General features: G+C 40.1%; 2 protein-coding genes across 2 annotated transcripts in view; one reads left to right on the forward strand and one right to left on the reverse strand.

The window, feature by feature from the left end:
- Positions 1 to 4,776: 4,776 nt before the first annotated feature.
- On the reverse strand, positions 4,777 to 69,516 carry mtTFB2 (mitochondrial transcription factor B2). Its single transcript, XM_053781526.2, has 4 exons — positions 69,396 to 69,516; positions 43,987 to 45,041; positions 15,320 to 15,445; positions 4,777 to 5,210 (listed from the first exon to the last, which is right to left on the reverse strand). Exons 2-4 carry the CDS (start codon positions 45,037 to 45,039, stop codon positions 4,992 to 4,994), a joined length of 1,398 nt encoding a protein of 465 aa, XP_053637501.2. The 5' UTR covers positions 45,040 to 45,041; positions 69,396 to 69,516; the 3' UTR covers positions 4,777 to 4,991.
- Positions 69,517 to 99,689: 30,173 nt separating this feature from the next.
- Positions 99,690 to 130,000, forward strand: part of LOC138851485 (calcium load-activated calcium channel) — a 37,298-nt gene continuing 6,987 nt past the window's right edge. The window contains exons 1-2 of the mRNA XM_070080662.1: positions 99,690 to 99,914; positions 119,797 to 119,874. Of these exons, the coding sequence (XP_069936763.1) occupies positions 99,854 to 99,914; positions 119,797 to 119,874 (139 nt within the window). The 5' untranslated portion in view covers positions 99,690 to 99,853. The remainder of the gene's footprint in view (positions 99,915 to 119,796; positions 119,875 to 130,000) is intronic.

Below are 130,000 nucleotides of genomic sequence, written 5' to 3' on the forward strand. Positions count from 1 at the left end.
GGAAGATATATTACAGAAATAGACATGATTTTGATAGCTTTCATGATGAAAAGTACCTTGAAATTGAGCTCAAAGTAGTGGAAATGCTGGATTTTTGCTGGTGTTCAATGAACTTTGTATAAGTCAAGTTGGTTAATTTTATTAAGTGTATTCTAACCAAACCACTCTGTAATCTGGCAAACTCAGTAATCCGGCACACTACAGGTCCCAGTGATGCCGGATTTGTGATGGAGGACCTGTAATAATAATAATATAATATATAATAATATGTATAAATACAGTGGACCCCCAGTTATCAGCCGTAATCTGCTCCTGAAGGTCGGCCAATAACCGAAATGGCCGATAACCAAATTAATATTTCCCATAAGAATTAATGGAAATACAATTAATTCGTTCCAAACAAAAATATTCACACAAAAAAAAATAATTTTTTTTACAATTATGTAAGTAGTACATACCTTTACATACCTGGCTTCTGGAAGATAGGGAGGAGGAAATAGGGAGGAGTTAGTGTTTGGAAGGGGAATCCCCCCATAAAGACTTGAGGTAGCAAAGCCTTCTTTGGGGTTACTTCCCTGTCTTTTAATGCCACTAGGGCCAGCTTGAGAGTCACTGGACCCCTGTCTCACAAAATAACTGTCCAGAGCGCTCTGTTTCTGGCATCTTTTTAAGATTTCCCTAAGTGGGACAGGGTTTTGTCACTAAACATGTTGCAGGTATGGCTTGTTTCAGCTTCGTTAGGGTGGTGTTTCTCTACAAAAGCTTGCGCCCTAGTCCACATTGCACACACCTCTTTAATCTCTGAAGAAGGCACCTCCTTCACTCCCTCTTCCTCCTCTGAAGTAAGTTCCTCAGCTGCAATCTGTTGCTGTTCAAGTTGCAGCTCTTCAGTGGTAAGCTCTTCCCTGTGGTCCTCCACCAACTCTTCCACATCCTTGCCACTCACCTCCAACCGCTTTTGCAACATTGTCTTTGATTTGTTCTCTCTTTGCCAGGACGGATGTAATTGTTGATTTATTCTTGCTGTACATCCTGGCAAGTTCCATCACCTTCATACCACTCTCAAACATTTTGATCACTTCACGCTTAAATTCCATGGTGTTTCTCACTTTCTTTACCACAGGAACTTTACTAGAAACTTTCTTTGGAGCCATGGTTACTTATTTCACAGTTGCACTGCAAGAAAAACCACTAAAAACAATGGTAAACAAGCGAAATGTTTGGATGTATGAGCAGAAGCTTCCTCAGCCACCAAGAGACAAAGCCAAACTGGAGCGCAAGCTGCCCCAGCCAGCGGATGGATGCCTCCAAAACGGCCGATAACCGGGCACCGAAAACCCCACCGATAACCAAGTTGGCTGATAACCAAACCGGCCAATAACTAGGGGTCCACTGTATAATAATAATGTACTACAATAATAATTATAATAGACAGCTTCGAAAGGCCGTCACTAGATGGCAGTGAATACTACAACAATGCGGGAGCAACTATGGCCACCTCCACTTGTCACATAATGACATACATGTATTTTATTCATTCTAGAGTATTTATCAGGTTTCTATGTTATTTATATTGCTTATTATGTCATATCAAATCAATTGTGTTAGATAAATAAGCTGTAGAATTGATATTAGCATCATACTGAAGGAGTATTTTGTCCTGTCTCCAAACAATAAACTCTCCTCTGCAGCCGGCACCACTGCAAAGCCACATATGTTATTCATTCTAGAGTATATATCAGGTTTCTATGTTATTTATATTGTTTATTATGTCACGTTAGATCAATTGTGATAGAGTTGATATTAGCGTTATCTTGAAGTGTATTTTTCCTGCCTCTGAGAGCAGGAATTCCACCAGAATGGATTAATGGCTTTTCAATTAATTTAAATGAGGAAAATTGACTCAGCATATGAACAAATCAGGATACGAACAAGGTCGCATTATTAAGTTCGTAAGCCGAGGTTCCACTGTACAATGGATTCTCGACCAACGATATTAATCTGTTCCTGAGAGCTCATCGTTAGTCGAAATTATCGTTAGTCGAGTTAATTTTCCCCATAAGAAATAATGGAAATCAAATTAATCCGTTCCTGACACCCCAAAGTATTGAAAAAAAAAAATTTTACCACATGAAATATTAATTTTAATACACACAAGCTGAAGAAGACATGTACAATTACATGACACTTACCTTTATTGAAGATCTGGTGATGATTGATGGGATGGGAGGAGGGGAGAGTGTGGATGGTGTTAGTGTTTAGAAGGGGAATCCCCTTCCATTAGGACTTGAGGTGTCAAGTCCTTTTCCAGGGTTACTTCCCTTCTTCTTTTAATGCCACTAGGACCAGCTTGAGAGTCATTGGACCTCTGTCGCACAACATATCTGTCCATAGAGCTCTGTACCTCCCGTTCCTTTACAATTTGTCTAAAATGGGCCACAACATTGTCATTGTAATAGTCACCAGCTCGGCTTGCAATAGCTGTGTTAGGGTGATTTTCATCCATAAAGGTTTGCAGCTCAACCCACTTTGCACACATTTCCTTAATCTTTGAAGTAGGTGCAATGGATTCCACAACTGGCATAGGTGTCTCAGGGTCAGCCTCAAACCCTTCAAAATCTTTCTTACTTTCTATACTAATTCTCACCCTTTTTATCACAGGGATGGCACTAGAAGCTTTCTTGGGGCCCATGGTGACTTATTTTGCAGGTGCAATCACTAAAAACGCTGTGATAATATGAGATGTTCCGAGTGTATGTTTGGATGTGATCGTGGTGGCTGGCTTGTAAACACTGTGCAGGCCACACATGGACGCGTCGCGAATGGAACGAATCGCGTTGGTTGAGCTTTTTAGCACTAGTCGAGGCAAAAATTTTGCATTAAAACTTATCGCTAGTCGGATTTAACGTTATATGATGCCATCGTTGGTCGAGGGTCCACTGTACTATATACACAAAACATTATTCTCCAATATAATCCCTCCTCTCAAACTCCTTCTTGAGAACTAGAACAGAATGCACTTGCATAACAAAAGACACAAAACACTCTTTGATATCCCTTGTGTCCATCTCTCCCTATGCAAAAATTCTATGCTTATAAAGGGCCCTAAGATCTGGAATTATTTGTCTGAACATACAAAAGGGCCCCTGCCAGCATACCAATTTATTTATTTATTTATTTATTTATTTATTTGAACATGATACAGAGAAGTACAAAGGAATACAGTTATTAAAGTGCAATATGCTCTGCATAGAAATCACCTCATCTCCCAAACTTAACCAAACAAACGCTATATATTACTGCCACCATCAACTCAAAAATTTCCAAATATTATAAGATTATTTCAAAACTAAAACGGTCTCAATCTCATTATGTAAAATGTGCCAAAATATAATAGTGTAACCTGTTAATCAATTACTTGTTAATTCAATTACTGCTAAACCACTACTACCTCTGTTGAAATATAATAAACAATGTTCAATTCAAACCAATTTTGATATAAATGCCTAGCATCAAGTAGTCTGTTAAGCATTAAGTTTAGTCTGCCCGAAATGCCCCGGCATGATAGTGGCTTTCTTTGCACTTAGCAAATCAAAACTGTAATTACACATTGCAAACTATGCAAAGAAATAAAATCCTTATTCCTTTAAAAAAACAAAAACAAATGTATACATATAGCTCTACTGTTTAACCCTTTCAGGGTCCAGAGGCCAAATCTCAAAGTGACAGCCAGGGTCCAAGAATTTAAAAAAAAAAAAATTTTTGTTATTTTTTCTTATGAAATGGTACAGAATTTTCTTCTGAAGGTAATAAAGCAAAAAGTAAGAAATTTAATGAAAAACTGACGAAATTATGCTCTCGCAAATTTTGATACGCAAGTGATATTTATGCATTGGCGATTTTGCTGACTTTGACTCCCATTTTAGGCCAGTTACATTATTCCAGTTGACCAAATTCTTAGTTATTTCACTAGTATTACTTCTATTTTTATTGACTGAGCACAAGAAATGGCCCAGCCAATTGTTTCAACTACCCAATAAAGTGATCGGAAATTGGTAATTTGGCCAATTTAACACAAAGTTTAAAATATTCCAATTTGAAAATGGGGTCCAGAATAATCAATGCAGGCATTCCTAGCACTAAACTAACATTTCCTCTGTTCATTAGTTATGTTTTCAGGCTTTACAAATGAATTCCAGTTTGATTTTTTTTTCACATAATGAATTTTTATTCGCACCAAAAAATAGAAGATTTACTGTTATGCAATGTTGTAATAATTGTATAAATAATATCAGCACATTTGTGCACATATATTAGACCCACCAGCTGACCCGTATTAGATTCGTGACGACATTTGTTTACTCTTGAACATTGGCAAAACTTGATCATTTCTGCTACTTTGAGCTCATTTTCAGTACTAAAACCAATCAAAATCATCTTTATTTCTGTGATATATATTCTAATCTGTCAAATGAGACCAAGAAAGAGTGAATACAACTGTAAAAAAAAAACACGAAAAAACACCGCAAAGTCGCTGTTTTAATCCAAAATTATGGTCGCAGTTTTTTTCTCTTATTATGCACTGCATGCTGCAGGATTTGTTTTATGTGGTGCACAGTTACCACATAGATGTGTTCTCTCATATCTAGGCCCAATTTACCACTCACAGGTTATCTGAGTGAGCTGAGCTCATGGCATAGATCTACGGTTTGGACCCTGGCTTCAAAGCTGTAGATCTACGGCACGGACCCTGAAAAGGTTAAAGCAAATACAGTACATCATTAAAATTTTATGCAAAATTTACACAAATAGAGACCCCTGGAGAGCAGCTCTCCATACAATGCTGATGACAGCTCTTCTTAAATGTAACAAAAAAAAAAAGAATAACTGAAAACCTAGTGTACTGCATCAACAAATATCACAATCAATTATTGTACAAGATGTACTCCTTAATGCAGATTATTTGTATTTTTTATATACATAGTAGTATTTTAAGAGTCCAATAATTTGTCTTTCTCATCATTAGCGGCTGTTACTGTTTGATGCTCAGATACTTCCGTATCTTTTTCTCCAAGTCTTGCTGCAAACTGTATACACTGGTTATGGAATGGTGATTCCTCATAAAGTGGTAGGTTGGTGAATATTTTGTATGCTAGTAGAAGCTGCTCCAGAGTTAGGTTCTTGGGATGGTTGAATATATTCAAACCATTCTGAAAAATAATGTTTATATATGTTATTTAAGGTCACTCATCAATGTTTATTTTACAAACACAAAAGCTAACTCTAAATTAAATATATTTGTTTAAGAATGCATAATGCCAATGATTGTTAGCATTGCCTCAGTGTTTTGATACACTATGAAAAACCAATGAATGCAGTAAAAGAAAAAAGTCAACCTTGAGTACTGGATTACAAGATTAACTAGGAAGACCTACATATCCTGCAATCTGTTATATATGGTAGTCGTTCTAGGAACTATCACCCCTGCAGTCTGGTCTCAGACCATGCCTCCTAGGGTGGAAAGAAAATACAGTGGAACCTCTACTTATGAATGCCCCAACATGGGAGTTTTTCAAGATAGGAGCAGTCGCTCGGTCGATTTTTTGCTTCCGGATGCAAGCAAAATTTCAAGATGAGAGCGGGCCTCAAGGGAGGTTCCTTGATGCTGGTGAGGGGCTCTTGCTCTTGATCTAGCGAATTGGATCTCATTTGTTTGTTCGACTATCTTATTGAAACTTAGGCAATGTATGATGGAAAGATGCTTCTTAACGTACACCAAAATTGAAAGAAATCGGACCATAAATAATGGAGTTCACTTCTCAGCCATTAGCTGCTCCTTAGCAGTATACTTTCATATGGGTTTTACGGGTTTTATCACTGATTACATCATTGCTTAGTTAATCTTAAGTTAATTTTAAGCCAGCCCGTAATGCTATGCATACAAGTGGCTTTGGCATGCTGCTCTTACCTGTATTTTTTTGTACCTCTGCATGTATGTTCAAATTATTAAATAAATAAATAAATAAATAAATAAATAAATGGAAGATATATTACAGAAATAGATAGGAATTTGATTGGTTTCATGACGAAAAGTACCTTGAAATTGAGCTCGAAGTAGCAAAAATGTTCGATTCTTTGGCGATGTTCAAGAGTAAACAAATGATATCACTGTCCAATACCTGTCCGACTGGCCAGTAAAATACGCAGTCATAAGTATGTCTATTCAGGTACAGAAAGGCCCTGATTTACGGCATTCCACTAATACGGCGATTACAAATTATGACCAAAACTTTCTTTGTAGCGAGAGGTCTTTCAAATACGGCACATGCCACCCAGTTTGTTTACATTCTCCATGAGCACATCTCTCTATTATGTAATAATAATCACTCTTGGGCACATTAAATGTCTTATTTTACATCAATACATATAGACATTTTCATTAGTTCATCAACGATATTTTCTTCAAAATTGTATAACACATTACATGGAATAAAAACATTTTATGTTTATATACTGTAGAGGTGTGGTAGCCGGGTGGAGGGAAAACATTACGTCATTCCCCTTTGACTTTTTTGGTCGTATATATACGTCTTACGAGCCACCGTGTTTGACGTATATATACTCATAAATTCTAGCGGCTTCAAATCAAGCCACCGCGGTCGCTTCCAAGCATACAATCGGAACATTTCTTATTATCACAGCCTTTTTAGTGATTGCACCTGCAAAATAAGTCACCATGGGCCCCAAGAAAGCTTCTAGTGCCAACCCTACAGGAAAAAGGGTGAGAATTACTATGGATATGAAGAAAGAGATCATTGCTAAGTATGAAAGTGGAGTGCATGTCTCCGAGCTGGCCAGGTTGTACACAAAACCCCAATCAACCATCACTACTATTATGGCCAAGAAAACGGCAATCAAGGAAGCTGTTCTTGCCAAAGGTGCAACTTTGTTTTCAAAACAGAGATCACAAGTGATAGAAGATGTTGAGAGACTGTTATTGGTGTGGATAAACTAAAAACAGATAGCAGGAGATAGCATCTCTCAAGCAATCATATGTGAAAAGGCTAGGAAGTTGCATGACGATTTAATTAGAAAAATGCCTGCAACTAGTGGTGATGTGAGTGAATTTAAGGCCAGCGAAGGTTGGTTTGAGAGATTTAAGAATTGTAGTGGCACATATAATAAACACGATGCATAACATATAAATAAGATAAATACACCCCACAGTAGAATAAATAAACAAATGTGAGATGTCGTATATTACGGTAATATACACATTTTCATTAATCCATCCATGATATTTTTTTCAAAATCATATAATAAACACGATGCATAACATATAAATAAGATAAATACACCCCACAGTAGAATAAATAAACAAATGTGAGATGTCGTAGCAGACGACTTGCACAAGTGGTGATAATAATACCGAGTCTCATTAAATGTCGTATATTACGGTAATATACACATTTTCATTAATCCATCCATGATATTTTTTTCAAAATTATATAATAAACACGATACATAACATAAAAAGATGATAAATACACCCCACAATAGAATAAATAAACATAAATATAAGATGTGGGAGCCACATAACTTGTACAAGTGACGCCAAGAATAACATTTTCTCTAATCTAACATAAGAGTAAATGTGTTACTGGGGGTAACTGTATACATAGTGTGATAAGGCATGGTGAGGCTGCCAGTTTGGACCACAAAGCGGCTGAAAAATATGTGCAGGAATTCAAGGAGTACATAGACAGTGAAGGACTGAAACCTGAACAAGTGTTTAATTGTGACAAAACAGGCCTGTTTTGGAAGAAAATGCCAAGCAGGACCTACATTACTCAGGAGGAAAAGGCACTCCTAGGACATAAGCCTATGAAAGACAGGCTTACTCTTTTGATGTGTGCTAATGCTAGTGGTGATTGCAAAGTGAAGCCTTCATTGGTACATCACTCTGAAACTCCCAGAGCGTTCAGGCAAAAGAATGTCCTCAAGGCTAATTTGTGTGTGCTGTGGAGGGCAAACAGTAAGGAATGGGTCACTAGGGACTTTTTCTATGACTGGTTACACCATGCATTTGCCCCCACTGTGAAAAATTACCTAATGGAAAAGAAATTGGACCTTAAGTGCCTCCTGTTATTAGACAATGCTCCTTGTCATCCTTCAGACTTGACAGAGCGACTTTCTGGGGACATGAGCTTCATTAAGGTCAAGTTTTTGCCTCCTCTCCTGCAGCCCATGGACCAGCAGGTCATTTCAAACTTCAAAAAACTCTACGCAAAACCTATGTTTCTAAAGTGTTTTGAAGTGACCTCAGACACTCGATTGACTCTAAAGAGTTTTGGAAAGATCACTTTAGAATCTCAGTTGTGTAAACCTTATAGGTAAGGCTTGGGAGGGCGTGACTAAGAGGACCTTGAACTCTGCTTGGAAGAAACTGTGGCCACAATGTGTAGAAGAAAGGGATTTTGAGGGGTTTGGGGATAACCCTGAGAAGCGTATGCCAGTTGTGGAATCCATTGTGGCGTTGGGGAAGTCCTTGGGGTTGGAGGTTAGTGGGGAGGATGTGGAAGAGTTGATGGAGGAGGACAATGAAGAAGTAACCACTGATGAGCTGCAAGATCATCTTCAACAGCAAGAGGCCAGACTTGAGGAAACTGCTTCAGAGGAGGGGAGAGAGAAATTGAGGAAGTTGCCTACTTCAAAGATTAAGGAAATGTGTGCAAAGTGGGTTGAACTGCAAACCTTTACGGATGAAAATCACCCTGACACAGCTACTGCAAGCTGTGTTGGCAACCTGTACAATGACAATGTTATGGCCCATTTTAGGAAAGTCTTACAGGAACAGGAGGTACAGAGCTCTATGGACAGATTTGTTGTGCGACAGAGGTCCAGTGACTCTCAAGCTGGTCCTAGTGGCATTAAAAGAAGAAGGGAAGTAACCCTGGAAAAGGACTTGCTACTTCAAGTCCTAATGGAAGGGGATTCCCCTTCTAAACAATAGCTTCCACATTCTCCCCTCCTCCCATCCCATCCTGTCTCACACTGTGCATGATGGGAGAAGCAAAACTCAGACCTTGTGTTAGACTTAAAACAGCAACTTAGCAGTGGTTTTATTGGCTGTCTCTTGGTATCATTTGATAGAAGGGAAGACACACTACTAAAATAGAGATGATTTTGGTTGGACTCAAATTAGTGGAAATATTCAATTTTTGAAGATTTTCTTGAGGATAGGTAAGGGCCCCCATGCACCCCTCGGTCTGTTTCATAGGTTTTTAATAAATCTAATTCAATTATTGGGATGGTGTAAACCATGAAACCCTGAGCAAGTGATTACTTAGATGGGAATTTCCCAACCTTCTATCTTGCACCTACTGAGCCCACTGAAGTTACCTTGCTTATCAAGTTACTTAACCCCTTGACTGTTTTGGTCATATATATACGTCATACGAGATACCGTGTTTGACGTATCTATACGCATAAATTCTAGTGGCTCCAAATCAAGTGAAAGAGGGCTGGTAGGCCTACATGAGAGAGAATGGGTCTCAGTGGTGGGTGTGCACCCTGTGAAAAAAATCTGGGACTCAGCGGTGCATTGTGGGAACGCCATCTTGGTAGTCCATTTTCACCATGCCTCACGGTAAGAAGTTCCTCACTCCTTGGCGGACTGGAGGTCTTTTGTTCCCAAGTGACAGCTCTAACAGCGATGAAAGTGTCAGTGAAAGTGAATTCCCTGGTTTTCAAGCGGGTGTGACCGAAAACAGTGCCCAGGATAACGGAATTAGTGATGAAAACCCAGATGACCCACAACCTTCCACCTCTGGTGCTAGGCCGACTAGTTCATGTTCATCTGTACCAGGACAAAAGAGGAAACTATTTGCCCGTGAACGAGACTCAGATGTGAGCAGTGAAAGTGATAGTGATAGTAATTTCAAAGCTATTGAAAGCAGTTCTAGTTGCAGCAGTGAGGGTGAATATTCCCCAGTGAAGCAGCAGTATATACGACGTCGCTTGCGGTCTGGTAGTGAGCCATATGCTGTTCCAAGGGGAAGGAGTAAATCTCGGAGCACATCTCGTGGCCCTACACCACGACCTGATAGTGAAGATGATGATAGTGTTACAATGGGTATGAATGATGCGAGTGAGGCAGCAGGCGGTGGTGGTGATAGTGATGGTAGCATGAGTCATGTGGCACCAGCAGCGGGCCACACTACTACCGACGCTGCTGACTCTGCACAACTACAACCAGCCTCACCTAACCCCACACTCCCACAACAACCACAACCACAACCTGCACAACCACAACCACGTTTCAATATCCAGAACCCACCAGCTGACCGCATCTGGGATTGGCAGCAAGGTGACGAGTTTGTTCCCAGTCCCCATGACTTTGATGAAACACTAAGTGGAATACGACCATCATGTACACTTGGGAACAATGCCACTGAACTGGAATGCTTTCAGTTGTTCTTCGATGAACCCCTGATGGATATTATTGTCAGGGAAAGCAATACATACTTCGAGTACACAATGGCAAACACAATTCTTTCACCAAGATCACGCCTACACCAGTGGAAGGACACAACTGTGGCAGAGATGTATCTGTTCTCTGCCACAATAATGCTTATGCCACATGTGTATAAGCACAGTGTCAACACATACTGGTCGACACACCGCCTGATTTCAACCCCAGCTTTCAGTGACATTATACCAGTAAATAGATTTGTGTTACTGTTACGTATGTTACACTTTTCAGACAAAACAAGGCCTGACAGAAACGACAGGTTATATAAGATCAGAAATGTGTTTATGTGCCTGAAACAAAAGTGCTGTATGTATTTTTATCCCTTCAGGAAGCTTGTTATTGATGAGTCTTTGATTTTGTTCAAAGGAAGACTCTCATTCAAGCAGTATATACCAAGCAAGAGGAAACGCTTTGGTATAAAGTTATTTGTTCTGTGTGATTGCAAAACTGGTCTGGTTTTGGATATAATTGTGTACACTGGCAGTAAAACATTGCAAGATACCAGGAAGTTACTGGGTATCTCTGGTGATGTGGTTAGAACAATGATAGAACCATATCTTGGTAAGGGGCATATTTTATATACTGACAATTGGTACACAAGCCCTTTACTCGGTGATTTGTTACGAGTGAACATGACAGATGTGTGTGGCACAGTGCGTGGAAATCGTAAGCATATGCCTAGGTTCGACGCTGGCAGTTGTAGAGGTGAGGTGCAGGTGTTTGCTGCCAATGACATCATGGCATTACGGTGGTATGACAAACGTGATGTCACACTGTTGACATCAGTTCACTGACACGAAATGGTAGACAATGGCAAGCAGAATAGAGAGACCAATGAACCCATTGTAAAACCTGCAGCTGTGATGGATTACAACCTCAATATGCACTTAGTGGACAAATGTGACATGCAGATTGGGTTTCCTCACTGTGTTTGCAAGAGTTATAAGTGGTACATAAAACTCTTTTTCCATCTTCTTGACATTTCCATGCTGAATGCTTATAATATGTATAAGTTGAAGACCAACAACAAACCCAAATACGGTGAATTTTGTTTGTCAGTCATCAGACAAATAATATTCAAGTACCAAGGAACAACACTTGCAATAGACCAGCGCCCACGAAATTATCAACACATGTCCTCTCGTTTGAGGCCTGGTGATCACTACCCCATACCACTGCCTGCTACTGCTCCCAAGAAAAATGCTCAGAAGAGGTGTTTTGTCTGTGGACATGCCACAAAATGCCCACAAAAATGCAGAGACACTCGTTTTATGTGTGAGGAGTGTAAAACACCATTGTGCTTATACTCATGTTTCAAAGAATTCCACAAGCTGCAGCAGTTCTAGAAAAGTGTCCAGTGATTATACATATGTATATATATTATAGAACAATCGTAATAAAATTTTTTTTATATTGTTTGTTTGTGTAAACAAGTTTTAGGAACATTATGATGATACTACTGTTTTTGCTATAATCGTGTTACATTCAATGAGTGTATATAAGAACATTGCACCATACTTTGGTCTCACAGGCCACAAAAGTTATGTGAAAAAATAAAATAGTGAAAAAAACAAGAAATCGTCGAATAAAAGTAAACCAAAGTTTACTGGGTGAGCGGCAGTCGCCACTGTTGCCATACGCTGCTCATTTTCTGCAAACTTCATGCCTCTATATCTTGGTAAGTACTGATGGGATTTTTTTTTGGGGGGACTAAAACAATCAGAAAAATAATCTTAACATTTTCATAAGAAATTTTTTTTTTTTTTTCGAATATTTTGCGACACCAGGAGACACTTCAGGATTGGGCCTTTCGACAGTCAAAAGGTTAAAAATAAATCAGGGAATCTATTGCAATTTTCACCATCACTGTACAAGTGAGCGGCTCATGTCTTTTCGCCTGCTGTTTCATTACTCTTTAACCCTTTGTGGGTTGACAGACCCTCTCCGAGACTTGTTCTCAGGGTCGGCCAAATTAAAAAAAAAAAAAAAAAAAAAATTCTTATGAAAAGATAGAGAATCTTTTCCCGATCATAATGACGCCAAAAGTATGAAAATTGATGGAAAACTTACGGAATTATGCTCTCGCAAAGTTAGCGGTCTCGACAATGTTTACGCATCGGCGATTTTGCCCAATTTGAGCCCTATTTTCGGCCAATTCCAGTGTACTAGTCAACAAAAATCATAACTATTTCTCTAGAACTCCATTTTTTCTATTGAATGAGTACAAGAAACCACCCATTTACTGATTTCAACTATCCAATACAGTGGTCAGAATTTAGCAATTTTGCCAATTTCACACAAATTTCAAAAGATGCCAATTTCCAAAGAGGATCCAGAATAAACAAGAAAGACATTTCTGGCACTAAAATAACATTTCCTCTGTTTGTTAGTCACATCCCCAGGCCCCTCTTATATTTCTTGGGCATTCCACTTTCAATTTTTATTCTTACAAAAAATAGAAGATTTACTGTTATGCAGACTGCTGCATTAGTGTAGAAATGGTATAAATAATATCAGCACACTTGTGAAAGAATATTAGACTCACCAGTTGACGTGTATTGGACGCTTGGCATGATTTGTTTACTTTTGAACTTTGGTAAAAATCGAACATTTCTGCTACTTTGAGCTCAATTTCAAGGTACTTTTCATTGTAAAACCAGTCAAAATCATCTCAATTTCTGTAATATGTCTTCCATTCTATAAAATGAGACCAAGAAAACTAGAATACAACAATAAATACCATACAAAAATACAGTGCAAAGTCGCTGTTTTATTCCAAAAACATGGTCAAAGTTTTTTTTCTCATTATGCACTGTGTGCTGCAGGATTTTTTTTATACTGTGCACACTGACCACATAGACCCATTCTTTCATATGTATGCCTACCAGCTTTCTCCCACTAGATTTGAGGGCGCTAGAATTTAGGCGTACTAGTACTCAAAAACCCTGGGTCGTAAGCCGTACTAATATGGCCGAAACCCTCAAAGGGTTAACAAATCACTAGAAACTAGCACATTCCTGACACTACTCAAGACAGCAAGGGTTGCACCAATACACAAAGGTGGTGACCCCACAGATGTAAATAACTACAGGCCAATATCAAACTTACCGTTGCTATTCAAAATCTTCGAGAAACTTGCGCACAAGAAATTATATTAATTTATAACAGCACAAAGCATACTCAACCCCTGCCAATTTGGCTTCAGAAAAAACAAAAGCACAAATGATGCAATTGTAAAAATGCTAGACCTGCTTTACACAGCACCGGAAAATAATGAATATCCATAAGGACTCTTTATTGACCTAAGAAAAGCTTTTGATACAGCAGACCATGGCATCCTACTCCACAAACTTGACCATTATGGTATAAGAGGCCATGCACTTAAATATTTCAAATCCTACCTTACTAGCAGGTATCAATATGTCTCTATTAAGGATACAACCTCATCAACACAACCAACTGATACTGGAGTGCCACAGGGAAGTGTCCTTGGTTCCCTGCTCTTCCTCTTATACATCAATGATCTTCCCAACACCTGAAAACCTATTCTCTTTGCTGATGACATGACTTAAGTCATCTCCCATCCAAATCTTGCCTCACTCAACACCACTGTTAACGAAGAGCTGCTAAAAATATCAACCTGGATGACTGCCAATAAACTTACACTTAATACTGACAAAACCTTCTATATTATGTTTGGTAACAGAGCAGGTGTTGCACAACTGAACACTGACAACACTCTTATTGCTAAACATAATGAGGGCAAATTCCTGGGCCTACACCTTGACAGCAACCTGAAATTCAGCACCCATATCTAACACATAACAAAAAAAGTATCCAAAATGGTTGGGATCCTCTTTATGAAAGCAAAAGACTCGGCACGAGATGCAACATTCCCCTGATGAAAAGCAGGGGTGCCATGAGTGCATTGAGAGACAACACAATAAGTGTCAGGGGCCCAAGACTGTTCAATTGCCTCCCAGCATACACAAGGGGGATTACCAATAGACCCCTGGCTGTCTTTAAGAAGGCATTGGACAGGCACCTAAAGTCAGTACCTGACCAACCGGGCTGTTGTTCATACGTCAGCTTGCATGCGGCTAGCAGTAACAGCCTGGTTGGTCAGACCCTGATCCACCATGAGGCTTGGTCTCAGACCGGGCCACGGGGGCATTGACCCCCGAAACCCTCTCCAGGTAAACTCCAGTTAAACCATTTTCAAAACTACCATTAAAAAACATCTTATCTCCCTAACACATCCTATCATTAGCTAACCAAATGAAAACCACCTAATTTTCTCTTTTGTATACTGAACACATCCAGAACAATATAGTCTTACTCTCGTTATTTGGTTGAATTTAGCAATGGGACTCAAATTGGGTGACCTTGCCAATGAGTAAACTGTGCCCAGACCACTAACTAAGGGGTTAGTAAGATGGGGTCCACAGTTATGATACAATTTACCTTACAAAAATAGGATCTACAGTCATGATACAGTGGAGTCTACATTCATGACTGAATGACTTACCTTAATAAGATGTGGTCCAGTCATAACATGATGACTTACCTTAATAAGATGTGGTCAAGTCATAACATGATGACTTACCTTAATAAGAGGCAGTTCACAGTAATAACAAGATGCACAGCAATAACTGGATGACTTACCTTAACAAGAGGCTGTGCACAGTCATAATAAGATGATATAATAAGATATGGACCAACATAATAAAAGAATACAGTATACTTACCCTTAAAAGATGGTATCCCCAATTCATAATAAATTACCTTAATAAGCTGGGGTCCACAGTCAGGTATCCACCTCTCCAAACACATGAGCAGTGTGTCATTTCTCTTGATGCGAGACACTGTGTTCATGAAGAACTCAAATTTCTCCAACTCATCTTTTGATATCTGATATTAAAATAATTAATATAAATAAATGTACAAAGCCTTATCCTGTTACAGGAACTCATATCAGTTTATGCAGCTACAATAATACACTGTTAGTAGTTAGGAAGTGGAATAGTCTGGCAAGCGATGTAGTGGAGGCAAGAACTATACATAGTTTTAAGACGAGGTATGATAAAGCTCATGAAGTAGGGGGAGAGAGGACCTAGTAGCGGTCAATGAAGAGCCGGGGCCAGGAGCTGAGTCTCGGCCCCTGCAACCACAATTAGGCGAGTACAATTAGGTGAGTACTGCAACAAAGACTGGGCACATTTATATTAACTTTTTTGTATTGTTGAATTTGAAGATGAAGAGTGATATCCTACCACAGCTCCAAACCCAGCCCTAAGGTATACAGTGGACCCCCGCATAACGACATTATTTCAATCCAGAAGTCTGTTTGGGTGCCGTTATAGACCGAATTTGTTCCCATAAGAAATATTGTGAATTAGATTAGTCTATTTCAGACCCCTAAAAATACACCTACAAAAGCACTTACAAAAATAAACTTACATAATTGGTCGAGTTGGGAGCTGATCGTTATCCGGGGGTCCACTGTACTATCCCTTCCCAGGATGCCAGCCACAACAACTAGCTAATGCCCAAGTAACTATTTAGTGTTAGGTGAACAAGGTGAACAAGGCCAACTAAGATTTTTTTTCATTTCTTTGCAATGTTTACAATGTATGATTATAATTTTGATCTGTTAAGTACAAAGAAAGCCACTATCATGCTGGGGCATTTCTGGCAGACTAAACCTAATGCCTACAGACTACTTAATACTAGTGATTTTGTGAGTAGTACATTTTCATTACACACTGTTTTTCTTATTACAATAGAGGTAACTAGTTGTTTACAGTAATTAAATTTATACTTGAGATGAAGTATATAAAAAATTACAGTATGTATTACAATTTAGCACAATACAATAATGAAACTGAAACAATTTTAAGTTTGAAGTAATGATTAAATAGATGTACAATCATAAATTATTTAGGAGTTTTTTGAGTAAGTGGTAGGTGTAAAGTGTTTGTCTGGTTAATTTTGGGTGATGAGGTGAATTCTAATTAGGGCCTTAAATTGATTTGCAGGCAAGGGCCTTTTAGTGTGTTCTGGAAATGAATTCCAGATCTTCGGGCCCTTTATGTGCATAGCATTTTTGCATAGGGAGAGATGGATATGAGGCGTCTTGTGTTATGCCTGTGTGTTCTGTTGTAGTTATCAAGGAGGAGTTTGAGAAGAGGGTTAATATAGGAGTATAATGTTCTGTGTATGTAGTAGGCACAATAATATTTATTTATTTATTTATTTTATGTCTTTGCAAACAGTACACTGAGATTTAGTATTTACAATAGTGGGTTGCAATGCAAAGAGAGCCTCTATTATGCCTAGGCATTATGGGCCTACTTAACATTATTGGCTTACAGTCTACTTAACACTAAGGAGTATATCATAGTTGTACAGTAGGATAGTAATTATTTCATAGTTGTACAGTAGAATATTAATTATAAATGAATCAAAATTTGAATAATACAAAGATATATTTATATTGGAAAACGCTTTTTGTGAAAACAATCATTCAATTATATTCCTGTCAACAATGGATAAAAGGTTCAATGTGATTGTTTCAGTTATGATGTGGGAGTACATAGGTGAGTAAGTGTGTACTGAGTATTTAGCATTTAGTCTAGGGTGATAAAGTGGCTTTTGAGAAGAGTTTTAAATTGATTTTCAGACTGGGTTACTTTAATATCTTCTGGTAATGAATTCCATATTTTGGGGCCCTTTATGTGCATAGAGTTTTACACAGTGTGATATGGACACGAGGTATATCAAAAAGAGATCTGTGTCTTGTGTTGTGGTCATGTGTCCTGTTTAGGTTGGTGAGGAGAAGTTTGAGTGGAGGGTTTATATTTGCGTGTATTGTTTTGTGTATGTAGTAGGCACATGAATAAGTATGGATGTTATTAATGGTGAGCAGATTCAGACTTGAAAATTGGTGGAGTATGCTGGCAGGAGTGGGAGTTTGTTATCATTCTTACTGCTGCCTTTTGCTGGGTTATTAGGGGTTTTAGGTGATTGGATGTTGTTGATCCCCATGCACAAATTCCATATGTAAGATAAGGGTATATGAGTGAATGGTCCAGTTCCAGGAGAGCTGATTGTGGAACATAGTACCTTATCTTTGATAGTATGCCTACAGTCTTGGAGATTTTCTTGGTGATTTGTTGTATGTGTGTCCGGAACTTAAGGCTACTGTCAAGGTGGATACCTAGGAATTTTCCCTCTGTAAGTCTTGTGACTGATGATCCATTTAGTGTTATGTTAATTGGATCATTTGCAGCTTTGTTTCCAAACTGAATGAAATAGGTTTTATCAGTGTTCAGGGTAAGTTTGTTAGTCATCATCCAGGCAGATATTTTCTGTAATTCAGCATTGACTGTGTTTGCTAGTATGACTGTGTTTGGGTGGGGAAAGATATATGTATTGTCATCTGCAAATAATATGGGTTTGAGTAGCTGTGATGCATTCGGTAGATCATTGATGTAGATGAGAAAGAGGAGTGGTCCAAGGACGCTTCCTTGTGGGACTCCTACCGTGATTGGTTGGGTGGAAGAGTTTGCATCATTTGCATACACATATTGAGTTCTGTTACTAAGGTATGATTTTAGGTAGTTGAGGGAGTGGCCTCTGATACCATAGTGCATTAATTTGGAGTACAGCAGTTCATGGTCGACTGTATCGAAAGCTTTACGTAAATCAATGAAAATGCCCAGCGGGACTTCTTTCTTTTCAAGTGCGGTATATATTAGTTCTAGCATGTGTATGATAGCATCATTTGTGCTTCTATTATTCCTGAATCCAAACTGACAAGGGTTTACTATGTTGTGTGAAACGAGGTAGGAATATATCCGTCTATGAATTAATTTTTCAAAGATTTTAGAGAGCAGTGGTAAGTTAGATATTGGTCTATAGTTATTCAAGTCAGTTTGGTCACCTCCTTTATGGATCGAAGTGACCCTCGCTATTTTGAGGATTGTTGGGAAGGTAGATGATTCAATGGATTTGTTAAAGAGCATTGCAATAATTGGTGACAATACTACTTGAGAAGCTTTTTGGTACATAAAAGCAGGCAAGTTGTTTGTTTCCTGCCTTGTTTTTAACCCTTAAATGGTCCAAATGTATATATGCGTTCACTCGCGTAGTGCCCCAGATTTTTTGAGAAAAAAAAAAATCTTTTTTTTTTTTTAAAGGGAAAAAAGAGCATGTGGTACCCAGGCATCCCCAATTATTTTAATGTGGCACACAGTGAGTCCGCACACCCATTCTCTCATGTCTAGGTAACTCAGGCTTATCGTGGCAATGTTGAATGAATGACAAAGAAAACGTATATATACGTTTGGGGCGCTACGCGCGTGAACGTATATATACGTTTGGACCGTTTAACCCTTTGAGGGTCGACAGGCCCTCTCAGAAACTTGTTCTCAGGGTCGGCCAAATTTCAAAAAAAAAAAAAATATTTTTTCTTATGAAAAAATAGAGTTTTTTTTTCTAAACATTATAGGATAAACAAAAAAATTTTACCATCAATACTTACGGAGATATGGAGGTGTAAAGTTTGCAGAAAATGAGCCCCGTATGGCAACAGCGGCGACTGCTGCTCACCGGTAAACTTTGGTTTACTTGTATTTGAAGGTTTGTTGTTTTTTTCACTATTTTATTTTTTCACATAACTTATGTGGCCTATGAGACCAAAGTAAGGTGCAATGTACATATATACACTCGTTGTATACAACACAATAAGCACACAAACATAATTATCAATATATTGTTTACAAAACTTGTTTACAAAAACAAACAATACAAAACATTGTTTATTACTATTGTTCTATAATATATATACCAATATACAGTCACTGAACATATTCCTATTAGTTCTGCAGCTTGTGGAACTCTTTGAAACATGGTGTCATACACAATGGTGTTTTATCTTTCTCCCTCATTCTATCTCTTTCAATCTGTCTCTCTCTTTCTGTCTGTCTATCTCTGTCTCACAGGTACACATAAATACAAGTATACATAGTATAAATTACCTAGGACAACCCAAGAAATCCAGACAAAGTGCTGTACTCCGCTTGAAGATGTGAGTAAAAGTGATGACCAGTCTTGTGGCTCTCTGAGACAGAGAGCTAGACAGATAGACAGATAGACAGGGAGCTTGACAGACAGACAAATAGACAGACAGAAATGTTAGTGTACCAGCAGAAACAAAGGGAGGGAGATGTTCATCTAATCTTTTATTATCTCAAACCCACACTATTTGCAGATGACACTACATACGTCTTCTCCCACCCGAGCCCAGTCACGCTAGCCAATACTGTAAATACCGAATTACAGAAAATATCTACCTGGATGAGAACTAACAAACTTACACTAAACATTGACAAAACCTACTTCATTCAGTTTGGTAACAGAGCTACAGATGTCCCTCTTAACATAATGATAAACGGATCACCTATCACAAAGCTAACAGAGGGAAAATTCTTAGGAATCCACCTTGATAATAGACTCAAATTTCATACACATATACAACAAATTTCTAAGAAAATTTCCAAGACTGTAGGCATACTATCGAAGATACGGTACTATGCTCCACAGTCAGCCCTCCTGGCCCTATATCACTCTCTTATTTACCCCTATCTCACCTATGGAATTTGTGCATGGGGCTCAACAACAAGTAACCATCTCAGACCACTAATTACCCAACAAAAGGCTGCAGTTAGAATGATAACAAATTCTCACTATAGGCAGCACACTCCACCAATATTCAATACACTAAACCTCCTCACCATACAAAACATCCATACTTACTACTGCACCTATTACATACATAGAACACTTAACTCTGATATTAACCCTCCCCTCAAACATCTCCTTGCCAACCTCAACAGAACACATGACCATAACACAAGGCACAGATCACTCTTTGATGTTCCTCGTGTCCATCTCACACTATGTAAAAACTCAATGCACATAAAAGGCCCTAAAATCTGGAATTCATTACCTGTAAATATAAAAGAAACACTACCTGTTTATAAATTCAAGTCTCTTCTCAAAGATCACTTATTCACCCAAAACCAAATAAATACTGAATAACTGAACCTTATAAATTGTATATCTTAAATGTTTCTCACAATTATATCACATAAATGTTAAACCTAAAACCCAATCTAACTTTATTATTTTTTAAATACACTACCTAACAGAATACTCCATTCTACTGAATGTACAACAATGCATACAACCATATGACCTGTCTTTGTAATACTCACTTGTGCTTTATAGTAACCTGTTTACATTAATGTTTTATCACTGATTTCATCATTGCTTAGTTAATCTTAAGTTAATTTTAAGCCAGCCCGTAATGCTATGCATAGTATAAGTGGCTTTGGCATACTGCTCTTACCTGTATTTGTTGTACCTCTGTATGTGTGCTCAAATTTTTAAATAAATAAATAAATAAATAAATAAATAAATAAATCAGTTTCACCCTCGTTTACGCTCATCAAAAGTCATCTCTTATCAGATGTTATCTCCCCTTATCTTGTCACTGTCATGGGGTGGATTTTTTTTTTCTTGCTTCAAGGGAAAAATATTATTACATCATCTTCTTCCTCTTCCTCCTCCTCCTCTTCCTCATCCTTCTCTTCTTCCTCTTCCCCCTACTCTTCCTCCTCCTCCTCCTCCTCCTCCTCTTCCTCTTCCTCCTACTCTTCCTCTTCTTACTCCTCCTCTTCCTCCTCCTCCTCCTCTTGCTCCTCCTCCTCTTCTTCCTCTTCCTCCTCTTCCCCCTACTCTTCCTTCTACTCTTCCTCTTCCCCCTAATCTTCCTCCTACTATTCCTCTTCCTCCTCCTCCTCCTCTTCCTCTTCCTCCTACTCTTCCTCTTCCTCCTCCTCCTCCTCTTACTCCTCCTCCTCTTCTTCCTCTTCCTCCTCCTCCTCCTCCTCCTCTTCTTCCTCTTCCTCCTTTTCCCCCTAATCTTCCTCCTACTATTAATCTTCCTCTTCCTCTTCTTCCTCTTCCTCCTACTCTTCCTCTTCCTCTTCCTCCTCCTCCTCTTCTTCCTCTTCCCCCTACTCTTCCTCTTCCTCCTTCTCCTCCTCCATAGTGTAAATTACCAGGAGTCGGCAGCTGTCAAAGTGACATATTGTCTCATTACTCACTCCCCCTCCCGCCTGTCAAAACAATGGGGTCGGATGCTGCTTCCCCTCCATTCTATCTAATTATCTTTCTCCCTCATTCTATATCTTTTAATCTGTCTCTTTTTCTATCTGTCTGTCTATCTCTGTCTCACAGGTACACATAAATGCAAGTATACATAGTATAAATTACCTAGGATAACCCAAGAAATCCAGACAAAGTGCTGTACTCCGCTTGAAGATGTAAGTAAAAGTGATGACGCAGTCTTGTGGCTCTCTGAGACAGAGAGTTAGACGAATAGACATAGACAGGGAGCTTGATAGACAGACAAATAGACAGAAATGTTAGTATACCAGCAAAAACAAAGGGAGAGCGATGTTCATCTAATCTTTTGGTATCAGCTACACCCTCATTTACCCTCATCAAACGTCAGCACTTATCAGATGTTATCTCCCCTTATCTTGTTACTGTCATGGGTGAACATTTATTATTACATATTATTATGTATTATTATTATTATTATTATGTATTATTATTATTATGTATTATTGTTATTATTACGTATTATTCTTCTTCTTCCTCCTCCTCTTCTTCCTCCTCCTCCTCCTCTTCTTCCTCCTCCTCTTCTTCCTCCTCCTCCTCTTCTTCCTCCTCCTCCTCTTCTTCCTCCTCCTCCTCCTCTTCTTCCTCCTCCTCCTCCTCTGCCTCCTCCTCCTCCTCCATTCTTGGAACAAGTTTGAAGAGATTGTAGTTCATAATCACTATCACTATCATCACCAATGCTCACATCTGAGTCTGGGATTTGGGAAAATAGGAGTTTCCTCTTTGATTCTGGTACAACTGAATGTGAACAAGACGGCCCAGCACCAGAGGTGGAAGGCTGTGGGTTGTCTGGGTTTTCCTCACTATTACCCATATTATGGTCCATTAGTTTCAGTCAAAACCTCACCAGAACTTTGAAACTCATCTTCACTGTCACTTCCATCTGTATTAGAACTGTCACTGGGGAACAAAAGTGCCCCAATTCGCCGAGGAGTGAGGAACTTCTTACCGCCAGGCATGGTGGACATTGTGTACTATGATGGCATTCCCACAATGCACCACTGGGACCCAGATTTTTTTCCTACTGCGCACACCCACCACACAGACCCATTCTCTCACATCTAGGCCTATCAGCCTTTTCCTGCGAGATTTGACAGTGCTAGAATTTATGCATACTAGTACGTCAAAAACCCCTACGCGTAAGACGTACTAGTACGGCGAAAACCCTCAAAGGGTTAAGGGTTAAGGGTGTCAATGATGAGTGTAACTTCATTGGGGCTGGTTGGAGCTAGGAATAGCATATTTGGGTAGGTACCTATGAGGTAGTCTGATGGACGGGTGTTTGTGCTTGGTATTTTGTTTGCTAGATTTTTTCCTATGGTGGAGAAGAAAACATTAAGTCTGTTTGCTGTTTCATAAGAACATAAGAACGAAGGAACACTGCAGAAGGCCTACTGGCCCATGCGAGGCAGGTCCAAGTCTCCTACCGGCTTAAGCCAATGCACCCAACCTAGTCAGGTCAGGTCACATTGACTTAAGGGAGGAACACGGCAACCGACCTGGTAGCACAAGCTATCAGGTCTAACTCACACCCACCCACATCCACTCATGTATTTATCCAACCTATTTTTAAAGCTACACAACGTTCTAGCCTCTATAACGGTACTTGGGAGTTTGTTCCACTCATCCACAACTCTATTACCAAACCAGTACTTTCCTATATCCTTCCTGAATCTGAATTTTTCCAACTTAAAACCATTGCTGCGAGTCCTGTCTAGGCTAGATATTTTCAGCACACTATTTACATCCCCTTTATTTATTCCTGTCTTCCATTTATACACCTCAATCATATCCCCCCTAATTCTACGTCTTTCTAGAGAGTGCAGTTTCAGGGCCCTTAGTCTATCCTCATAGGGAAGGTTTCTGATGCATGGGATCAACTTTGTCATCCTCCTTTGTACATTTTCCAGAGAATTTATATCCATTCTGTAATACGGTGACCAAAACTGTGCAGCATAATCTAAATGAGGCCTAACCAAGGATGTATAGAGTTGAAGAACAACCTGAGGACTCCTATTATTTATGCTTCTTGATATGAAGCCAAGGATTCTATTAGCTTTATTGCGAACACTTATGCACTGTTGTCTTGGTTTCAGATTACTGCTAACCAGAACTCCTAAATCTTTTTCGCAATCCGTAATATTAAGATCTACATTATTTAGTTTATATGTGGCATGGTTATTGTCCTGTCCAACATTTAGAACTTTGCATTTGTCTATATTAAACTGCATCTGCCACTTCTCCGACCACTGCATCAGTCTATTCAAATCTTCCTGGAGTGCACGAATGTCCTCGTCAGAATGAATTCGATGGCCTATTTTGGTGTCATCGGCAAACTTGCCGATGTCGCTCTTTATGCCCTCATCTATGTCGTTTATGTAGATTGTGAACAGCAGGGGGCCCAACACTGACCCCTGTGGAACACCGCTCGTGACACTTCCCCACTCTGATTTCTCCCCATTTATGCAAACTCTCTGCTGCCTATTTGTCAACCATGCCTCTATCCAGGAAAAAATTTCTCCTCCTATTCCATGTGCTTTAATTTTCCTCAACAGTCTCTGATGTGGGACCCTGTCAAAAGCCTTACTGAAGTCCATATACACAATATCATATTCATTACCATGATCTACCTCCTCAAATACCTTAGTGAAAAAAGTTAATAAATTCGTAAGGCAGGAACGCCCCTTTGTAAAACCATGCTGAGATTCGTTGATTAATTTATGCTTTTCAAGGTGGCTACGAACTGCCTCGGCAATTATTGATTCCATAAATTTTCCCACTATGGAGGTCAGGCTTATTGGTCTATAGTTCGAAGCTAAGGACCTGTCACCTGTTTTGAAAATAGGTATCACATTTGCCATTTTCCACTTATCTGGCACCATGCCAGTTTGTAGTGATATGTTGAAAAGATTAGCCAAAGGTGTGCTAAGCTCCTCTTTACATTCCTTTAGAACCCTTGCATACAGTTCATCAGGGCCTGGGGATTTGTTAGGTTTTAATTTATCTATTTGCCTAAGGACCATGTCACTTGTGACCCTAATAGTGCACAGTTTATTATCGTCCTGTTCTACATAATTTATCATTACTGGAATATCGCTGGTATCCTCCTGTGTAAAAACTGAGAGGAAGTATGTGTTAAAAATTCTACACATTTCCTTATCACTGTCAGTGAGCTGACCCGAGGAACTTTTGAGTGGGCCTATCTTGTCCCTGATCTTACTTCTGTAAACCTGAAAGAATCCTTTTGGGTTAGTCTTCGATTCTCTTGCAACTTTAACCTCATAATCTCTTTTTGCTTTTCTAATTCCCTTTTTTATTTCTCTCTTTAACTGAATATATCGATTTCTTAATTGTCCCTCTCCTCTTTTGATTTGCCTATATATGCCTCTCTTTTGACCAATCAGATATTTTAATCTATTGTTCATCCATTTAGGATCATTTTTGTTTGATCTGATTTCCCTATTTGGAACATAATTTGACTGAGCAGCTAGAACTATGCCCTGGAAAGCATCATATCGGCAACCATCACCACCTACCTGACCCTTAGTCAGGTCATTCCAGTTCAGCCCACCTAAGTAATTTTTCAGTCCTATGAAATCAGCCAAGCGAAAGTCAGGGACGGAGACTTGATTGCCATTATTAGGGGAATTCCATGATATATTAAAACTGAGTGATTTGTGATCACTTTCCCCAAGCTCATCATTAACCTCAAGATTATTAATTAGTGTTTCCCTACTGGCAAGAACCAAGTCAAGGAGGTTATTTCCCCTAGTTGGCTCTGTCACAAACTGTTTTAAAAAACAATCCTGGATCGTATCAAGAAAGTCACCTGACTCTAAATTTCCTGTCAAATTGCTCCAGTCAATCTGTCTATAGTTGAAATCTCCCATTAGCACAACATTTTCGTATGTAGATGCCTTACGAATTTCGTCCCATAGAAGTTTACTGCACTCCCTATCAAGATTTGGGGCCCTGTAAATCACACCCAAAATTAGTTTTTCTCGGCCCTCGAGAAGCTGTAACCAAACAGATTCAGTGGCTGACGCTTCTAATTTAATATCTTGTCTAACACAACAATTTAAATTGTCTCTGACGTACATCGCTACTCCACCACCTTTCCTGTTGACCCTGTCAGTGTGGAATAATTTATAGCCTTGTATGTGACATTCAGAGGGCATCTCTCTATCTTTCAGATTGAGCCAGGTCTCTGTTATAGCAATAATATCTATGTTTCCTGCACTTGCAATTAATCTTAGCTCATCTATCTTATTTCTTACACTCCTGCTATTAGTATAGTAAACCTTAAGGGAGCTAGTCCCTTGCTGCCCTCTGCTGTCCCCGTTTGTTTGCTGACCTGATCTATTGTCTTTATTTATAACTTCATGCTGAATGCCTTTTATACATTTACTGTTTCCAACCCAAGTGTTGCAACCTGCTTGTTTCCCACACACACCCATACCTCTATCTTCCATCAGTTTAAAATCATAGGCATTTCACCAATGGCCTTCTCAATCGAGTCTGCAAGTGCTACCACCCCAGCCCCAGAGAGATGTACCCCATCCCTTGCATACATATCATGTTTGCCATAAAAGTTGTTCCAGTTGTCAATGAATGGGATTGCAAGTTCCTTGCAGTATCTGTCTAGCCAGCAATTTACACCAATTGCCCTAGACAACCATTCATTTCCTACTCCCCTTCTAGGCAAGATGCTACATATGATTGGGATCCCTCCCTTAGACTTAATGAAATCTATAGCTGACCTGTACTTATCTAGCAGCTCTTCTCTCCTACCCTTCCCAATATCATTTCCACCAGCACTGAGACAGATAATGGGCTTGTTCCCATTACCTGATATGATATTATCCAGCCTGTTGACAATGTCCCCAACACCAGCTCCAGGGAAGCACACTCTATCTCTCATCTTCTTATTCCTATTACAAAAAGCACGGTCAATATATCTTACCTGAGAGTCACCAACCACAAGAATGCGCTTACCTCCATTAGCAGGGGCAGTAGTACCCTTACCTTCACTGGCCACTGAAGTACATTCATCCTGAAGAACAGAGAAGCGATTTCCTACCTTCAGATCTTCACTCTTAACTTTCCTTACTCTGATGCGCCTTCCATTACTGTGAACCACTCGCCACTTGTAGCAGGTGCTGGACTGCACCTCACTGCTGGTAGCCGTTGCTACCTCCCCAACTACAGCCTCCTCACAGCGAGAGACAGACTGCACCTCACTTGAAGCCTCATTCCCCACAACTCCAGCCACCTCACACTCTCTCCCAGACCCATTGAAGTGGTCCTTCAGCCTCCTAATCTCCTCCTGGAGAAGCAAGACCTCCTCCTTCAACTCTCCAACCTCAATTTTTAAAACACTGCAGAAGCAAGCCATGCTTTGTAACCGTTTCGGTTGGAGTGAGTAGGGGTTCATCTGTTTTTGTTAGTTTGATTGTTTTGTTTTTGGATAACTTTTTAGTTCCAAGAATTTCAGATAGAGTTTTCCAGGTTTTTTCATATTACCTTTGATGTTATGTAATCTATTTTCATAATACAATTTTTTTGACCTTCTTATCAGGCTGGTAAGTGCTGACGAGTAACTTTTTGACTGTTCTCTAGTTATTTGACTCATTCTATACTGTTTTTCATATTTGTGCTTTGTGTTAATGAATTTGAGGATGCTTGGTGTTAGCCAGGGATTATTCAGTCTCTTTGCTGTGATCTGTTTAGTTTTTCTGGGGCAATGTCTGTTATAGATGCATTGGGCTTTTTTTAGAAAATTATTTATACAGTCATTCATATCTGTATATGTTTCGAGCTCATTTTGCCAATCGATGTTATTCACAGCTGCTGTAAAGTTGTTAACTGCTGTCTTGTTATGTAGTCTGAAGGTTACTTTAGTAATGTCTTGTGGCAGTTTGCCCAGATTTGTTATGAGAAAGGTTGGGTAGTGGTCTGTAGTGTTGTCTGTGATTATGCCTGATTTTAATGGGGATATGGTGTTTGTCCAGATGTGGTCTATTAACCCTTTGGGGGTCGACAGGTCCTCTCAGAGACTTGTTCTCAGGGTAGGCCAAATCTCAAAAAAAAAAAAAAAAATTCGTGAAAAGATAGAGAATCTTTTCCCGATCATAATGACACCAAAAGTATGAAATTTGATGGAAAACTTATGGAATTATGCTCTCGCGAAGTTAGCGATCTCAGCGATGTTTACGCATTGGCAATTTTGCCCAATTTGAGCCCTATTTTCGGCCAATTCCAGTGTACTAGTCGACAAAAATCATAACTATTTCGCTAGAACTACATTTTTTCTATCGAATGAGTACAAGAAACCACCCATTTACGAATTTTAACTATCCAATAAAGTGGTGAGAATTTAGCAATTTTGCCAATTTCACACAAATTTCAAAAGATGCCAATTTCCAAATAGGGTCCAGAATAAACAAGAAAGACATTTGTGGCACTAAAATAACAAGTTCTCTGTTTGTTAGTCACATCCCCAGGCCCCTCTTATATTTCTTTGGCTTTCCACTTTGAATTTTTATTCTTACAAAAAATAGAAGATTTACTGTTATGCAGACTACTGCATTAGTGTAGAAATGGTATAAATAATATCAGCGCACTTGTGAAAGAATATGAGACTCACCAGTTGATGTGTATTGGACGCTTGGCATGATTTGTTTACTCTTGAACTTTGGTAAAAATCGAACATTTCTGCTACTTTGAGCTCAATTTCAAGGTACTTTTCTTTGTAAAACCAGTCAAAATCATTTCAGTTTCTGTAATATGTCTTCCATTCTATAAAATGAGACCAAGAAAACTAGAATACAACAATAAATACCATACGAAAATACAGTGCAAAGTCGCTGTTTTAATCCAAAAACACGGTCAAAGTTTTTTTTTTCTCATTGCGCACTGTGTGCTGCAGGATTTTTTTGATACTGCGCACACTGACCACATAGACCCATTCTTACATATGTAGGCCTACCAACTTTCTCTCACTAGATTTGAGGGCGCTAGAATTTAGGCATACTAGTACGTCAAAAACCCTGGGTCGTAAGACGTACTAGTACGTCCGAAATCCCCAAAGGGTTAAGGAGATGCTTATCTTGGAGATTGTTGTAGGTTTAGATATTGCTGGTAGCAACAGGCAGTTACTCATTGTGTTTGTGAATTCAGTTACTTGTGGGTCCTGGTTGTGTAGTATGTTTATGTTGAAATCTCCTGTTAGTAGTAGGTGGTCTTTATTCATGTGTGCATCAGTAATCATGTTTCCTAGTTTTTCACTAAAGTGATAAATGTTTGACTGTGGTCCTCTATAGATGTTTATAACTGTGAGGGTTTTTTGCAGGTCTTTTGATTTAAATTTGGCTATGATATATTCTCCATGTTCATTTGAGTTGATTTGAGTAATATATAGCTGTTCCTTCCCCTTGTTGGTCTGTTCTACAGTTGTGTATGGCCATGTAGCCAGGAATGGTATAGAAATCTGTAATATCAGGCTTAAGCCAGGTTTCTGTGAGTGTGATGATTGATATATTGGAATGAAGGGAACTGAGTAATGCTGTGAGGTCATCATAATGTTTGCTCAAGGATCTGACATTGTAGTTAAAGATGGTTATGTCATTGCTTGAACTGAGTAATGTCTTTGCTTGGTCTGCTGTGTAGTAACTATCTCAGTAGTAGTAACCAGTTACCAGTAACCAGTGTACCAGTAGTTGACTCACTACCAACCGTCTCTGCCTGAGTCACTGTCTATTCATATTGTGCTGACCACAGCAGTATTCAAAGACCCCCTCACATATGGGTACTGTGGGCGGCCAGTCAGTGATACGAGAGAGTGAGCAAGGAGATAGGCAGGCTGTTGGGCACTCCCCACATTATCTGTAATTATATGTACTACCAGCCTACGTGAGTATTACTTTACCCTATCCATGTATCGAACTCCCACATGATAACTACAGTTACTGGTTGATTCGTGTAATTCATTTTTGTAGCAAACATGGCTGACTCCCCCTCCAACTCCACTTCCTTCAAAGGATTCCCCCTTGATAACTCAGGTATGATTATTCCTGACAATATCAGGGACTACATTGCATATTAAAGCAACACTTGCGCGACGAGAATCCAAGATAACCAACCTCGAGAACAAGATCCAAAACCTTGAAGAGAAGATTACCTCGGGAAGTGCTGACACAGAAAATACTCTGAAAACAGCAATAGCCAGTCACACTGAGCAAATAATAACTCTAAATATGAAGGTTGAAGAAGCAATCAAGGACTGGAATCAGAACATGCACACTCGATTGAATGAATACAGTGGAACCTCAAAAATCGAACGTATCACATACCGAACGTTTCAAAAATAGGACCATTTTTTCGGACAAACTGTGTCCCTATTATCGAACGCGCCCCTATTTTCGGACTGCCGGGTACGGGACCTGTCTGCCGCCTGCTCTGTCCGCGTCCCCGTGCAGGCGCCGTGAGCGCTCTCATTCACACATTTTACGATTATTTCCTTGTGTTTAGTGCTTGTGGGACTGTGAAATAAGCTGCCATGGGCCCAAAGAAACTTGCTAGTGGTACCCCTGTGGTAAAGAAAGTGAGAAACACCATAGATGTGAAGAAGGAAATAATACAGAAGTATGAGAGTGGTGTGAGACTTGCTGAGCTTGCCAGGATGTATGGGAAAAACAAGTCGACCATCGGTTCTATCCTGTCAAAGAAAGAACAAATCAAGGAAGCTGATGTTGCGAAAGGTGTTAATATAGGGAGTGGATGAGGTGCATTCTTCAAAGATTAAAAAGATTTGTGCCAAGTGGAATGATGTCCAAATGTTTGTGCAGAAGTACCACCCTGAGCAAGCTCAAACAAGCCATCTTTGCAACAAGTTCAGTGACAGAACCATGTCCCATTTTAGGGAAATGTTAAAGAGGTGCCAGAAACAGAGGACTGTGGACAGTTATTTTGTGAGACAGGGGTCCAATGACTCTCAAGCTGGTCCTAGTGGCATTAAAAGACAGAGAAGGGAAGTAACCCAAGAGAGGGCTTTACCTGAAGTCCTCATGGAGGGGGATTCTCCTTCCAAACACTAACCCTAACTCCCTCTCTCCTCCTCCCTATCTTCCAGATGCCATCACCAATCTTCAATAAAGGTAAGTAAAAATGTTATTTCATATGTACATGTATTACTATACATAATTAAAAACTATAGTATTTGTTGTATGTAAAACTGTAATTAATCTCTATAAAATGTATTTTTTGTGTGAATATTTTTGGGTTTCTGGAACGGATTAATTGTATTTCCATTATTTCTTATGGGAAATATTGCTTCGAATTTCAGACTTTTCAAATTCAGAACTAGCTCCTGGAACGGATTAAGTTCGATTTTTGAGGTTCCACTGTACCTTGATTTCCAAGATGACAAAACTGAACAAGATAAGTTGTCTGATGCAGTTATAATAAACAGTCCACACATTCCTAGTGACATAACCCAAGAACAGTGCAAAGAAACTGCTATCAGGATAATACAGGATCATGTACAAGTTATCGTGCAAAACAATGAAATCAAAGAAACACGTTTGTTAGGAAAACAAGGTAGTAAACACAGTATCATGATCAGACTTCATTCATATGATAAAAGAAAGGACTTAATTAAATCAGCAATTACAATGAAAAATGGAGTGTACATCAACGAGTGTCTAACGAGAAAACGTCAAAACCTTCTGTTCAGGTTGAGAAAACTTAAACAGGAAAACAAAATACATCAGTGTTTCACTTGAGATGGGAAAATACTATTTAGAAAAACTTCAACAGGACAACAATACACCATCTCAAATGAACATGATTTCTCTACCTTCCTTAGAAAAGCTAACATTTCTGTAACAGATTAGATAAGTGTCCTTAACACATATATATGTGTAGTACATATAGTGTATGTTACTATTATATTATTGTGCATTATTATTATTTACTATTACATTATTATGCATTATTATTTTTTCTTTTACTAGCTAATACCAGCTACCTCAAATACTTTTTACTTTTTAATTGCTTTTATTGCTCATAATTTTGTGTTGCAAGACAAATCTTACTCCAAATTAATGTTATACATGGTTGCTACCTGTCCATTTAATTCAGCTTACCACTACTATTTTAATCCCCTTTATATTGTGTGAGCAATTAGTGTATATTCCAATTACATTATTGTGTGAGTCCCAAAACTATCTTTTGCTAGCTAGTACCAGCTACCTCATATTTCTCTACTTTTTATAGTGCAATTAACTGCTCAACTTATTATATATTACAAATCAGATCTTACTCCCAAATCAGTATTATATCATAGTGACTATTTGTCCATTGAACTTTTTTCACCTTTACTTAATTTAGTCCCTTATATATTTTCTCCTTTATTTTAGCTTTATATAACTACCTTAGTTCATATATTCACAATTGTTAAAATAATCAAGGTGCTATTCTCAGGTGCTAAAGAGTAATAAGTTCACTATTTTGCCATTATATTATATCATAGTGATTATCTGTCCATTGAACTTTGTTTACCTTTACTTAATTTAGCCCCTTATATATTTTCTCCCTTATTTTAGCTTTATATAACTACCTTAGTTCATATATTCACAATTGTTAAAATAATCAAAGTGCTATTCTCAGGTGCTAAAGTGTAATAAGTTCACTATTTTGCCATTAAAATACTCCAGGTGCTATAAACTACCTCAGGTGCTACTGATTTTACTTTTAATACATTCTTTTACTATTATATCCATTAGCTCCTTTATTTTAAGTGTAAATATCTACTGTAGTTCATAAACTCACTTGTTAAAATAATTAAGGTACTATTAGATACTTCAGTGTATAACTGAATTATCAATTCTGTAATAATCCCTTTTTCTTTCAAATTTTTACAAGTTTTATATTAATCACGGTGTCTTAGTCATAAGTCTAGTTGTAGATTCAATATAAATCTTATATCATTTTACTCAGAAAATCTAGTTTGTAAAATTACTCTGGTGATGATTGATGGGATGGGAGGAGGGGAGTGTGGAAGTTGTTAATGTTTACAAGGGGAATCCCCTTCCATTAGGACTTGAGGTATCAAGTCCTTTTCTGGGGTTACTTCCCTTCTTTTAATGCCACTAGGACCAGCTTGAGAGTCACTGGACCTCTGTTGCACAACAAATATGTCTATAGAGGTCTGTACCTCCCGTTCCTTTAAGATTTCCCTAAAACGGGCCACAACATTGTCATTGTAATAGTCACCAGCATGGCTTGCAATAGCTGTGTTAGGGTGATTTTCACCCATAAAGGTTTGCAGTTCAACCCACTTTGCACACCTTTCCTTAATCTTTGAAGTAGGCACAATGGATTCCACAACTGGCATAGGCATCTCAGGGTTAGCCCCAAACCCTTCAAAATCTTTCTTAATTTCCATACTAATTCTCACCCTTTTTATCACAGGGTTGGCACTAGAAGCTTTCTTGGGGCCCATGGTGACTTATTTTGCAGGTACAATCACTAAAAATGCTGTGATAATATGAAATGTTCCGATTGTATGTGTGGATGCGACCGCACTGACTGGCTTGTAAACACTGGCACCCATGGGACAACTGAGGTGCGCTCAGGCCACATGTGGACGCGTCTCGAACGAGTCGCGTTGGGTGAGTTTTTTAGTGTTAGCCGAGGCAAAATTTTTGCGTTAAAATGTATCGTTAGCTGGATTTAACGTTAGCTGATGCCATCGTTAGTTGAGGGTCCACTGTATTCAAGAAATATTTTGTCTTGTCTCCAGACAAACACTCGTCAGTTGCCGCCGCCACATATATAATGACATTTTATTCATTCTAGAGTATATATCAGGTTTCTATGTTATTGACATTGTTTGTTATGTCATATTAGATGAACTGTGATAGATAAATAAGCCGTAGAGTTGATGATAGTGAAATATTCAAGAAATATTTTGTCCTGTCTCCAGACAAACGCTCGTCAGTCGCCGCCACCGCCGCCACATGTATAATGACATATTTTATTCATTCTAGAGTATATATCAGGTTTCTATGTTATTTATATTGTTTATTATGTCATATTAGATGAACTGTGACAGATAAATAAGCCGTATAGATGATATTAGCGAAATTATTCAAGAAGTATTTTGTCCAGTCACCAGACAAACTCGTCCACCACCGACACTGCCCATACAACTACATGAATTACATATTTTATTCATTTTAGAGTATATATATCAGGTTTCTATGTTATTTATATTGTTTATTATATTAGATGAAGTGAGACAGATAAATAAGCCGTAGAGTTGATATTAGCGAAATTATTGAAGCACAGAATTCCACTGGAAAGGATTAATTGCATTTCAGTTAATTTAAATGAGGAAAATTGACTCTGCAAATGAGCAAATCCAGTTGCGAGCAAGGTCATGGAACGGATTAAACTCGCAAGTAGAGGTTCCACTGTATTTAAAACAGTGAATTTGTGATGTATTTTTGTATGGAATTTAAGGTTGTATTCTTGTTTTCTTGGTCTCATTTGATAGAATGGAGGATATATTACAGAAATAGAGATGATTTTTAATTGTTTAAAGACTAAAAGTAGCTTGAAATTGAGCTCAAAATAGTGGAAATATTCGATTTTTGCCGATATTCAAGAGTAAAAAATCATTTCACATATCCAATACATGTCAACTGGTGGGTCTAATATGCATTTACAAATGAGCTGATATTATTTATACAATTATACAGTAGTCTGAATAATAGTAAATCTTCTATTTTTTGTGTGAATAAAACTTCAAAACGAAAAGCAAGCATAATATAAGAGGGGCCTGGAGATGTGACTAATGAACAAATAAAAATGTTATTTTAGTGCCAGGAATATTTGCACTGTTTATGCTGGACCCTATTTTGAAATTGGCCTTTCTTGAATTTTGTGTGAAATTGGCAAAATTAGTAATTTCAGATCACTTTATTGGGTATCTCTGAAATAGGTAAATGGGCAGTTTCTTGTACTCAATTGATAGAATAAAAGGAGTTCAAACAAAATAGCTATGAGTTTGGTCGACTGGAACAATGAAATTGGCCCAAAATATGGCTCAAAGTGGGCAAAATTGCCGATGTGTAAATATTGCCGAGACCACTAATTTCGCAATAGCATAATTTTGTACGTTTTCCATCAAATTTCGTACTTTTGGTTTCATTACCTTCACAAGATGCACAGCAAGAGCTCAAGAGATGTTTACAGCAAGTGTGTTAGTCACTATACTGACTGAGATCCACGCTGTGGATTCTGGTGATCACGTGATCTGAGCATTGTCGGTCGACAACCAAGACCATAAGTGAAAATCAGGATCAAATCCTTGTTCAAAAACCGATTTGTTCAACAACTAGTCCGTTTAACAACCGAGGTTCCGCTGTACACCAATTTTTCACACAGTAGACGTTATCACTGACAATATTACTGCTCATTAACCCACCTTCTTGGCCACCACTTACACAAAATTACTCACTGAAACTAGTAAAATCTCCTTCAGGTTCCATGATGAGATATCGCTGAATAACTTTGTTGTAGCAATGAGCATTAACACAAGTGTTCATGTCTCTACAATAAACAGTACCCATTAATAAGCAATTACTTTTCTTTCCTCTGTGCAGCTTCTTGTGCTTAACCCTTTCAGAGTCCAAGGCCAAAATCTGAAGTGGTGCCCCAGTGTCCAAGAAATTTTGAAAAAAAACACAAAATTATTTTTTCTTACAGAATTAAAGACAATGTTTTTGTGAAGGTAATAAAACAAAAAAAAAATTCTGATCAGTACTTACTGAGATACAGCGGCGGGAAGTTGATCTAAAATGACCGGGTGGAGGTAACATCAGTGACTTCCGCAAAATCCCATTTTTTTATTTTACGTTTTTTATACTTTTTTCTTTTCTTTTCTATTTTTTTCTTTTTCTAATAACATTTGTGGCCTGTGAGACCAGTATAATGTATATTGTATAAGTGTACACTCATTGTATTCCACGCAATAACTGCACTAATTTGTTTATCATTATATTGCTTACAAAACTTGTTTATGAGTTTATTGTAAACAAAATGATGAAAATATTAGTGAGGTTATTGTGTTGAATACAACGGTACCATATAGTACCATATGGTACAATGGTGCCATAGGGTGCAATTGTACCATATGGTACAATGGCACTATATATTACAATGGTACCATATGGTACAATATGGTACAATGGCACATGATACAATGGTACCATGATACAATGGTACCATATGGTACAATGGCACCATTTGGTACAATGGTACCATATGATACAATGGTACCATATGGTGTAATGGTACCATATGGTACCATATGATGCAATGGTACCATATGGTACATTGTACCATACAGTACAATGATACCATATGGTTCATTGTACCATATGGTACTGTTGTATTCAACACAATAAACACACTAATATTTTCATTATTATTTTGTTTACAATACTTGTTTGCAACAAAAACATGCAAAAATGTTGTATATTAGTAATGTTCTATTATATAATTACAAGTGTACAGGAACTTGACATGTCCCTTGAGGTGGATGACAAAGCACTTTGTCTTGGAAACTGCCGAGTCAGTAACTAGCTTGCTTCCCCACTCACTCAGTCTTGGCTGGTGTCTCATGCCACCAACACCTATTGACCATATGGTACAAGGTATCATATGTTACAGGGTACCATATGGTACATTGTACTATACCTGGAGTTTACTATATGGTATAGGGTACCATGCAGTACAGGATAACATATGGTGCAGGGTACCATATGGTACAGGGTACCATATGGCACAGGGTACCATATGGTACAGGGAACCATACAGTACAGGACACCATATGGTACAGATACAGGGATAACTATGGAAATAAGTCACCTTGACTTTTTTGGGTTATCCTAGGATTTTATACATATGCTGCTATGCACGATAATCTATATACTGTAATTGTATTTCTGTACACCTGAATAAACTTACTCTAGTGCATGTGGCATCATAAGTAGGTTTATTTAGGTATACACAAATAAAGTTACATAGAATATCATACTTAGCAGCATATGTTTGGAGAACCTAGGATAACCCAAAAAAGTCAGACAGACTTATTTCCATTAGGGTCCCTGTACCCTGTACCATATGGTATAATGTACCATACGGTACAATGCACTATATGGTACATTGTACCATATTGTACCATTGTACCATATGATACCATTGTACCATATGATACCATTGTATGACATGGCACCATTGTATCATATGGTACCATTGTACCATATGGCACAATGGTACCATATGGTTCAAAACCATAGAATTTGTCTTCAGCTCCACTTCCATCAGTCTTAGAACTGTAAGTTGTGAAGAGGAGAGTCAGAATTCGCCCGGAGAGTGAGTGGGGAGTGAGAGTTTCCTTGCCGCCAGGCACAATGAACAAAGCTACTTTGCCGGCATTCCCACAATGCCATGTGGGCATCCAGATTTTTTCTATGGTGTGCACACTGACCACCCAGACCCATTCTCTCAGATGTAGGCCTACCAGCCTTCTCGCGCTAAATTTGATGCCGCTAGAATTTTGGCGTAGATCTACGGTTTGGACCCTGAACGTAAAGCCGTAAATCTACGAGACGGACCCTGAAAGGGTTAAAGAACTACCTACAATTATATTCCCAAGCTCATTTTAGCTTTATATAACTACCTTAGTTCATATATTCGCAATTGTTAAAATAATCAAGGTGCTATTCTCAGGTGCTAAAGTGTAATAAGTTCACTATTTTGCCATTATATTCCAAAGCTCATTTATTTGATTACCACTTTATTTGTTCACCACAACTTATATTAGTCCCTTTTATATTGTCTCCTTTATTTTCACTTTAAAGAACTACCTTTAAAGAACTACCTACAATTATATTCCCAAGCTCCTTTATTTGCTCACCACAAATTATTTTTGTCCCTTTTATAGTGTCTCCTTTATTTTAGCTTTAAAAACTACCTTAGCTCATATTTTTACATTTGTTAAAATAATTCAGGTGCTATTTTTTAGCTTTAGAATATTTACTTTGTCTTATACTAAACTCTAACTATAGATTCACTATAAATCTTATGATTACAAGCATTGATCCTGATACCAACCTCTTATTGAATGACTTAAATTAATCAAACAGTAACTGTCATTACTACACAGCAGAACAATCAAAGGCACTCCTCAGAGCCAACAACAACATAATTGTCTTTAGCTACAATATCAGATCTTTAAGCAAACATTACGATGACCTCATAGCATTACTAAATTCCCTGCATGGCAGTATATCCATCATTACTCTCACCAAAACCTGGCTAAAGCCTGATACTACAGATGTCTATGCAATTCCTGGTTACATAGCCATACACAACTGTAGGCCAGATCAACAAGGGGGTGGCACAGCTATATACTACTCAGACCAGATAGAATGTATCACTAATACTTGCACAAGGGATGAACATGGGGAATATATAATAGCTAAATTCAAATCCAAATACCTACAAAAACCTCTCACAGTGATAAACATCTACAGAGTACCACAGTCTAACATTAGCCGTTTTAGTGAAAACCTAGGAAGTATGATAACTGATGCACGCATGAATAAAGATCACTTACTACTCTCAGGAGACTTCAGTATAAATCTCCTGCAAGACCAGGACCCACACATTACTGAATTCACAAACACAATGTGTAACTGCTTGTTGCTACCAACAGTAACAAAACCTACAAGAATTACAGACTAGTGTTTTCCTACTAGACTACATCTGGACCAACACCATATCCCCTTTAAAATCAGGCATAATCACAGATAATACCACAGACCACTACCCTACCTTCCTCATAACTAATCTAGGCAAATTACCCAAAGACACTACTAAAGTCACTTTCAGACTTCACAATGAGGCAGCCATTAATAACTTCACAACAGCAGTGACAAACATTGACTGACACACTGAGCTAGAAATCTATACAGATACGTATTGATGAATGTATTAATTTTCTAAAAAAGACCCAATACCTCTATAACAAGCACTGCCCTAAAAAAACTAAACAGATGACAGCTAAGAGATTGAATAGTCCCTGGCTAACACCCAGCATCCTCAAATCCATAAATACAAAGCACCAAATTGAAAAACAGTACAGAATGGGTCACATAACCAGAGACCAAACAAAATGTTACTCATCAATCCTAACCAGCCTGACAAGAAGGGCTAAAAAATTGTATTATGAGAACAGATTATCCAACTTAAAAGGAGATATAAAAAAGACCTGGAAAACCCTATCAGAAATTCTATGAACAAAAAAGATATCACGAAATAGCGCAATTCAACTAACAAAACCAGATGAACCCCAACTCCCACCAACTGAAACAGCAAACAGACTCAATGATTTCTTCTCCACCATAGGAAAAAACCTTGCCAATAAAATCCCAAGCTCAAATACCCCGCCCAATGACTACCTCACTGGCAACTACCCGAACACACTGTTCCTAGCTCCAGCTAACCCAACAGAAGTCTCCCTTATTATCAACACACTAAAAAACAAGACAGGAGATTTAAATACCTTACCACCCTTTATACAGTGGACCCCCGCATAACGATTACCTCCGAATGTGACCAATTATGTAAGTGTATTTATGTAAGTGCGTTTGTACGTGTATGTTTGGGGGTCTGAATTAGACTAATCTACTTCACAATATTTCTTATGGGAACAAATTCGGTCAGTACTGGCACCTGAACATACTTCTGGAGTGAAAAAATATCGTTAACCGGGGGTCCACTGTATACAAAAAAGCGTCGCAAGTGCTGTCACCAATCACTGCAACACTCTTTAAAAAATCCATCGAATCCTCTACCTTCCCTGCAGTTCTCAAAATAGTGAGGGTCACCCTGATCCATAAAGGAGGAGACCAAACAGACTTGAATAACTATAGGCCAATATCCAACTTACACCCTCTCTCTAAAATCTTCGAAAAATTAATTCATAAGCGAATGTATTCCTACCTCATCTCCCACAACATACTCAACCCCTGTCAGTTTGGGTTCAGGCCTAATAAAAATATGAATGATGCTATTATACACATGCTAGAACAAATATACACTGCACTAGAGAAAAAAGAAGTTCCACTGGGGATCTTCATTGATTTACGTTAAGCTTTTGATACAGTTGACCATGACTTGCTCCACATAAAATTGTCACACTATGGTATAAGAGGGCACTCCCTCAACTGCCTAAAGTCATACTTCAGCAACAGAAGCCAATATGTGTACACAAATGGAGCAAACTCTTCCGCACAGCCAATTACAGTTGGTGTCCCACAGGGAAGTGTCCTTGGCCCTCTTCTTTTTCTCATTTACATAAATGACCTACCAAATGCATCGCAACTACTCAAACCCACACTATTTGCAGATGACACTGCATACGTCTTCTTTCGCCCGAGCCCAGTTATGCTAGCCAATACTGTGAATACTGAATTACAGAAAATATCTATCTGGATGAGGACCAACAAACTTACTCTCAACATTGACAAAATCCACTTCATTCAGTTTGGTAACAGAACTACAGATGCCCCTCTTAACATAATGATAAACGGATCACCTATCACAAAGCTCACAGAGGGAAAATTCTTAGGAATCCACCTTGATAATAGACTCAAATTTCAAACACATATACAACAAATTTCCAAGAAAATTTCCAAGACAGTAGGCATACTATCGAAGATACAGTACTATGTTCCACAGGCAGCCCTCCTGGCCCTATATCACTCACTTATTTACCCCTATCTCACCTATGGAATTTGTGCATGGGGCTCAACAACAATAAACCATCTCAGACCACTAATCACTCAACAAAAGGCTGCAGTCAGAATGATAACAAATTCCCACTACACGCAGGACACTCCACCAATATTCAAAACTCTAAACCTACTCACCATACAAAACATCCATACTTATTACTGCACCTTCTACATACATAGAACACTTAACTCGGACATAAACCCTCCCCTCAAATGTCTCCTTACCAACCTCAACAGAACACATGACCATAACACAAGGCACAGATCACTCTTTGATGTTCCTCATGTCCATCTCACACTATGCAAAAACTCAATGCACATAAAAGGCCCAAAAATCTGGAATTCATTACCTCTGAATATAAAAGAAACACTGTTTATAAATTCAAGTCTCTACTTAAAAATCACTTACTCACCCACAACTAAATAAATACTGAATAACTGTATCTCATATATGTTTAACATGTGACCCTGTCAAACTTTGTTTTATTTTTTTTAATTACATTACCTAACAGAATACTCCATTCTACTGAATGCACAGCAACTCAGCAAATGACCATATGACCTGTCTTTGAAATACTCACTTGTGCTTAATTGTTAATTGTTTACTATAATTTTTACCACTTAAGTTAATTTTAAGCCTGCCCATAATGCTCTGCATACAAGGGGCTTTTGGCATGTTACACTTATGTACATCTATGTATCATGTCCAAATTAATAATAAATAAATAAAATAAATCTCAATACTGTTCACCTATATGTTTCACTGTAAACACTTGGTCTACACACCCCTACCTTTCCTAAAGCCTCCTTGTTCATCTGCTATCCTACTCTCAGTCTTACTCTTAATTCTTTCAATAATAACTCTACCATACACTTTACCAGGTATACTCAACAGACTTATTCCCCTATAATTTTTCACTCTCTTTTATCCCCTTTGCCTTTTACATTAATATAGAGATTTCCATTAATCCATCTATATTTTTTCAAAATTATATAATAAACACACTACATAACATATAAACATCATACATACACCCACAGTATAAAAACTGACATAAATATGAGATCTGTTTACCAAGCGGTTTGTAGAGTGTCAGAAGAATTACGCTCTCTCTAGTCAAACACGAGTAACTTAACTAGAAATTTATTCCTTTCGTATGCCTTCACTCTATCTATAGCTATTCACCACCCTTCTGGGTTTAGCTCTTCTTTTTTATTATGATTATAATAATAATAACTTGTAATAATAATAATAGCTTGTATTAATAATAACAACTTGTAATAATAATAATTTGTAATAATAATAATAATAATAATAATAATAATAATAATAATAATAATAATAATAATAATAATTTGTCAGAGCATCATTCCTTCTTAAAATTACATGAGAATGGAAGTGTTGGTCTTTATTTATTCTACTGTATCAATGTGGAGACAACTTTTACACAAAGTAAAGTGTTTGTATTATGGTATAACACAAACGTGTATGAACACCAGACGTGTTCGAATGGTTTACATTATGTGTGGGGTGGGGTGGGGTGGGGAGCGCTGCCTTGGCTGGCTACCATACTTCCCAAACCTGATTTCCTACAAATAAAACTCACCTCTCACCCTACATTAAGACTACAAATATTTTAAGGTAATTATTGAATGTACTGTATATGTATTTTATCGCTCTGGGGCGCTTGAATTAATTGTTGTAGTATATTACATGTGGGTGGGGTGTGGTGAGCTGACCTGGCTGGCTACCATACCTCCCAAACCTGACTTCCTACAAATAAAACTCGCCTCTCACCCTACATTAAGACTTCAAATTTTTTAAGGTAAGTAATGGGTGTACCGTGTGTGTATTATACTTTTTCATTGCTTTTAATGTCTAGTTCTATAGCTAACTTAATATGTGTTAGTGTAAATTTGTTATCTGGCATTTATATGCATTTGTAAGTGGAAAAAATGGCGTTCTGCTTTCCAGCGATGTCTGCTTTCCGGCAGTAGCCTGGAACCTAACCTGCTGTATAAGTGGGGCCCTGCTGTATGTAATAATAATCATCATAATAACAATAATAATAAATCTTTATTTCTACATGTACAATGTATACAGGCCTAGCTGATATCTGTGACATATTACTATAAAGAAAACTCCTTGTTATGAAGAGCATTCTGGGCAACTTAAGTAAATTTTATCCCCAGGATGCAACTCACACCAGTTGACTAACACCCAGGTGCTTATTTTACTAATAGGTGGACAGGGACAGCAGGTGTCATAAGGAAACACACCCAATGTTTCCAGCTTTGCCGGGGATCGAACCGTAGACACTCAGTGTGCGATGCGAGAGCATTACCTACATGGCCATGGGACACCCCATGGAATTGGACCTGTGCTTCCCTTCCTTGGATCGAACCTTAATGCTACCCATTCCCCAAAGTACTGTATGACCCCTTAAGGTTTAGTATAAAAATAACAATTATAATAATAATACCAAGTAATAATAATGACAATAATGTGGTAGGTCGTGTACCTCTCCATTATGGAAGGTTATTGGACTCCACAAAGCATAGAGAAAACTCAAGTGCTTCCTTCCCTATCTCATAATAATTTAAATTGAAGTACAATATCTAGAAATGACTAGATGAGAGATTGTCATAATAAGAAACTATCTGGCACAAACTAACTATAGTTTGACTATAGTTAGTTTGATCATTGGCAATCACATTCTAATAAAAAAGTGGTATACTTTGCTCACTAAACAGTTTTATTGAGAAACAAACTTTATTTCTTTCTTCAATATTACAAAATGTTGTTTAAATGTACAGTAATAAAATATTATTAAGCACAAAAGAAAGACTCTAGAATGCAGAGCATTTCTGAAGAACAGACATGACTCCCATTCTCCCAGCTGGTAAAATGACTTCCCTTCCTCAGGCTGGGAAAATGACTCCAATTCCCCAGACTGGGGAAATGACTTCCCTTCCTCAGGCTGTGGAAATGACTAATTCCCATGACTGGGGAAATGACTTCCTTTCCTCAGGCTGAAGAAATGGCTCCCATTCCCCAGAATGGGGAAATGACTTCCCTTCTCAGGCTGGGGAAATGACTCCCATTCCCCAGACTAGGGAAATAACTTCCCTTTCTCAGGTTGGGGAAATGACTCCCATTCCCTACTGCTTGAGGAGTGAGAAGCAAGAAGGCTCAATCCATGGAAAGGTAGAACAGGTCCAAGTCCCTATTTCAATACTTCTCACCAGAATCAAAGGAACTGTGTATTTGTTTAAATTTTTAATGATAGTCTAACAAAACCTTTTACTATATGTGCAATTACTTACCATTTCCCACAGCTCTTTCCTTGGTGATATCTTGATCAGATACATATTATTGCTTCCAGGCGCCATCCTAGTATTCCTTCCATGCGCCCTCAGAGGAGGGTAAAACCCAGACCTGGATGCCACATCCAGATGCTCCAGGTGGAAATATATTTGAAAAGGGATACTTAAGTAGTGGTATGAAAAGTTCTTTGAACCAACTACAATTCTGTCAAAAATCCTATTAGGAATATATAAATAAAAAATTGGAAAAATGTCTTCATAAAAACAACACTGAAATACAAAACTCAGTACCAATCTTGCAAAGAACTTCATGTCAAAAATTACTCCTACAATTTTGACGGGAGATATACCACTGTTCCCATGTAAACACATGGGGTATAAAAGTTTGTGTAGTAATTTTCGTCCTGGGTCTCTTCTTTCACTAATATAATATGAATAAAACTTTTGCACATCAAGATCATAGATGTGTAAACGTGAAGGATACTGCAAACCTAGGACGTCCACAAGGCTGGATCTTAGGGACTCATGAGGTTCATAAGCAATTATGTTATGATTTGTTTGCGTCAAAAGTTTTCTAGTGAGAACACCAAGACCAGGAGAGCACTCCACAATTACATCTTCTTTCTCTAAATCTTTACTTAAATGCCTCACAAGCTTTTCTGCTACATCAAAATCCATAATGTACTGCCGTTTACCACTTGTGACATTTTTTAAGTGTGACCTGAGAATTTTGAAAAGATCCTTTCCATTTTCGTTATCATACTTGTCATTTATTTTACATTTAATATTATTTGTTTCTAATTTAATGGAGGGCACTTCAGGATGGACAGATAATTCAGACTTATTATTCTCAGCAATATTCTCATTATTATAAATTTTACTGTCATATAAAACTGAATTTAGAGAATATTGTTTGCTTCGCATACTGCTCGTCACTTTTGTCATCTGTTCAATTCCTCTGAAGGAGCTCTGTGCCCACTGTTCTCTATGAACACAGTAGAATAATCGGTTGGTTAACAGGCCTTGCTGTGATATTCTTCTAAGTGCCATCATATCTGTAAAAAAAAATAATAATACAATAAAGGTAAAATATATGAAAAAAAAAGAAATTAAATATGTACAGTATATAAAAAAGTACAAAATGCAAATAAAAGAACGAGTGAGCCATTGCCAACTAGTTTGGAAGAAAGAAACTGAGAAAGTGAAGGAAGCAAATGACTGTCTGCTAGGAGTGGAATCACACTTCATGCTTGAGATGAAGAATGAGACAGAATGAGTGAAGGATGGAAGTGAAAATGAAATAAAGGAGTAAAGCGTTAAGAAAGCATTGGAAAATCACTTGGGATGGAAGAAATTAAGACAGAAATGACCAAAGCAGACTGAAATAGTGTTGAAGTAATTAGTATACTGAACTGTATATGTTCCAATGATGTATATATGCAAGAAGTGAAGATGGACAAGGAATGGTAGTGTATGTGTATGTAGGGAAATAATTATTTTAAGTATATACTACTAGGTAAAGCATAGGGTAGAAATGGGGTGGATACTGTGACTGAAAAGATAGGATATATTATCACACAACAAGATGGATTTGAAAGAAAAAGTTAGATGTGGATTAATGTTAAATGTTTATATTGTAATATGAATAAAGAATACTTCTATGATATTTAGTATATAGTAAGGTATAAGGAATTGTTTATCACACACCACATATACATGTATATGTAATTGGAAAATGCATACTAAGGTGGCTCAGGGAGTGATGCTGAAGTCCTAAAACTGTATTCCTAGATTAAAGTAGGGAGAATTTTTATGAGGAGAATAAAAAAAGAGGTTAGGTAGTATAGGAAAGAAGAAGAATGCTTCTCATTTGGTGGGGTGTCTGAGGTTGGGATTTTGCTCACTAGGTTTTTTCCTATGGTGGAGAAGAAAACACTGAGTTTGCTGTTTCAGTTGGTGGGAGTAGGGGTTCATCTGGTTTAACATTGTTAGTTTGATTGTTCTGTTTTTAGATATCTTTTTGGTTCCTAGAATTTCAGATAATGTTTTCCAGGTCTTTTTTATATCAGCTCTTAAGTTTTGTAAACTGTTCTCATAATACAATTTTTTTTACCTTATCAGGCTGGTTAGAATTGACAAGTAACATTTAGTTTGATCTCTGGTTATTTGCCTACTCTGTACTGTTTTTCATATAGGTGCTCTATATTAATGGATTTGAGGATGCTGGGTGTTAGCCAGGGACTGTTCAGTCTCTTAGCCGTTTAGTGTTTTAGGGCAATGCATGTTATAGAGGTATTGGGTCTTTTTTAGAAAATTATTAATACAATCATCAATATCTGTACAGTTTTCTAGCTCGTTGTGCCAGTCGATGTTTGTCATTGCTGTTATAAAGTTATTAATAGCTGTCTCGCTATGTAGTCTGAAGGTAACTTTAGTAGTGTCTTAGGGCACTTTACCTAGGTTGGTTATGAGAAAGGTAGGGTAGTGGTCTGTGGTGTTATCTGTGATTATGCCTGATTTTAAAAGGGATATGGTGTTTGTCCAGATGTGGTCTAATAAGGAGATACTAGTCTCCGAGATTCTTGTAGGTTTTGTTACTGTTGGTAGCAGCAAGCAGTTGCTCATAGTGTTTGTGAATTCAGTTACTTGTAGGTCATGGTCACGCAGGAGATTTATATTGAAGTTGCCTATGAGTAGCAAGTGGTCTTTGTTCATGTGTGCATCAGATATCATGCTTCCTAATTTTACACTAAATTGGTAAATGTTAGACTGTGGAACACCGTAGATGTTTATCACTGTGAGAGGTTTCTGTAGGTCTTTGGATTTAAATTTAGCTATAATATATTCTCTATGTTCATCCTTGTGCATGTATTGTTGATACATTCAAGTTGATCTGAGTAGTATATAGCTGTTCTTCCCTCTTGCTTGTTATGCTGGAGGTAAATTCTGCATGCTCATTGATAAGAGTGGGCAGTCCAACAGAATGTGGCTAACAGAAACTGGAACCTGACAATTCTCACAGTAGGGAACAGGGCGCCTCTCCATGAGATACCCGTGAGTAAGATGAGTGTGGCCGATGCGAAGGCAGGAGAGAGTCTCCCAACCTCGACACTGATGATAAGAAGATGGCCTGAAACCTATACACGGTTTAAAAGAATACAGTTTATTATAGAGCAGATCAGACCAATGTTGTTGCCAATAGGTGCAGAGGTAGGTAGCAATTACAGCAAAATAGTCTGTGAATGGAGCATCTCTATATGAAACTGGGAGGTCATGTACTGCTGACAGTGCAGCAGTGTCTGCCTATTCATTGCCCTGTAAGTCAACATGACCGGGAACCCAACAAAAAACAATATCTTTATGCTTGCTAGAGATACGGCGTAACCAAAGTTGGATATGAAGAACCAGGGGAAGAGGTTATCAAATTTTCATATAGCCTGTAAAACACTAAGGGAGTCTGAAACAACCACAAATGGTGACACAGGCATAGATGCAATACGGATAAGTGCTATGAGAATGGCATACAGGGGATAATAAATGCCCTCACACAATGCTGTCCGAAAACACCGCTGCAAGTCCAATGCCATCAGAAGACTTGGAACCATCAGCGTGCACTGTGATAGCATGAGAATGAGATCGGTAGTGGTTAAGAAAAAGAGGGCGAGAAGCCACCATAGGTATTTGGGCTTTCACGCATGGCAGTGGGAAAGAACAGACATGAACCGTCGGAATGCCCCAAGGTGTGTTTGTGACAATTTGAGCACAATTTCAGTACCTAATACTAGTGTCAGAAGAAAGATTGGTTATAAAATAACAAGAACTACTACAAATTGTAATTATCAGAACATAAAAATTACATAAAATATGAAAAATGGAAAAAAAGGTATATCAGCAACACTTCTGCAAGCCTCAGGACTTGATGTTGCTGTCATGTGAGCATCCAGTGCCAACTTCTGGGCCTCACATCTCGGTAAATACTGACCCTAAATTTTTTTTTTTTATCCTGTAACACGTAGAATGTGCTCTTTTTTTCAATAAAAAAAATAATTTTTTTACTTTTCAAAATATTTGGGGTGCTGCTCAAGTGAACATATATATACATTTGGACCATTTAAGGGTTAATAACCCAGCAAAGAGCTGCAGTCCAATTGATAACTAACTCCGGCACTAGACAGCATACTCCGCTGCTTTTCAAGAGTCTTAACTTGCTTAACCCTTTCAGGGTTTCGGACGTACTAGTACAGCTTACGCACCAGGGTTTTTGACATACTAGTACGCCTAAATTCTAGAGCCCTCAAATCTAGTGAGAGAAAGCTGGTAGGTCTACATATGAAAGAATGGGTCTATGTGGTCAGTGTGCACAATATAAAAACAATCCTGCCGCACACAGTGCGTAATGAGAAAAAAAAAAATCTTTGACGGTGTTGTTGGATTAAAACAGCCACTTTGCACTGTATTTTCGTATGGTATTTATTGTTGTATTCTAGTTTTCCTGGTCTCATTTTATAGAATGGAAGACATATTACAGAAATTGAGATGATTTTGACTGGTTTTACAATGAAAAGTATCTTGAAATTGAGCTCAAAGTAGCAGAAATGTTCGATTTTTACCAAAGTTCAAAAGTAAACAAATCATGCCAAGCATCTAATACATGTCAACTGGTGAGTCTAATATTCTTTCACAAGTGTGCTGATATTATTTATACCATTTCTACACTAATGCAGTAGTCTGCATAACAGTAAATCTTCTATTTTTTGTAAGAATAAAAATTCAAAGTGGAAAGCCAAAGAAATATAAGAGGGGCCTGGGGATGTGACTAACGAACAGAGACCTTGTTATTTTAGTGCCAGGAATATCTTTCTTGTTTATTCTGGACCCTATTTGGAAATTGGCATCTTTTGAAATTTGTGTGAAATTGGCAAAATTGCTAAATTCTGACCACTTTATTGGATAGTTGAAATCGGTAAATGGGTGGTTTCTTGTACTCAATCAGTAGAAAAAAATGGAGTTCTAGCGAAATAGTTATGATTTTTGTCGACTAGTACACTGGAATTGGCCCAAAATAGGGTTCAAAGTGGGCAAAATTGCTGATGCATAAACATTGTCGAGACCGTTAACTTCGCAAGAGCATAATTCCATAAGTTTTCCATCAAATTTCATACTTTTGGTGTCATTATGATCGGGAAAAGATTCTCTATATTTTCATAAGAAAAAATAATTTTTTTTTTTAAATTTGGCGACCCTGAGAACAAGTCTTGGAGAGGGCCTGGCGACCCTGAAAGGGTTAATATACAAAACATCCACACTTATTATTGTCCCAACTACATACACAGAACACTACACACAAATATAAGCCCTCCTCTCAAACTCCTTGATAACTATAACAGAACACACAGCCATAATACAAGACAAATCACTCTTCGATATCCCTTGTGTCCATCTGTCCCTATGCAAAAATGCTATCCATACAAAAGGCCCCAAGATCTGGAATTCATTGCCAGAACACACTAAAAGACCCCTGCCTGCAAATCATTTTAACCCTTTGACTGTTTTGGTCGTATATATATGTCTTACGAGGCAGTGTTTCGGACGTACATATACTCAATAATTCTAGTGGCTTCAAACCAAGCAGGAGAAAGCTGGTAGGCCCACATGTGAGAGAATGGGTCTGTGTGGTCAGTGTGCACCACATAAAAAAATCCTGCAGCACTCAGTGCATAATGAGAAAAAAAAACTGACCGTTTTTTTGGATTAAAACGCCGAATTTGAGGTGTATTTTCGTATAGTATTTATCGTTGTATTCTCGTTTTCATGGTCTCACGTGATAAAATGGAAAACATATTGCAGAAATAGGGATGATTTTGATTAGTTTCACGATGAAAACGACCTTGAAATTGAGCTCAAAGTAGCGGAAATGTTCGATTTCTACCAATGTTCAAGAGTAAGGAAATCACACCACACGTCCAATACACATCAACTATGGAGTATAATATTCTTTCACTAGTGCACTGATATTATTTATACCATTTTTACGATAATGCATTAGTCTGCATAACAGTAAATTTTGTATTTTTTGTATGAATAAAAAATCAAAATAGAAAGCAATAGTAATATAAGAGGGGCCTAAAGATGTGACTAATGAACAGAGGATATGTTATTTTAGTGCGAAGAATGTCTACATTGTTTATTCTGGATCCTACTTTGAAATTGGCATCTTTTTTAATTTGCATGAAATTGGCCAAATTGCCAATTTCTGACCACTTTACTGGGTAGTTCAAATCAGTAAATGGGCGGTTTCTTGTACTCAGTTGATAGAAAAAAATGGAGTTCTAAAGAAATAGCTATGAGTTTGGTCAACTGGAACAACGGAATTGGCCAAAAACAGGGCTCAAAGTCGGCAAAATTGCCGATGCATATATGTCGCCGAGACCGCTAATTCACGGGAGCCTAATTCCATGAGTTTTCGACCAAATTTTGTACTTTTCATGTCATTACCATCGGGAAAAGATTCTCTATCATTTCATAAGTAAAAATAATTTTTTTTTTTCTAAAAATTTTGCAACATAGAATGACAGTTTCAGAAAGGGGCTTGAGTCAGTCAAAGGGTTAAAGCTCTACTTAAAAATCAATCACCTCGTCACCCAAAATTAAACAGTCAAACTATACTCAATACCTACCAGTTACTCAAAAAACTTCTAAATAATTTAAGAACGCTCAACTTAACCTTAATTCCACTTCATTACTGTATATTGTGCTAAGGATTGTTCAGCCCAAAACTCATTACTTCAAAATTAGATGCTTAACCCTTTCAGGGTGCATAAGCAGTACTAGTACTGCTTATGCACCCATGCAGTGCATAATGAGAAAAAAAAAACTCCGACCGTTTTTTTAAATTAAAATGCCAACTTGGTGGTCTATTTTTGTATAGCATTTATGGTTGTATTCTCATTTTTTTTATTTCATTTGATAGAATGGAAAATATATTATAGAAATAGAGGTGATTTTGATTGATTTTACTATGAAAAGAACCTTGAAATGGAGCTCAAAGTAGGGGAAATGTTTGATTTTTGCCGATGTTCAAAAGTAAACATATGATGTCATTGTTCAATAAATGTCCAACTAGCCATTCTAATATGCAGTCATGAATGGGTTGATGTTATTTATACAATTATTACAATATTGCAGTAGTATGCGTAAGAGTAAATCTACTTTTTGTTTAATAAAAATTCATAATAGAAAGCAAGAGTAATATCAGAGGGGCTTGGAGATGTGACTGATGAACAAAGAAAATGTTATTTTAGAGCCAGGAATGTCTGCATTGTTCATTCTGGACCTTATTTTGAATTGTCATATTTTTTAATTTTCGTGAAATTGGCCAAATTGCAAATTTCTGACCACGTTATTGGGTAGTTGAAATCGGTAAATGGGCAGTTTCTTGTACTCAATCGATAGAAAAAACGGAGTTCTAAAGAAATAGCTATAAGTTTGGTCGACTGGGACAATGGAATTTGCCGAAAATAGAGCTCAAAGTTTACGAAATTGCTGATTTGTAAATATCGCTGAGGTCGCTAACTTCGCGAGAGCGTAATTCCGTCAGTTTTCCATCAAATTTCGTTTTTTTGGTGTCATTACAATCGGGAAAAGATTTTCTATCACTGCATAAGAATTTTTTTTTTTTTTTTAACCCTTTGACTGTTGCGGCCGTATATATACGTCTTACGAGGTACCGTGTTTGATGTATATATACTGTCTATATATGCTGTCTTCCAACCTAAGGTAGTAGGTTGGAAGACAGCAACCACCCAGGGAAGTACTACCGTCCTGCCAGATGACTGTGAAACAGAAACCTGTAACTGTTTTGCATGATGGTAGGATTGCTGGTTTCTTTTCTGTCTCATAAACATGCTAGATAACAGGGATATCTTGCTACTCCTACTTACACTTTGGTCACACTTCACAGACACACACATGCATATATATATACATACATCTAGGTTTTTCCCCTTTTTCTAAATAGCTCTTGTTCTTCTTTATTTCTTCTATTGTCCATGGGGAAGCGGAAAAGAATCTTTCCTCCGTAAGCCATGTGTGTCGTATGAGGCGACTAAAATGCTGGGAGCAATGGGCTAGTAACCCCTTCTCCTATAGACATTTACTAAAAAAGAGAAGAAGAAAAACTTTATAAAACTGGGATGCTTGAATGTGCGTGGATGTAGTGCGGATGACAAGAAACAGTTGATTGCTGATGTTATGAATGAAAAGAAGTTGGATGTCCTGGCCCTAAGCGAAACAAAGCTGAAGGGGGTAGGGGAGTTTCGGTGGGGGGAAATAAATGGGATTAAATCTGGAGTATCTGAGAGAGTTAGAGCAAAGGAAGGGGTAGCAGTAATGTTGAAGGATCAGTTATGGAAGGAGAAAAGAGAATATGAATGTGTAAATTCAAGAATTATGTGGATTAAAGTAAAGGTTGGATGTGAAAAGTGGGTCATAATAAGCGTGTATGCACCTGGAGAAGAGAGGAATGTAGAGGAGAGAGAGAGATTTTGGGAGATGTTAAGTGAATGTATAGGAGCCTTTGAACCAAGTGAGAGAGTAATTGTGGTAGGGGATCTGAATGCTAAAGTAGGAGAAACTTTTAGAGAGGGTGTGGTAGGTAAGTTTGGGGGTGCCAGATGTAAATGATAATGGGAGCCCTTTGATTGAACTTTGTATAGAAAGGGGTTTAGTTATAGGTAATACATATTTTAAGAAAAAGAGGATAAATAAGTATACAAGATATGATGTAGGGCGAAATGACAGTAGTTTGTTGGATTATGTATTGGTAGATAAAAGACTGTTGAGTAGACTTCAGGATGTACATGTTTATAGAGGGGCCACAGATATATCAGATCACTTTCTAGTTGTAGCTACACTGAGAGTAAAAGGTAGATGGGGTACAAGGAGAATAGAAGCATCAGGGAAGAGAGAGGTGAAGGTTTATAAACTAAAAGAGGAGGCAGTTAGGGTAAGATATAAACAAGTATTGGAGGATAGATGGGCTAATGAGAGCATAGGCAATGGGGTCGAAGAGGTATGGGGTAGGTTTAAAAATGTAGTGTTAGAGTGTTCAGCAGAAGTTTATGGTTACAGGAAAGTGGGTGCGGGAGGGAAGAGGAGCGATTGGTGGAATGATGATGTAAAGAGAGCAGTAAGGGAGAAAAAGTTAGCATATGAGAAGTTTTTACAAAGTAGAAGTGATGCAAGGAGGGAAGAGTATATGGAGAAAAAGAGAGAGGTTAAGAGAGTGGTGAAGCAATGTAAAAAGAGAGCAAATGAGAGAGTGGGTGAGATCTTATCAACAAATTTTGTTGTAAATAAGGAAAAGTTTTGGAGTGAGATTAACAAGTTAAGCAAGCCAAGAGAACAAATGGATTTGTCAGTTAAAAATAGAAGAGGGGAGTTATTAAATGGAGAGTTAGAGGTATTGGGAAGATGGAGGGAATATTTTGAGGAATTGTTAAATGTTGATGAAGATAGGGAAGCTGTGATTTCGTGTATAGGGCAAGGAGGAATAACATCTTGTAGGAGTGAGGAAGAGCCAGTTGTGAGTGTGGGGGAAGTTCGTGAGGCAGTAGGTAAAATGAAAGGGGGTAAGGCAGCCGGGATTCATGGGATAAAAATAGAAATGTTAATAGCAGGTGGGGATATAGTTTTGGAGTGGTTGGTGCAATTATTTAATATGTTGGAAATAAACCTAGGGATTGGCAGAGAGCATGCATAGAATTGAACCAGCGGTCATAGAGTCCAACGGGCTGGAGTACCTATGACCGCGGGTTCAATATGGCAATCGTGTCATTACGATTTCTTAAGTCATGCATAGTTCCTTTGTATAAAGGCAAAGGGGACAAAAGAGAGTGCAAAAATTATAGGGGGATAAGTCTGTTGAGCATACCTGGTAAAGTGTATGGTAGAGTTATTATTGAAAGAATTAAGAGTAAGATGGAGAATAGGATAGCAGATGAACAAGGAGGCTTTAGGAAAGGTAGGGGGTGTGTGGACCACGTGTTTACAGTGAAACATATAAGTGAACAGTATTTAGATAAGGCTAAAGAGGTCTTTGTGGCATTTATGGATTTGGAAAAGGCGTATGACAGGGTGGATAGGGGGGCAATGTGGCAGATGTTGCAGTGTAGGAGGTAGGTTACTGAAAGCAGTGAAGAGTTTTTACGAGGATAGTGAGACTCAAGTTAGAGTATGTAGGAAAGAGGGAAATTATTTCCCAGTAAAAGTAGGCCTTAGACAAGGATGTGTGATGTCACCATGGTTGTTTAATATATTTATAGATGGGGTTGTAAGAGAAGTAAATGCGAGGGTCTTGGCAAAATGCGTGGAGTTAAAAGATAAAGAATCACACATAAAGTGGGAGTTGTCACAGTTGCTCTTTGCTGATGACACTGTGCTCTTGGGAGATTCTGAAGAGAAGTTGCAGAGATTGGTGGATGAATTTGGTAGGGTGTGCAAAAGAAGAAAATTAAAAGTGAATACAGGAAAGAGTAAGGTTATGAGGATAACAAAAAGATTAGGTGATGAAAGATTGGATATCAGATTGGAGGGAGAGAGTATGGAGGAGGTGAATGTATTCAGATATTTGGGAGTGGACGTGTCAGCGGATGGGTCTATGAAAGATGAGGTGAATCATAGAATTGATGAGGGGAAAAGGGTGAGTGGTGCACTTAGGAGTCTGTGGAGACAAAGAACTTTGTCCTTGGAGGCAAAGAGGGGAATGTATGAGAGTATAGTTTTACCAACGCTCTTATATGGGTGTGAAGCGTGGGTGATGAATGTTGCAGCGAGGAGAAGGCTGGAGGCAGTGGACATGTCATGTCTGAGGGCAATGTGTGGTGTGAATATAATGCAGAGAATTCGTAGTTTGGAAGTTAGGAGGAGGTGCGGGATTACCAAAACTGTTGTCCAGAGGGCTGAGGAAGGGTTGTTGAGGTGGTTCGGACATGTAGAGAGAATGGAGCGAAACAGAGTGACTTCAAGAGTGTAGTCTGAGGAAGGGTTGTTGAGGTGGTCGGACATGTAGTGGAAGGACTTCAAGAGTGTATCAGCTGTAGTGGAAGGAAGGCGGGGTAGGGGTCGGCCTAGGAAGGGTTGGAGGGAGGGGGTAAAGGAGGTTTTGTGTGCGAGGGGCTTGGACTTCCAGCAGGCATGCGTGAGCGTGTTTGATAGGAGTGAATGGAGACAAATGGTTTTTAATACTTGACGTGCTGTTGGAGTGTGAGCAAAGTAACATTTATGAAGGGATTCAGGGAAACCGGCAGGCCGGACTTGAGTCCTGGAGATGGGAAGTACAGTGCCTGCACTCTGAAGGAGGGGTGTTAATGTTGCAGTTTAAAAACTGTAGTGTAAAGCACCCTTCTGGCAAGACAGTGATGGAGTGAATGATGGTGAAAGTTTTTCTTTTTCGGGCCACCCTGCCTTGGTGGGAATCGGCCGGTGTGATAATAATAATAATAATGTACAGTCACTAAACACATTCCTAGAACTGCTGCAGCTTGTGGAACTCTTTGAAACATGGGTATATGCAGAGGGGCACTTGACACTCCTCACACATAAAACGAGTGTCTCTGCGTGTTTGTGGGCGTTTTGTGGTATGTGTACATACATAACACCTCTTCTGAGCATTTTTCTTGGCAGTAGTAGGAGGCAGTTGCATGGGGTAGTGATCACCAGGCCTGAAACGAGATGACGTGTGTTTGTAATTTCGTGGGCGCTGGTCTATTGCAGGTGTTGCTCCTTGGTACTTTGCATTATTTGTCTGATTACTGACAAGCAAAATTCACCATATTTTGGTGTTTTGTTGGTCTTCAACTTGTATATGTTATAAGCATTCAGCATAGAGATATCAACAAGATGGAAAAAAAGTTTTATATACCACTTATAACTCTTGCGTACACAGTCTGCAAACCCAATCTGCATGTCACATTTGTCCACTAAGCGCATATTGAGGTTGTAGTCCATGACAGCTGCAGGCTTTAGAATGGGTTCATTGGTCTCTCTGTTGTGCCTGCCACTGTGTACCATTTCGTTTCGGTGAACTGATGTCAATAATGTGACATCACATTTGTCATGCCACCGAAATGCCATGATGTCATTGGCAGCAAAGGCTTGCACCTCACCTCTGTGAGTGCTAGCATCGAACCTTGGCATATGTTTACGATTATGATGCACTGTGCCACACACGTCTGTCAAGTTCACTCGCAAGAAATCACTGAGTAAGGGGCTTGTGTACCAGTTATCAGTAAATAACATATGCTCCTTACCAAGATATGGTTCCATCATTGTTCGAACCACATCACCAGAGATACCCAACTTCATGGTATCTCTCAAAGTATTACTGCCAGTGTACACAATGATATCCAAAACTAGACCGCTTCTGCAGTCACACAGTACAAATAGCTTTATACCAAAGCGTTTCCTCTTGCTTGGTATACAGTGGACCCCTGCATAACGATATTAATCTGTTCATGAGAGCTCATTGTTATGCGAAATTATCGTTATGCGGATGGATTTTCCCGATAAGAAATAATGGAAATCAAATTAATCCGTGCAAGACACCCCAAAGTATGAAAAAAAAACATTTTTACCACATGAAATATTAATTTTAATACACACAAACTGAAAAAGGCATGCACAATTACATGACACTTACCTTTATTGAAGATCTGGTGATGATTGATGGGATGGGAGGAGGAGAGAGTCTTAATGTTTAGAAGGGGAATCCCCTTCCATTAAGACTTGAGGTGTCAAGTCCTTTTCTGGGGTTACTTCCCTTCTTCTTTTAATGCCACTAGGACAAGCTTCAGAGTCACTGGACTTCTGTCGCACAACATATCTGTCCATAGTGGCCTGTACCTCTCGTTCCTTTATGACTTCCCTAAAGTGTTTCACAACATTGTCAGTGTAATAGTCACCAGCACGGCTTGCAATAGCTGTGTGAGGGTGATTTTCATCCATAAAGGTTTGCACTTTCAGCCACATTGCACAGATTTCCTTAATCTTTGTAGTAGGCAACTTCTTCAATTTCTCTCTCCCCTCCTCCGAACCAGTTTCCTCAGGTCTGGCCTCTTGCTGTTGAAGTTGATCTATCTGCTCATCAGTGGTTAGTTCTTCATTATCCTCCTCCACCAACTCTTCCACATCATCCCCACTAACCTCCAACCCCAAGGACTTCCCCAATGCCACAATTGATTCCTCAACTGGCATACTCCTCTCAGGGTTAGCCTCAAATCCTTCAAAATCCCTTTTGTCTACACATTCTGGCCACAGTTTCTTCCAAGCAGAGTTCAAGGTCCTCTTAGTCACTCCCTCCCAAGCCTTACCTATAAGGTTTACACAATTGAGGATATTAAAGTGATCTCTCCAAAACTCTCTTAGAGTCAGTTGAGTTTCTGAGGTCACTACAAAGCACCTTTCAAACAGAACTTTTATGTACAGTTTTTTGAAGTTTGCAATAACCTGCTGGTCCATGGGCTGCAGGAGAGGATAAGATAAGATAAGATAAGATAAGATTTCATTCGGATTTTTAACCCCGGAGGGTTAGCCACCCAGGATAACCCAAGAAAGTCAGTGCGTCATCGAGGACTGTCTAACTTATTTCCATTGGAGTCCTTAATCTTGTCCCCCAGGATGCGACCCACACCAGTCGACTAACACCCAGGTATCTATTTGCTGCTAGGTGAACAGGACAACAGGTGTAAGGAAACGTGTCGAAATGTTTCCACCCGCCGGGAGCTTTAGCCACCAGGCCACCGGGCCTGGTATTAGGAGTGGTATTAGGAGGCAAAAACTTCACCTTAATGAACTTCATGTCTCCATAAAGTCGCTCTGCCACGTCTGTAGGATGACCAGGGGCATTGTCTAACACCAGGAGGCACTTAAGGTCTAATTTCTTTTCAGTTAGGTAATCTTTCACATTGGGGGCAAATGCATGGTGTAACCAGTCATAGAAAAAGTCTCTAGTGACCCATGCCTTACTGTTTGCCCTCCACAGCACACACAAATTAGCCTTGAGGATATTCTTTTGTCTGAACGCTCTGGGAGTTTCTGAGTGATACACTAATAAAGGCTTCACTTTGCAATCACCAGTAGCATTGGAACACATCAACAGAGTAAGCCTGTCTTTCATAGGCTTATGTCCTGGGAGTGCCTTTTCCTCCTGAGTAATGTAGGTCCTGCTTAGCATTTTCTTCCAAAACAGGCCTGTTTCATCACAATTAAACACTTGTTCAGGTTTCAGTCCTTCACTTTCTATGTACTTCTTGAATTCCTGCACATATTTTTCAGCTGCTTTGTGGTCCGAACTGGCAGCCTCACCATGCCTAATCACACTATGTATGCCACTACGTTTCTTAAATCTCTCAAACCAACCTTTGCTGGCCTTAAATTCACTCACATCATCACTAGTTGCAGGCATTTTTTTAATTAAATCCTCATGCAACTTCCTAGCCTTTTCACTTATGATCACTTGAGAGATGCTATCTCCTGCTATCTGTTTCTCATTTATCCACACCAATAAGTCTCTCAACATCTTCCATCACTTGCGATCTCTGTTTCGAAAACACAGTTGAACCTTTGGCAAGAACAGCTTCCTTGATTGCCTTTTTGTTGCCCACAATAGTAGCGATGGTTGACTGGGGTTTATTATACAACCTGGCCAGCTCGGAGACACGCACTCCACTTTCATACTTATCAATGATCTCTTTCTTCATCTCTATAGTAATTCTCACCCTTATTCCTGTAGGGTTGGCACTAGAAGCTTTCTTGGGGCCCATGGTCACTTATTTTGCAGATAAAATCACCAAAAACACTGTAATAATACGAAATATTCCGATTGTATGCTTGGATGTTACCGCGGAGGCTGGCTGGTAAACAATGCCACCGGCGGAACATGTGAGGCTGGCTAAGGCCGCACATTAGACGCGTCTCGGACGAACAGCGTTGAGCGGGTTTTTTAGCGGTATGCGAGGCAAAATCTTAGCGATAAAACGTATCGGTATGCGGATTTAACATTATGTAAGGCCAACGGTATGCGGGGGTCCACTGTATATTGCTTGAATGAGAGTCTTCCTTTGAATAAAATCAAGGACTCATCAATAACAAGCTTCCTGAAGGGATAAAAATACACGCAGCACTTTTGTTTCAGGTACATAAACACATTTCTTATCTTATATAACCTGTCGCTTCTGTCAGGCCTGGTTTTGTCTGAAAAGTGTAACATACGTAACATTATCAGGAAACGATTGACACCTATAATGTCACTAAAACCTGGAGTTGAAATCAGGCGTTCTGTTGCCCAGTATGTGGTGACAGTATGCTTATACACATGTGGCATAAGCATTATTGTGGCAAAAAACAGGTACATCTCTGCCACAGTTGTCTCCTTCCACTTGTGTAGCCGTGATTTTGGTGAGAGAATTGTATTTGCCATGGTGTAATCACAGTATGTGTTTGTTTCCCTGACAATGATGTCCATCAGGGGTTCATCGAAGAATAACTCAAAGCAGTCCAGTTCACTGGCATTGTTCCCAAGTGGACATGATGGCTTTATTCCACTTTGTGTTTCATCAAAGTCATGGGGACTGGGAACAAACTCGTCACCGTCCTGCCAACCCCAGATGAGGTCTGCTGGTGGGGTCTGGATATTGTACAGTGGTTGTGGTTGTGCAGGTTGTGGTTGTGCAGGTTGTGGTTGTGCAGGTTGTGGGAGTGCAGGTTGTGGGAGTGTGGGGTCGGGTGAAGCTGGTTGTTGTGCAGAGTCAGCAGCGTGGGTAGTAGCGTGGCCCGCTGATGGTGCCACATGGGCCATGCCACCCTCACTATCACCACCACTGCCTGCTCCCTCACTCACATCACTCATACCCATCGTTACAATATCGTCATCTTCACTATCAGGTCGTGGTGTAGGGCCACGGGATGTGCTCCCAGAGTTTCTCCTTCCCCTTGGAACAACATATGAAACACTACCAGACCGCATGCTACGTCGTACATACTGCCGCTTCACTGGGGAATATTCACCCTCACTGTCACTAGAACTGCTTTCAATGACCTTGAAATCACTATCACTATCACATTCACTGCTATCATCTGGGTGTTGTACACGACCAAATAGTTTCCTCTTTCGTCCTGGTACAGGCGAATGTGAACGTGAACAAGCCGGCCCAGCACCAGAGGTGGAAGGTTGTGGGTCATCTGGGTTTTCATCACTAATTACGTTATCCTGGGCACTTTTTCTGGTAACACTCACTTCAAAACCCTGAAATTCACTGTCACTGACATTTTCATCGCTGTTAGAGCTATCACTTGGGAACAAAAGACCTCCAATCCGCTGAGGAGTGAGGAACTTCTTACTGAGAGGCATGGTGAAAATGGACTAACAAGATGGCGTTCCCACAATGCACTGCTGGGTCCCAGATTTTTTTCACAGGGTGCACACTGACCACTGAGACCCATTCTCTCTCATGTAGGCCTACCAGGCCTTTCCCGCTTGATTTGAAGCCGCTAGAATTTGTGCGTATAAATACGTCTGAAACATTGGCTCGTAAGACGTATTTATACGTCGTAAACAGTCAAAGGGTTAATAAAAAGTTTAGTGTTGCTCTCACATCAATAAAACTTGAGTCTCAAGCAGATAATTTTTTCAACAAATTAGTTAATGGGCTGCTTAAGGAGAATGACCAAAAGTTTCAAGTAAGTGATGCTGTGTGTGCAAAAAATTTTAGAAAGGGTAAACCATTGATAGAAGGTAAAATTACCAAAGTTCTACTTATCTGAAATTATAAGGTTCAAGTTCAAAGGTTTGGAAACATGGTGTGGAAAAGACATGCAGATCAACTTTTGCAAAAGTTTATGGATAATTCCAAACAATATTCTGAGCCTAATGTGCCATCATTGGTTTCTACACCTGGACCTGAACCTATTTCCCAGAATATGAAATGGACCTCTTCTGGCTCGGTAGTAATCTTGGAGTTGATGATAATAATGAACTGGAGAGGAGTGATTTGGAGATGTAAGAGTGGGTAGTATGAAGAGGAGTGGAAAGGGAGATTTTTCCAGCAGTGCAGACTCCCAAACACCACCTCTCACAGGTTCAAGAAGGGTAGTAAAGCCTTCTGACAGGCTTGACTTTTAATCATGAAGGTTGTTTTCATTACCTAGTTTGTGTTTTCTTATATGGTAGTGTAACCCAAATTTTAAAGATTGAGACACTTATGCAGCATATGGGAATCTTTATTCAGGAAACGTTTCGCCACACAGTGGCTTCATCAGTCCAATACAAAGAGGAAGGCGTAAGGAGAGGAGGAGAATGAGGTAATCAGTCCCTCAACCTGGAGTCGATGTGTTCAGTCCATCAATCTTGTAGAATATACAGCATAGGGCCGTAGACGTGGCTTATATACTGTAGTGAGGTGAGGTGAAGCAGGCGGAGGTGGGGTCATAGTGGTACCATCCACTAGTCGAAGTAGGTCTTCGTCCAAAGGTTGAACAAGTGTTGAAGAATTCTTTGTAACAAGATCCCATGATGCTGCAGTGTCTGACAGTTGTGATGAATGGTTTGAAAAACCGACATATGCTGCATAAGTGTCTCAATCTTCAACTTGTCGGTTTTTCAAACCATTCATCACAACTGTCAGACACTGCAGCATCATGGGATCTTGTTACAAAGAATTCTTCAACACTTGTTCAACCTTTGGACCAAGACCTACTTCGACTAGTGGATGGTACCACTATGACCCCACCTCCGCCTGCTTCACCTCACCTCACTACAGTATATAAGCCACGTCTACGGCCCTATACTGTACATTCTACAAGATTGATGGACTGAACACATCGACTCCAGGTTGAGGGACTGATTACCTCATTCTCCTCCTCTCCTTACGCCTTCCTCTTTGTATTGGACTGATGAAGCCACTGTGTGGCGAAACGTTTCCTGAATAAAGATTCCCATATGCTGCATAAGTGTTTCAATCTTCAACTTGTCGGTTTTTCAAACCATTCATCACAACTGTCAGACACTGCAGCATCATGGGATCTTGTTACAAAGAATTTTTCAACACTTGTTCAACCTTTGGACGAAGACCTACTTCGACTAGTGGATGGTACCACTATGACCCCACCTCCGCCTGCTTCACCTCACCTCACTACAGTATATAAGCCACGTCTACGGCCCTATGCTGTACATTCTACAAGATTGATGGACTGAACACATCGACTCCAGGTTGAGGGACTGATTACCTCATTCTCCTCCTCTCCTTACGCCTTCCTCTTTGTATTGGACTGATGAAGCCACTGTGTGGCGAAACGTTTCCTGAATAAAGATTCCCATATGCTGCATAAGTGTCTCAATCTTCAACTTGTCGGTTTTTCAAACCATTCATCACAACCCAAATTTTGTTAATATAAAGGTCATTTAAGAAAGGAATGTTGGGTACTGAGAAGTGATAACTATGAATGTAATCCAACAGCACATTAATGAAGAATAACATCAATCCTCCTTCATGATTTGTGGTATCTTTTGTTGTTATTGTTGTTGGAGAGTATCTGTACAATAAACAAGATCTGTGTAACTTTGCCTTACTGATTCTCCTTCAACCACACCACCACTTCTTACCCCCATCTGCTATACAATACCAGAGTGGCATGTCTACTACAAAGCAAGGTTAGTAAAACTACTTTGTTAGACAAGAGCACTAACTGATTTTCTTTCAGTTAGTGGTGGTGGACAAAACGGGAAGAATGCCAAAAGTCATATGCCATCGGTTCCCACTCCTGGATCTGTGAACAACTTCTAGTATTATATTACCTCCATAATCAAAGGTCATATGAGATGGTTACCTAATGTCTCACTTGAGTCACCTGACATGTCCTAAAATGATCCAGTTCCGTTGGGTGAAGTGACCCAACCTCAACAGCACTACCTAGGGTAACTATGTTAGAATGGCCAACAGTGATCCCTTTTTCTTCTGTCTAGATGGATTTTATAAAAGGCAAAATGGGAAATATTCCCACTATACCCACCAGGTACATAATAATGAGACCAAAAAAATAGGGACGGGAGGCTTTAACATTCCAAGGAAGAGAAGAAAAGATTAAATTTCTTGGATCAGAAAACAGTCACTGCAACACAGTGGTAGGGCATCTGAATCACAACTGAAAGAACTTGGGCTTAATCTCCAGGCAGAGAAAGATGAATGGTCAAGTGTCCTTACACTTGCTGCTCCTGTTCACCAGCCAATATATGAGGTAGTCAGATGATGTGGATCACATCTTCAGGGAGACAACCACCCAATAATTATCACCACCAAAATTGTTAATATTACTATCTATTTACATTAATATACATATTAAACTTATCACTGAAAACAATCTGATACTTAACTACCAGGCTGCAACATCAACTTTCTTAACTAAGCAATATTAACTATTTCAAAGGAACTCATTCAGTGAGTCTTAGCATTAACTTATGGCTCACTTGACAGCAGTCTCAGCTTAGACACTGAGAATCCATAAACTCTGAGTACATTTCATTACACCTGTTGCCCTTGTTCACCTACAGTAAGTAGGTGCCTAAGCGTTAGATAATTGGTGTGGGTTGCATCCTGGGAGGAGAGGATTAACCCTTTCAGGGTCCGTCCCGTAGATCTACAGCTTCACATTGAGTGTCCAAACCGTAGATCTACGCCAAAATTCTAGCGCCGTCAAATTTAGCGCGAAAGCGCTCATAGGCCTACATGTGAGAGAACGGGTCTGCGTGGTGGGTGTGCGCCATAAACAAAAAATCTAGGCGCCCGCATAGCACTGTGGGAACGCCAGCTCAGTTACCCTTGTTCACCATGCCTCGTCGCAAGTCAGCTCTCACTCCCCGGAAAATTGGGACTCTCCTCTTCCTATCTGATAGTTCTGACACTGATGGAAGTGGAAATGAAGACGAATTCTATGGTTTTGATCAGTTAGTGACCGAAAGGAATGACCAGTATATCGATAATAGTGCAGAAAACCCTGACGATCCTCAACCTTCTACCTCTGGTGTGGGCACTCGTGACTCACGGTCGGTTGTGCCTCAACGCAAGAGAAAACTAATATTTTCGCGTGGCCAGGCCTCTGACTTCAGTAATGATGATGATAGTGACGTGGATTGTGATTTTATTGCGCTTGACGATCATTCGAGTAGTGATAGTGAGGAATCATATTCACCAGTGAAGCGTCGGTATGTTCGCCGCTGCATGCGCTCGGGTAGTGTACCCTATGCTGTGCCCAGGGGACGGAGTACATCCCGGAGTACATCCCGTGGCCCTACACCAGGTTTAGATAGTGATAGTGAGGATGATGTGGCTACACTTGGCATGCATAGACCACAGGCATCAGTAGATGGTGGTAGTGGTGATGGTAGTGGCACCGCCATGCGTGACTCACCAGCCCAGGCTGGGACCCACGCTGCTGACTCGTCAGTTCAAGGACAAAGCGGAGCGTCAGCCACCAGCCCACCACAACCACAACCACCCGCACAACCAGCCTATGATGTCCAGTATCCACCAGCAAACCGTATCTGGGATTGGCAGCAAAATCCCAATTTTGTTCCCAAGCCCCACCACTTTGATGACTCTCAAAGTGGAATTCTACCTACTTGTCCCCTTGGAACCACGGCCAATGAACTGGAATTCTTTGAATTATTCTTTGACCAGCCATTGATGGAAACTATTGTCAGGGAAAGTAATAAGAATTTTGAGTACACCATGGCAAATACGATCATATCACCACAGTCAAGACTACACAGGTGGAAAGAGACGACTGTTGCAGAAATGTATTTGCTTTTTGCAACAATAATGCTTATGCCTCATGTCTATAAGCATAATATAAAAGCATACTGGTCCACAGATAGGCTAATTTCTACCCTGGTCTTCAGTGAAATCATCCCAGTGAACAGGTTTATCTTACTGTTACGTATGCTGCACTTCTCTCACAAAACCAGGCCTGACAGAAGTGACAGGTTATACAAGATTAGAAATGTTTTCATGTATCTCAAACAAAAGTTCAGCATATACTTTTATCCATTCAAGAATCTTGTAATTGACAAGTCTTTGATTTTGTTCAAAGGTAGACTGTCATTCAAGCAGTATATACCGAGCAAGAGGAAACGCTTTGGTATAAAACTGTTTGTACTCTGTGACTGTGACAGTGGCCTGGTGTTGGATATTGTTGTATACACGGGAAGTAAAACATTGAAAGATACCAAGATGTTATTGGGTATCTCAGGTGACGTAGTGAGAAACATGATGGCACCTTATCTTGGTAAGGGGCATACATTATATACCGATAACTGGTACACAAGCCCATTACTCAGTGATTTCATGCGAGTGAACAAGACAGATGTGTGTGGCACAGTGCGTTCTAATCGTAAACATATGCCCAGGCTCAACGCAGGTGCTCGTGGTGATGACGTGCAGGTGTTTACTGCCAATGACATCATGGCATTACGGTGGCATGACAAACGAGATGTCACATTGTTGACAACCATTCACCGTAATGAAATGCAAGACAGTGGCAAAGTTGATCGAGTGACTAATGAACGTATTCGAAAACCAGTCACAGTGATTGATTATACACAAAACATGCGCTTGGTTGACAAATGTGACATGCAGATTGGCTTTGTTGATTGTGTTCGTAAGAGTTACAAGTGGTACATGAAACTTTTCTTCCATCTCATGGACATTTCAATGCTCAATGCATATAATATGTACCAAATAAAGACTGGCAACAGACCACCGTATGGTGAATTTTGTTTGTCTGTTGTCAGACAACTCATAATGAAGTACCAGGTAAGAACACCTGCTATACAACAAGGTCCTCGAATTCCTCAGGATATACCCAAGCATTTGAGGAGGGAAGGTGATCATTTCATAATACAGCTTCCTTCAACTCAGAAGAAATTTGCTCAGAAGAAATTTGTGCACATCGTCTGTGCACAAACAAAACGACGGCAACAAAGACGCAAAGACACTCGGTTTATGTGTGAGGAATGTAAGGTGCTTCTGTGCATGGTGCCCTGTTTCAAGGAGTTCCACAAGCTCCAGCAGTTCTAAAACCATGTCCAGTGATTGTAAATATGTAAATATATGATAGAACATTAGTATTATACAAGATTTGTGCATGTTTATTGTAATAAACAACAGTGGTAAACAATAATATGATAATAACTTTAGTGCGGTTATTGTGTTCAATACAGTGAGTTTATATATATACATTATATACAGTATTGGTCTCTCAGGCCCCAAATGTTAGTAGGAAAAGAAAAAAATTGGAAAAAAAAGAAAAAAACTATAAAAACCGCTAAATAAAGTAATGCGCGTATGTGGAATTCGTCGATGTTGCCGCCACATCATTTTGGACAAACTTCTTGGCACTGTATCTCGGTAAGTACTGATCAGAATTTTTTTTTGTCTTATTACCTTCACAAAAATATGCTCTTTAATTCTGTAAGAAAAAAACAATTTTTTTTTTTTTTTCAAAATTTCTTGGACACTGGAGCACCACTTCAGATTTTGGCCTTGGACCCTGAAGGGGTTAAAGGATCCCACTGGAAATATGACAGACAATTTGATAACATGTAAATAAGTAAGTTTATTTAAGTACATGTACACAAGTACAAGTATCATATGTAGTTTAACATTGTATTACTGCATTTTGTATTACTGCATAAAAAAATATGTTTAAATTACCTAGGATAACCTCCCAAAAAGTCAAAATGACTCATCAGGTTACCTAAGCAAGAAAGTCATTATGCCTCCAGGTTAATAATCCTAACAAAATATTCAACTAGCATTAATTATAATTAAATAAAGCACCAAACCGACAAGGGCCATGCAACTCAACTAGCATTAAGCCTAGTTTAAATTTGCCTGACACTACAAACTACAGACTTTACTGCTAATTATATTGTTTTTGTGATGCAGATTTTCTTTAAAAAAAGACAAAATAACCTCCCCTGCTTAACTTTCTGGGTTATCCTTTCTTTTTAAATTTATATCGCCGCTGCAATGGAAATAGTAAATCACTCTGACTTTTTTTGGGGTTATTCTAGGTTCTCTACACACATACTGATATGTATGATGATCTATGTAACTATTTGTGTATACCTGAATAAACTTACTTACTTTACTTACTTTTTACTTACTTTACTCACTTACCGCCTGAGCACTAGTTTGTGACCCCGGGTGCTCACCCTCTGAGCTTCTTTAATAATCTTGTAAAGTAAAAGGACACAAGTGCAACTAATGTGACATTTATTGTGGCAACGTTTCGCTCTCCAGGAGCTTTATCAAGCCATTACAAACAATACATGGACACAGAGGGTATATAAAGGCTCAGAGTGAGGTGCAATACTAGTGAGGTAACATTTCGATGTTCACTAGTGGTGGTGGTGGTGGTGGTGGTGGTGGTGGTGGTAGTAGTAGTAGTAGTAGTAGTAGTAGTAGTAGTAGTAGTAGTAGTAGTAGTAGTAGTAGTAGTAGTAGTAGTAGTAGTAGTAGTAGTAGTAGTAGTAGTAGTAGTAGTAGTAGTAGTAGTAGTAGTAGTAGTAGTAGTAGTAGTAGTAGTAGTAGTAGTAGTAGTAGTAGTAGTAGTAGTAGTAGTAGTAGTAGTAGTAGTAGTAGTAGTAGTAGTAGTAGTAGTAGTAGTAGTAGTAGTAGTAGTAGTAGTAGTAGTAGTAGTAGTACAATATGATAGAGCAATTAATTCGTACAAGAGTAAAAGGATATAAAAGCTATTACCCAAGTAATAGTTATAATGTTACCTCACTAGTATTGCACCTCACTCTGAGCCTTTATATACCCTCTGTGTCCATGTATTGTTTGCAATGGCTTGATAAAGCTCCTGGAGAGCGAAACGTTGCCACAATAAATGTCACATTAGTTGCACTTGTGTCCTTTTACTTTACATATTGTCGGTAATTCTACCAACTTTATTTTAATAATCTTAATAACACTCCAGCTCAATACTCTTTTAGTAAGTAAGTAAGTTTATTCAGGTATACACAAATACAGTTACATAGAATTATCATATATAGCAGCATATGTGTAGAGAACCTGGGATAACCTAAAAAAGTCAGACAGAGTGACTTATTTCCATTGGGGTCCTTTTACCTTATTATTATAATATAAAGGTTATAATATTTTCTTATTATTCTATAATGAAGATAACATCTTATTATCATACTAAAAAAGACTATCTACTACACGAGGGTCATTAAGACTATCTACAATACGAGGGTCATTACTAGGAATAAGGTAAAATTTACACGTATGTTAGCTAAAAAACAGAAAATCATTCCCCTCCCTTTCTGTAGCTACATTCATCAGACACCTTTTGGCACTCTTCTTGAACTGGTTCATGCTATGACTGGCTTTGACATGTGCGGGCAGTCTGTTCCATTCCTTTATTGCTGTGCAATAAAAGGTGTTTGAAGCCTGGCCACTGACTGTGGCTACTACAAAGTTGTGCTCTCTCCCCCTAGTACTATGATTGCTTTGGTTCCCAACCTTGACAAAATTGACAGCAAGATATTCTGGACATTGTTTGTGAGCAATTTTATAAACATGATTTAGCTTCAGTTGTTTTACTCTGTCTTCAACATTCAGCATATCCAACTGCTGTAATTCATCCTGGCCTACATGTTCTCTTGGTCCCAGCCCCAGGATGAATCTTACGATTTTGTCCTGGGTGATTTGCAGTCTATCTTGCAGTTTTTTTGTCAAGGCAGAGTACCAAGAAGAGCAAGCGTAATCCATATGGCATTGTATAAGGGCTAGACATAGGGTCCTGCGAGCCTCAGTAGGTAGACTCTGTGCTTGTCTATACAGGAACTTCAGTCTGGCATTCGCTTTCATTACTACACTGTTCCTTATCAATTCTCCTGACATGCATGGGTCAAAGGGGATTCCCAAATATTTTACTGATGAAACCAAAGTGATGGGCTCCCCATTACACTGGACATTAAAATTATTTACCCTTCTCAGTTTATGTTTCGTGCCAAAGAGAATGGCTTCAGTTTTCCCGAGGTGTAATGATAGTTTGTTGTCTACTAACCATTTGCTGCAGTACTCCAGTTCTACTATTCCAGTTTTACTATCCAAATAATACCCAGTCGTCATACACTTTTACTATTCCAGTTTTAATATCCAAATAATACTCTGTCGTCATACACTTTTACACTTATAATGAAGTATTTGTGCATAATGAAGACCTATTATTATTATAATTATAATCAAAAAGAAGCGCTAAGCCACAAGGACTATACAGCAATGAAGACCTAGCGAGGCAAAAAATCATGATCCAAAAATAGCAATACCACGGAAGATAAAACAAAATACCTTCTACACCAAACCATGGACTTAAAAACACAATTAGTTGTTGTTGTTGTTGTGGGTGTTAAGAGCCACCAAAACTTGTGCTTTATTGAGCCCTTCCTCCCGGCTGTCCTGGACAAAATATGCAGCTTAAATATGTACGGGAATTATAAAGGAAAGAATGTTCCCACCAAAAAGAAAAATGGAAACAATATTCAGGAAGGGTTGTTGAGGTGGTTCGGACATGTAGAGAGAATGGAGCGAAACAGAGTGACTTCAAGAGTGTATCAGTCTGTAGTGGAAGGAAGGCGGGGTAGGGGTCGGCCTAGGAAAGGTTGGAGGGAGGGGGTAAAGGAGGTTTTGTGTGCGAGGGGCTTGGACCTCCAGCGGGCATGCGTGAGCGTGTTTGATAGGAGTGAATGGAGACAAATGGTTTTTAATACTTGACGTGCTGTTGGAGTGTGAGCAAAGTAACATTTATGAAGGGGTTCAGGGAAACCGGCAGGCCGGACTTGAGTCCTGGAGATGGGAAGTACAGTGCCTGCACTCTGAAGGAGGGGTGTTAATGTTGCAGTTTAAAAACTGTAGTGTAAAGCACCCTTCTGGCAAGACAGTGATGGAGTGAATGATGGTGAAAGTTTTTCTTTTTTGGGCCACCCTGCCTTGGTGGGAATCGGCCAGTTTACCTGGAGTTTACCTGGAGAGAGTTCCGGGGGTCAACGCCCCCACGGCCCGGTCTGTGACCAGGCCTCCTGGTGGATCAGAGCCTGATCAACCAGGCTGTTGCTGCTGGCTGCACGCAAACCAACGTACGAGGCACAGCCCGGCTGATCCGGAACTGACTTTAGGTGCTTGTCCAGTGCCAGCTTGAAGACTGCCAGGGGTCTGTTGGTAATCCCCCTTATGTGTGCTGGGAGGCAGTTGAACAGTCTCGGGCCCCTGACACTTATTGTATGGTCTCTTAACGTGCTAGTGACACCCCTGCTTTTCATTGGGGGGATGGTGCATCGTCTGCCAAGTCTTTTGCTTTCGTAGTGAGTGATTTTCGTGTGCAAGTTCGGTACTAGTCCCTCTAGGATTTTCCAGGTGTATATAATCATGTATCTCTCCCTCCTGCGTTCCAGGGAATACAGGTTTAGGAACCTCAAGCGCTCCCAATAATTGAGGTGTTTTATCTCCGTTATGCGTGCCGTGAAAGTTCTCTGTACATTTTCTAGGTCCGCAATTTCACCTGCCTTGAAAGGTGCTGTTAGTGTGCAGCAATATTCCAGCCTAGATAGAACAAGTGACCTGAAGAGTGTCATCATGGGCTTGGCCTCCCTAGTTTTGAAGGTTCTCATTATCCATCCTGTCATTTTTCTAGCAGATGCGATTGATACAATGTTATGGTCCTTGAAGGTGAGATCCTCCGACATGATCACTCCCAGGTCTTTGACGTTGGTGTTTCGCTCTATTTTGTGGCCAGAATTTGTTTTGTACTCTGATGAAGATTTAATTTCCTCATGTTTACCATATCTGAGTAATTGAAATTTCTCATCGTTGAACTTCATATTGTTTTCTGCAGCCCACTGAAATATTTGGTTGATGTCTGCCTGGAGCTTTGCAGTGTCTGCAATGGAAGACACTGTCATGCAGATTCGGGTGTCATCTGCAAAGGAAGACACGGTGCTGTGGCTGACATCCTTGTCTATGTCGGATATAAGGATGAGGAACAAGATGGGAGCGAGTACTGTGCCTTGTGGAACAGAGCTTTTCACCGTAGCTGCCTCGGACTTTACTCTGTTGACGACTACTCTCTGTGTTCTGTTAGTGAGGAAATTATAGATCCATCGACCGACTTTTCCTGTTATTCCTTTAGCACGCATTTTGTGCGCTATTACGCCATGGTTACACTTGTCGAAGGCTTTTGCAAAGTCTGTATATATTACATCTGCATTCTTTTTGTCTTCTAGTGCATTTAGGACCTTGTCGTAGTGGTCCAATAGTTGAGACAGACAGGAGCGACCTGTTCTAAACCCATATTGCCCTGGGTTGTGTAACTGATGGGTTTCTAGATGGGTGGTGATCTTGCTTCTTAGGACCCTTTCAAAGATTTTTATGATATGGGATGTTAGTGCTATTGGTCTGTAGTTCTTTGCTGTTGCTTTACTGCCCCCTTTGTGGAGTGGGGCTATGTCTGTTGTTTTTAGTAACTGTGGGACGACCCCCGTGTCCATGCTCCCTCTCCATGGACACGGGGGTCGTCCCACAGTTACTAAAAACAACAGACATAGCCCCACTCCACAAAGGGGGCAGTAAAGCAACAGCAAAGAACTACAGACCAATAGCACTAACATCCCATATCATAAAAATCTTTGAAATAATATTCACAGTTAGTATAGTCTTCCCCCCTTGTCCTAAACCCCGGCAGAGCCAGACACTCACAAAAGGGGAGAAGAGTGATTTTTAATTTTTTAGCAAACACACATGTAAGTATAAATAAATCATTTTTTATTATTCCTAGTATATATCCTTTATAGTATAATAACAAGATATTATCTTCTTTATAGTATAATAATAAGGTATTAAAAGGACCCCAATTCAAATTCAAATTCAAATTCAAATTCAAATTCAAAGTTTATTCTCTATAAAGATTACAATGTTGAATTTACAGAATTTGGTTGTTGTGTGGTTTACATGTAGTTAAATAATGATTACATAGTGTACCACTAGAACGCCTAGCATGGCTAGGCATTTCGGGCAGACTTAATTTAATTCATTATTTTTAAATATTACAAATTATGAGGAAAGTTAGTATTATGGCTAAGTGACTAAATACTAGTTTGTGAGTTTAGCAATGTGAATGCTTTTGTTTTGGCAAAGTACATAGTTTCAGTATTGGAGTATCATAGGATTCATTATTTTAAGATTGAGATTAATATTTCTGGGTGAGTGAGTGTAAGTGTGAACCACCAGGTGGTATTCGTGTAGTTAGTTGACGGGGTTTATCAGGGAGATAAGATGTTTTCTAATGGTAGTTTTGAAGGTGATGAATGTGTCTGCAGTTCTAGAGTTCTCAGGTAGGGTGTTCCAGATTTTAGGGCCTTTGACACACATTGAATTTTTGTAAAGGTTTAGTCGGACATGGGGAATGTCGTAGAGATGTTTGTGTCTGGTGTTATGCCTGTGGGTTCTGTCACAACTGTCAAGAAAGCGTTTTAGGTCAAGGTTGATATTGGAGTTTAAGGTCCTGTAGGTGTAGATTGCACAGTAGTAAGTGTGGATGTACTGAACAGGGAGTAAGTTTAGATCTATGAAGAGTGGGGGGGTGTGTTGCCAGGGATGGGATTTAGTGATTATTCTTACTGCAGCTTTTTGTTGGGTTATTATTGGCTTTAGGTGTGTTGCTGCAGTTGATCCCCAAGCACAAATAGCATAGGTGAGGTATGGATAAATAAGTGAGTGGTATAGTGTGAGAAGGGCATTTTGCGGCACGTAGTATCGTATCTTGGAGAGGATCCCAACTGTTTTGGATACTTTTTTGGTTATGTGTTGGATATGGGTGCTGAAATTCAGGTTGTTGTCAAGGTATAGGCCTAGGAATTTGCCCTCATTATGTCTGGTAATTAGAGTGTTGTCGATCTTAATGTTAATTTGTGCATCTCCTGCTCTGCTACCAAACATAATATAGTAGGTTTTGTCAGTGTTAAGCGTAAGTTTATTGGCTGTCATCCAAGTCGATATTTTGATCAGCTCGTTAACAATGGTGTTGAGGGTGGCAAGATTAGGGTGAGAGATGACATAAGTCGTGTCGTCAGCAAAGAGAATGGGTTTCAGGTGTTGGGATACGTTTGGAAGATCATTGATGTATATTAGGAAGAGCAGGGGACCAAGGACACTTCCCTGCGGAACTCCAGTATCAAGTGGCCGTGTTGTTGATGCTGTGTCTTTAATGGTAACATACTGATACCTATTAGTAAGGTAAGATTTGAAATAAGCAAGCACATGGCCTCTTATACCGTAATGGTCAAGTTTGTGGAGTAGGATGCCGTGGTCTACTGTGTCAAAAGCTTTTCTTAGGTCAATAAAAATTCCTAGTGGATATATATTCCTTATTTTCCAATGCTGTGTAAAGCAGATCTAACATTTTTATGATTGCATCATTAGTGCTTTTATTTTTCCTAAATCCAAATTGGCAGGGGTTGAGTATGTTTTATGCTGTTATAAATGAATATAGTCTCCTGTGCACGAGTTTCTCAAAGATTTTGGATAGCAATGGTAAGTTTGATATTGGCCTATAGTTGTTTAAGTCTGTAGGGTCACCACCTTTATGTATTGGTGTAACCCTTGCCATCATGAGTAGTTTCGGGAAGGTGCTAGTTTCTAGTGACTTGCTAAAAAGCAATGAAATAGCATGTGAAAGGATATGGGCCGCTCGCTTGTACAGTAATGGTGGGACATTAGACAGATTCCCTGAGTTGTTTTTAAGTGACTTTATAATCTCGGTGACTTCCGAGGGCTCAGTTGGTGCAAGATAGAAGGAATTTGGGAAATTCCCATCTAGGTAGTCCCCGGCATGGGCATTAGTATGTGGGATTTTATTGGCGAGATTAGATCCTATGGTTGAGAAGAAGTCGTTTATCTTGTTAGCTGTGTCAGTGGGATGTAGTGGTGTTTCATTAGGTTTAGTTAGGACAATATTCTTGTTTTTTTTTCAGTTTGTGGGTCCCTAGAATCTGAGAGAGTGTTTTCCAGGTCTTTTTTATATCTCCTCTAGTGTCTGTGAATCTACTGGAGTAATATAGTTGTTTGGCTTTCTTTATTACTTTGGTGAGAACTGATGAATAGTGTTTAAGAATATCTTTGTGTATTAAGCCCTGTCTATATTGCTTTTCATATTGGTGTTTCTTGTCAATGGATTTCAGAATGGTGCTGGTTAGCCATGGGCAACCATACCGTTGTTTTGTGATCTGTGTCGTTTTTATAGGACAATGTTTGTTGTATAGTCTAAGTAATTTGTTAAGAAAAATGTCTGTCCAGTCATCAATACCATTGGCCTTGGAGAATTCTGTAGGCCAGTCAACAATCTCTAGGTCAGTTGTGAACTTCCTTATTGAGGCCTCGTCATGGAGTCTAAATGAGACTTTGTTGTATTCAAGTGGTGGTTTATTAATGTTTGTCAGGAGGAAGGTAGGGTAGTGGTCTGTAGTGCTATCTGTGATTATCCCTGATTTAAGGGGGGCTAGTATATTGGTCCATATGTGGTCTATTATGGTTGCACTTGTCTCAGTGAGCCTGGTTGGTTTAGTTATTGTTGGTATGAGAAGTGTGTTGTTCATATTGTTGATGAAATCAGTTACAGGCTGATCATCTAGTAAGCCAAGGTTGATGTTGAAGTCTCCAGCTAAGAGAAGGTGGTGCTTATTCATTTGTCTGTTTGTTATTAGTGACTTTAATTTCTCACTGAAATTTGGGATGTTTGTGTGAGGTATCCGGTAAATGGCACCAATTGTTACCTGGAGTTTACCTGGAGAGAGTTTCGGGGGTCAACGCCCCCGCGGCCCGGTCTGTGACCAGGCCTCCTGGTGGATCAGCGCCTGATCAACCAGGCTGTTGCTGCTGGCTGCACGCAAACCAACGTACGAGCCACAGCCCGGCTGATCAGGAACTGACTTTAGGTGCTTGTCCAGTGCCAGCTTGAAGACTGCCAGGGGTCTGTTGGTAATCCCCCTTATGTGTGCTGGGAGGCAGTTGAACAGTCTCGGGCCCCTGACACTTATTGTATGGTCTCTTAACGTGCTAGTGACACCCCTGCTTTTCATTGGGGGGATGGTGCATCGTCTGCCAAGTCTTTTGCTTTCGTAGTGAGTGATTTTCGTGTGCAAGTTCGGTACTAGTCCCTCTAGGATGGGTAATACAATGAAGCACTTTCAAAGGATCATAAATATGATACTTGTGGCTGCTGTCATATATTTAATCTATCAAGTGAAGTTAAGAAATAACTTATGGAGGAAACCAGGAGAAAGTCTATCTTTGATACAAGAGAAGTATTCTGTTTGGCCACCTTTCAGCAGTAAACCAAAACACTCACAGGAATGGTATATAACCGAATGCTTTGGTGGGGACTTCTCGGAAGATTTTGAAGTAATATTTGGCAGTCTTATCTCGACATGGTCCGAATCTGAGAATCCTGAGTGTGCAGATATTTGTGCAGATATCTAGGATTTTCCAGGTGTATATAATCATGTATCTCTCCCTCCTGCGTTCCAGGGAATACAGGTTTAGAAACCTCAAGCGCTCCCAGTAATTGAGGTGTTTTATCTCCGTTATGCGCGCCGTGAAAGTTCTCTGTACATTTTCTAGGTCCGCAATTTCACCTGCCTTGAAAGGTGCTGTTAGAGTGCAGCAATATTCCAGCCTAGATAGAATAAGTGACCTGAAGAGTGTCATCATGGGCTTGGCCTCCCTAGTTTTGAAGGTTCTCATTATCCATCCTGTCATTTTTCTAGCAGATGCGATTGATACAATGTTATGGTCCTTGAAGGTGAGATCCTCCGACATAATCACTCCCAGGTCTTTGACGTTGGTGTTTCGCTCTATTTTTGTGGCCAGAATTTGTTTTGTACTCTGATGAAGATTTAATTTCCTCATGTTTACCATATCTGAGTAATTGAAATTTCTCATCGTTGAACTTCATATTGTTTTCTGCAGCCCACTGAAAGATTTGGTTGATGTCCGCCTGGAGCCTTGCAGTGTCTGCAATGGAAGACACTGTCATGCAGATTCGGGTGTCAACTGCAAAAGAAGACACGGTGCTGTGGCTGACATCCTTGTCTATGTCGGATATGAGGATGAGGAACAAGATGGGAGCTAGTACTGTGCCTTGTGGAACAGAGCTTTTCACCGTAGCTGCCTCGGACTTTACTCTGTTGACGACTACTCTCTGTGTTCTGTTAGTGAGGAAATTATAGATCCATCGACCGACTTTTCCTGTTATTCCTTTAGCGCGCATTTTGTGCGCTATTACGCCATGGTCACACTTGTCGAAGGCTTTTGCAAAGTCTGTATATATTACATCTGCATTCTTTTTGTCTTCTAGTGCATTTAGGACCTTGTCGTAGTGATCCAGTAGTTGAGACAGACAGGAGCGACCTGTTCTAAACCCATGTTGCCCTGGGTTGTGTAACTGATGGGTTTCTAGATGGGTGGTGATCTTGCTTCTTAGGACCCTTTCAAAGATTTTTATGATATGGGATGTTAGTGCTATTGGTCTGTAGTTCTTTGCTGTTGCTTTACTGCCCCCTTTGTTGAGTGGGGCTATGTCTGTTGTTTTTAGTAACTGAGGGACGACCCCCGTGTCCATGCTCCCTCTCCATAGGATGGAAAAGGTGTCTTAAGGTTTTTTACAGTAAAATTAGCAAAAATGTATTCCCCATATTCATCACTAAAGCAAGTGGTGCTAATACAAGATAATTGGTTAGAGTAATAGATTGCAATACCACCCCCAACTTGGTTTGGTCTGCAGTTGTGAATTGCTGTGTATCCTGGTAGAGGTTTAGTTAGTTTAATATGTTTATTATGCACCCCATACCCATGGTAGAGGGTAGATATCTATTGTGTCCTGCTTAAGCCAGGTCTCAGTAAGAATAATGCAGGAGAAGGGTGTCTTTAGTGATTCAAGGAGTGCCAGGAGGTCATCATAGTGTTTGCTTAAGGACCTGATGTTGTAGTTAAGTATTGATAGGCTTTTAGCATTGTTTAGGATAGTGCTGGCTTGTGATGCTGTGTAATAAAGGCAGTTACTTTCTAATAGGTTTTGATTGGGTGTCAGATTATGGAGGTTTAGATCAGGGTCAACGTGATCAATCATCTTCTAGGTTTAAATTATGGTTATTTATATCCTGAGTTATGTGTTGAGTTCTAGTACTGATATCTGTAGTGGTGGGAAGCTTGGATAAGTATATAGCTAGAGTATTTTGGTCATATAGAGTATAGTCACTACTACACATAATGAAGTTGATGTTGTCTATGTGTTGTGCTGGAATGAACTAAAGTACAACTAGGTATAAACTAGTAATATAAAATTACAAATTTAAAATAGAACAAGACTCTCACTTGTAATTGCACTAAGGTCTAATATAATGACTTTTGTGGAGTCTATGTTTTGAGCTAGAATGAGCTATAGTACAACTAGATTTAATCTAATAATATAAAAATACAAATTAAAAATAGCACCAGTCTCTCACTAGTAATTGCAATATGGTCTAATATAATGAATTTGGTATTGACTATAGTACAACTGAGTTTAATCTAATAATATAAAAAAGGCACAAGACTCTCAATTGTAATTGCACTAAGGTGTTATATAAGTTGTTTACAAGAATTAGAGTATAACTAGATTTAAATTGACAAGATAAAATATACAAGTTAAGGTAGCAAAAGAATAAAAAAAGTAGAAAAAAAAAAAACAAAAAAAAAGATATATGAGGTAGTTGGTACTAGTTAGCAAAAGATAGTTAAGGGCCTTGAACAATAATATAATTGAAATATACACTAATTGCACACACAATATAGTCACTAAGATATGAAAACAATCTTAGAGTAGGAATTATAATATAAACTTATAATATAAAAATACAAATTGAAATGGTACTTGCAATTGCACTAGAGTCTGGTATAGGTTGTTGACAAGATCAAGAGTATAACTAGATTTAAATTGACAAAATAAAATTCACAATTAAAGTACCAAAAGAATAATAGTAAAAAATAACAATGGTAATGTCTTGGTTATAATATGATAGTAAGATGGTAGACAGGTACACAGGTACACAGGTACACAGGTACACAGGTACAAAGGATAATATAAAGGTTGGAGTTGAATATACAAACTTGAAAATTTGGCAACAAAATGTTATGGGAAGTATAAAATAATGTTTAATGTACAAAAGTAAAATTGACTGGTAGTAAATATGGTGTTTAATAAAATTTTAGTAAGTAATAATGATTACAAAAAAAGTGAAAAAGTAATGTTTATTTCATTCAATATTGCACTGGTAGTTATACTTGAGGTTATATGGCAGTACAAGGTAATTAAGAGTACTCTAAGATAGTAAATGTGGTATTAAAACAGGTAAAGGTAATTAGACAAGTAATGGTTATTAAATGGAAATAAGTCACTGTGACTGACTTTTTTGGGCTATCCCAGGTTCTCTACATATATGCTGCTATGTATGATAATCTAACTGTATTTGTGTATACTTGAATAATCTTACAAACTTACTTACTTATTCTGCCTGAGTCAATAACAGAAGGCTCTTAATACACAAATAACCCGCACATGACAGAGGGGAGCTTACTACAACGTTTCGGCCTAACTTGGACCATTTACTTCGCAAATGGTTCAAGTCGGACCGAAACGTTGTCGTAAGCTCTCCTCTCTCATTTGCGGGTTATTTGTGTATTGTTCCAGTCACGGTATAGTGCCATTTTGTTATTTAAGAAGACTCCCAATTTGACAGAGCTAATGGATGGTATTCTGACCAATAACCAAGAGGGTATACCTGGAGAGAATTTTGGGGGTCAACGCCCCCGCAGCCTGGTTTGTGACCAGGCCTAGTGGTGGGTCAGGGCCTGATCGACCAGGCTTTTACTGCTGGCCACACGCAAGGTTTATATTGAAGTCACCAGCAAGTATCAGATGCCTGGGGATCAACAGCAGCGACCCACCTAAAGCCAATAATAACCCAACAAAAAAGCAGCACCAACTACTGTTAGTTTAATTTGTTTATTATGCACCTCATACCCATCCTGTGGGCGGTAGTCAAAAGATTACAGAGGTGCATAATGGGTCCAGGGACTGGACCCCAAAGTTCTGATAGCTGAACAAGTTACAAAGGTAATGAACTCACAAGTTACAAAGGTAATGAATCATGCAAGTAAGTAAATTTACTTGGTTTATCCTTGGCTACAATCATGAACAAATTATAGAGTAATGAGCAATTCACACTTCCACATCCGGTCACATCTGTAATGAGTTATTGGTGCAAATATTAATTGCTGGGTCTCACATGAGAGAGCCACAGAATTTGGTTAACATAAGCCTATCGGATGTTATCCTGATGCCAAATGAGTTTGAACAGGCGATATATGACATGCCCATGCACTCTGCCCCAGGGCCAAACTCATGGAACTCCTTGTTCATCAAGAACTGCAAGAAGCCCCTATCACGAGCTTTTACCATCCTATGGAGAGGAAGCATGGACATGGCGGTCGTCCCACAGTTACTAAAAGCAACAGACATAGCCCCACTCCACAAAGGGGGCAGTAAAACAGTAGCAAAGAACTACAGACCGATAGCAATAACATCCCATGTCATAAAAATCTTTGAAAGGGTCACAAGAAGCAAGATCGCCACCCATCTAGATACCCATCAATTACACAACCCAGGGCAACATGGGTTTAGAACAGGTCGCTCCTCTCTGTCCGAACTACTGGACCACTACGACAAGGTCCTAGATGCACTAGAAGACAAAACGAATGCAGATGTAATATGTACAGAGTTTACAAAAGCCTTCGGCAAGTGTGACCATGGTGTAATAGCGCACAAAATGCGTGCTAAAGGAATAACAGGAAAAGTTGGTAGGTGGATCTATAATTTCCTCACAAACAGAACACAAAGAGTAGTAGTCAACATAGTAAAGTCTGAGGCGGCTGCGGTGAAAAGCTCTGTTCCAGAAGGCACAGTACTCGCTCCCATCTTGTTTCTCATCCTCATATCTGACATAGACAAGGATGTCAGCTAGAGCACCATGTCTTCCTTTGCAGATGACACCCGAATCTGCATGACAGTGTCTTCCATTGCAGACACTGCAAGGTTCCAGGGGGACATCAACCAAATCTTTCAGTGGGCTGCAGAAATCTATGTGAAGTTCAACGATGAGAAATTTCCATTACTCCGATATGGTAAACATGACGAAATTAAAACTTCATCAGAGTACAAAACAAATTCCGGCTACAAAATAGAGTGGAAAACCAACGTCAAAGACCTGGGAGTGATTATGTCGGAGGATCTTGCCTTCAAGAACCATAACATTGTATCAATTGCATCTGCTAGAAAAATGACAGGATGGATAATGAGAACCTTCAAAACTAGGGATGCCAAGCCCATGATGACACTCTTCAGGTCGCTTGTTCTATCTAGGCTGGAATATTGCTGCACACTAACAGCACCTTTCAAGGCAGGTGAAATTGCTGACCTAGAAAATGTACAGAGAACCTTCACGGCGTGCATAACGGAGATAAAACACCTCAATTACTGGAAGCGCTTGAAGTTCCTGAACCTGTACTCCCTGGAACGCAGGCGGGAGAGATACCTGGAGAGAGAGTTTACCTGGAGAGAGTTCCAGGGGTCAACGCCCCTGCGGCCCGGTCTGTGACCAGGCCTCCTGGTGGATCAGAACCTGATCAACCAGGCTGTTGCTGCTGGCTGCACGCAAACCAACGTACGAGCCACAGCCTGGCTGGTCACGAACCGACTTTAGGTGCTTGTCCAGTGCCAGCTTGAAGACTGCCAGGGGTCTGTTGGTAATCCCCCTTATGTATGCTGGGAGGCAGTTGAACAGTCTCGGGCCCCTGACACTTATTGTATGGTCTCTTAACGTGCTAGTGACACCACTGCTTTTCATTGGGGGGATGTTGCATCGTCTGCCAAATCTTTTGCTTTCGTAGTGAGTGATCTTCGTGTGCAAGTTCGGTACTAGTCCCTCTAGGATTTTCCAGGTGTATATAATCATGTATCTCTCCCTCCTGCATTCCAGGGAATACAGTTTTAGGAACCTCAAGTGCTCCCAGTAATTGAGGTGTTTTATCTCCATTATGCGTGCTGTGAAGGTTCTCTGTACATTTTCTAGGTCAGCAATTTCACCTGCCTTGAAAGGTGCTGTTAGTGTCCAGCAATATTCCAATATTTCTGTCTCAGCTACTGGATCACTACGACAAGGTCCTAAATGCACTAGAAGACAAAAAGAATGCAGATGTAATATATACAGACTTTGCAAAAGCCTTCGACAAGTGTGACCATGGCGTAATAGCGCACAAAATGCGCGCTAAAGGAATAACAGGAAAAGTCAGTCGATGGATCTATAATTTCCTCACTAACAGAACACAGAGAGTAGTCGTCAACAAAGTAAAGTCCGAGGCAGCTACGGTGAAAAGCTCTGTTCCACAAGGCACAGTACTAGCTCCCATCTTGTTCCTCATCCTCATATCCGACATAGACAAGGATGTCAGCCACAGCACCGTGTCTTCCTTTGCAGATGACACCCGAATCTGCATGACAGTGTCTTCCATTGCAGACACTGCAAGGCTCCAGGCGGACATCAACCAAATCTTTCAGTGGGCTGTAGAAAACAATATGAAGTTCAACGATGAGAAATTTCAATTACTCAGATATGGTAAACATGAGGAAATTAAATCTTCATCAGAGTACAAAACAAATTCTGGCCACGAAATAGAGCGAAACACAAACGTCAAAGACCTGGGAGTGATTATGTCGGAGGATCTCACCTTCAAGGACCATAACATTGTATCAATCGCATCTGCTAGAAAAATGACAGGATGGATAATGAGAACCTTCAAAACTAGGGAGGCCAAGCCCATGATGACACTCTTCAGGTCACTTGTTCTATCTAGGCTGGAATATTGCTGCACTCTAACAGCACCTTTCAAGGCAGGTGAAATTGCCGACCTAGAAAATGTACAGAGAACTTTCACGGCGCGCATAACGGAGATAAAACACCTCAATTACTGGGAGCGCTTGAGGTTTCTAAACCTGTATTCCCTAGAACGCAGGAGGGAGAGATACATGATTATATACACCTGGAAAATCCTAGAGGGACTAGTACCGAACTTGCACACGAAAATCACTCACTACGAAAGCAAAAGACTTGGCAGACGATGCACCATCCCCCCAATGAAAAGCAGGGGTGTCACTAGCACGTTAAGAGACCATACAATAAGTGTCAGGGGCCCGAGACTGTTCAACTGCCTCCCAGCACACATAAGGGGGATTACCAACAGACCCCTGGCAGTCTTCAAGCTGGCACTGGACAAGCACCTAAAGTCAGTTCCTGATCAGCCGGGCTGTGGCTCGTACGTTGGTTTGCGTGCAGCCAGCAGCAACGGCCTGGTTTATCAGGCACTGATCCACCAAGAGGCCTGGTCACAGACCGGGCCGCGGGGGCGTTGACCCCCGAAACTCTCTCCAGGTAAACTCCAGGTAGATAGAACAAGTGACCTGAAGAGTGTCATCATGTGCTTGACCTCCCTAGTTTTGAAGGTTCTCATTATCCATCCTGTCATTTTTCTAGCAGATGCGATTGATGCAATGTTATGGTCCTTGAAGGTGAGATCCTCCGACATGATCACTCCCAGGTCTTTGACGTTGGTGTTTCGCTCTATTCTGTGGCCAGAATTTGTTTTGTACTCTGATGAAGATTTAATTTCCTCGTGTTTACCATATGTGAGTAATTGAAATTTCTCATCGTTGAACTTCATATTGTTTTCTGCAGCCCACTGAAAGATTCGGTTGATGTCCACTTGGAGCCTTGCAGTGTCTGCAATGGAAGACAGATTCGGGTGTCATCTGCAAAGGAAGACACGGTGCTGTGGCTGACATCCTTGTCTATGTCGGATATGAGGATGAGGAACAAGATGGGAGCGAGTACTGTGCCTTGTGGAACAGAGCTTTTCACCGTAGCTGCCTCGGACTTTACTCTGTTGACGACTACTCTCTGTGTTCTGTTAGTGAGGAAATTATAGATCCATCGACCGACTTTTCCTGTTATTCCTTTAGCACGCATTTTGTGCGCTATTACGCCATGGTCACACTTGTCGAAGGCTTTTGCAAAGTCTGTATATATTACATCTGCATTCTTTTTATCTTCTAGTGCATTTAGGACCTTGTCGTAGTGATCCAATAGTTGAGACAGACAGGAGTGACCTGTTCTAAACCCATGTTGCCCTGGGTTGTGTAACTGATGGGTTTCTAGATGGGTGGTGATCTTGCTTCTTAGGACCCTTTCAAAGATTTTTATGATATGGGATGTTAGTGCTATCGGTCTGTAGTTCTTTGCTGTTGCTTTACTGCCCCCTTTGTGGAGTGGGGCTATGTCTGTTGTTTTTAGTAACTGTGGGACGACTCCCGTGTCCATGCTCCCTCTCCATAGGATGGAAAAGGCTCGTGATAGGGGCTTCTTTCAGTTCTTGATGAACACGGATTATATACACCTGGAAATTCCTAGAGGGACCAGTACCGAACTTGCACACGGAAATCACTCACAACGAAAGCAAAAGACTCGGCAGACGATGCAACATCCCCCCAATGAAAATTTCAGCAGGGATGTCACTAGCACGTTAAGAGACAATACAATAAGTGTCAGGGGCCCGAGACTGTTCAACTGCCTCCCAACATACATAAGGGGAATTACCAATAGATTCCTGGCTGACTTCAAGCAGGTACTGGAAATTGGTGTCACGCCCCTTGTGCAGATATCCAAGAACTATCTACAAGCAGTATTAAAACAGGGAAGTGTTTTTGGGTATGCCCAAATGAGATAAATCTGTGGACTAAAGTCACAAGGGTATTAAAAGAGGATAACATCAAAGCTGCTTTCATAGAAAACCTGGAAGCTTTCTACAACAGATGGGAACATAAAAAGTTTGGGCTGAATGGTACTGCCATTGATACTGGCCATGTAGTCAGAAACTGTAAGGCTGGAGGTGATGTCCTGGTAGTCAGTAAATGTGGGGCTGATAGTGCTGTCCTGGGAGACAGTAATGATGAAGCTGGAGGTGCTGTCCTGGGAGACAGTAATGGTGAAGCTGGAGGTGCTGTCCTGGGAGACAGTAATGGTGAAGCTGGAGGTGCTGTCCTGGGAGACAGTAATGGTGAAGCTGGAGATTTTGTCCAGGTAGTCGGGAATTATACGCAGGAAGGAATACATATAAATGACCTCATAGGGGACAGGAGCCGTAGTGGGGAAACAAGTGTAGTCAAAGATAAGATAAAACCAATATTGCAAACTAGAAATACCACAGGAAATAGTGGGGAAACAAGTGTAGTCAAAGATAAGATAAAACCAATATTGCAAACTAGAAATACCACAGGAAATAGCAAACAGAGGACTCCACTAGCAATAGTGAGGATATATTACCAAAAACAACTGGTGGGAGCTCCATTGTTGGTGCTAGGGAGGATAGGAATAAGACAGGGAAACATGCACCAACAGGGAATACAGTCACAGAAACCCAAGGCAACCGGAAACCAAGCCTGTGCACATACTATGCACTTGGTATCTGCAGGCATGGCAAATCTGGAAAAACAGACGGGACGTGCAACTATGACCACCCTAGAAAATGCCATGCCCATATGACAACAGGAAAATGCAAACTCCCTTCCTGTAAGCTTTTTCACCCTGAACTGTGTACCTCTTCAGTACAGGAAAGACTGTGCTATAACTTAAATTGCCAGGCACACCATCTAAAGGGGACAAAAAGATACAAAACATCCAGGCCATGGGAAAACCTAGGTAGCCACAGCCACTCAAGAGGGAGAGGTTTTTTAGTGCCAGGAAGGAAAAAAAACTGGCAGGAAATGGCAGAAATCGTACACCAAATCCAGTCATTCCTGGAGTGGAACCACAGTCGATGGCCTCCACTCCAAACCAACAGATACAGATACTAATGCCGGAACCCCCCCCCCCCCCAGTACCAACAATACCACCAGTCCGATGACATTCTTGTTTGCAAATATACAGGGTCTAAAGCCAGCAACAAACAACAAAATACCTTTCATCCGTGGACTGCTTGCAGAGGCAAAGGCAATGTTCGCAGCTTTCACTGAGACCCACATAAAGGATCACTTGGACAACGAAATATGGATCCCAGGTTACAACCTATACAGATGTGACAGAGTGAACAGGCAAAAAGGGAGGGGGGTTGGCTGTACATTGCAGTCACTTGTTTGCACAGAACTGCTTAATGCCTCAAATGATGTAGTGGAAGTTTTAGCAGTAAAGGTCGAGAACCAAAACCTAGTCATTGTGGTAGTCTACAAGCCTCCGGATGCAACATCCCAGCAATTCCAGGAACAGCTGTTAAAAATTGACCACTGTCTGGAAAATCTTCCAGCTCCTGCACCCAACATCTTGCTCCTGGGGAATTTCAACTTAAGGCACCTAAAATGGAGGAATATAGCAAATAATATTGTTGCAGTAATAACACCAGGAGGCAGCTCTGATGAAAACTCACACTCACACGAGCTTTTAAATATCTGCACAAAATTCAATTTAAACCAGCAAATAATAGAGCCTACTAGACTGGAGAATACACTAGACCTCATCTTCACTAACAATGATGATCTGATAAGAAATGTCACCATATCAAAAACAATATACTTAGATCACAACATAATTGGGGTTCAGACATGTATGCGTGGAGCCCCAGACCGACATAATGAGACTAGTCACGAGGGAGCATTCACCAAATTCAACTTCAATAACAAAAACATAAAGTGGGACCAAGTAAACCAAGTCCTAACCGATATAAGCTGGGAAGATATACTAAGCAACACAGACCCCAACTTATGCCTAGAACAGATTAACTTGGTGGCACTCGATGTATGCACAAGGCTTATTCCTCTAAGAAAAATGAGGAGTAGATGTAAAATAGAAAGAGACAGGCGCTCCCTTTACAGGCGACGGAAAAGAATAACAGAGCGGCTAAAAGAGGTCAGTATATCTGAAATGCGTAGGGAGACACTGGTCAGAGAAATAGCAAGCATCGAACTCAAGCTAAAGGAATCTTATAGGAGTCAGGAATCGCGGGAAGAACTAAAAGCCATAAATGAAATCGAAAGAAACCCAAAGTATTTCTTCTCCTATGCCAAATCAAAGTCGAGAACAACGTCCAGTATTAGGCCCCTACTTAAACAAGATGGGTCCTACACAGATGACAGCAAGGAAATGAGTGAGCTACTCAAGTCCCAATATGACTCAGTTTTTAGCAAGCCGCTAACCAGACTGAGAGTCGAAGATCAAAATGAATTTTTTATGAGAGAGCCTCAAAATTTTATTAACACAAGCCTATCCGATGTTATCCTGACGCCAAATGACTTCGAACAGGCGATAAATGACATGCCCATGCACTCTGCCCCAGGGCCAGACTCGTGGAACTCCGTGTTCATCAAGAACTGCAAGAAGCCCCTATCACGAGCCTTTTCCATCCTATGGAGAGGGAGCATGGACACGGGGGTCGTCCCACAGTTACTAAAAACAACAGACATAGCCCCACTCCACAAAGGGGGCAGTAAAGCAACAGCAAAGAACTACAGACCAATAGCACTAACATCCCATATCATAAAAATCTTTGAAAGGGTCCTAAGAAGCAAGATCACCACCCATCTGGAAACCCATCAGTTACACAACCCAGGGCAACATGGGTTTAGAACAGGTCGCTCCTGTCTGTCTCAACTATTGGATCACTACGACAAGGTCCTAAATGCACTAGAAGACAAAAAGAATGCAGATGTAATATATACAGACTTTGCAAAAGCCTTCAACAAGTGTGACCATGGCGTAATAGCGCACAAAATGCGTGCTAAAGGAATAACAGGAAAAGTCGGTCGATGGATCTATAATTTCCTCACTAACAGAACACAGAGAGTAGTCGTCAACAGAGCAAAGTCCGAGGCAACTGAGAACCTTCAAAACTAGGGAGGCCAAGCCCATGATGACAATCTTTAGGTCACTTGTTCTATCTAGGCTGGAATATTGCTGCACACTAACAGCACCTTTCAAGGCAGGTGAAATTGCGGACCTAGAAAATGTACAGAGAACCTTCACGGCGCGCATAACGGAGATAAAACACCTCAATTACTGGGAGCGCTTGAGTTTCCTAAACCTGTATTCCCTGGAATGCAGGCAGGAGAGATACATGATTATATACACCTGGAAAATCCTAGAGGGACTAGTACCGAACATGCACACGAAAATCACTCGCTACAAAAGCAAAAGACTTGGCAGACGATGCAACATTCCCCCTATGAAAAGCAGGGGTGTCACTAGCACGTTAAGAGACCATACAATAAGTGTCAGGGGCCCGAGACTGTTCAACTGCCTCCCAGCATACATAAGGGGGATTACCAACAGACCCCTGGCAGTCTTCAAGCTGGCACTGGACAAGCACCTAAAGTCGGTTCCTGACCAGCCGGGCTGTGGCTCGTACGTTGGTTTGCGTGCAGCTAGCAGCAACAGCCTCGTTGATCACGCTCTGATCCACCAGGAGGCCTGGTCACAGACCGGGCCGCGGGGGCGTTGACCCCCGGGACTCTCTCCAGGTAAACTCCAGGTGACCAGTCGGGCTGTGGCTCGTACGTTGGATTGCGTGCAGCCACCAGTAACAGCCTGGTTGATCAGGCTCTGATCCATCATGAGGCCTGGTCACAGACCGGGCTGCGGGGGCGTTGACCCCCGGAACTCTCTCAAGGTAACTCCAGGTTGGGCATCATAACAGCCAACTAACACCGGTGACCGTGTAGTGGGTTCAACATAGGTAGTGTTTTGTATCATAACAGCCAACTAACACCAGTGACCGTGTGGTGGGTTCAACATGGGTAGTGTTGGGTATCATAACAGCCAACTAACACCGGTGAGCGTGTGGTGGGTTCAACATGGGTAGTGTTGGGTATCATAACAGCCAATTAACACCGGTGACCATGTGGTGGGTTCAACATGGGTAGTGTTGGGTATCATAACAGCCAACTAACACCAGTGACCGTGTGGTGGGTTCAACATGGGCAGTGTTGGGTATTATAACAGCCAACTAACACCGGTGAGTGTGTGGGTTCAACATGGGTAGTGTTGGGTATCATAACAGCCAACTAACACCGGTGACCATGTGGTGGGTTCAACATGGGTAGTGTTGGGTATCATAACAGCCAACTAACACCAGTGACCGTGTGGTGGGTTTAACATGGGTAGTGCTGGGTATCATAACAGCCAACTAACACTGGTGACCGTGTGGTGGGTTCAACATGGGTAGTGTTGGGTATCATAACAGCCAACTAACACTGGTGAGCGTGTGGTGGGTTCAACATGGGTAGTGTTGGGTATCATAACAGCCAACTAACACCGGTGAACGTGTGGTGGGTTCAACATGGGTAGTGTTCGGTATCATAACAGGCAACTAACACTTTTGACAGTGTGGTGGGTTCAACATGGGTAGTGTTGGGTATCATAACAGCCAACTAACACTGGTGAGCGTGTGGTGAGTTCAACATGGGTAGTGTTGGGTATCATAACAGCCAACTAACACTGGTGAGCGTGTGGTAGGTTCAACATGGGTAGTGTTGGGTATCATAACAGCCAACTAACACTGGTGTCCGTGTGGTTGGTTCAACATGGGTAGTGTTGGTTATCATAACAGCCAACTAACACCGGTGACCGTGTGGTGGGTTCAAAATGGGCAGTGTTCAAATTCAAATTCAAATTCAAAGTTTATTCTCTATAAAGATTACAATGCTGAGTTTACAGAATTTGGTTATTGTGTGGTTTACATGTAGTTAAATAATGATTACAGAGTGTACCACTAGAACGCCTAGCATGGCTAGGCATTTCGAGCAGACTTAGTTTAATTCTTTATTTTAAAATATTACAAATTATGAGGTAAGTTGGTATTATGGCTAAGTGACTAAATACTAGTTTGTGAGTTTAACAATGTGAATGCTTTTGTTTTGGCACAGTACATAGTTTCAGTATTTAAGTATCAGAGGATTCATTATTTTAAGATTGAGATTAATATTTCTGTTTATGAGTGTAAGTGTGAACCACCAGGTGGTATTCGTGTAGTTAGTTGATGGGGTATCAGGGAGATAAGATGTTTTCTAATGGTAGTTTTGAAGGTGATGAATGTGTCTGCAGTTCTAGAGTTCTCGGGTAGGGTGTTCCAGATTTTAGTGCCTTTGACATACATTGAATTTTTGTAAAGGTTTAGTCGGACACGGGGAATGTCGTAGAGATGTTTGTGTCTGGTGTTATGCCTGTGGGTTCTGTCACAACTATCAAGAAAGCGTTTTAGGTCAAGGTTGATATTGGAGTTTAAGGTCCTGTAGATGTAGATTGCACAGTAGTAAGTGTGGATGTACTGAAGAGGGAGTAAGTTTAGATCTATGAAGAGTGGGGGGTGTGTTGCCAGGGATGGGATTTAGTGATTATTCTTACTGCAGCTTTTTGTTGGGTTATTATTGGCTTTAGGTGTGTTGCTGCAGTTGATCCCCAAGCAAAAATAGCATAGGTGAGGTATGGATAAATAAGTGAGTGGTATAGTGTGAGAAGGGCATATTGCGGCACGTAGTATCGTATCTTGGAGAGGATCCCAACCGTTTTGGATACTTTTTTGGTTTTGTGTTGGATATGGGTGCTGAAATTCAGGTTGTTGTCAAGGTACAGGCCTAGGAATTTGCCCTCATTATGTCTGGTAATTAGAGTGTTGTCGATCTTAATGTTAATTTGCGCATCTCCTGCTCTGCTACCAAACATAATATAGTAGGTTTTGTCAGTGTTAAGCGTAAGTTTATTGGCTGTAATCCAAGTCGATATTTTGATCAGCTCCTCGTTAACAATGGTGTTGAGGGTGGCAAGATTAGGGTGAGAGATGACGTAAGTCGTGTCGTCAGCAAAGAGAATGGGTTTCAGGTGTTGGGATACGTTTGGAAGATCATTGATGTATATGAGGAAGAGCAGGGGACCAAGGACACTTCCCTGGGGAACTCCAGTATCAAGTGGCCGTGTTGTTGATGCTGTGTCTATAATGGTGACATACTGATACCTATTAGTAAGGTAAGATTTGAAATAAGCAAGCGCATGGCCTCTTATACCGTAATGGTCAAGTTTGTGGAGTAGGATGTCGTGGTCTACTGTGTCAAAAGCTTTTCTTAGGTCAATAAAAATTCCTAGTGGATATTCCTTATTATTCAATGCTGCGTAAAGCAGATCTAGCATTTTTATGATTGCATCATTAGTGCTTTTATTTTTCCTTGGGTATTATAACAGCCAACTAACACCGGTGACCATATGGTCTGTTCAACATGGGTAGTGTTTACCTGGAGTTTACCTGGAGAGAGTTCCGGGGGTCAACGCCCCCGCGGCCCGGTCTGTGACCAGGCCTCCTGGTGGATCAGAGTCTGATCAACCAGGCTGTTACTGTTGGCTGCACGCAAACCAACGTACGAGCCACAGCCCGGCTGATCAGGAACCGACTTTAGGTGCTTGTCCAGTGCCAGCTTGAAGACTGCCAGGGGTCTGTTGGTAATCCCCCTTATGTATGCTGGGAGGCAGTTGAACAGTCTCGGGCCCCTGACACTTATTGTATGGTCTCTTAACGTGCTAGTGACACCCCTGCTTTTCATTGGGGGGATGTTGCATCGTCTGCCAAGTCTTTTGCTTTCGTAGTGAGTGATTTTCGTGTGCAAGTTCGGTACTAGTCCCTCTAGGATTTTCCAGGTATATATAATCATGTATCTCTCCCGCCTGCATTCCAGGGAATACAGGTTCAGGAACCTCAAGCGCTCCCAGTAATTGAGGTGTTTTATCTCCGTTATGCGCGCCGTGAAGGTTCTCTGTACATTTTCTAGGTCAGCAATTTCACCTGCCTTGAAAGGTGCTGTTAGTGTGCAGCAATATTCCAGCCTAGATAGAACAAGTGACCTGAAGAGTGTCATCATGGGCTTGGCATCCCTCGTTTTGAAGGTTAGTAAGTAAGTAAGTAAGTAAGTAAGTAAGTAAGTAAGTAAGTAAGTAAGTAAGTAAGTAAGTAAGTAAGTAAGTTTATTCAGGTATACACAAATACAGTTACATAGAATTATCATACATAGCAGCATATGTGTAGAGAACCTAGGATAACCCAAAAAAGTCAGACAGAGTGACTTATTTCCATTGGGGTCCTTTTACCTTATTATTATAATATAAAGGTTATAATATTTTCTTATTATTCTACAATGAAGATAACATCTTATTATCATACTAGAAAGACTATTTACTACACCAAGGTCATTAAGACTATCTACAATACGAGGGTTATTACTAGGAATATGGTAAAATTTACACGTATGTTAGCTAAAAAATAGAAAATCATTCCCCTCCCTTTCTGTAGCTACATTGATCAGATACCTCTTGGCACTCTTCTTGAACTGGTTCATGCTATGACTGGCTTTGACATGTGCGAGCAGTCTGTTCCATTCCTTTATTGCTGTACAATAAAAGGTGTTTGAAGCCTGGCCACTGACTGTGGGTACTACAAAGTTGTGCTCTCTCCCCCTAGTACTATGATTGCTTTGGTTCCCAACCTTGACAAAATTGACAGCAAGATATTCTGGACATTGTTTGTGAGCAATTTTATAAACATGATTTAGCTTCAGTTGTTTTACTCTGTCTTCAACATTCAGCATATCCAACTGCTGTAATTCATCCTGGCCTACATGTTCTCTTGGTCCCAGCCCCAGGATGAATCTTACGATTTTGTTCTGGGTGATTTGCAGTCTATCTTTCAGTTTTTTTTTTTTGTCAAGGCAAAGTACCAAGAAGAGCAAGCGTAATCCATATGGCATTGTATAAGGGCTAGACATAGGGTCCTGCGAGCCTCAGTAGGTAGACACTGTGCTTGTCTATACAGGAACTTCAGTCTGGCATTCGCTTTCTTTACTACACTGTTCCCTATCAATTCTCCTGACATGCATGGGTCAAAGGGGATTCAGAAATATTTTACTGATGAAACCAAAGTGATGGGCTCCCCATTACATTGAACATTAAAATTATTTACCCTTCTCAGTTTATGTTTCGTGCCAAAGAGAATGGCTTCAGTTTTCCCTAGGTGTAATGATAGTTTGTTGTCTACTAACCATTTGCTGCAGGACTCCAGTTCCAGTGTTAAAATATTAGCAATATCTTGTGGGTCTTTACCTGACACTAACAGAGCACTGTCATCTGCATACAGTAGGAGTTTGCACTTGACACTGATAGGCATATCATTGACATAACATAAGAATAATAAGGGACCCAGAATACTACCTTGGGGAACTCCACATGTTATCGGCAGGGGTTCTGATTCTGTTTTGTTGATTTTGACTATTTGTCTCCTGTTGCTAAGGTAGGACTTAAACCAGTCTACAGAACCTATACCGATAGCTTGAAGTTTATTACATAATATATTGTGGTTGACAGTATCGAAGGCCTTTTGCAGGTCTAAGGTTACCATACCTATGAGGTTCCCCTTTGACATTTCAGTTCTCAGGTAATCCATCAGATTAATAAGGGAGGTGTCGGTTGAGTAGGATCTTCTAAAGCCCGATTGATAGCTATGGAGAATGTTGTTGTCATTAAGATACTTAACTACTTGAGAATACACCGCCCTCTCTAGAATTTTAGATATTATACTGAGTATACTAACAGGCCTATAGTTGCTTACATCAGACCTACTATTTTTCTTGAAGATAGGAGTAACTCTGGCCTCCTTGAACCCCTCCGGTACGGTATTAGTGGTGATTGATAGATTTATTATGTGAGCAATAGGGATTGACAGTTCAGAAGCACCATCTTTTAGGAACTTAGACGGGATGTTATCAGGGCCTGTGCTCTTAGTTGGGTTTAATCTGCTTAGTTCTTTTTGAATAAAGTCATGAGATACAGTTAATAGTTGACAACTGTTTGGGGTTACCCCTTTATTGGTATAGTATGTTTGAAACTTATCAGAGTCTGTGTTAAAGGTATTTGATGCAGCTGGTAGTTTACTTACTAGTGTTGATGCAACAGATGTGTAGTAGGAATTAAAGCAATTTGCCACCTTAGATGTTTCGTGGCATACCTCATTATCGATAGTGAGTACTATGTTAGACCTATCTACTGGCTTATGGCTATACCCCAACTGTTTTAGTTGTTGCCAGAGCTTTCTGGGATTATGCTTATACTCTTCAATTTTTGAGCCATAGTGCTTTGCCTTTGCTCCTTTTATAAGCCTCTGTACTCTGTTCCTCACCCTTTGGAATTCATTTAGTGCTGCAATATCCTGTCTGTTTGCTTTAAATCTTTTTAGCAGCTGGTCTCTGAATTTCATATTATCTAATATCTCAGTAGTCATCCAGGGTTCAGTTCTTCGTTTAATCCTAACCTCTTTAACTGGTGCAATATTATCAAGAATGGTAGTGAACATTGTTTTGAATTTTTCCCAGGCATCGTTTACGTCCGTGCAACTTGTTATCTCTGTCCAGTCACAATTGTGTAGCCTATTTACCAGTATTTCTTTACTGTAGTTTCTAGTTGACCTCATTTTTATTGTCCTGTGTAGGCCTATCCTATCCCTAGTGATTTTCCTGGTGCAGTAAATGATGAAATGATCACTAAGACCTGTGGTAATGACGCCTGACTGACTAATGTTCTCAGCGCGGTTACAAAGTATGTGGTCAATTAGGGTGGCTGAGAACTGTGTGATCCGGGTTGGTGTATTAATTAGTTGGGTGTAGCTATTTAATCCTAGAATTTGCTTATACCTTTTGCATAGCCCGTTATTTTGCTGCTGAAAACAGATATTGAAGTCGCCCAGTATTATTGTCTCGCAATTGTTTTCAACTCCGGACAAGACTCTGGAAAAGTCTTCTAAGAACTGGTCCTGGGTAGGAGGGCGGTAACTAGTTCATACTAAGATGGGTTTGGTCTTAGGAAGCAGCACTTCAAACCATAGAATCTCCAGTTTATTGTTATTTAAATCAGGTCTTGGGTTGTAAGCTAAGTCATTTCTAATGTAGGCACATACTCCACCATCCTTTCTGTTCCTATCTAAGCGTTTTATATTGTAACCTTCTATTTTGACCTCGTCGTCAGTCACCGTATCATCCAACCAAGATTCAGAGATGGTTATAACTGCCGCCCTAATTTTGTTAGCTAGAATCCTAATCTCTGCCAATTTAGGAAGAAGTGATCTTGCATTGACATGAATAAAGTGAAGGCCTGTTTTCATAAAACAATCATAATCATCAATATATGGCAATGGGTCATTTGTATTAAAATTAGGTAAATCAGTGTCATCACTGCTAAAGGGTAACTGTGCCAAAGTGCATTTGTTACACACAAAATGAATTCTGGCACCGTTGCTATAATTGTACATACATCCATCATGCACCCACCCCTTACACATTTTACGTAAGGTGCCTTTTCTGTTTTTCATGCGTACTTTAGTACAGTGTATGCACCTGTTTGTTAGTGTTTGAGATAATAATGGCTGTATTGTCTCACATTGACCTATGTATGTATTACATATGGAGTTAAGGTTATCATTCCTAGCTACTAGACCGTCATTATCACCGTCATTTATCTGTCTGTTTTGCCTCTGCACAATAGTTTGATGTCCTGGATTAATTTGGATATCACCACTTAAGAGTGCTACAATAAGAGCTGTGTGCCACTGTTTTTGTTTGGGTATGCGGTGTTGCCATACCTTGCGGCGATAATGACATTTACTTTTCTGGTAGGATGGCAACTGTTGGGCTTTTACTGTCCAGGGCGCTGTTACTCCATTCGCCTTTTCCAGCCCCCATGACTGATTTCTTTCTTCATGGAATTGAAGAAGAAAGATAAATATAATTATGGCAGCCTGTACCCCCCTAATGCCTGCCATTTTCACTCTTCGCTCTTTTACTCATATACAATATTATTTATTTCTCTTTTCCAGTCCCTAGTACACTTAGTATCTGCTTTAGCAATCACCACTGAATTACTAGTAAAATTTCCTCTTCAAAACCCTCTTCACTGCTCACTTTTCCCTTAACTTCACAAACCCCTTACAGTTAACCCCTTATTACACACTCCCCTACCCACCTCACTTCACAGTCTGGCTTCACCGATTAACTTCTAACTCCTTTCCATTCTGGTAGACCAGAAAGGTTTAATCAATGGTTTTATCCTTCCAAATCCCCCTCAATTCCATTTATCGGGGGTTGTGTGGTGTTGTTGTCTCCTGACCTGTTCTGCTGACTCAGCCATTTTTAAAACACTGAGGGGAGTAACGCCACCTACAACCTGACTTTCCTTGAGTTTATAGATATATTTGTCTTTTTCTGCTATGATTCTCTCACTGTACACTGGTCAGCTGAATATAGGTCAGCTACTAAAACATTAACCTTGGCTATTTAACTATTCACTTCTTTCCCACGACTGACACTGAGGGATATCCGACCTATAACCTTGGAGTTTTGTACTGTTGATTTGACGATGTCTCCTGTGTTTCCCTCTCGTTAGCACTGGTACAGGTGATATGATGGTGGTACAGATATGATGCTACTGTCAACAGATGAACGTCAGTAAAGATGAGAATTTCACTTCGCTAGTTGTACATCTGGCAGTAGCGGCTGTTTGGATGCCGGTCAGCCATGTTTAAATGCTCAATTCTTTCCCTCGTTTGGCACTGAAGAAAAAAGTCCTACAGACCTGTCATTTCCTTGGAGATTTAGTTGATCAGGTTTTCTGCCATGTTGTCTTCCCGTTAAACACTGGTGCAGTTGATATGGAGGTCAGTTATTTCATTGTAGTGGAAAACGTCTCGTGTCTGGTTCACGTCTGGCAGCAGGTCTGGTACTTGAATGCCGGTCCCTCTTCTGTCATATTTAGTCCATTTCGTTGTCGTCACCGTCAGTTTTTATGTCACTATAGTTTACTTGCATGTTGTTGCAGCAGTACTTGCAAATTTGGCCATCACTGGAGTTTGGATAGGACCAGGGGACGGCAAGATATAGGAGCAGCCTTGTTGCTGCTTGCTGCGGTTGCAGCTGCAGCCTCCAACTGGTGACCGTGTGGTGGGTTCAACCTGGGTAGTGTTGGGTATCATAACAGCCAACTAACACCGATGAACGTGTGGTGGGTTCAACATGGGTAGTGCTGGGTATCATAACAGTCAACTAACACCGGTGAGCGTGTGGTGGGTTCAACATGGGTAGTCTTGGGTATCATAACAGTCAACTAACACCAGCGAACGTGTGGTGGGTTCAACATGGGTAGTGTTGGGTATCATAACAGGCAACTAACACTGGTGACCGTGTGGTGGGTTCAACATGGGTAGTGTTGGGTATCATAACAGCAAACTAACACCGGTGAGCGTGTGGTGGGTTCAACATGGGTAGTGTTGGGTATCATAACAGCCAATTAACAACGGTGAGCGTGTGGTGGGTTCAACATGGGTAGTGTTGGGTATCATAACAGCCAACTAACACCGGTGAGCGTGTGGTGGGTTCAACATGGGTAGTGTTGGGTATCATAACAGCCAACTAACACTGGTGACCGTGTGGTGGGTTCAACATGGGTAGTGTTGGGTATCATAACAGCCAACTAACACTGGTGACCGTGTGGTGGGTTCAACATGGGTAGTGTTGGGTATCATAATAGGCAACTAACACTGGTGACCGTGTGGTGGGTTCAACATGGGTAGTGTTGGGTATCATAACAGCCAACTAACACTGGTGAGCATGTGGTGGGTTCAACAATGGTAGTGTTGGGTATCATAACAGCCAACTAACACCGGTGAGCGTGTGGTGGGTTCAACATGGGTAGTGTTGGGTATCATAACAGCCAACTAACACTGGTGACCGTGTGGTGGGTTCAACATAGGTAGTGTTGGGTATCATAACAGCCAACTAACACTGGTGACCGTGTGGTGGGTTCAACATGGGTAGTGTTTACCTGGAGTTTACCTGGAGAGAGTTCCGGGGGTCAACGCCCCCGTGGCCCGGTCTGTGACCAGGCCTCCTGGTGGATCAGAGCCTGATCAACCAGGCTGTTGCTGCTGGCTGCACGCAAACCAACGTACGAGCCACAGCCCGGCTGATCAGGAACTGACTTTAGGTGCTTGTCCAGTGCCAGCTTGAAGACTGCCAGGGGTCTGTTGGTAATCCCCCTTATGTGTGCTGGGAGGCAGTTGAACAGTCTCGGGCCCCTGACACTTATTGTATGGTCTCTTAACGTGCTAGTGACACCCCTGCTTTTCATTGGGGGGATGGTGCATCGTCTGCCAAGTCTTTTGCTTTCGTAGTGAGTGATTTTCGTGTGCAAGTTTGGTACTAGTCCCTCTAGGATTTTCCAGGTGTATATAATCATGTATCTCTCCCTCCTGCGTTCCAGGGAATACAGGTTTAGGAACCTCAAGCGTTCCCAGTAATTGAGGTGTTTTATCTCCGTTATGCGCGCCGTGAAAGTTCTCTGTACATTCTCTAGGTCGGCAACTTCACCTGCCTTGAAAGGTGCCGTTAGTGTGCAGCAATATTCCAGCCTAGAAAGAACAAGTGACCTGAAGAGTGTCATCATGGGCTTGGCCTCCCTAGTTTTGAAGGTTCTCATTATCCATCCTGTCATTTTTCTAGAAGATGCGATTGATGCAATGTTATGGTCCTTGAAGGTGAGATCCTCCGACATGATCACTCCCAGGTCTTTGACGTTGGTGTTTCGCTCTATTTTGTGGCCAGAATTTGTTTTGTACTCTGATAAAGATTTAATTTCCTCGTGTTTACCATATCTGAGTAATTGAAATTTCTCATCGTTGAACTTCATATTGTTTTCTGCAGCCCACTGAAAGATTTGGTTGATGTCCGCCTGGAGCCTTGCAGTGTCTGCAATGGAAGACACTGTCATGCAGATTCGGGTGTCATCTGCAAAGGAAGACACGTTGCTGTGGCTGATATCCTTGTCTATGTCGGATATGAGGATTAGTAACAAGATGGGAGCGAGTACTGTGCCTTGTGGAACAGAGCTTTTCACCGTAGCTGCCTCGGACTTTACTCTGTTGACGACTACTCTCTGTGTTCTGTTAGTGAGGAAATTATAGATCCATCGACCGACTTTTCGTTATTCCTTTAGCACGCATTTTGTGCGCTATTACGCCATGGTCACACTTGTCGAAGGCTTTTGCAAAGTCTGTATATATTACATCTGCATTCTTTTTGTCTTCTAGTGCATTTAGGACCTTGTCGTAGTGATCCAATAGTTGAGACAGACAGGAGCGACCTGTTTTAAACCCATGTTGCCCTGGGTTGTGTAACTGATGGGTTTCTAGATGGGTGGTGATCTTGCTTCTTAGGACCCTTTCAAAGATTTTTATGATATGGGATGTTAGTGCTATTGGTCTGTAGTTCTTTGCTGTTGCTTTACTGCCCCCTTTGTGGAGTGGGGCTATGTCTGTTGTTTTTAGTAACTGTGGGACGACCCCCGTGTCCATGCTCCCTCTCCATAGGATGGAAAAGGCTCGTGATAGGGGCTTCTTGCAGTTCTTGATGAACACGGAGTTCCATGAGTCTGACCCTGGGGTAGATTGCATGGGCATGTCATTTATAGCCTGTTCGAAGTCATTTGGCGTCAGGATAACATCGGATAGGCTTGTGTTAACCAAATTTTGTGGATCTCTCATAAAAAATTCATTTTGATCTTCGACTCTCAGTCTGGTTAGCTGCTTGCTAAAAACTGAGTCATATTGGGACTTGAGTAGCTCACTCATTTCCTTGCTGTCATCTGTGTAGGACCCATCTTGTTTAAGTAGGGGCCCAATACTGGACGTTGTTCTCGACTTTGATTTGGCATAGGAGAAGAAATACTTTGGGTTTCTTTCGATTTCATTTATGGCTTTTAGTTCTTCCCGTGATTCCTGGCCCGGTGGCCTGGTGGCTAAAGCTCCCGCTTCACACACGGAGGGCCCGGGTTCGATTCCCGGCGGGTGGAAACATTTCGACACGTTTCCTTACACCTGTTGTCCTGTTCACCTAGCAGCAAATAGGTACCTGGGTGTTAGTTGACTGGTGTGGGTCGCATCCTGGGGGACAAGATTAAGGACCCCAATGGAAATAAGTTAGACAGTCCTCGATGACGCACTGACTTTCTTGGGTTATCCTGGGTGGCTAACCCTCCGGGGTTAAAAATCCGAACGAAATCTTTTCTTTTCTTTTCTTTTATAAGATTCCTTTAGCTTAAGTTCGATGCTTGCTATTTCTCTGACCAGTGTCTCCCTACGCATTTCAGATATATTATGGTAGTAGTAGTATAGTAGTAGTAGTAGTAGTAGTAGTAGTAGTAGTAGTAGTAGTAGTAGTAGTAGTAGTAGTAGTAGTAGTAGTAGTAGTAGTAGTAGTAGTAGTAGTAGTAGTAGCAGTTAGTTTAATATGTTTATTATGCACCCCATACCCATCCTGTGGGCGTAACAGCAGCAGCAGTAGTAGTAGTATGGTGGGTTCACTCGGCTCCTCCAGCTCTCACCACCTCTAACGCCAACAATAACACCGACATATTGTATTGGCTGAGGCATTTATTAAACGTTAAACGGGAGCACAGAATAACGTTATCAGCAACGCCGGATCACCATAATATTGGGAACTACTCGCACAGTGATTAATTAATAAGCTGCATCTACATAAGACTGGCCAGTGAAAAATGTGGGCTGACACCTTGTTCATCGTCTTTATTTCTGTTTGCACTGCTTTGTTTGGTGAAGGTGAGCTGTACCCCAGTAGTTGCCAGGGACTTATAATGTAGTCCATTAGTTCCTAAGTTCACTTGTGTTAATAGAGGTACAGGCGTCCACCACTGTGATCTGCAGTGCAAGGTGCATGTGGCAGTGCCAGACACTGCTGTGTCCTGACGACTAAACCGACACCATCAGCACTGCAATTCTCTCTTACCATCACTACCACAAACACTGCAGTCACCATCACCACCACAAACACTGCAGTCACCATCACCACCACAAACACTGCAGTCACCATCACCACCACAAGCATTGCAGTCACCATTACCACAAACACTGCAACAACCAAAATTACCACAAGCACTACAGCTATCACCATCACCATAAGTACTGCTGTCACCATTACCAAAAGGCACTGCGGCTACATGAAACTATCACCACGAGCACTGCAGTCACAACCTCCATCACCACATACAATGCGGTCACCATCACTACAAGCATTGCAGCCACCACAATCATGAACACAAGCATTACATCCACCACCATAGTCACCACAAGCACTGAAGCTGTCACCACAATCACTGCATTCATCACCACAAGCACTGCAGTCACCATCACAAGCACTGCAGTCACCATCACAAGCACTGCAGTCACCATCACAAGCACTACAGTCACTATCACAAGCACTGCAGTCACCATCACTACAGGCATTGCAGCAAGCATCAACCCCACAAGTACCGCAGTCACAAGCACTTCAGCTACTACCATTGCAAGCATTGCAGCTAACACTACCATTGCAAACACTGCAGCTTCAACTACCATTGCAAACACTGCAGCTTCAACTACCATTGCAAGCAGTGCAGCTTCCACCACCATTGCAAGCACTGCAGCCACCTTCATCACCAAAACCAGTTCAGCCAGCACCACCACAAGCACTGCAGCCACCACTAATACCACAAGCACTGCAGCTACCACTAATACCACAAGCACTGCAGCCACCACTAATAAGAACATAAGAACATAAGAAAGGAGGCACACTTCAGGAGGCCTGTTGGCCCATACTAGGCAGGTCCTTTACAACTCATCCCACTAACAAAACATTTGCCCAACCCAATTTTCAATGCCACCCAAGAAATAAGCTCTGATGTGCAAGTCCCACTCAAATCCAACCCCTCCCACTCATGTACTTATCCAACCTAAATTTGAAACTACCCAAAGTCCCAGCCTCAATAACCCAACTAGGTAGACTGTTCCACTCATCAACTACCCTATTTCCAAACCAATACTTTCCTATGTCCTTTCTAAATCTAAACTTATCCAATTTAAATCCATTACTGCGGGTTCTCTCTTGGAGAGACATCCTGAAGACCTTGTTAATATCCCCTTTATTAATACCTATCTTCCACTTATACACTTCGATCAGGTCTCCCCTCATTCTTCATCTAACAAGTGAATGTAACTTAAGAGTCTTCAATCTTTCTTCATAAGGAAGATTTCTAATTCTATGTATTAATTTAGTCATCCTACGCTGAATGTTTTCTAACGAATTTATGTCCATTCTGTAATATGGAGACCAGAACTGAGCTGCATAATCTAGGTGAGGCCTTACTAATGATGTATAAAGCTGCAGTATGACCTCTGGACTTCTGTTGCTTACACTTCTTGATATAAATCCCAGTAATCTATTTGCCTTATTACGTACGCTTAGGCATTGCTGTCTTGGTTTAAGGTTGCTGCTCACCATAACCCCCAAGTCCTTTTCGCAATCTGTATGGCTAAGTTCTACATCATTTAACTTATAAGTACATACTAGGGTTATGGGCACTCCCGAGCTTCAGAACCTTGCATTTATCTACATTGAACTGCATCTGCCACTTTTCTGACCAAGAATAGAATTTGTTTAAATCCTCCTGAAGTTCCATAACATCTACGTTTGAATCAATTATCCTACCTATCTTTGTGTCATCGCCGAATTTGCTCATATCACTAGTAATTCCCTCATCAAGATCATTGATATATATTATAAACAACAACGGGCCCAAGACTGATCCCTGTGGAACGCCACTTGTTAGAGATCCCCACTCGGATTTAACCCCATTTATGGACACTCTCTGCTTCCTGTAAGTGAGCCATGACTCGATCCACGAGAGCACTTTTCCCCCAATGCCATGAGCTGCCACTTTCTTTAACAGTCTATGGTGCGGAACTCTATCAAAAGCCTTACTAAAATCTAAGTAAATAATATCAAATTCTTTATCGTGGTCAACAGCCTCAAAAGCTTTACTGAAGAAAGTTAATAAATTAGTTAGACAAGACCGGCCTCTTGTGAATCCATGCTGAATATCATTAATCAAGCTATGCTTATCGAGATGGCTTGTTGTATTCTCGTTTTCATGGTCTCGCATGATAAAACGGAAAACATATTACAGAAATAGAGATGATTTTGATTAGTTTCACGATGAAAACGACCTTGAAATTGAGCTCAAAATAGCGGAAATGTTCGATTTTTACCAATGTTCAGGTGTAAGCAAATCACACCACACGTCCAATACACGTCAATTATGGAGTCTAATATTCTTTCGCTAGTGCACTGATATTATTTATACCATTTTTACAATAATGCATTAGTCTGCATAACAGTAAATTTTGTATTTTTTGTATGAATAAAAACTCAAAATAGAAAGCAATAGTAATATAAGAGGGGCCTGGAGACATGACTAATGAACAGAGGATATGTTATTTTAGTGCCAAGAATGTCTACCTTGTTTATTCTGCACCCTATTTTGAAATTGGCATCTTTTTTAATTTGCGTGAAATTGGCCAAATTGCCAAATTCTGACCACTTTATTGGGTAGTTCAAATCGGTAAATGGGCATTTTCTTGTACTCAACTGATAGAAAAAATGGAGTTCTAAAGAAATAGCTATTGAGTTTGGTCAACTGGAACAACGGAATTGGCCAAAAACAGGGCTCAGTGTTGGCAAAATCGCCAATGCGTATATGTCGCCGAGACCACTAACTTTGCGGGAGCGTAATTCTGTGAGTTTTCGACCAAATTTCGTACTTTTGATGTCATTACCATCGGGAAAAATTCTCTATCGTTTCATAAGAAAAAATAATTTTTTTTTTCCAAAAATTTTGACATAGAATGACAGTTTCAGAAAGGGGCTTGCGACAGTCAAAGGGTTAATGGAGAGACGCAGTGCTCACAGAGCTCAGGGAGAATGTTAACAAACCTGATGGGGCACAGTGACCATATTAGAAAGTCAGGTGGGGGGAGCCGTATAGCGAGTTTTGGTCATAATTTGAAATGTCCGTATTAACGGAACACTGTAAAATGAAATGCCGTAAAGCAGGTCCCATGCTGTACATGCATTGTTGTGTAATGGCTTATTTAAGGAAATAGTGAAATACTGTATGCATATAAAATATTAAATTAGGATAAAAATAGTATCCCACAGCACATTCTTTGCAAGGATTGGCCCATGGAAGTCAGCTAACACCGAGGTACTAACTTACTGCGAGGTGAATAGGAACAACAGATGCAAGAAAACACAATAATAATAATAATAATAATATAATAATAATAATAATAATAATAATATCTTTATTTACTACAAGTACATGTACAAGGTATACAGGCCTAGCTGACATCAATGACATACAGTACTACCATATAGAAAGCCACTGGTTATTACCTGGAGTTTACCTGGAGAGAGTTTCGGGGGTCAACGCCCCCGCGGCCCGGTCTGTGACCAGGCCTCCTGGTGGATCAGCGCCTGATCAACCAGGCTGTTGCTGCTGGCTGCACGCAAACCAACGTATGAGCCACAGCCCGGCTGATCAGGAACTGACTTTAGGTGCTTGTCCAGTGCCAGCTTGAAGACTGCCAGGGGTCTGTTGGTAATCCCCCTTATGTGTGCTGGGAGGCAGTTGAACAGTCTCGGGCCCCTGACACTTATTGTATGGTCTCTTAACGTGCTAGTGACACCCCTGCTTTTCATTGGGGGGATGGTGCATCGTCTGCCAAGTCTTTTGCTTTTGTAGTGAGTGATTTTCGTGTGCAAGTTCGGTACTAGTCCCTCTAGGATTTTCCAGGTGTATATAATCATGTATCTCTCCCTCCTGCGTTCCAGGGAATACAGGTTTAGAAACCTCAAGCGCTCCCAGTAATTGAGGTGTTTTATCTCCGTTATGCGCGCCGTGAAAGTTCTCTGTACATTTTCTAGGTCGGCAATTTCACCTGCCTTGAAAGGTGCTGTTAGAGTGCAGCAATATTCCAGCCTAGATAGAACAAGTGACCTGAAGAGTGTCATCATGGGCTTGGCCTCCCTAGTTTTGAAGGTTCTCATTATCCATCCTGTCATTTTTCTAGCAGATGCGATTGATACAATGTTATGGTCCTTGAAGGTGAGATCCTCCGACATAATCACTCCCAGGTCTTTGACGTTGGTGTTTCGCTCTATTTTGTGGCCAGAATTTGTTTTGTACTCTGATGAAGATTTAATTTCCTCATGTTTACCATATCTGAGTAATTGAAATTTCTCATCGTTGAACTTCATATTGTTTTCTGCAGCCCACTGAAAGATTTGGTTGATGTCCGCCTGGAGCCTTGCAGTGTCTGCAATGGAAGACACTGTCATGCAGATTCGGGTGTCATCTGCAAAGGAAGACACGGTGCTGTGGCTGACATCCTTGTCTATGTTGGATATGAGGATGAGGAACAAGATGGGAGCTAGTACTGTGCCTTGTGGAACAGAGCTTTTCACCGTAGCTGCCTCGGACTTTACTCTGTTGACGACTACTCTCTGTGTTCTGTTAGTGAGGAAATTATAGATCCATCGACCGACTTTTCCTGTTATTCCTTTAGCGCGCATTTTGTGCGCTATTACGCCATGGTCACACTTGTCGAAGGCTTTTGCAAAGTCTGTATATATTACATCTGCATTCTTTTTGTCTTCTAGTGCATTTAGGACCTTGTCGTAGTGATCCAGTAGTTGAGACAGACAGGAGCGACCTGTTCTAAACCCATGTTGCCCTGGGTTGTGTAACTGATGGGTTTCTAGATGGGTGGTGATCTTGCTTCTTAGGACCCTTTCAAAGATTTTTATGATATGGGATGTTAGTGCTATTGGTCTGTAGTTCTTTGCTGTTGCTTTACTGCCCCCTTTGTGGAGTGGGGCTATGTCTGTTGTTTTTAGTAACTGAGGGACGACCCCCATGTCCATGCTCCCTCTCCATAGGATGGAAAAGGCTCGTGATAGGGGCTTCTTGCAGTTCTTGATGAACACAGAGTTCCACGAGTCTGGCCCTGGGTTATGCAGAACATTTTGAGCAAATTAGGTCAGTTTTGTCCCAGGATGTGACCTACACCAGTCGACTAACACCCAGATACCCATTTTACTGATGGGGAACATAGACGACTGGTGTAAGGAAACATGCCCAGTGTTTCTAACCTATCCGGGAATTAAACCCAGACCCTTGCCGTGTGAAGCGAGAGCTTTAACCACCAGGCCATGGGGCACCTAACGTCTCAACTTGTTCCAGGATTGAACCTGGATCATTCAGATGTAAACTGATGGCACTATCACTTATGCATGAGCCACCAGGCAACAAATCTGCTCAAAAGAAATATTAATAAAAAAATTAATTTTAATGAATATGTTGTGCCTTTAAGAACATAAAGAAGGAACACTGCAGCAGGCCTGCTTGCCCATACAAGACAGGTTCAAGTCTCCTACTGGCTTAAGCCAATGACCCAACCTAGTTAGGTCAGGTCACATCCACTTAAGGAAGGAGCACGTCATCAGACCTGTTAGCACAAGCTAGTCAGGTCCAACTCACACTCACCCACACCCACTATTTTTAAAACTACAGAATGTTTTAGCTTCTATGATGGGACGCAGGAGTTTGTTCCACTTATCCACAACTCTGTTACCAAACCAGTGCTTTCCTATATCATTCCTGAATCTGAATTTTTCCAACTTAAAACCATTGCTGTGAGTCCTGTCTTTGCTAGATATTTTTAGCATGCTATTTACATTCCCTTTATTTATTCCTGTTTTCCATTTATACACCTCGGTTATCCCCCCTAATTCTGCGCCTTCTCTTAGAGAGCAGATCCAGGGCCCCTCGGTCTATCCTCATAAGGAAGATTTCTGATACTTGTTTTCCAGTGGATTTATGTCCATTCTGTAATTTGGTGACCAAAACTGAGAGTTGTATGACCTACATGGTTTTAGTGCATTTTGTTTTAAATAATACAGATTTATGAAATATAATGTTATAATGCCTATTTAGGAGGGTTAATCTTAGTTAACTCAACATCTTTCATCACTTGTAAAACTATACACATTGTGTTAAATGTAGCTGTACTTTCCTTATATACAGTGGACCCCTGCTTAATGATCACCTCCAAATGCGACCAATTATGTAAGTGTATTTATGTAAGTGCGTTTGTACGTGTATGTTTGGGGGTCTGAAATGGACTAATCTACTTCACAATATTCCTTATGGGAACAAATTCGGTCAGTACTGGCACCTGAAAATACTTCTGGAATGAAAAAATATCGTTAACCGGGGGTCCACTGTATATGTAAAATGAAAGTACATGTACAATGGAACCTCTACTTACAAGTTTAATCCATTCCATGACCTTGCATCTGGATTGCTCATTTGCAGAGTCAATTTTCCTCATTTAAATTATTTGAAATGGAATTAATTCGTTCCAGTGGAATTCCAGGCACGACAAAATACTTCAATAATTTCACTAATATCAACTCTTCGGTATGTATTTATCTATCAGAATTCATCTAGTATGACATAATAAACAATATTAATAACATAGAATATGATATACTGTATACACTAGAATGAATAAAATACATGTCATTATGTATGTGCCTAGTGGTGGTGACAGTGGCCATTGTTGTTATTACCAGGTTACAACAAGGTTGTTTTCAAGGTACAATGTCTGGCACTGCTGCTTCATGCTGTCTGTCACTGCTACCTCGTGATGTGTGCTCCCACTTTTGCTAGCGTGTTGAAGAGCTTTCCAGTATGTGAAGGTTGAGGGGCAGTGCCAGTCAGACAGGTATTGGACGGTGACGTAATTTGTTTACTCTTGAACATCGCCAAAGAATCAAACATTTCTGCTAGGTTGAGCTCAGTTTCAAGGTACTTCTCATTGTGAAACCAGTCAAAATCATATCTATTTCTATAGTATATCTTCCACTCTATCAAATGAGACCATAAAAATGAGAATAAAATCATAAAACCATACAAAAATATACCGCTAAGGGGAGGATAATGGCTGAGAAGTGAACTCTGTTATTTATGGTCCGATTTCTTTCATTTTTGGTGTACGTTAAAAAGCATCTTTTTATCATACATTACCCAAGTTTCAATAAGATAGTCCAACCTTCAAACCATTCATCACAAGATAGTCCAACAAACAACTGAGATCAAATTCCTTAGATCAAGAGCCCCTCACCAGCATCAAGGAACCTCCCTTGAGGCCTGCTCACATCTGGAAATTTCGCTTGCATCTGGAAGTAAAAAATCAACTGAGCAACTGCTCATATCTGGAAAAACTTGCATGTGGATGCACTCGTAAGTAGAGGTTCCACTGTACTGCAATGATTTTAATCAAAAATATCCTGTAGTCAGTTCCCTGGAGGGTGTTTCAAGGGGCAATGCCCCTGCGGCCTGGTCCATGACCAGGCCTCATGGTGGATCAGGGCCTGATCAACCAGGCTGTTACTGCTAGTTGCATGTAGTCCAATTTACAAACCACAGCCTGGCTGATCAGGTACTGACTTTAGGTGCCTGTTCAGCTCCTCATTGATGACAGCCAGGGGTCTATTGGTAATCCCCCTGTGTATGCTGGGAAGCAGTTGAACAGTCTTGGGTCCCTGACACTTATTGTGTCATTTCTTAGTGTACTCATGCCACCCTTGCTGTTCATTGGGGGATGTTGTAGTTATTCTTTCTGGTTATTTTATGGTATGATTAAGAAGTTGAAGTTTATTTTGGTTTAAATCATTGCATGCATTTTATGTATAATTTTTATTTATTTTTTATTAACACGGGCCATTTCTCCACCAAAGCAGAGTGACCTGAAAAAGAAGAAACACTTTCATTATCACTCCATCACTGTCTTGCCAGAGGTGCACCTACACTACAGTTAAAAATGCAACATATCTACATCCCTCCTTCAGAGCACAAGTACTGTAGTTCCCACTTCCGGGACTCAAATCCGACTTGGCAGTTTCCCAGAATCTCTTCATATATGTTACCTTGCTCACACTTCAACAGCACATCAAGTTATAAAAACCATTTGTCTTCACTTGCTCCTATCTAGCCTGCTCATGCTCGCTTGTTGGAAGTCCAAGCCCCTTGCACACAAAACTTCCTTTACTCCCTCCCTCCAACCTTTCCTAGGCCAGCCCCAACCCTGCCTTCCTTCCACTACAGATTTATGCGCTTTCCAAGTCATTCTGTTTTGTTCCATATTCTCTAAATGTCTGAACCACCTCAAAAGCCCTTCCTCAGCCCTCTGGATAATACTTTTAGAAGCCCTGCACCTCCTCCTAATCTCCAAGCTACAGATTCTCTGCATTATATTTACACCGCACATTGAAAAAATGGTTATAATTATAACCATAATTTTTAAAGCGGAAGGCCTCAGTCAAATGACCAAAAGCTCCAGCTGTGGTCATCATATGATTAAGACCTGTGTCAGGAAACACTTGTCCTGTTTCTTGACAAATCTTGCCTAACTGAACCATACATTGCCCTCAGACATGACATCACCACTGCCTCCAGCACCCTCTCCTTGTTGCAAAATTCACTATCCTTGCTTCACACCCATATAAGAGCATTGGTATAACTATACTCTCATACATTCCCTCTTTGCTTCCATGGATGATGTTCTTTGTTTCCACAGACTCCCCAGTGCACCACTCACCTTTTTTACCCTCATCAGTTCTGTGATTCACCTTATCTTTCATAGACCCATCTGCTGACAAGTACATTCCCAAATATCCGACTATATTCACTTCTTCCATACCTCATAATTTCTATACATTTTTATGTCTTACTAAATAAAGTACCATTATATGACAACTCATTCTGTTCTTTATAATACAACTTATTCTGTTCTATATATTATACAGCCTCTCCTCACTTAACGATGGAGTTTCATTCCTAAGACCACGTCGGCAAACGAATTCATCACTAAGTGAGGAGCACACTATAATGGTAATGGGTTTGTGCCAGCCATCTTTGATATTATTTTAATGTCAGTTTTGCACCATTTATAACATAACATTTCTGGTACATTTTTAGATGTTTGTACAATAGTGTACTGTATACGTATTGTATTCAACAGAATAGAGGAAATCAGCTTTAATATACATTATTTAGGTATGCATAGTGGTCATAGAGGCCGTCGTAAGCCCGTGTCATCGGTAAACAAATACATTTCTAAGTGGGGCGAGGCTGTAAATCATTCTGTATTTTATATGACAACACATTCCATTCTTTATACTACAACTCATTATGTCTGTCATATTGTTGCTTTTTGTGTTGTATCATAATTTTTGCACAGCACCCAGCACCCACCAAGTTATGGGGATGGAGGTAAGTGGTATAAAATTCCGACACAATAAAAAGAGACAAATGGCAGTATAATGTGATTATTTATTGACAACGTTTTGCCCACACAGTGGGTTTTATCAAGTCACAAACCGATGTGTGTGTGATCTGTTTGTGACTTGATAAAGAATCACATTATGCTGTATTTATCTCTCTTCCCTACCAAGTTTGGAGACTCAAAAATGAAAAATTCCCCACGAGTCATTCAATAGTTGTCTTTTGAGAAGACACCTTTTGTTTTATATAAAGTTCTATACCTTTCTGGGTATTCAATATAGGAATAAGTGGAGGCTTAAGCTCTCTGCTAAGCACAGCACAGATTGCACTACACTTCTCAAAAGAAGACACACAGATCACAATTCAAATGACCTTTCAAATTGTAGCATCCCTGCCTCTTCCTCAGTGTAGGTACACCCCTTCCCAACTCCAGGACTTGCAGTTGGCTACAACAATTGGTATCCTAATAATTCCTTAACCCTTTCAGGGTTGAGAGGCCCTCTCCTAAACTTGTTCTCAGGGTTGAAAATTTTTTGGAAAAAAAAAAAATTATTTTTTCTTAAGAAAAGATAGAGAATCGTTTCTCGATCATAATGACACCAAAAGTATGAAATTTGATGGAAAACTTAGGGAATTATGCTCTCGTGAAGTTATTGGTCTCGACGATGTTTACGCATCGGCGATTTTGCTGACTTTGAGCCCTATTTTCAGCCAATTCCAGTACTAGTCGACAAAAGTCATAACTATTTCGCTAGAACTCCATTTTTTTTTATATTGAATGAGTACAAGAAACCACCCATTTACCGATTTCAACTATCCAATAAAGTGGTCAGAAATTAGCAATTTTGCCAATTTCACACAAATTTCAGAAGATGTTAATTCCCAAATAAGGTTCAGGATAAACAAGACAGACATTCCTGGCACTAAAATAGCATTTCCTCTGTTCATTAGTCACGTCCCCAGGCCCCTCTAACATTTCTTTTGTTTTCCACTTGGAATTTTTATTCTCACAAAAAAAAAAAAAATAAGATTTACTGTTATGCAGACTTACTGCATTATTGTAGAAATGGTATAAATAATATCAGCGCACTTGTGAAAAAATATTAGACTCATCAGTTGACGTGTATTGGACGCATGGCATGATTTGTTTACTTTTGAACTTTGGCAAAAATCGAACATTTCTGCTACTTTGAGCTCAATTTCAAGGTACTTTTCATTGTGAAACCAATCAAAATCATTTCAATTTCTGTAATATGTCTTCCATTCTATAAAATGAGACCAGGAAAACTAGAATACAACCATAAATACCATACGAAAATACACTGCAAAGACGCTGTTTTAAACCAAAAACACGGTCAAAGTTTTTTTTCTCATTATGCACTATGTGCTGCAGGATTCTTTTTATACTGTGCACACTGACCACATAAACCCATTCTTTCATATGTAGGCCTACCAACTTTCTCTTGCTAGATTTGAAGGGGCTAGAATTTAACCCTTTATCGGGCAATGTCTGATATAATGGAATTTCACACTTAACTCCTTTAGAGTGGATAGAGTAACTCAATATAAGATGAATGAGGCCATATAAATGGAATTCTGATGGTTAGTTTCCGAGCAATTGCTAATCTGCGAAAGGCAGTTAAACTCGCCCTTGCCCGACAAGGGGAGTATAAATTTGAATGTTGCAAACTTGCAATTGTTAATAAAACACCCAGTAACTATTTTTAAAATTTATTATACAAACATACAATATCAAAAACATCAATGGAACTTGTATCAAAACATTTTGTAAGTATTAGAAAAATATAAAAATGAAAGAAATAGCAACAAGGACACATTGCAAAGGGATAAAACTTTCAAGTCCCATATTCCTGAGATTCATGAGGAAGAGCAATCATTGTATATTACTAATTGCTAGAATGGAAGTCTATGAAGCAATTTTTAGCCTTCTTTATGCAAAGATTTACTTTGCATACAGAACAGTAGAATGCGGTTGTGACAAATTTTTTCGAGTTGCTACAATACTTGCAACTAAGCGACTTCCCTAACACTGGCCAGTGGTTTAGAGCTTTGTCAAGCCTCACACTGTCATCAGGCCTTTCTGCACGTTGGCCATGCAGAGCTGTCACCATGCTGACACCATTGGAAGTACATGGTGAATTACTTGAAGGTCTTGTAGATGTTCTTATGGTGCTGCGTCTATACTTTTGGCCTTTAGACCTTGCGCTGACAGAGATTTCATTCCTGAAAAGCTTCAATGGCATGCACTTGGCATTTAGTGATCGACAATCACGGCAGTAAACAAGCCATGCATTCACAACAGCAAGATCAAGAACATAGGCAAACAGCCGCATGTACCAACGTTTACATTTCATTGGTGTTTTGTACAGATGCACCAACATGTTACTTTTGTCAATACCTCCCATGTTTGCATTATAGTTCTTGATGACTGTAGGGCACTGTAACTCGTTTTTGAACTTTGTAGCCTTGTTATATCTTTCAACAAGACTCACAGGTTTGATCCCTACATCACTTGTCACTAAAGTCACAACTTTGTTGTCCTTCCATCTTACAACAAGGACACCATCATTGGTTTTGAAGCTAAAATTGCCCCTGTCCACAATGTTCTTTTCCATTTGTTTGACAGGCATCAGATCTGGCTTACCACATCTATTTTCACGTACTGTTCCAGTGTATCTGCAGTTATACTTATCTCTTAGTACCTTGACCGAAGGTAGACTTGAAAAGAAATTGTCAGCATAGATTGCTGATGTGTTGGTCTTGTTCAGAGTTGTTGCAAGTACCAGAACAATCTTTGTACTTATTGGTAGTTTAGCTTCTTCCTGTTGAAGCTTTATGGGATGGCTGTCAAAAGTTGGTGTGCCTTGATACATGAGTATATCATGTATGATTCCATCTTCACTTGCATGACAAAAAAGTTTGAAACCCCACTTGTCTGGTTTCGTTTTGATGTACTGCCTTAGATTTCCAGCAGTTTTACCCTTGAAACCAACCATGACTTCATCAATAGATTGCTTGGGCGTAGCTGGAACTTTCAAGCAAGCATTAGTTAGTGCAGTGTAAAGTGGCCTTACTTTGTGGAATCTGTCATTATGCTTTTGTGTGTTGTCACTGAAATGGATAGTACGTCTAAGTAACCTAAACCTCTTAGACCCCATGACTTCTGCAACCTGGGGGATCCTAAATGAACCTGCCCAATAGTCTTCTACTGATGGTGATTGAATAATACCCATGAACAACAAAATACTGTACCTATGAACCTCATGATCTCTTCAGAATCTGTTGCAAAATTTTTATTTATGTTTTTTTGCTTGGCATACAAATTTGTTTGAAATGCTATGTTATCTACCATGTCTGGAGTAAAGAAATCACAAAAATACTGATATGGAGACCTAATTTGAAGAGGCTTTTCATGTTCATATGCCGGCAAAGGGTTATTTTGGAGGTCAACCTGGGACCACTTAGGTTCACCTTGAAGAGCAAGATCGTCATAAATATGTTCCTCATCAGGGTACTCCTCAATCGTAATGCCTCTTTTTTTCTTGACTAATTTCTGCTTTTTGGCTGGCCTTTCTTCCTCCTCATCTTCACTCGACACCTCTGCGTCTGGTGGCAAGTATTCATCACCACTATCAAGCAATTCAGGGTCATCTACCTCTGGTTCTGAGTCAGTCGTCCAAAATGCAGACATATTTTGACCTGGTGCTGGAGGACAATAAAAACGTTCTGTATACATCCAGACACCTACCGAATTCATATATGCAGTAGAAATTTTTTTATAAATATTTATTTTACTGAAAGTGGACTATGTCCCTACTCGGGCAGAGGCAGTTCTGACTGCCCTTCTTTTGTTGCACTTTTTTCAACTGCATGCTACACTCGCAGTATGCTTCACACGGACTTTATGTATATATCAAAATATGCCTAAACTATTCATGTACACACTTAGCACAACAATCAGTACTTACCAACATTGTAGAGGGTAAAATCCAAGAGTATAGTGACACTAGATGGAAAAAACCCACTCTGGGCGACGCCAAGCCACAAGTGTTTACATTTTGTTCTCTCAACCAATGGGAAGGCGGCAAACGCCATCACCACTTAGCTGAAGCGACTCAGGGAAGGCTTGTGATTGGTCAGAATTAAAGAATTAAAGATGTGCAGCACGAGTAGGATGACACGCGTAAAGGTGCATGTGTTTAAAGGCAGTCAAAACTGCCTCTGCCAGATAAAGGGTTATTAAGCGTATTAGTACGTCAATAACCCTGGTGCATAAGCCGTACTAGTACGTCGGAAACCCTGAAATTCAAATTCAAATTCAAAATCAAAAGTTTATCCTCTATAAGGATTACAATGCTGAGTTTACAGAATTTGGTTATTGTTAATAAGTTAATAAGTGTTACCTTTCTCACACTTCCTCGCCATATTAAATCCTTAACAAAAACAAATTTATTTTAGCATGATACATATTTGTACAAAGGAGTGTAACAATTTGGTGAACATGCCAAAAGCCCCTTCAGATGCAGAGCATTTTGGGCATACTTAAGACGAACTTAACCCTTTTGACTGTTTTGGCTGTATATATACGTCTTACGAGCCACCGTTTTTGACGTATATATGCTCAGAAATTCTGGTGGCTTCAAATCAAGCAGGAGAAGGCTGGTAGGCCCACATGTGAGAGAATGGGTCTGTGTGGTCAGTGTGCACCATATAAAAAAATCCTGCAGCATGCAGTGCATAATGAGAGGAAAAAAAACTGATTGTTTTTTTTTTAATTAAAATGCTGACTCTGTGGTCTATTTTCGTATAGTATTTATGGTTGCATTCTCGTTTTCTTGGTCTCATTTGATAGAATGAAAAACATATTCTAGAAATAGAGGTGATTTTGATTGGTTTTACTATGAAAAGAACCTTGAAATGGAGCTCAAAGTAGGGGAAATGTTTGATTTTTGCCAATGTTCAAAAGTAAACAAATGATGTCATTTTCCAATAACTGTCCAAGTAGCCATTCTAATATGCAGTCATGAATGGGTTGACATTATTTATACAGTTATTACAATATTGCAATAGTCTGCACAACAGTAATTCTTCTATTTTTTGTTTGAATAAAAATTCATAACAGAAAGCATGAGTAATATAAGAGGAGCCTGGAGACGTGGCTGATGAACAAAGATAATGTTATTTTAGAGCCAGGAATGCCTGTATTGTTCATTCTGAACCCTATTTTGAAATTGTTATTTTTTTAATTTTCATGAAATTGGCCAAATTGCAAATTTCTGACCATGTTACTGGGTAGTTGAAATCGATAAATGGGCAGTTTCTTGTACTCAATTGATAGAAAAAATGGAGTTCTAAAGAAATAACTATGAGTTTGGTCAAGTGTAACAATGGAATTAGCTGAAAATAGGGCTCAAAGTGGGCAAAATCGCCAATTCGTAAGTATCGCTGGGGTCGCTAACTTTGCGAGAGCGTAATTCCGTCAGTTTTCCATCAAATTTTGTTCTTTTGGTGTCATTACAATCGGGAGAAGATTCTCTATCATTTCATAAGAATTTCTTTTTTGGGGGTTGGGGGAAGGGGTGTTTTTGCGACACCAGGAGACACCTCAGGATTTGGAGTTGCGACAGTCAAGGGGTTAAGATAAATAAGGCAATAACAGTGCATTAGTTTTACATATGGTCATTAGGTGAGTTACAATGAATACAAGAAAATTATTATATTCAACTAGTTCACACTCTGGTTTTAGTAAGTTCAATAGAGAATATTTACAGTTTATAAAAAAATACAGTATTACAATTTAGCACAATTTAATGAAATTGAGCAATCATCAAACACTATATACAATAATGAAATTGAAACAGTTTTAATTTTGAAGTAAATGATAAAATAGTTGAGCAGTCTTAACCCTTTCAGGGTTTCTGCCGTACTAGTACGGCTTACACCCCAGGATTTTTGACGTACTAGTACGCCTAAATTCTAGCACCCTCAAATCTAGTGGGAGAAAGCTGGTAGGCCTACATATGAAAGAATGGATCTATGTGGTCAGTGTGCGCAGTATAAAAAAAATCCTGCAGCACACAGTGCATAATGAGAAAAAAAAAATTTGACTGTGTTTTTGGAATAAAACAGCGACTTTGCACTGTATTTTCGTATGGTATTTATTGTTGTATTCTAGTTTTCTTGGTCTCATTTTATAGAATGGAAGACATATTACAGAAATTGAGATGATTTTGACTGGTTTTACAATGAAAAGTACCTTGAAATTGAGCTCAAAGTAGCAGAAATGCTCGATTTTTACCAAAGTTCAAAAGTAAACAAATCATGCCACGTGTCCAATACACATCAACTGGTGAGTCTAATATTCTTTCACAAGTGCGCTGATATTATTTATACCATTTCTACACTAATGCAGTAGTCTGCATAACAGTAAATCGTCTAGTTTTTGTAAGAATAAAAATTCAAAGTGAAAAGCCAAAGAAATATAAGAGGGGCCTGGGGATGTGACTAACGAACCGAGAACTTGTTATTTTAGTGCCAGGAATGTCTTTCTTGTTTATTCTGGACCCTATTTGGAAATTGGAATCTTTTGAAATTTGTGTAAAATTGGCAAAATTGCTAAATTCTGACCACTGTATTGGATAGTTGAAATCGGTAAATGGGTGGTTTCTTGTACTCATTCGATAGAAAAAATGGAGTTCTAGCGAAATAGTTATGATTTTTGTCGAGTAGTACACTGGAATTGGCCGAAAATAGGGCTCAAAGTGGGCAAAATCGCTGTTGTGTAAATATGGTCGAGATCGCTAACTTTGCAAGAGCATAATTCCGTAAGATTTCCATCAAATTTCATACTTTTGGTGTCATTATGATTGGGAAAAGATTATCTTTTCATAAGAATTTTTTTTTTTAATTTGGGGACCCTGAGAACAAGTCTTGGAGAGGGCCTGGGGACCCTGAAAGGGTTAAATTTTTTTTTTTTTTTTTTTTGTTTTTTTTTGAGTAACTGGTAGGTATTAAATAAAGTGTTTGGCCAATTTTGGGTGATGAGGTGATTTCTAAGTAGGGCCTTAAATTGATTTGCAGGCAGGGGCCTTTTAGTGTGCTCTGGCAATGAATTCCAGATCTTTGGGCCCTTTATGTGCATGGCATTTTTGCATAGGGAGAGATGGACACTAGGGATATCGAAGAGTGATTTGTGCTTTGTATTATGCCTATGTGTTCTGTTGTAGTTATCAAAGAGGAGTTTGAGAGGAGGGTTAATATTTGAGTATAATGTTCTGTCCGTGTAGTAGGCACAATAATAAGTGTGGATGTTTTGTATATTAACCCCTTGACTGTTGAAACCCAAAATCCTGAGGTGTCTTCTGGTGTTGAAAAATTTTTGAAAAAGAAAAAAAAAAAAAAAAAAATTTTTTTCTTGTGAAATGATAGAGAATCTTTTCCCGATGGTAATGATACCAAAAGAACGAAATTTGATGGAAAACTTACGGAATTATGCTCTCACAAAGTTAGCGACCTCGGTGATATTTACGAATCGGTGATTTAGCCGACTTTGAGCCCTATTTTCGTCTAATTCCATTGTTCTAGTTGACCAAACTCATAGCTATTTCTTTAGAACTCCATTTGCTCTATCGAGTGAGTACAAAAAACTGCCCATTTACCAATTTCAACTACCCAATAACATGGTCAGAAATTTGCAATTTGGCCAATTTCATGCAAATTAAAAAATATGCAAATTTCAAAATAGGGTCCAGAATTAACAATGCAGACATTCCTGGCTCTAAAATAACATTTTCTTTGTTCATCAGTCATGTCTCCAGGCCCCTCTGATATTACTCTTGCTTTCTCTTTTGAGTTTTTATTCAAACAAAAAATAGAAGATTTACTGTTATGCAGACTACTGCAATATTGTAATAATTGTATAAATAATGTCAACCCATTCATGACTGCATATTAGAATGGCTAGTTGGACATTTATTGGACAATGACATTGTTTGTTTACTTTTGAACATCGGCAAAAATCATATATTTCCCCTAATTTGAGCTCCATTTCAAGGTTCTTTTCATAGTAAAACCAATCAAAATCGCCTCTATTTCTATTATATGTTTTCCATTCTATCAAATGAGACCAAGAAAACGAGAATGCAACCATAAATACTATATGAAAGTACACCACAAAATCGGCGTTTTAATCCAAAAAAACAGTCATAGTTTTTTTCTCATTATGCACTGCATGCTGCAGTCCTTTTTTTATATGATGCACACTGAGCACACAGACCCATTCTCTCACATGTGGGCCTACTAGCTTTCTCCTGCTTGATTTGAAGCTGCTAGAATTTTTGAGTGTATGTGTATATACATCAAACATGGTGGCCCGTAAGACGTATATATATACGTATGACCAAAACAGTCAGTGGGTTAAAGTAGGGGAAATGTTTGATTTTTGCCGATGTTCAAAAGTAAACAAATGATGTCATTTTCCATTAAATGTCCAAGTAGCCATTCTAATACGCAGTCATGAATGGGTTGACATTATTTATACAATTATTACAATATTGCAGTAGTCTGCATAACAGTAAATCTTCAATTTTTTGTTTGAATAAAAATTCAAAATAGAAAGCAAGAGTAATATCAGAGGGGCTTGGAGATGTGACTGATGAACAAAGAAAATGTTATTTTAGAGCCAGGAATGTCTGCATTGTTCATTCTGAACCCTATTTTGAAATTGTCATATTTTTTAATTTTCTTGAAATTGGCCAAATTGCAAATTTCTGACCATGTTATTGGGTAGTTGAAATCAGTAAATGGGCAGTTTCTTGTACTCAATCGATAGAACAAATGGAGTTCTAAAGAAATAGCTATGAGTTTGGTCGACTGGAACATTGGAATTAGGCGAAAATAGGGCTCAAAGTGGGCGAAATCGCCGATTCGTAAATATTGCTGAGGTCGCTAACTTCGCGAGAGCATAATTCTGTCAGTTTTCCATCAAATTTTGTTCTTTTGGTGTCATTACAATCGGGAAAAGATTCTCTATCATTTCACAAGAAAAAATAATTTTTTTTGGTGGGGGGAATTTTGCGACACCAGGAGACACCTCAGGATTTGGGGTTGCGACAGTCAAGGGGTTAATAATAATAATCTCTTGGGCATATTAAATGTTGTATATTATGTTAATATAGACATTTCTATTAATCCATCTATGATACTTTTTTCAGAATTATATAACAAACACGCTACGTAATATCTAAACATGATAAATACTCTCCAGAAATTTGTCTTATTTTTTCTCACAATAGAATAAATTAACATAAATATAAGTTGTATTAGCCAGGTGACTTGTAGGAATGATGGCAAGAATTACGTTTTCTATAGTCCAACATCAGAGAAAATGTGTACACTATAGTATTACTGGAGGTAACTGTAGAAAATTGTTCCCTTCATATGCCTTCACTCAGAGCGTCATTTCTTCTAAAAATGGTGTTACATGAGAATGGGAGTGTTCCTCTTTATTTATTCTACTGTATCAACGTGGAGACAACTTGTACACAATGTAAGTGTTTGTATTATGGTATGACAAAACCATACACATTGTTTGTTTACATACTCCACATCTCTCCTCTCTCATGTCCTCATTCTCTCTCATTTATTCATTTTATCTCGTTTACTCACCTCTCGCCCTACATTAAGACTACAAATATTTAAGGTAATTAATGAATGTGCTGCATGTGTATTTTATCACTCTGGGGCGCTTTAAATGTCGTTGTATATTGTGTGTGTCTGACCTGGCTGGCTAGCTACCATACCTCCCACACCTGACTTCCTACAAATAAATACGACTCACCTCTCACCCTACATTAAGACTACAAATATTTTAAGGTAAGTAATGGGTGTACTGTGTGTGTGTTTTACTTTTTATTGTTTTTAATGCCTAGTTTTATAGCTAACTTAATATATGTTAGTGTAAACTTGTTATCTGGTGTTTATATGCATTTATAAGTGGAAAAAATGGCGTTCTGCTTTCCGGCAGTAGCCTGGAACCTAACCTGCCATTTAAGTGGGGCCCTACTGTATATATGTGTGTGCTTTAAATTTTTTTATTAATGCTGTTTATTATTATTATTATTATTATTATTATTATTATTATTATTATTATTATTATTATTATTATTATTATTATTATTATTATTATTTCTTGTAAATAAAAAGGTAAAATGTTTTAATGTTTGTGTGTATTTCAGGGCTCACATGGCTTCTGGTGTACAGAACAGAAAAGTACCAGAAACTGAAGGCAGAGGTGGAGCGACAGTGTAAACGATGTGAGTTGAGTCAATATTAGTTTAATAAAGAAAAAGCATATCATTATAACAGGTAAAAGGGTTAACCCTATAGGGATATATCTGTGGATTAGCCTATCCCTGTCAGAAATAGATAGATCATGGTTTGTATTTATATCAATGGTAGAATGTACTGATAAGTATGTAAATGGGACACATGCAGTTTTTGACATTATACTGAGAAAGTTTTTCATCCACCTGAAGTTTATCACTTTCACAGAAACATGCAAGCATAACATATTGTATGTAGTGGAGGTGTGAGGTGAGATGTAGAGATGGGCAGGTGATGTTACCTGATGTATGTAGTGTGACTACACCAAGTAAAATCATCAAACACCAGCCAGCTTTATTCTCACAAGACACAATACTGTTATTACATGAAACCATATGAAGGAGTACTGTAGCCAGCTTTCTAGCTCTGTTTCCCACGTAGATCTGCATTATTGATGCCATCATGGCTTAGGTAGATCTATGAATAAATTCTAGCGACTTCAAGTTTGGCGGGAGAGACCTGGAAAGCCTAGCCATGAGAGAGTTTATCTTTGTGGTCAGTGTGCACAGTATACACAATATTGGGGCCTCTGCAGTGCATTGTATACCATTGTTCACCATGCTACATGAATGCAAAGGCTTTGCTTCCAGGCAAATTCATTGTGTATTACTTCCTAGTGACAGCTCCAACAATGAAGATTATGAAACTTAGGATGAATTCTTTGACTTTAAATAGTTAGTTACTGAAAGTGACACTTAGGATGCCAGAAGTAATGATGAAAACCCTGACGACCCATAGCCATCCAGGTCTAGGGTTGGTTTGTCTGGCATACATCCACTACACCAAAAGCAAAAACTCGTATTCTCCCATGGCTTGGGCACAGATGATGTGTGTAGTAATAATGATAGTGATGTGGACTTGGATTTCTTAGCAATCCATGACCAGTCCAGTGAATGTGATCAAAATTTTTCAGCTGTGAAGTGTCAATGGTTACAGTACCACATGTGATTTGGTAGTGTTCCCATTGCTATCCTGAAGGGATATAGTACATCTCTGGACCTAACACTGGTTAGAGAAAGTAATAGTGTGGATGCTGCTGCATCCAATGGCATTGATAGTGGGCCTCGGGCAATTCAGGCACCATATGTGGCAATGGCTGATGGGAGAAGGAGGCAGTCAACACAATGCCAGCCTGAGCTGGGAGCCATACCCTACATATCACACCCTAAGGTACCCAGGCCACATCTACCACCTACACACAACCACCACAACAAGCTACAAATATCCAACCACCAGCAGACTGCATCTGGGATTGGCAGGAGGATGCATATTTTGTGCCCAGTCCCTATCAGTTTGGTGACACAATGGAATGCAGCCCATCTGTACCCTTAGGAACACCACCACCAAGCCTGAATTCTTCACACTATATTTCGATGAACTCCTGGTGCAGATGATGAGGGTAACCAACAGATACTTCCAATATACAATGATAGACACGTTGGTTTCAGCACAATCACAGTTACACCAGTGGAAAAACACGGCTGTGGCTGAGATAATGGTTATGCTACATGTGTATTAGCACAATATTGAATCATTCTGGTCAACTGACCATGTTATATGTACTCCAATATTCAGTGATCTCATTCCCATTAACAGATTCATCCTGCTGCTATGTATGCTACACGTCTCAGAAAAGACTAGGCCAAACAGAAGTGACATGTTATGTAAAATCAGGGATGTTTTTAAACAGAGTTCAGTAAGTAATTTTTTATCCCTTCAGAAACCTTGTCATCAATGAATCTTTGATCCTGTTCATAGGTAGATAGTTGTTCAAGCAGTATATACCAAGCAAGAGGAAATGCTTTGGTATCAAGCTGCTTATGTTGTGATCATGAAGCTATCTGGGTATTGGATCTTATATACATAGCATTTTCAGGTGATTTTTTTTTAACACATCGGCCGTTTCCCACCAAGGAAGGGTTACCTGAAAAAGAAGAAACACTTTCGTCATTACTCATACCATCACTGTCTTGCCAGAGGTGTGCCGATACTAAGTTTAAAAACTGCAACATATTTCCACCCTTCCTTCAGAGTGCAGGCACTGTACTTCCCACCTCCAGGACTAAAGTCTGGCTAACTCGTTTCCCTGAATCCCTTTATAAATGTTACCTTGCTCACACTCCAATAGCATGTTAAGCCCCCCCCCCCCCCAAAAAAAAAAAAAAAAAAAAAAATTGCCTCTACTCCTATCTAACAGGCTCATGCATGCTAGCTGGAGGTCCAGACCCCCCTCGCACACAAAACCTCCTTTACCCCCATCCCTCCAACCTTTCCTAGGACAACCCCTACCCTACCTTCCTACTACAGATTTATACACCCTCCAAGTGAGCTTATTTTGTTCCATCTTCTTTAAATGTCCAAACCACTTCAACAATCCCTCTGGATAATACTTTAAGTAACCCTGCACTTGCTTCTAATCTCCAAGGTGATGTGTTGAGAAAAATGGTAGCACCATATCTTGGTAAGGACCATACATTATATACTGTTAACTAGTATAAAAAAAAAATAAAATCGAATTTTATTTCTTTGCTAAGATTACATTGTGTGTTTACATTTCATAATTTGATTGATGCAAAGAAAGCCACTATCATGTCGAGGCATTTCAGGCAGACTTAACCTAATACTTATAGACTACTTAAGTCTAGACAGGCAAAGAGTAGTAGAATACAATGTTCAATATTTTACTCTATTATTAATGTGAGGTAGTACAATTTATGATACAAACATACATTTTTAAGTTTGTTTATTCTGTTATTAATATGAGGTAATACACTTGCCCTTTACTCAGTGATTTCCTGTGTGATCATGAGAGACATGTGGTACAGTGCATAGTACGCGTAAACATATGGCCAGCATTAGAAATCTTCCTTGTGAAGAAAGATTGAAGACCCTTAAATTACATTCTCTTGTTAGATGAAGAATGAGGGGAGACATGATTGAAGTGTGTGAGTGGAAGATGGGTATTAATAAAGATGATATAGAAAAGGACTTGAGGATATCTCTCCAAGAGAGAATCCACAGTAATGAATTCAAATTAGACAAGTTTAGATTTAGAAAGGATATAAGGAAGTACAGTGGACCCCCGCTTAACGATCACCTCCCAATGCGACCAATTATGTAAGTGTATTTATGTAAGTGTGTTTGTACGTGTATGTTTGGGGGTCTGAAATGGACTAATCTACTTCACAATATTCCTTATGGGAACAAATTCGGTCAGTACTGGCACCTGAACATACTTCTGGAATGAAAAAATATCGTTAACCGGGGGTCCACTGTATTGGTTTGGAAATTGGGTAGTTGATGAGTGGAACAGTCTACCTAGTTGTTTCAAATTTAGGTTGGATAAATACATGAGTGAGAGGGGTTGGATTTGAGTGGGACTTGCATATGAGTGGATAGAGTTAACAGAGCTTATTTCTTGGGTAGCATTGAAAATTGGGTTGGGCAAATGCTTTGTTAGTGGGTTGAATTGTAAAGGACCTGCGTAGTATGGGCCAACAGGCCTGCTGCAGTGTTCCTCCTTTCTTATGTTTCTTAGTTCCAGTGCAGTAATTAATACTAGTGTGATGCAGGTGTTTCATGCCATTTCAGTGGTGTGACAAACGTGATGTTACATTGTTAGCATTGATCCACCAGCATGAAATAAGAGACAAGAAAGTTGAATAGAGATACTCCATTAACCCACTGTAAGACCAGCTGCTGTCATGGTTTACACAGCCAGTATGTATTTAGTGGACAAATGTGACATGCAAATTGGGTTTATTGATTATGTCCACAAGAGTTATAAGTGGTATATGAAAGTTTTCTTTAATCTTGTGGACATTACAATTTTGTTTACAATATGTACCAGCTCAGGACCAGCAATAAACCACCAGATGCTGCCCACTTCTGTTTTTCTTTCATCAGACATATATTACAGTAATACTGTATCAGATCACAGCTCCTGCACAAAACATGTGCCACTGTACTGATCACCAAATACCTTTTTGTTTGAAGGTTGGTGATCATTTCCTAATGACACTTCCTGCTTCACCCAGGATGAAATGAGCTCGGAAGAGATGTTACATCTCTATGCCTAGCAAAGTGCAAGGACATGTGCATTGTTTGAAGAGAGTAAAACACCATTGTGTATGGAGCTGTGTTTCAGGGACTCTCACAGACTGCAACAGTTATAGCAACATGAACAGTACCTGAAAATTTGTGTACATGTTGTAGAACAGTAGTAATGAGAAGAATTTGGATATGTGTGCACACATGCATGCATATACTCATGCAAGTATGCACACACAGGAGAGTGGTAGAGCACACAGCAACACCTCCTCCTTGCCCATGCCTGTCTCTTCTCATCCATGAGGTGTAGCCAGCAGTTCTTGCAAAATTTTCTGTTGTCCTGTCGTCCAAAAATGCTTCAACAACAGCTATCACGTCGGGATGTCGAGTATTCACAAAACTGTGTGTGAGCTCTCCAACATTAGTAATGAAACCTCTGATGTTGGCCGACTGGATGCTGATAGACTGGCTCCTCACGATGTGGTCAGCTTGAGATGGTGGGTGTGTAAGGCATGTAAGGTGCCTGCCTTTGAGAGTGGTAGGGGTCTGAGGCAGCTGCAGGGATGTAGGTCTGTGGTCTTGTATAAATCACAATACCACCTGCTGGGCTGAGATAGGAGTAGCTGAGTGGGTGACGTGTGAGTGTGTTCACCAATTTTCTCTCTCTCTCTCTCTCTCTCTCTCTATCTATCTATCTATCTATCTATCTATCTATCTATCTATCTATCTATCTATCTATCTATCTATCTATCTATCTATCTATCTATCTACCTCTATCTCTCTATCTCTCTCTATCTCTTTTTTTTTTTTTTTTTTTTTTTTTTACGCAGGGTTTGACAAGGTTAAGGATCCCTAGTTTTATTGACAAGCTATTTACAGGTTAAGAATTCCTAACTTTATTGACAAGCTAAGAGCTGTTACCTACATCAGCTCATTTGAAGGCATTTTTATTGTTATGAGACATACAAGTAGGGAACAGGATGAAGTTGGAGCCATCTGTGGGCCAGCATTTTCATTTGATCAACTGATGTTATCTCGTTGACATCATTATGCTGTACGAATGTGTTCCATACTCGAGTCATCCTGGGTATATATGATCTCAGATGGAATGATGTTCTGGAGAAGGGTACAGCCAGAGTGAAGTTGCTACTTTCTGCCCATCTTGTGGCATAAAAGCTTGTTTCACGCTGTTCTCGAAGTGGATCCAAGTGTGGTACTTTGACAATATTGGCCTTGTACATAACAGTAAGGCCACCCACATCCCTCCTGTGTTGAAGGCTCTGCTGAAATGACAGATCTATCCAGGATGGGTCCAGGCGAGAGATGAGACGTCTTGCTCTGTTCTCCACTCTGTCAAGCAGTTGCAGATAAGAGGGGGGGCAGGCAAACCAAGAAAGTGGAACATACTCAAGGTGTGAGCATACTTGTGCCTTGTACAGAATCTTGCAACCCCTACTGTCAAGCAGATGCGAGATATGGCGAAGTGCTGTAAGCTTCCTGACTGCCTTGTTTGCTAGATCTACAACATGGTTGTTCATGGTTAGTTTGGAGTCAAATTTCACCCCAGGGATATCAACTTCTTCTCCAGGTGCCAACACCTTCCCATTCATCCTTATTACTGCACCAGCATACCATCATGGTGCCTAGAGACAATCATCATTTGCGTTTTCTCGGGTGCTAAAGTTACTTGCCATCTATTTCCCCAAGCTGATATAGCTCTTAGCTGGTGATTGATGTAGCTTAGAGCAGCTGGCATTTCTTCTCTTGGATAAATGAATGTCAGTGTACAGTCATCTGCATATGCATGTGATTCTGGGATGAGATGAAGAAGGTCGTTGAAGTAGACATTCCATAACAATGGTCCCAGCACACTTCCTTGTGGAACACTTGTCCCAATAGGATGTCTTGCTGATTCCGTTCCATTGAGAACTACACTTAGAGATCTACCATGAAGGTAATCACTGAGGGGAGGCAGCGTAGAGCCTGCAATTCCCAGTGCTTGAAGTTTTGCTAAGAGGCCCTGGTGCCACACCCGGTTGAAAGCACCAGCAATATCCAGTGCTACCACACAGCTGACTTTGGATTCATGCAGTGACTGGTGCCACTTAGTAGAGAGGTTTAACAACAGATCAGCAGCAGAGTAACCTTTCCTGAAGCCATATTGATGATCACAAAGTAGTGAGTGGTAGTCAAAAAATTCTGTCATTTGTCTTGAGATTATTGTCTCAAGGATCTTACCAGTGATTGACAGGAGTGACACTGGTCTGTAGTTGCTGATTTCTGCTCTGCTCTTCTTTTTGTGAACAGGGACTACATTTGCCTCTTTCCACAGAGAGGGCCATTTACACTGTACTAGGCAGTGCTGAAAGATGCGAGTTAGAGGTGCTGCTAGCTGGTCTGCACATCTCAGCAATCTTGGGCTCAACTTGTCTTGGCCCACAGCCTTTTCTTGGTCAAGCGATTTAAGAAGGAAATGCACCTCCTCCTGCCTTATTGTCACCACTGACAGTTTTGACACAGTTCTTGCAGCTAACCAAGGAGGATCCCTTGCTGGATCAGGAACTTGCATTTTGGTAGCAAAGTGTTCAGCAAAGAGGTCTGCCATCTCTTGACTACTAGTAGAGGTGGTCCCATCGTGTCGATTTAGAGGTGGAACGAGTTCATCAGGCAGATAACCTTGTCTGTCCTTGACCAGGGACCACCAGGTTTTGGAGCCTACTCTACCTGATGCTAGCTTTCTTTTTGTGTCCACCTTCCATTTAGCAATGGCCCACTTTTGAACATCACCCATGTGCCTACAGGCTTGCCTGTGCAAGTTCCTGTTATATGTGGTAGGATGTCTCTTATACCTTCGCCATGCTTTGTACTTAGCAGTAGCAGCCTCTCTACAATGAAAGCCGAACCAAGGCTGATCTGTAGGCTTCGTCACATATTGCCGGTGAGGAATGTGTTCGTGTTGTAGATTAAGGATGTGTCCAGTGAAGGTTTTCACTTGGTTGTCAACATCCCCTTGGAGAAGAGCATTCCAATCGGTGGTGGCAAGCTCAGAGCAAAGGGCTGGCCAGTTACCTCTTTCCCATAGCCAGGTTGTGTGTGTGGACTCCTCACCTCGTTCTGTTGGGATCTTAAGTGTCGTAAAAACAGCCTTGTGGTCAGATGATCCAACGTAGCCGAGGGGTTGACAAGTGACTATACCTTCTCTCTAGACTCACTCACTCTCTCTCTCTCTTTTTTTTTTTTTTTTTTTTTTTTGTTCTTGTTTTTTTTTTTTTTTTTTTTTTTTTATACACAGGATTTGACAAGGTTAAGGATCCCTAGCTTTATTGATAGCTATTTACAGGTTAAGGATTCCTAACTTTATTGGCAAGCTAAGAGCTGTTACCTACATCAGCTCATTTGATAGCATTTTTATTGTTATGAGACATACAAGTAGGGAACAGGATGAAGTTGGAGCCATCTGTGGGCCAGCATTTTCATTTGATCAACTGACGTTATCTCGTTGACATCATTATGCTGTACGAATGTGTTCCATACTCGAGTCATCCTGGGTATGTATGATCTCAGATGGAGTGATGTTCTGGAGAAGGGTACAGCCAGAGTGAAGTTGCTGCTTTCTGCCCGTCTTGTGGCATAAAAGCTTGTTTCACGCTGTCCTCGAAGTGGATCCAAGTGTGGTATTTTGACAATATTGGCCTTGTACATAACAGTAAGGCCACCCACATCCCTCCTATGTTGAAGGCTCTGCTGAAATGACAGATCTATCCAGGATGGGTCCAGGCGAGAGATGAGACGTCTTGCTCTGTTCTGTACTCTGTCAAGCAGTCGCAGATGAGAGGGGGGGGCAGGCAAACCAAGAAAGTGGAGCATACTCAAGGTGTGAGCGTACTTGTGCCTCGTACAGGATCTTGCAACCCCTACTGTCAAGCAGATGCGAGATACGGCGAAGTGCTGTAAGCTTCCTGGCTGCCTTGTTTGCAAGATTTACAACATGGTTCTTCATGGTTAGTTTGGAGTCAAATTTCACCCCAAGGATATCAACTTCTTCTCCAGGTGCCAACATCGTCCCATTCATCCTTATTACTGCACCAGCATTACCATCATGGTGCCTAGAGATGATCATCATTTGCGTTTTCTCAGGTGCAAATGTTACTTGCCATCTATTTCCCCAAGCTGATATAGCTCTCAGCTGGTGATTGATGTAGCTTAGCGCAGCTGGCATTTCTTCTCTTGGATAAGTGAATGTCAGTGTACAGTCGTCTGCATATGCATGTGATTCTGGGATGAGATGAAGAAGGTCGTTGAAGTAGACATTCCATAACAGTGGACCCAGCACACTTCCTTGTGGAACGCTTGCCCCAATAGGATGCCTTGCTGATACCGTTCCATTGAGGACTACACTTAGAGATCTACCATGAAGGTAATCACTGAGGAGACATAGCGTAGAGCCTGCAATTCCCAGTGCTTGAAGTTTTGCTAAGAGGCCCTGGTGCCACACCCGGTCGAAAGCGCCAGCAATGTCCAGTGCTACCACACAGCTGACTTTGGATTCATCCAGTGACTGGTGCCACTTAGTGGAGAGGTTTAACAACAGATCAGCAGCAGAGTAACCTTTCCTGAAGCCATATTGACGATCACAAAGTAGTGAGTGGTAGTCAAAAAAATCTGTCATTTGTCTTGAGATTATTGTCTCAAGGATCTTACCAGTGATTGACAGGAGTGACACTGGTCTGTAGTTGCTGATTTCTGCTCTGCTCTTCTTTTTGTGAACAGGGACTACATTTGCCTCTTTCCATGGAGAGGGCCATTTGCACTGTACTAGGCAGTGCTGAAAGATGCGAGTTAGAGGTGCTGCTAGCTCGTCTGCACATCTTCTCAACAATCTTGGGCTCAACTTGTCTGGGCCCACAGCCTTTTCCTGGTCAAGTGATTTAAGAAGGAAATGCACCTCCTCCTGCCTTATTGTCACCACTGACAGTTTTGACACAGTTCTTGCAGCTAGCCAAGGAGGGTCCCTTGCTGGATCAGGAACTTGCATTTTGGTAGCAAAGTGTTCAGCAAAGAGGTCCGCCTTCTCTTGACTACTAGTAGAGGTGGTCCCATCCTGTCGATTTAGAGGTGGAATAAGTTCATCAGGCAGATAACCTTGTCTGTCCTTGACCAGGGACCACCAGGTTTTGGAGCCTACCCTACCTGATGCTAACTTTCTTTTAGTGTCCACCTTCCATTTAGCAATGGCCCACTTTTGAACATCACCCATATGCCTACAGGCTTGCATGTGCAAGTTCCTGTTATAGGTGGTAGGATGTCTCTTATACCTTCGCCATGCTTTGTACTTAGCAGTAGCAGCCTCTCTACAACGACAGCCAAACCAAGGCTGATCTGTAGGCTTTGTCACATATTGCCGGTGAGGAATGTGTTCTTGTTGCAGATTAAGGATGTGTCCAGTGAAGGCTTTCACTTGGTTGTCAACATCCCCCCTGGAGAAGAGCATTCCAGTCGGTGGTGGCGAGCTCAGAGCAAAGGGCTGGCCAATTACCTCTTTCCCATAGCCAGGTTGTGCGTGTGGACTCCTCACCTCGTTCTGTTGGGATCTTAAGTGTGGTAAAAACAGCCTTGTGGTCAGACGATCCAACGTAGCCGAGGGGTTGACAAGTGACTATGCCTTCTGCCAGATCACTCACTACTGGGTCAAGGGAGGAGCCAGAGATATGAGTAGGGAAATCAACAAAGTTTCTCATGTCAAACACTGCAAGAAGGTCATCAAAGTCCCTCTGTATAAGGTGCTGGTTGAGGTCACCAACAATTATAATATGTTGACAGTTGTGTTGTAGCAGAAGGGAGTCAATATTTTCCATTAGGAAGTTGATAGGGTCTGCATGTTGCCACTGAGGTCTGTACATTGCACATGCTAGTACAGAGGTACTAGTGTTTATACAGAGCTTGAAGAACATCATTTCAAGATGTGTAGGGGTGGCAACATCTATGTGTTGGGCATGAACACTTTTA

This window comes from Cherax quadricarinatus, chromosome 6 (genome assembly GCF_038502225.1).
Source record: "Cherax quadricarinatus isolate ZL_2023a chromosome 6, ASM3850222v1, whole genome shotgun sequence".
Lineage (NCBI taxonomy): Eukaryota > Metazoa > Arthropoda > Malacostraca > Decapoda > Parastacidae > Cherax > Cherax quadricarinatus.

Excerpts from the sequence above, each read along its gene's own strand:
- mtTFB2 (XM_053781526.2), bottom strand. The coding sequence starts at position 45,039 with ATGATGGCACTTAGAAGAATATCACAGCAAGGCCTGTTAACCAACCGA. Across the intron at positions 15,446-43,986 it reads GGAAAGAGCTGTGGGAAATG|ATATCAAAAGATGAGTTGGA; the intron begins GTAAGTAATTGC and ends TTTTAATATCAG. Across the intron at positions 5,211-15,319 it reads GTGGACCCCAGCTTATTAAG|AATGGTTTGAATATATTCAA; the intron begins GTAATTTATTAT and ends ATTATTTTTCAG.